The sequence below is a fragment of the Pimephales promelas genome, chromosome 7, assembly GCF_988280905.1.
Source record: "Pimephales promelas chromosome 7, fPimPro1.hap1.1, whole genome shotgun sequence".
In the NCBI taxonomy this organism is placed as follows: Eukaryota; Metazoa; Chordata; class Actinopteri; order Cypriniformes; family Leuciscidae; genus Pimephales; species Pimephales promelas.
Window position 1 is genome coordinate 32,725,100 of NC_142775.1, and position 121,896 is coordinate 32,846,995.

The following is a 121,896-nucleotide window of genomic DNA, read 5'->3' on the forward strand; positions in this document are numbered from 1 at the left end:
CCAGTTGTTTTACTACAGAATAAAGATATTTGAAGCCCTTCAGATGTTCTCACTCATCCCAGGTTCTTCTGCTAAACCTGATAGTTTCAGTATTGCACATAATAGGCACCTTGTCACGCAAGCACATATAAGGCTGTGTTATGTCATGCCAGAGTTATTCAGTCGTATGGGTGACAAAGCCACAGCTCAGAGCAAACACGCAGGCTGAGGTCTTTGTGGGATTGTGTTTGTTTTGCCTCCAGTAGCCTAACCCATGCGTCTCTGTCTCTGATGTGTCACCTGACGCTGTCACCGATCTAAGAGCGTAACCAGAGTCTTGCGTGGGAAGCCATAGTTCAGTCCGCACAATTTCATCTTCCGGGACACATTCCTGTTAACAATGATCCGTTTGTTTTGAAAAGCAGCACAAGTTGTGCCATTTTGTACATGCCGGCAGAAGACAAGGGTTTGTGGAAGTCCGAGACTAGCACGTAAGGTTATATCATGTGGGCTTTTTGTTAATGAGTGAGGATAGAGTGAATCTTCCTGGCACTGGGGGTAACACGCTCAAGAGGTTTCAAAGTGTCCACGGTAATTACTCACAATACAGTCGTAATTACTCAGGGATCAATGCAACCTGGGCATTCTGGGTAAATCATTTCCGAGAACCTTTTCAAACATTCACAACCTCAGGACTATCTGAGCCTGGCCTCGACAAATTGCGTCACCACATGTGTCCAAAAACACATAAGCTGCATCTAACACAAACAACACTTTCTTATGTTGTGCTGATTTGTCCAAATGTTGAAATGCTTTCTCTCTCTTTCAGGTGGGCCACAATGACTGATGGGTAAATGAAATTTCCCTGGCCACTTCCTGTGAGGTGACATCGGCGCACTCTTGTGAAAGTATACTGCGCGTTCAGACTAAGCATATATATATACGCGCTTCCTGTGATTTGGAAATTTTTTTACTTTGATCATAATTATTGTTAAAGGCCCCCCTAAAATCAAAATATACGTTTTTTTTTTTAACTTTTAGTATGAATATGTTAGCCTTAAGGTTATGAATAAGCTGGTGTGTTTCAAAAACATGACAAAATTCGCATTTAGGAGATATAAGCATTCAAAACATACAGTCTCTCACTTCTACTAAAATGGATCACGTTTTTTTTATGTCATAACCGCGAACTTCACACCTACTATTGAATCCAACGTATCATCAGTACTCGGATTCGACTTCCATGGTGCTGTCAAGTCCAAATTGCAGTCTGTGAGGTAAACTAAACGCTATTGGCTATTTGAAAAGGGGGAGGAGCCATTAATATGTCCCGCCTTAGCTTCCTCGCTGCAGGTTCCAAGGCATTTCAGCGAGCCTTTAAAAACATCTAATATTTTAAATGCATCTGAGCATGCTGTCGTAGCCCTCAAACCGTACTTTATAGCCCTTAATCCTGTAATTGTGGACAAATCTGAGCACAGAGGACTCCTAATTTTTATTTATTATAAATGTTATCACTGTCTTCGATAAAGTTTTGTCAATCCATTTATGGTGTTTTTTTTTAATTTGGGGGGTATTTTTGAATGTATTTACTGCAAAACGTACCATATTTTCTATGTAAATTATGCTAATTTTTATGTTTTTTTTTAAACATTAAAAAATCATTCCAATAAGTTCTTAGAGCTAAAACCTAAAGATGAAGTGACTTTGCTGTCACCATGGTGTCTTATTTTGGCTTATTTTAGAATGCTGTAATTACAGTTTTTCCCATTCATTTCAATGGGTGCCCATTTTTGACCCAAATACAAGATTAAAGAGTTTTTTTTCACCCACTTAACATTGTAGAATTGAGTCAAAAAAAAAAAAAATGTGTGTGTTCAGGAGGCAAACTTAGGAAAAGTAGCCAAGTCTTGTACCGCTCAGATCAAGGGAAGTATTTTTTTAAAATAAATCAAAACTAATTTTGCCCACATTTGTCCAGAATTCGGTTTTAGGGTTAAATGTTCTTTAGTGCTTGCTGTAAGCATTTTCAAGGACGATTAGAGATCTAAGCAACAAATATTTCTTGAAAAGAATCAATTCTGCAAGCCTGTCTTTACAAATTAAGAAGCTCGGGCGATGAGCGGTTCATCCTCAGCAGTGGTTTGAGACGAGGAGAATCAGTCAAACAGATTCCAGTGCAGCCAAACCAAACAGGGCTGTTTAAACAGCCGACAACACACCATTTCTGTCTCCTAAACACACCTCTCTCTTTCCCTCTGCCGGCCCCGTTTTTTTCCCACAGTCCATATGTACACATGTACACTCCTCCACATGTGAGGAAAATATTTGAGCAAATGGTTGGCAGCTGTAAAGCAGAGAGGCCTCTCGGAGGAAGGAGACCCAGTCGGCTTCATGAACACAAGGCTCGGGCGCTCTCGGGGGACATGGGTCAAGCTGTGCCAGGTTAAGAGAACCTCACCATGGGCTACCGAATCTGCTGAATGTGAGGGAATAAAAACATCCCCCGGCTTGTTTGCACTCCTTATAGATTCAGAGCTGTGACTGACGTGAATAACAGACAGTCTATTCAGCCCATCTGCTGAGATCACCTGAGTACAACTGGCACTTCCGTCAACCTCGCCAGGAAAAAAAAATACTCCCTCCAAAACAGCTGTCTGGCTCAACCCGGCTTACTTCCCCTCAAGATGCAGAAAACTAGATCAGACCGGTTACTTTGACAGATTCCAAAGAAGTCTTTCAAAGCGATTTTTATCTGAGATTATAAACAGTTTCAGATTTATTTACCTTTTTCATGGGAGGGGCTTTTGTTGAGAACTGATTTTTCTATTCACTTCAGGTACAATTCCTAAATTACATTACATTAACAATTACAATTACATTCTGTTTTGGTTACATGTTCACTCTGTTTGCTCTGTTCCTGGTAAGTTTCCCTGTTTGTTCGTGTGTTTTCATACTGGGCTTGTTTGCCACGGTCCAAGTGCGATTGTTCCCTGCGACCCCTGAAACGTTGGTCTGGTTCACACTCAACTTGATTCTATCCATCCAAACTGAGTTTGCGTGCATCTTATGTCATCGGAAAAGAATGTGTAACGTGGGTTAATATATTGTGTTTTTTATTAATTCGGTACTATATGCGCAGCATAGTAGAGTGAACAACAGGTTTACTGTGTGTGTGTGTGTCGCATCATGGACATATACACTAGACTAGACGTCACCTTGGCTACGGCAGTTGGAACGAATGCGTCAATAGAGCCGCCATCTTGAAACAGGTGAGCCCCTCAGCGTCAATGTAGACACAGGTCTAACGGAAATAAAATCACCATAAATCATCATGAATGCGATTTTCCTTGTTTTTGTTTTTTTTGGTTTGTTCTAACGGTCAGACATGTATTTATCATTGATTCCAGAAATGTTTTTATTTTTATTTTTTTATTTTATTTTATTCTTCCTAGTTCAGATTTAATCCGTGAACATCATACGCTGCACAAAAGTCCGCCACCATCAATGAATTCGAAGTAAAGGCAGAGATAGCAGTGTAAGCCACTTCCTATGACAAGACCCCTGTTCCAAGATGGCGGCGGTTCTGACGCATGCTTAGAACCCCAAGGTGACGTCTATGGTGTCGGATTAGGTGACCTTCTGCTGCTTGCTAACGGACTCCTTTGATTGGAATTCGAAATGTGATGCCCTGATTCCACGCACTACGCACGTGTACACTGCAGGCTGCCTCTTGCTCAAATCCAAGGTAAATCATCACACTGACATTCCTTACATGTGTTTTATTTAACTTAATACATCATAATCAGCGAAAACGCATGCACAGGCCACTTTACTTCCTGAACATGTGCGCACCCGACTTTGCTTTCACATTCACGCGGACCGTGGCACGGTTTGGTAGCTACCGAACTCTCAGACCCCCTCTTTCAGTTATACCTAGTCTCGGATTCGGTACCCCAGTGCACACCGGGGACGGGTCCGCATGACAGCGTTCACATTGGCGATTTTAGAACCAAACTGCCAGTGTGAAGCCCCCTTAATTCGTTTCCATAGTGCCTAATTCCATGAACCTGTTCTGTGTTTCACTCTCTTCCTTTGTCGGTTCACGTTACTGTAAAGTCTGGATAAGGACTCATGAGTGATGATTTTAAATAATTAATTAACGCCTGTTTGAATATATCTCCTTTACCATGCTATTTGATCAACATAACGTGACATAAGGTGACATTATGTCACTGTATATAATTATAGGCTACCGCAAGAGTATCAATGAGCTCAATGAAATACATGTATTTTGCCAAACCCAACAATTGATCGAAAAATACATTAAAAGTGTAAAATATATATGGAAATATTTTAAATACACCTCTTTTTGAAGATGAAAAAATTATATATATATATATATATATATATATATATATATATATAAAATCTTGTAGAAATATTTAAATACACCTTTTTGAAGAACAATATATGCAGAATGTATGCATGTATGTATGTATATATATATATATATATATATATATATATATATATATGTGTGTGTGTGTGTGTGTGTGTGTGTTTTCTTCATAAAGAGGTGTATTTAAATATTTCAATAAAACACATAGTCTGCTAAATCACAATCAACCAATTTGCAGAGACATGCAGCACAAAAATATTATAACAGCTATGTAATTTTGTAATATTATACAATTGTAATAATAATAATTATAACAAAAACAGTTCCTATAAAAATACATAAATGAAATCTTTTAATATTTAATGCTTTCATGGAACTGCTTACATTTGCATTTGTTAGTTGTATATTTATAACTCAAACGCTGTATCCAAAATGTATTGCATTCAATGTATTTTGTCCAATGTTAAACGTAATGTGTGCATAATCCCTTTTTTTGTTGTTGTTGATTGTTGAAACATTTTCTCTCTCTCCTATTACACAACAACTAAGCCCACCCCCAAAAAACACATTTGCTCTGTTTGTTTGCTCCCAACCTGTTTACTCTCACATTGGTTCACCATCAGCTGATCATTTTCTCGATTTTTTTTTTTTTTATTTTTTTTTTAACCCTCTTCTCAGACATACTCAATGAAACAATGAATTTACAAAGATTTCTCATAGTTATATTTTTGGACTGATTTGAAGAACTGAAAGCAGAACAGCTATTTTTTTTAAAGCAGCTCATAATTAGAATGCCAATCAGAAGAACAAGCTGAAGGATCAAGAGGTCCAAAATAACCAAGCCAAAGAGGGAAAGGGGCTTTCTCACAGTCTTCATTACTGTCACAGCAGATTAAACTACAGTTGCGATCTAGTCTATGATGAGCTGCATGGATTAGGTACAAATAACCTAAAGTGTACTTAATGTGCTAACATACAACAGTGCATTTTTTTTCAATCAGTCAAAATATAGTATGACTGAATCAACCTGAATAACTTTGATCACACTAACATGTCATTTCAAAGGTAGAAGGGACATTTTATGCTAGCCATTTAATGTCTCCCAAACTTTTTTGCCCTTATACCTATAGAGACATCAGAAATGTGTTTCTATTAAGTCATATTTCACACTGGAAATCTTTTAGCATTATAACACAGACTGAATTTAACGAAGCCTGCAGTCTATTAGCGATGCCATTAAAATGATTGGGGCTCATTAATGACGTCTTTAGACACTGAAGCAATTTTCTCCCCTCTGGGAGAGGAACTCAATCACATTAAGGCTGTATTTATCATCCAGTCCGCTCAAAAACGTGAAAGGATGTGGAACACTGGGTCAGCTGCAGTAGGGCACTGCGGCTAATCACTTGGCAATGAGTAATGAGAGGCTCTTATTAACTGTCTCTTCCTTTCAGGTGTTTTAGGGTGGCCAGACGAAACCTGCTGAGCCTCTGCTGCCCAAGATGAAGGGGACAATCAGCATTACCCCAGGACGGTGGCCAAAAAGGAAGCTTTTATTCACTCTGAGTAAGTTAAACAGCCACAGGAGGAAACTGTAACAACAGTCTGCTTAAATGTAAAAGATCAAAGTGCTGTGCTAGATTCAGTCATAGCATGATAAAAGGCAAGATGCTTTAAACTGTCCAGAGCTCTTGGTAATCTGGGCAGAATCTCAGAGGCGGGCAGACAGAGATTAGAGAAGAGAGGGCATCATGTTTCAAAAACAGAGAGGGGGGTGAAGGTCAATCCAGGGACAATAATCCTTGTTAACATGATGAAAGCTGCTCGGTAGCATGCAGAGATGCAGTTGAGCCTCTTTGGGCCAAAAACTTTCACAATATTGTGAAAAATACTGCTTTATCTTGAGTTTTTTTTGTTCATTTTTTAACCCCCGGTTTTATGTTTCTTATATAATGTATAAAAATATATACACAAAACAAGATTGCTTTTATTTTCAAATATTTGCCAAGCAAGGACTAAGAAAAATAAATAAGTCCTAATATCTAAGTAAATGAACGAAACGACTCGAAAAAAGATTCATTCATTTTGATGAACGAGTTCGAACAGCGAGTCATTTGTGCTTATAACTTAAACTTTTTCATTTATTTTTTAAATGACCAATTGTTTCGCTAGATAAAACCCTCATTCATTGTCTGGTGTCATTTAAAGCGGCACTGAAACTCTCATTTGGACCTTGAACTGTTTGGCACCCAATGAAGTCCATTACATGGAGAAAAATCCTGGAATGTTTTCATCAAAAACCTTCATTTCTTTTCGGCTGAAGAAAGAAAGACATGGACATCTTGGATGACATGGAGGTGAGTAAATAATCAGCAAAAGTCAACTACTCCTTTAACCTAATCTGCTCGCAATCACATTATTCTCTATATGGCGCAGCTGATTGGTTCCTGCTGTTTCAGTAGCCAATGAGCTTCAAATACTCTTCCCCAGCTCCAACTGTAGATCTTCTATGGGTATGTAGATCTTCTATAGATCTTCTATGGGTATTGTGCAGCATGTTTTACTTGCTCACAGTGAGTTGTGTGTGTATTGGCAGTAGCAAGTCCTGTACTTGCTCTGCAGCAGCAAAAACAGCAGCAGTAACAACAGTGTAGCAGATCTATTTTTTTCGAGACTTATAAACATATCAACATTTTCTTATCCATTACCATGCCAAACACTCCAAGATGTTAGACCTTTTGTAACATTAAAAATGTCATTTATGCCTCTTTTGATCCATTTAATGTATCCTTGCTGAAGAAAAGTATTAATTTCTTTTAAAAAATGGTACTGACCCCAAACTACAAACAGTGTGTATGTTGATAGAGTATATTCCAGGCTCATTGCTGGTGGCCTTGTGCTGACAGCAATTGTTGGATGGTGCCAGAAATGTGTCAGTCTCTCAGTAAACTCTTCTATCAGCAAGCCCACATCTGCAGGTGAGAGAAAGCTGCAGCGTCAGCATTAACGTGCAGTGCAATCCATACTGCACTCCAGCCAACACTGTTCTGCACTGCAGACCTGCACTGGCTCCAGGATCACCCTTGGGCTCTGATCCTCCTCTGACTCAGCTATAGCAGACAGAGGAAGAGTAATGCAAACAATGTTATGCCACAGGGCCCAGTAATTGGAATTTGCTAATGTTACTTTATAACTTAGCAAAAATTACAGTGCTAAAATCTAATTGCATTATGCTTTTTAAACTGTTAGACGTTGTTGAACCCAGGGTGCAGTGGATAGCACAGATGCAGTGTTGCTCATCCCAAATGAAACATATTCAAATGTGGCTCGCAACATCGCATTACACCTCTCTCTCCCAATTAGATTAGAATCTAATTCCACTCTCTAAGGAATACAAACAAACATCAAGCAACATTTACAGGAATGGCATTTAATAATGTGGTTTATTTAAGATAGACTTTTTTGGTAACAAAATATTAAACTATCTGGAACAACAGCATAGCAATGCCCTGGCAACATTTCACACAACTTAACAAACACAGATCAACGTCCTAACAATCCCTCTAAACACCATAGCAATACTCTACTATCACTCAGAACACCCAAGCAACTGCATAGCAACACACTAACAGCCACACAGAACACCCTAGCAACTGAATACAACTGATGGGTCCCAATTTGGCTACTTATACTATGCCCTAAAAGTATGTACTGTTTTGTGAAGAAAGGGTATACTTTTGAGTGTACAGCAGAATAGGCAACCTTTGGGACTTATTACATCAAAATTCCTCTTTAACGGACAGCTCTGTTGCTTAGTTACGTGCATTCTGTCATCGTTTAAACTCCCAGAACACCCTCTACCAACTGTATATCAACATACTAAGAACCACTCAGAACATTGAAACAACCACATGCCCTGGCAACCACCCACACACCCTAGTAACCATATAAATGTCTTAATTAACAAACACTCTGAACACTGCAGCAAACAGGAAACAAACTGCATTTCAATGTGCAAACGACCATTCAGAACACGTTAGCAACTGCATGGCAACGCCCTGGCAACCACATATTAACACCTTGACAAGCACTCTGAACACCATGCATAGAAATACTCTGGCAATCCAGATGACCCAAAAACCTGCATATTAGTGTGCTAACAATCAATAAGACCACTGTAGTAATTGCAAAGAAACGCCCTGGCAACCACCCACACACCCTAGCAACCACATATCAACACTTTAACAAGAACTCTGAACACCCTAGCAACTGCACAGCAACATTCTGGCAACCAACCAGAACATCCAAAAAAACTGCATAACTCAGAACACTGTTACAACTGCATAGCAACGCCCTGAAACCATGCACACACCCTAGCAACAATATGTAAATGTCTTAAAAAGCACTCTGAACACTGCATTAAATGGGAAATAAATGCATATTAATGTGCTAACTACCTTTAAGAATGCCCTGGCAACCACCAACACACCCTAGCAACCATCGACACCTTAACAAGTTGCATACTAAGTACAAACAACCACTCACATCATATAAACCAGAATAGTGAAACCCTGGTAACCTGGTAACCACTCAAAATGTAGTATTGTGCCAGTAAGTTCTGAATGGGAAAGTACCATTTTCTTCTAAATTCAACATAAAAGTGTATTGCACATTGTGGCCATAAACTCGAACGGGAAGAGCTTGATGACAACATAAAGACAGTTCTCCTTATGACTGAGTCATATACAGTAATATATTGCATCAGTAAAATGTATTATCATGCCCTGAGCTGTAGGAGGGAGACCCAAACCACATAAAACACAATGGAAGGGCCGTCTGTAGATCCGGATGGAACCGGATTTTGACTGGATCTCAGACAGATTTTTTTTCTAGCTATCCCTTTCCATATAAGATGTTCCTTAAGGTAATGTTTGCAGACATGACTAAGGACAGCCAGAGACAATCCACACCCAAAACCTCTTATATTTTGAGCAAGCCCCTGTTTTCATATCCACAGAGTATTCGTGACAAAGCAAACCAAGCCGGCCACATCAAAGATGAGAAGGGAGCGGGTGGAGTGGGTGGGGGTGCATGGCTCATGAAGCATGAAAAAGCTCTCGCCTCAAGCAGCAGCTAATATTTAGATATTAGCATGTCTTTAATAAGACAATATTTCAGTATCTTTGGGATCAAGGCTCATTGTAAACTTATCTGAAAGGGATCTGTTATGTTTATGGTGCTTTTAAAGTTCAACATGTTCTTTTTTTCTTATCTGTGTACAGACAGGATATGTTTTTATATAGTGGATCCTGCTTCAGTGGACAGCTGATATAAACACTAATGTTTATACAGAATGCAAAAAAAGTGGAAGACGGGGGTGGAAAGGGTCATCGGCAGTTACATGCAGCTCGAAATCTAACTTAGGACAGACTTAATCTCAAATCTGATCCAATATACTGTGTGCAGGCATCAAAAAGACAGAGACCTGAAGTAAACAGTTTAAAGAAATGTTGTGAACTCGACCACTCGGTGAGTTTCACGTCTTTGTAAACTAAAGTTTTATGCGTTTTTATAAAATGATTGTTCGAGTGCACCTATGCTACCATTGTAAAGGTGGTGGGTGGTGGATGGGATGGGGGGGGGGGGGTGCTAACACAGAATCCAAAAATTCTCGTGACAAGAGCATTTGTCTAAAAAACAATCTTAACTATTCTATTTCATCAGGGACGATCTTAAAACAGGGCTTTAATTGTAAAATACCGAACTTGTCCTTTAATTCCGAAAAGACAAATAATACATTATATTTTGGTCATTTATATTAAATACAATATAAAATGAATGATACTATTACATGGACTGAAAGAATGTCTGATATCTCGTGTGCGTCCTGACGCAGAATATTTAGAAAGGCCAGGAAGCCTGTTTCCAGTAAACCACTACTGTAAATAACTGTTGCCTGACAGGGCTACGTGCAGACATGGATGCAGGTCATGAGGACGTGCTATTTTGTTCCATAACAAAAGGTTTGCAAATCTGTATTTTGCCATGTTCCCTCATTGAAGCAAATCAAACAGGGCAAACAAAGTCCAGTTCACAATGTCAACTATAAAGATAATTAAAACAAATAATATCAGCATCCACACATTCTTTTCATTATAAGCTGTGGCACGCGTTGCGGTTTTGTCATCTGCACTTTTAAATGATCGATGCTCAAGGTGGATACCAACCTGCACTATCAAGCTGTACCTAATAAAGTGGCAGTGAGTGTATAAATTTTTTGAGCGAGGAGAGACCAACTCAAATACAGCGCTTCATGGGAGTGGGCAGTTCTTTTAGTGCAATTTGCTTGTCACAATTCTGATTGGTGAGGTCCGTATGGTCTGAAGTGAATGAGATTTCTTTGGAGAATCTTTTTATGTTAAACATGATTATTTTATAATAAAATACAAGGATGATGTTTTCTTCAAAACACAAGCATTTACCATTGATTAACAACCTCCTAGCTCCCAGTAGGTCAGTCATGAAAGGTTTATAAGTTAGCTTTAAAATCAATTCCCCTATGAAGAAATTGAATCATTATTATCATCTTAACCGTAAACACACCCATTCTTCGATTAAACAGCTCCTTACATCTACACCTTTATGGTCAGATCATGTGATTTCCAGTAAGGCTGGCTGTTGGTGTTGTTTGCTCATTGTAAATGTAGATTAAGTTGGAATTCAGGTTAAGAAAACAAACTATGGCACAGGAGTTGCCCATGCCAAGCGTGCATCTGGTTCCCAGATGAGTTCTGCAATACCATTGGACCTGGTACCACGTCTATATCCTGTTTCCAAATGCGATTTAACTTGCTCTTATTTGTTTACAAGTCTGCACAGTGAACACACAGTTTCTTCTGAAAGGATATGCGAGTCAGGTAATAAATTACAGGAAAGCTGAGACATGATCTGAACTGAAGTCATAAATCAGGAAAACTGTGACAGTCATTCAGAAACTTGAACAGTGGTTCAGCAAACATCATGATCTAAAGTGCAACAAAACCACAATATCAGTCCCAGTACACTGTAGACAATATGTGGGCCTACTCTAAAACATCATTCTTACTGTGTGTCCTGAAATGAAGAAAAGTTATTTTCAGGACATCATGGCCTTATCACAACCCCATCCAGAAATTCCCATCTGTTGCATGTCAATCTTTTTTTCCGCATGATCCACATAAAAGCACTTTATTAATCTGAGGTTTGACTTCAGAGTCTTTGTGCTGCATGTGAATCTATATTTAAATATGGGAGACCCAGTTAAGATGATGCAAGTTCATGGTTCACATAAATACTTGACCTGCTCTATTAATCTATAATGTCTGCTGAAGGCACAAAGAAGGTAGTGATTAAGTGTGAGAATAGCAGACGGATGGATTTGTTCTAATGGTGTCATGAAGGGCAAGGACAATACAAATAATAACAGTTCCGCATTACTGGGCAAGTATAAATAAGATACTTATAAACCTTTAAACCAAACCTTTTTTCCACACATCCGTTGTTATTTAGGTCAAAGGATTGGCCTATGTGTCAAATCAAACACCAGCCTAAAGTATCAACAATTCATGTCCCTTATAGTTAAATGGCTTATAAATTCAATATGTAGGCCTATGTTTGTTTCATGGCTGAGAAATCATGATAATCCCACAGTTGTTTATAAATTCAAAGCCACAATAGGCTATGTAACTTTTGTCCCAATCGGTTAAAAATTAAAACCGCATGCCATGAGTCAGTCTTGTGGAAATATTTTGGTTCTTCTCTGGGGTTCGAGCCGAGGCACCAATGTAAACAGGATATCTTATCAGAGCGGATGGACAAATAAATAACGGCTTCTTTGTTTTTACAACCGGCCATCCCTGGAGGTTTGTCGTGTTTAATGGCCCATCATTTTGTCTCGTTCGTCGTGACAACAAGCTTGCAGTTTGCAGTCGCTACAGACAGCCGGAACTATTTTTCTCTACAGACAGACATGACGTGATGTGACGTCACAGTCACTTCGCACGAAATCCATCCTGACAGCTTTAAAATAAAGCTTCATTATACAACAGAATAGACTACGTGTAATTGGGTAAGGTAAACACATTAGCCAACTAATATCATTCTTTTTTCCATAAAAAAGTTACATTTGTACAGTTTCCTTATTGAGGGGGCTATGCGGTTTAAATTTAACAATTTTGGTAAGTCAGTCCAACACGTCATATCCGATGTAAAATTACGTGCATGTTGGATCCCTTAGTAGGTCAGTGTTGAGGTATTGTCAAAGGTTGGTTTACCGCAGACATTTTCTGTAAACACGGAAAACTCTAATTTACTTGCACACTGCTGCTCGTCTTGTGTAAACTGACAAGGGTCTTTCAGTGCTGGTGCATCACGTCACTCTTGGACATCTCCTCCTTTAATGACTTAATGTCATTTCAACTGGCTAGCACGCGATAGGGAATAGCTGAGATGTTTTTGTGACATTGCAAAAGCGCTATTGGAGACCAAGCCTGTCTGTGATGCTGCTAAAGGGCTCTTGGCAACCAGCCAACAATCAGCGTCTCTCAGGCTCAATCTCTAAAACAATAAGCACGCGCACGCAGTGTAAAATAACAGCATTGACGCGAGCGCCATCTAGCGTCGCACCTTCGAATAAATACAGAACAGATATGACGTTAAACCAACGCATTTGAGATATTAAGGCCTGGTTTCACAGACATGATCAGGCCTTAGTTCAGTTTGGGCATTTAAGTTGCTTTTATGTGCTGTAGAAAAAAAAGAAAAAGAAAAAAAAAACATTACTGGTGTGCATCTTGAGACAAAATTCACTGGCACTGACATATTTTAAGATATGCTAGTTTATTTAGTACATGTATTTACATAGCTCACATGTATTTTAGTCTGGGACTTGTCTGTAAAAACGGTAAATATATGTGTGTAGGATACTCATGATATTACACATTGTACTATTACTTGTATTATAGGCCTACATAATTATTATTATACACAATAAATAATGGGTGATGTGATCCCACAGTTTCAAGCTTAACGTCTTTGGTTTGGCATAATGAGAGAAGGAGCGCTAAGACGAAAGAAATCAAACAATTAGCTACCTCTGGTGTACATTCACAGTCAATTTTTAAGCCAAATAGTAAATTAAAATAGATTGTGCAAATAAAAACATCTAATTTACAAAACGGAAATCAGTCTCATACTGAGAGTTCAACATACTGACATTGAATGACATATTTTACAGAGGGTTCATTCAGCAGCTTCTAATAACTGGTTGTTGACATGATATGTAATTTACTGCACTCATTGAAAATGAGAACCCATTTCTCTTTCCTTATATTTTTAGAATTTGTCTGGACATCACAGATCACAGATTTTGTCCAATACATAAAATTATGTATTCAAATGCATAGCTTTCATATTTTAACCATCCAGCAGTAAGCAAATGTGGAAATTGTCCTCTAATGTACAACTATCCCTTAGTTTCAACATTAACAGAAATAATATTCATATTTATATATGAAGAAATCTGATGCAAAAGCCTCTAAAAGCCACCTCTGTCAAAAATGAGATAATCATATTTAGTGAATGCTGTCATAGTATACGTACATCAAATACTTTCACTTCAAAGTATTTGATGTACGTATCAACTAGTATACGTACATCAAATACTTTCACTTCAAACTCACTAAATCCCTCCTTCAGCCCATTGGAAATGCCGGTACTTGGGTAGAAACCTATACAAAGGAACTACCTATTTATATTCTACCTATTTTATATATATATATATATATATATATATATATATATATATACATATACATGTATAAATATATGTATATATATATATATATATATATATGTATTTGTATAAATATATATATATATTAAATAGTAAAATATAAATAATATACATTAAATAGTTATATATATATATATATATATATATATATATATATATATATATATATATATATATATATATATATAACTATTTAATGGGGTCATAAAATTACTGGTAATTAATTTATTTAAAGACTTTATAACCATTTATTGAGTCCTGAAGAGTGACAAAATCTAATCCACAATCTCTTAAAAATGTTGCCAATCAGGACATGAACAGCTTTCAAAGAATTTTTAAAAAGGGAAGTTTTACCTCCAACTATTAATAGATGTGTATCGTTTATGTGAAGCAACTTCCTCAGTCATCTGGTGCGATGCATCCATATTATTGCAAGAAAGATTACCATGATTACCAGATTACCAAACATAAAATAAAATTTGAATATGTCAAAAAAGTTTAATACATGGAATATTTATATTTTTAAAAATCCATTTTGTCACACTACAGGACTATTGAAACAAACTAGCAAAAAGTTGATTTAAAAGTGGTGGAAAAACTTGGTGACCATCTAAATGAAAAAAAAAAAAAGAAACATGTCCATTTGTGAACATACCAAGTGACAATGTTCATAGGGGTCATATTTGAGTTTGGCACAAGTGGTGGTAATCCCATACAAATTCATTTATTATATTAGTAAATGTATGTACTGGTTTTTAGATGCATTTCTTGAATAAACACGTGTGGATGTAATGTTTTTGCACAATCAATCAGAGCTCGGTGAATGCAGGATTATTTGATCCACACAAAGCCAATTTGTGTCCCAAAGTTGAGTCCATCCCTTACATGGGAGAAGAATAATTCAGGATGGCATGAAGTGCACAGTGTGGAATCAGACAGATGTGGGATCCTGATGTCCTCGATGTGTGCAGGAGTAATCCCACCTCTCTCCAGCAGAATTCTAAAAGACAAAGCATGATTGGTTGGTTGACATGATACATAAATGCAAGATAAAGTAACATTCTTAAAATTGTCTTAAAGAAAAATAGTTTTAAAAACCTATACTTACTTTTTTTTTAAGAAATTATAATTTCTAAAAAATTAAAATGTATAATATATATTATAATTTATATTATAAATTATAATTTCTAATGCAAGCTACTTAAAGTGCTTTACAGTTAAAACAACCTTGACACAGTGTTATTAATATTATTGAGATTACAGACAGCAACATAATGTCTGCCCAGAAGTGGGCCGGATCTGGGCCGACACAATGTTGCTGTTTGGGATACTATTATAGGTTTTATTAATATTTTGCTATAAGATTTTATTTTAACATTCTCCTTTTTTATTTGAATTTTACTTAAAATTGTATGAATTTTACTAAACTAGTTATTTCAGTACATTGTTATTTTAGTACCGGCTTTAGCGTGCATACATATGCGTGTTTACTTTCCCCAGAGAAATCATCAGTATTTGTTTCTGCTAATATTCGAACAGAGATTGCCTTTTACAGTAAATCACCTTCCTCCTGGAGGTGTTCATTACTGTGAGTCACTTCAGGGAATAAAATGACCTACGTGAGTGACACAGGGGAATGAGGGATCAATAAAACAGTTTATGGAGTACAGTTGAAGTCAAACCAGGATTCCGCTGGTTGACCTTTGACCTTTACCTGGTTGCTAGTCTGATGTCGACATAAGGTGTAGATGAGTCCATGTTTCTAACACAGTCTGGGTGTATGGCATGAAACTCTCTAGCCGAATCTTTCTCCAGAGTAAAGCAGCATGGCCCAACAGAAGGCCCGATCACACACACAATGTCTTCAGGCCTGCTGCCAAACTCCGACACCATGGCTTTCACTGTTGCCATGGCGATTCCCATTAGGGTCCCCTTCCAGCCTGGGACACACACAAGAAATACCAGATAAACAATTGTTACATTATGCTATAGCTGGTCACATCATTTCTGGCATAGATGTTATGGATGAACACAGAAAACGATTATACTGTATAACTCTGAAATAGCATGGACAAGGAGTATGTAAGCACAGCACTGAGAAAAACTGAATTTCAGATAAAACACATTGATTTATATGTCTGTCAGTCATGAATTTGCAGTCATGAATTTTCTGATTGAAAATGCACTCATTTGGAACAGCCCATCATGCAGACGAAACTTGAGTCACACTTGAGGTATGAAGACATAATATACTTATGCAAATAATGTACTTTCATTTAATATAAGTGTGTTTATATAATATTAAATTGTTATTCATTTAAATCAAGTAAATTTAGATTTTTTTTTAAATTTGAAAACACAAAACTGAGTGATAGATATCTCGTATGAAAATAACGCAATTTTGTTAGATATGTATTTTATCTTGTTTTAACCATACTGTAACTGTCGCGTCTCATGCACTTTATACCCCTCAAACAACCACGTTCAAAACTATGGAAGCCTGTTTCCACCACGGAAATAAAAAATATTGACAATTTTGACTTTTTATCTTGCAATTGCGAGTTATTCTATATAGAATTTCTATATACAAAATTCTATATAGATATAACGAGATATAGATATAAACAATTTTTTTTCCTCAGGATTCTGAGATATAAACTCACAATTGTTACTTTTTTCTCGCAATTGTGTTTATCTCACAATTCTGACTTTATAACTCGCAGAAAAAAAGAATTGCGACATATAAACGTATTTGTGAGAAAAAAAGTTTATATCTCACAATTCTGACTTTATTGCAATTGTGATTTTGTATCTCGTAATTCTGACTTTATAATTCACAATTTCCAGTTTTTATCTCACAATTCTGTGAAAAAATAATTTTTACCTTTTTAAAAAATACATTTATTCAGTGGCGGAAACAAGCTTTCATACAAAACACACCTGGGACTAAATATACAACACAGTTAAAACAATTTTGGTTGAATTTATGATTCTTATGAACTTTTTTTGTAAATGCTTATGCTTGAATGCTTGAAATTAGTTTAGTGCACAAATATTAATTGCCTTTATGAATTTATTATTTTTTATTTACATTATTTTTAAATAATCTAAAAAGTATTTTAATTATTACATATATTATTATTAGTGTTAAAGCTGTAAAACCTGATCTATGAAATAATAGTAAGAAAATATGTTTATTTTAAATGAAACCGTTTATAAAAAAGCATTGTGTATATATATATATATATATATATATTTGCATGTGTGTTTAATAGTTTGTTTATGTTTTATGGCCCTTGTATGATAACCAGAATATGGAGCTCATACAGTAATAAGGAGGAAAGAACACATCACTTTTATTCAGACCCAAATTGTGTAAAAATATGCATTTTGGTGCATATGTATTTATTCCAGCTATTTTAGTACTAGAGTGAAGTGCAATGACGGGTGGGTAAATTTCCTTCACTTCCTTTGAAATTTTATTATTCTCTTATCCCCTCTTATGGCGTTCACAGTGTCATAAAAACTAGTACATGTCAAATGGAACACACCCATTGATTCAGATTATATGAACACATACGTCCCACAGAACTCTTCCCTTGAATTGAATCACTAATGTTATGCAGACCAACCCATAATATATTAATTACATTATTAAAGTGAAACCTGTCAAGAAAATCATATTTTACTTTAAAATCAAATGAACAGAAGTAGAAATGATGTATATTTTTAAGAAACTCAAATATAGGAGCATTAAGATTTTTTAGCATTGTGACGAGACTAACCTGCATGTGCCACTCCAATGACCTTTCTCACGGGGTCAGTGAAGAGCAGCGGCATGCAATCGGCCCCTGGAGCTGCTATGACAACTCCAACCTGACTGGTCACCATCCCGTCGTAACTGTCGGGGGCCGGTTTGCCCATCACCCACACGTCACTGGCATGATTGCACTGAAGTCAATGTGAAAAAAGAATGTGTAGTGTGAAAGATCAGTGAGTGAGCCAGAACGTTTTTGGCAGAAATGCAGTGTGGTATGTGTTTAAAGTTATGATATGCTGCTTGCTCCTAGACTGACTTCCTCATATTTTCTCTGTGGTAAAGTACCTTTATGAGGTTGAACTGCTGAGGGCTGAAGCCAGCCTGCAGGCCGAGCCGGCGCAGGTTTTCGGACACCACAACTCTGGGGTCTTTGCGCCGAGGGTTACAGAAGAGGTTCAGTGAGCTCAGGGTGTTGATGTAGGAGATTCCTCCGGCCCGAGTGGTGAAGCCATGACCAAAGCAGTCTGTGAATGAAAGGAAATAGATATATTAGCGTCTTTTTTGTCTCTGCTTTTTCTCTGGACACAGCAAACACTCGCTGGCTGTATTTCCTTCACTTTCTGTACCGATTATCCATTAATCCCACAATGCGTAATTGAACATAATTTAATTTACGCATTTCTAATGCCTCTACATGATCAGCAATGCATTATTCAAACTTTGCTGGGAAACCTGTTTTACACAATCTACTACATGCCTTCTGCCCACTAAATAGTTTATACTTTCTCATATATATATATATATATATATATATATATATATATATATATATATATATATAAGGCAGTTTAGTGTAATTGTAAAAACATCCCCTTTCAGGTTGTGTCTTTTTGCAGTGAAATGTAAAACGTAATAACTTTTATACTGTTTGAATATTGCAGAATGAACACTTACTGGACTGAAGCAACTTAGGCTTACTTGATTATACATACATTTTTTTTTTAAATCTTAAAATAAATGTATCAAATATGAAACAACAGGCTTTTGGGGAGCATTTATTTGTTCATCGCTCTATTTAGCATACACTGATTTGATCAGAAAACTATTTGAAGTACAGAGAGACAACTGATATAGTGATCTCACTGATTTAATTTACTTTTTGGCCTTAAAAATAACAACATCTCCATCAAACTGCATATTTTTGCTCCATTATTTTGAGTCTATGAATACAATTATTTCCTTCTCAATATGAGCTCCATATTCTGCTATATCATACAAGGGCCATAAAACACAAGGGCCATTTTTTCCTGTGTTTAATGAACGGTTCCATTAAAAATTGTTTTTCTTAAAATTATTTAAATGTCAGGATTTACAGCTTTAATCATAATAATAATATTTTAATCAATAATTTAATTTATTTAATTTTTAATAATGGTTCCATTTCAAAACAAATTTCTTACTATTATTTCATATGCCAGGATTTACAGCTTTAATAATAATAATAATAATAATAATAATATGTTTATAAATAATTTAAATAGCATTTTATTTATTTAATAAATTCGTATGTAGACAATTTATATGTGCACTAAACTAATTTCAAACATTTAAGCATAAGCATTTAAAATAAAAGTTTTAAAGATCATAATAATAACAAATTCACAGAAAACTTGTAACTGTCAGTATTACTCAATATTTATTATTCCAAATTCATTTATGCCAGCCCTCAATCTGATATAGGCTAGTTCCTGTGTTGTAGACAGTGAACATAACTTTCACATTTTTACTGTATTACTAGTTCAATAAAAAGCATGCAAGCAAATCAATATGAATAGTACATACTTAAGTATAAAAAACGCGTATAATGTGATCATGAAGACGAACACCGCCAACCTGAAATTACTGAAGACTTGAGAAGTGTAATATCTCCTTTGACCACTGGGAGGCGCTGTAGAAACGCGCAGAGCTCGTGTTTAGCGGCAGCTGCCTGCTGAGTGCTGATGATGTCTGTGCAGAGACCCAGGGGAAACGAGTCACAGGACAAACTGTCAAATATCATACTGTACTCAAAATGATATGCAGAAGTGAAGAGGAGCTCCTGATAGACCTGAAACAATGCTCTCCCGTGACTCGAGGTTATTATCTTCACATGACTAATGTCCTCTTTGTCTATAGCCTGTTTGAATGCGTATAACGAGGCTGAAAGAGAGCTTTTGCACAAGACCTGTGGGGAATTGCTGAAACCGATAAACATCTCCAGAACAGAGCTTCTTGGAAATCTGTCAGTCCCCACGGAGCTCTCTGGATCCGCTATGACGAAGACCGGTTCCTGTGAGCCATTGCCTGTCAATGCACAAAACTTGCTGATGCGCCTTTTCACACAGATGTCGTATTCTGACCTGCGGATATGTGTGAGATCCACGAGAGTAACTGCAGACATTATCGCACACAGACACGCTTGCCTCGCTCTCTCTGGGGTGGAAGTTATGTGGACGTGCAAACATACCACATCGGGTTATATGAGTTACAAACGAGGAACCTTTTTTATTTACCACGAAAATAAAATTTCCTCTGTCCCAAACACTTCCTGAAAAAAGTGTGGCGCCGCCCTCAGTGGAAACTCCTCATCAGACGAGCGCCTCATGTACAACATTGATTTATTTCTCACGCTACGTATTGACATTTCTCAGATACAGAATTTCCAGCAGTTGCTACAGTTTTTTGCGTTTTCATTTTACCCGTTGGTTGGCTCTGCTTTACACACACACGCGCGCGCGCACACAAACTTTTATTTTAGATTCAGGAGGCTGAAGGCTAAAGGTGTACTGAGTATAAGGCACATCCATCCATCATAAAAGTTTATCCATAAGGCTCCAGGGGGTTGATAAAGGCCTTCTGAAGCAAAGTGATGCAATTTTTGTAATAAAAATATACATATTTATAAACTTTATTGACTATAATCACTGGCTTAATGGCCATACACGAGGCTATAGGCCTAGTTCGGAAGAGTACATTTAATCAAAATACTTTGCCACGAGGAAAGATAACAATACGCAGACTCAGAGGCCTTCTCCCGCTGATAGGATGCTGGATTTTGGGCCGATCGAGCCAGGCCTTAGCGGAGAGCGGGGCACAACGTAACACTTTTTGACATTGTCAATTTGTGTAATTCTGCCCAGCAAACACAGAACGTTCCCCTAACGTTCCCGAATGGTCCCATGAGGTTATTTTTTTGTTCTGGGAACCAAACAAGAACATTATAGGAACGTTCAGGCTATTTTTAGGTTCCATTTTTATAACGTGAGGAGAATGTTCCGGGGACGTTCCCTTAACCTTAAGGGAAAGTTCTTGGAACGTTCTGGGAACCAAAAACTAACGTTTCCAGAACCTAAATTTGTTTGCTGGGTACTTAGGGTTTAGAGAATCTTTTCCCCCACATTAACTTCCCACATGTTTAGTACAATTATGTGGTTTTGTTTTTATTAATACAGTGTATATTTTTTCTTGATTTACCCTGAAAGAATGGAATTGAAATGTGACAACATGCCCCATAGGTGACAACATGCCCCCCTCGGGGGTTAGAGATATGGCCTCTTCTTGGGCGTGGTCCAGCAGAATCTCTATTACAGATATCTGTGTGCTGTCCACTTTCAGTCTAAAATGTCTAAAAGTCTAAAATTGCGTACCATGTAGTCAGGCTCCGACCACAGTCTGAGCTTCTCATTATGCAGCTGATCACGAGGCTCTCAAGCGAGCGCCCCTTAGCTGACGGCTCGCAGAACGGCTTTCGCTTTGCTCTCGTAGCATTTCTCGCAGCTATTCGATTAAGCCATAACTGTTTGTGAACGAACACATTGCAAGTAAAACGTATTGAAAGGGAAACATTAATGGTTTCTTATGTAACCCTGGTTCCCTGGCTGAAATGTCATTTTTCTGTGAACCAATCAGGATTCAGAAAACTGTGTTTTCTCATGTCCTTTCCCAATATCTCAGGCAACCAGGTTTACATGAGTAACCATAAACAATTTCCAGAGTTTGCTATAGCCTGTCAGATATTAGTAATTACGTGATGATTATTGTTAGAAGTTATTGTTCTACTGTGGTGCACTGATCCCAAGAGAAACCCCCAGGAAATAACTATAGAAGTTATCATATTTTTTCTATATTTCACAGAAACTCCTGCATCATTTTACCATTTGAATAATGTCATTTATGGAGAACATAAATTTATCAGAGGCACGCCTCTGGAGTAACAAGGGGTTATGTGTCTTGCTCAGTTTTTGTGAAAACTTTTTGCTCAGATTTTGTGAAAATCATCCTTATAAAAAAAATAAGTTAATAAGTGTTTTATTTAAGATTTCCTGAAAAGCCTTATGTTTCAATACAGATGTGTTGAAATGTATTTTTTATTACTTTATAGTAAATTTCACATTTCCCCAAAAGGTATAATACTCAAATCAGTAGGTCTATAAATAATGAGCAGGTTTCCACCATCAAAACTTTCCACATATACAACAAACAGTTAAATGAAATGCTACCATCAGAAGAATCTGAACTTCATTTACAATAGGCTTTTTATTGAAATAGCCAGCCCATACTGTTTCATGATATGGTTCATGTTAGTTCATAATAATATGATAACTAATGAGCATTAATGTAAACAGTTTTTAAACATGTCCCACCACTTTACCTGAAACTATTTACTGTAAAATGTCAAGCTAAAATGGGACAGGACAATATAATTTAGGTTAAGGTATTAGATTAAAGGTTTAATTTTGTTGAGTTATATAGAGGCTTAAGAAGGGATTTCATATACAGTATGAGTGAAATTCCCATGTGTTTTCAGATCAGTTAGCCTATTTGAACAAATTCACCAGACTGATGTCATGCAAATTAAAACATTTTCAGAATGACAACAATAATCGTTGCCTTTGACTTTTTTTCTGATAGTCAAAGACCAATTAGTCAGGAAACTTTTTTCCGCTTTACCTTATCATTGTTCAATCACTTCCTCGTAATTTTATGACGAGTCATAGTTGATCATTTGATAGGCTAACTAAAACAAAATACCGACGTGTGCAGCCGTAGCCAACAGAGGGAGTACAATAACCAGATATATGCAATAACCTCTCTGTTGAAAATCTCTCACACTGTGATCTTGAGCTTTGTGAATTTAATTTAAAATGAAAAGACAAGCACTTAACGGATCACAGTAACTAATTATATACGTGCATCATACACGTCACAAGACTAAATCTTGAAAAGTTTGAATGCATTCAAGGAACAGCAAATTTAGATTAAGACTCACACCAAATTTCAGTTTCAGTCATCATGTCAATAGTAAGTCATGCAGTGAATATTGAAATTAGGCTACTGTATAAAATGTTTTAAATAAAAAAAAATCTCGTGTAAGAACTTTGTATTGTTTTTTCTTCTGACAAACAGATAGGGCACATAACAGTTGACTCAATCGTGACTTTAGATTCTTTGCCAGTTTATTTATTTCATTATTTATTTTAAATATGCAATAGTTTTATCAAAACGCACATGAACTGTTCAGTGGAGGCAGTTCGCACTTCGCAGTGGCCTCGTGCACGCTGATCCGTGTCGCGCGCGCCTCAGTCTCAGTCAGTCTCTCGCTCTCAGCGCGTGGAAGCAGCAGCAGCAGCAGCAGCAGCAGTGCCGTCAGATGCAGCAGCACTGAAGAGCAACGACAACCAGGGTTTCGCTATTCAGCTTCATTCACCTTTATTTTGCAGGATTACTCCACCGAATCGCACCGAAGCGCGGAAGAGGCTTGATTCAGACCGGTAAGAGTCGTTCTTCATTCTTCAGTGTTGCTGTTGTATTCGCTCCTTGTGTCCGTCCCAGTCCTGATAGCGCCTGCTAGTTCCCATTCTTCTCATTTCATCAGACTGAGCTGAGCTCCATCACACTGTTTCCTCCTATCGAAGCATAACATTTACGAGCCGCGTTTACTACATTTAGGATAGTCAACATTCTCTATATATTATCTAAACTGCGCGCGTTTCACTTGAGACGGAATTTATTTTATTACTTGTTGAAATACTTGTTGAGACAGAATGCTTATTGTAAGCGGTTGTGTGGTGAATAGTATATCAGTTTTGAAAGTTCAACGCGCAAATGTTTTGTTTTGGATACACAGTTCACTGGAAAGAAAGCTACACAGACTCATTGAAGGACCTTATTTAGTGATGAGAAACGAAAGACGGTCACAAACAATAAGTTTCTCGGCTTTGATATGTTTTGCAAATGGCTGAAGACAAGATATGTTGTTTACATTCTTTTGAAGTATTGAATGTCGTCACATTTGTGTAGTTTGTGTATTAATCGCTGGGGTTTCGCGAGCGTCAGATGGTTTTCTGTAGAAACGCCGATGCCCTTGATATCGTCATGTCACCTGGGCAACCGCTTCAGCACCATGGAGAGAGTTCGCGGCTCAACGCTATAAGAAAGCAAAGTTATTTACTCTCATCTGTTAGATCTCTCAGGGAGCTGATTATACACGTTGGTATTATGTTTGTTCTGTGTTTATAAGTACGTTTCATATGACACTAATCTTACAGCAAACAAACAAAACAATTTGTTTTTAATTCATTACTTACTATGAAATCAAAATGGACAATTCTCTTTTTTATGGAATATAGCAGTTTATTATAAATGATTTATCTGTGCACATCATAATTTTTTTGTTTCTTTATGTGCCATTATAATCTTTAATCAAACAACTTCTCTTCTCTTCTCTTCTCTTCTCTAATGATGTGTTTACTGGTGCGATGGCGGGGCAACCTGTCAATCACATGACATCACAGCAATAGCAAAACACAATGATCCAATCAATGATGGTCAAAATCAAGTCCACCCTATCTTTTCTGGTTCGAGAAGCCGTTTCACTCATATATACATTACAATAGAGAAAAAAACAATTATTACAACTTCTGTTTCATGCTGACTTTAAATTAACATCCTAAATATGTGGCTAATGATTTCTTTTAAATGACACTTTGTTTTGGTTCTCAGATTTTGCTGGTTCAATAAGTAGGTGATTTGTCTTGATTAAAGGTCCTGTCACATTTATTTACCTTGACACAGTGAAAGCAGCACGTATCATATCTAAGTGTGTGTATTATGTTTATATCGTTTCGCGATCACTGCGCTATGTGCTTCTCTCACTATTGTGCACTGAGCAGAAATCAGGAGTGGATTTAGAGCCGAGTGATTACAGAGCACTTTCAGCAGGGAAGGCCAAATATCTGTCACTCCGCTCCACTCATATGCTGTTCCAGTCCGTATTTCAGCCTGTGCGCTGCTTATGTGTAAGGTTTGATGGCTTCTTTTGGAAGCATTTTTGTTGACCGATAAATACAAACCAGCTGGACAATTTCTGTCCTAAATTTGAATTGCTTGATTTGAATTACTTGCACGTTGAACCGAGCGGTTGTATAAGCACATTGCTTTATATGCAATGGCTTCCACTGAACAATGAATGCAACTGTAGTAATACAGCATGTAATATCACAAAAATGCCAGTGAAATTAAGGATTAGAAATGGTTTGATTTCATTCAGATTGGAATATAAACAATAAAACAGCCTGCACATTTCTGTTAACCTATTAGTTACAGTGAAAGTGCTCAAGAAACCTCAAGGGGCCGTCATTGTTATCAGGCACTGAAGTTGGAATGTGTTATAGTTATAACATTATTTTCCATTCGGGGTCAGTGAAGTACCTCAACAAGAACCGGTTTTGAAATGATAGCAAATTAGATATTTATGGATGGCCAAGCAAAATCAGGGCAAAATCCACACTTTAATCAGAGCTGACAGTTGGACCTACAGTAAAAAGATAAAAAAAATGATATTGAATACTGACTTTATGAATGCTTGGCCAGCTATTTATTATGATACATGAATAATACTTGTAGTTATGGGTGCAAAAAGCACAAGAGATTTGACTCTGGGCCCAAATCTGCATCTTAACCTAAAAAGATTGCACATGTTTCTCTGAAAGTAATTCATGGTAATAAGCATTCCCATCTGTATTGACTTCATTGCAGATTCATGAAAATGAAGCAAAGCATCACTTTGTGATGATTTAGCATTTTGCCAATAATACAATTTAGATCTGAAAGCTATTACAAAGCTTAAGAAAAACCTGGGAACATTCCCTCACACATTTATATTGTTTACAAATGCAGTCATACTATAAAGAAAGCCATGATGTCTTCCCTCTCAAATTAAATAACCCTCAATAACGGAATGGGCATTCCAGTGTGGTCCAATGATTTCCACAGGCTGTTTTTCAAATGGTTTGAGAGTGAAAGGTCTCAGTGCTGGCCAGTATTTTTTCCCATCCATCAAGAGTGAGTCCAATTAGGCCAATGTGCAGATAATTCTTTTACAGTCCCTTTTCTCATTATTCTTTACTTGTAGCAGAGCAAAACATAGATCAACTGAAGAAAATTATAGTCACCAGGTGTTTGTGTTGCACATAAATATAGGTCGGCTTGAATGCAGACACACCGGGCCGTCCCAAGCATGGGGTGGTTGCACCAATTGCACTGCTCTAAGTACAGCCCTGCAGACACACAATCTGTTTGGCTGTGTGTTTGAGTAACTGCTAAATCTTTTCTCCTCTCATATGTTATGTCACACTTTCACTTACAGATTTAGAACACTGTGACGTTAATGCATGCTTTTCCTCAGCTGGCCCCCATACCAGCTGTCTCCTCAGTTTAGCAATACTAAGCGTTTTTAGCATTAACTAATCTAGACCCCCTACTTTAACACACGATCAGTTGTGCCGTTGACGAGACAGTAGTTGGCCCAATGTGGCGTTTCCGAATGGCTGTGGTCACACTTGTCTTCTGAAGCTACTGGATCTCACTGGATCTCAAAGCCTCCTTTGATGTTAGGATGTTTTTCTGGGACGGCTTTTCTGCCACAAATAAGCTGCGTTATCCTTTGGAGGGAGGGGGGCTGTGAGCCCCGAAGTAAGGCTTGGCAATAAATCAAGTTATAATTTAATTTATATGGAGATCAATGGAATAAAGCGAACAGGAAATGCAATTTGCTGCCTTTCAGATCTCTGAATAAACATGGCTGGGTTAGTGCAGGACATGAGGAGCCGCTTCAGTGAGAGTCAAACTGGTGGGTCGCAAACCAAAAATGGGTTGCAGACTTGCTTACTGGTTGCAAACTGAAAAAAAAAAGTTTTCAATAAGGTCTCAGATGTGATGTATTAGCTAACATAAACTAACAATGAACCATGTAACATTTTTTGTTTGTTATGTTTTATCTTTGTCAATGTTAAAAATGTAATGTTCATTGTTTGTTCATGTACATTAACTAATGTTCAAAAAAGCTTTTGATTTAAAAAAATATATATTAGTGCATTTTGAAATTTGAACATTAACACAGATTAACAAATGATGTAGAAGTGTTGTTCATTCTGAGTTCATGTTAACTTGAACGTTATCGTAAAATGTTTGGTGTAGGGTTTAGTTTTTGCTCAGAAATTGGTAGTACATTTCACTAATAATTACAAATAAATTGTAAGTAACACACTGAATGAAAAATAAAAAGCTGTCGTAGAAAGAATACAAAAGTATTTTCATGTAAATTTTCTAAAAATCAGACTTTATAATGCAGACAGCTTGAGGGAAATGCTAAATGCAAGGAAATAAATGCAACTAAAGAACTAATGGTTTCACTTTATTTTGATGGTCCTTTGACACATTCTGTTGACTATAAGTAACTTTTCACCTACATCTCTACTAACTCTCACTTGAGTGTTAGTAGAGTATTAGTAGACTGGTAGGGTTATGGATAGAATAAGTTGACATGTAGTTGCAAAGTTACTTATAGTCAGTAGATTGTCTGTTGGAGGAGCATCACAATAAAGAGTTGGCAGATATTAAGCAGACAGTCTACTGATACTCTAATGAGAGGTAGTTGACATATAGTTGCAAAGTCAAAAGAGTTGTCTCTTTATATATAATTAATATAGACCATTTCACAAGATGTAAACAACACTGGTCCAGAAACACTTCCTGTTTCAGTTTGTAACTGTTTTCTTTATTTCACAGAAAAAACAAAAGAAAACATCTTAAAGATGTTTGTTTAACTTTTTGATTCAGTTTTATATGTTCTGTTGGTTGTATTTTATCCCAGCTTTTATGTAGTGTTAAAAAACTGAAACAGGAAGTGCTTCTGGACCAGTGTTGTTTACGTCTTGTGAAATGGTCTATAGTTTATACTATTTAATATAGTTGTCTCTTCAAAAGAGACCATCAAAATAAAGTGTTCAAAATGAAGCAAGATTAACTATATATATGTGAGGACATTTTTGCTTACTTTTACACAATAAAACAATTTTAGTGTTGGGTTGGCTCGCCAGTTGCCACTTGACGTCCATGTAAAATCTTATGTCTGAATTAAATCCAGTAAAGAATCACAGCTATACTAATTAAACGGCAATAAGGAGAAAAGGGGAAATGTTTTTCTTTTAAAGAGAGCTATTTACAATAATTAACTGTGAATGACTGTATGTGCCTTCTATTCAACTAGCTTTTGTTGTAATTACACATTTTAAGTGCTGAAGTTAATTGTCCATGTGTGGCGTTTACAGTCTTTTTTTCATTCTCGTTGATTGCTGAACGGCAGGGTTTTACTGGTAAAATGGATGATTCTTTCCTCCATCTCTCTTGGGTTTTCATGTCAGTTAGAAAGGCAAGATTTTGGCCACTGCACTGGAATCTTTTTTATTTTTTTTTTATTTCAGGAGAGAGTGCTGTGTGACTTCAGTTATGTTATTTTGCCTTGAGAGGTGTATTTGCTTAGTCTCTCACTGACAGGGGTGCTATGGAAAAGGAACAGACCGTCTGTCTCCCCTTTACAAGCCTGTGGCCAGAGAGAGATTATCACACACACACACACACACACACACATATAAACCTCTGGCTGCAAACAGTGCAGCAGGCAGTGATGCAGAAGCCTTCAGGAATGGGGGTTAATGGTTTTTGCTGTGCGCACGTCTCTCTCATTTGGTTATTCAATCCTTCCATTCTGCATGCTTTACTGCAAGAGGGCTGCGATGGAGGAAAAACATACTCATTATGGGAAAATAATTCTTTAGACTTGTTTTTTTACTTCATTATTGTCACTGTAAATATTGCAGATTTCCTCTCTTTTTTAATTTATTTTTTATTCAGCATTCTGTTTGTAATGCTGTATTTTTACCATGGTAGAATTGAACTGAAATCATCACAGACAAGGTCCTTCTTGTTAGGTTTCTCTGTTTTTCTCTGTTTTTAATTACTGTGTTTGGTTTAAAGTTAGTTTTTATTTTGGCTGAGATATATGGTGAGATATTTGGTTACTATGTGTTATATGGAGAAACTAAGCTCAGCTTAATGACTCTTAAGTACGCTAGCGTAGGCGTAAAGTCGAATTGCATAGCTTTTCCAAGTATGTTCCATTTGATAGCATGCACAAACACAGGCAGTTGACACATGCTAGAAAGTTTGACCTTTGTCCAGTATCTGCGCTATTTTTCTCCAGAAGTAATGACTGATGAAAATCACACAAGCACTTGTCAATGCGGACATCTTGTTGTTGTTGCAGTCTCCTGTATTTTGTTGTTGTTGTTTGTTTTTAATCTCTTTAGTTTCTTTTTCTACTGTGAAACAATGACCCAGGCCAACTGATTACTGCAAAACATGTTTAAAACAGATTTAATGAGCATATGCGGCACGCATACTATTCTGGTGATGCAATGTGCATCATCGAAATTACCCTCTCGTACGTGTAAAAACCGAAGTACACTTTAATTTGTGCGATAAAGTATGGAAGCTTGTTTACGCTGCAGATTTATGTCGCAATTCTGATATTAAGTCACAATTGAGAGTTATAAAGTCAGAATCGCGTGATTTGAAGTGGAAATTTTGTGTTATAAAGTCAGAATAGAGAAAAGCTCACAATTGAGAGAAATAAATTTGCTTTACATGTTAACAATTTTGCAATAAACTACTTTATATCTCACAATTCTGAGAAAAGTTGTCAGAATTGCGAGATATAAATTTCCAATTGTGTGTTATAAAGTCAGAATTAACTTTTAAAATGTTTTATTCTGTGGCGGAAACAAGCTTCCATTATAAAGGGACACTGTAAAAAAAATATTGTTGGTTTAACTTAAAAATGAAGTAACCTGGTTGCCTTAAAATTTTAAATTCATTGAAATGGAAAAATTGAGTTAATACAATGAAGGAGATTGATTTAATCATCAGAAACTCAACTAAATGAACTACATAAATGATTTAAGTTGATTTGACAAAAGAAAATATGTTGTGATAAAAAATCATAAAAAACATTTTTTTTTTACAGTGGATAGCTGACCATTTTTTTTTAAATTCTGTCATAGTTTACGTACCCTCATGTTGTTCCAATCCTTTATTACTTTCTTTATACTTCTGATCTTTTTTATTGGCATTTAACAAGACCGTACATAATGGTACATTCAACGAAAATGTCTCAATTGAATAGAGCTCCTCCTGAATGTGTTTGGAAAGAGATGGAAGGACAAATTATATGTCAACTCTCTTGCGTTATCTTTCAAAAGTTTTGCGTGCACGCTCCTCCGAGAAACTTTGCACAAGCATATATTTTCCTCCCCTCTAACGTATCACTTTAGTGTCCTTTTAGGGGCTCCATACATGCAAAATAGAAATATGATACAATATAAAACCAACTACCCACACCCCAAATTCAAGGGGAAGAAAATAATGCATGAATTTTTTTCTCATACACACACACACACACACACACACACACACACACACACACACACACACACACACACACACACACACACACACACACACACACACACACACACACACACACACACACACACACATGTTTGGACAGATTTCATACTAAAATGTTTTTTAATGTGTATTTAGTATGTGGTCCTTTTCTCCAGCTTCATTTGCAATACCAAGTATTCCACGATTGTGTTGTGGCAGCCACTGTCCTGACCTTGCACTGCATCATTGGACATGCATAGATTGAATAAGATACTATCTCTTCAGGCGGAGAGTATCAGATTGTGCTATTGCCTTGTTTTACATTAGGTCTTGGTTTTACTCCAAGTTTTAGAGCTTGAAACACAACTCAAATAATCTGGTTTGAGCTGATCTGAAAGATACAACACAAAGTGAAAAAGTGAGTTCATTCTAAGTGCACAGAATGTAGTGCTGGTTGATATAGTACAATATATTTGCGCTGATGCAGAAAATTATGACAACAAAGCAGCAGGATTTTAATATGATATTTATTAGGAAATCTCCCTTCGGTGATACTTTATGGTGTTGGTATCACACATACACACACAGTTGTGATCAATTCAAATGCTAAATGGGGCCATGGACAACGTTGCAGTCCAACACACCTGGACTCATTGTGTCCAAAGCCAACTTGCATTGGCTCTCTCCAGTTTTAGGAATTTTTTTTTAAATTCTTTAAATGAACTAATAGACATGGATTTAATGTTTGCTTTATCCTGCATTCAGAGTTAACAGTAAGACGATGTTCATATGATGGCTATAATCTCTCACAACCTGAAATGATTTAGATGTTTGCCATGTATGATGGATAAATGGACAGTCTCTGCACGATTGCACAGATATCCTAAGGTATGAAACCCTTTCAACGATGGCTTTCATCTCCTCTGTCTCTGTCCTGTTCAAGGACAAAGGCTTGTAAAGGTGGGGGAGGGGAGACAATGGAGATATAAGAAGTGCAGGACCACTGACACACTGCACACCGTCTGCTTGTACGCAAATGCTTCAAACCCCTCCCCCCACACACTTACACACTTTTATTCAACAAGGATGCATTAAATTTATCAAAAGTGACAGTAAAGCAAATTATAATGTTACAAAAGATTTCTATTTCAAATTAATTATGTTCTTTTGAACTTTTCCTTGATCAGAGAATCCTGAAAAAATGCATCTCAGTTTACACAAAAATTATTAATTCTTTCTTGAGCAGCAAATCAGCATATTAGAGGATCATGTGTCACTGAAGACTGCTGAAAATTTAGCTTTTTTTTTTGTTAGACATCAACCTTTTTAGTATTCCTCAACCTAATCATTATAAACTACAACAAGAAAAAATGTTGTTTGTTTTCTAAAATTTTTTTTGTAAAAAGGGTATAGGTTCACTAGTGACCCGAGCTATGTAATAGTGCAAGTTTATTTTTTTCTGTGCAACAATAAGTCAATCTCTGATGACTCAATAAGTTCAATTCACCTTTATTCCTCAAGAAGGCAATGTCTGATACTCAATGATAATGTGACGTTTCACTCATAATTACTGCATGCATAAAATATAAGAATACACAAGTATTCACAATGATAAGCAAACACAGAGCAAGAATCAAATATTAATGCCACAGTCACTTGATGGTGGGTCTGGTGAAGAAGCTGTCAGAAATCAAAATATTGATTTTGGAGACATAAGAAAATGATTGTTTTGAGAATATTTTTGAGATCGTGACAATGAGCCAGGTGTTGAAGGTACTGGGGGAAACAGCTCTGACGATGACAGTGATGATGGTAAAAAAGTATCTTAAATGGAGTTCCAAAAGGTATCGAAATATATCGGGGAGTTCGGGATTGTTTCGGTCACTTAAGACCCGAATATGCAATAATGAATGGCAAAACATTTAAAAATATTTAAATTAAAGTTATTTTAGTTTGTAATAATATTTCACAATATTGCATTCTTGATCAAATGAATGCAATCTTGGCGAGCACAAGAGACTTGTGCAAGAGAAAACATTTCAAGAGTCAGCCTGCCCATTCAGTCTTAATAGTTAATATGGCTGCGCGATTAATCGCAATTTCCTTGTAATTGCACTTAAATCGAGTTGGTTTTTTCGCGATTTTAAAATTGCAAAGGCTGTGCATGCAGTATCTTACAGCATTTACTACTGATTCATTTATCAGCTGCACTGACAAGCTGCGCATAAAATAATCGCAGCCTTTGCCAAATCAGGTGCGGTTTCATTGCGATTAATTGTGTAACCCTGATAGTTAATAGGCGCGTTTCCATTACAGATTTGCGCAAAACTTTTGCCATTTTTTTCTAAATATCGATAAAAAATGTTATGCGATTAAAACATGATTTTTTCCTCTCGCGGTATGTCATGGCAATGGACGTTGTTGGGTTTATATATATCAGAGCCACCACACTAGACATTATTATTTTTAATGGAAGGAGACGTGGCGTGTTATCCAAGGAAAGACCCTTATACTGTGAACGGCACATATGAGGTGTTTCTCCCTTATATCTGCTTCAAGGTCTTTATTGTGGCATTTCTTTGAGGTTTGCTGTAATTTTTTTTTGTCTTTTATGAATTTAATAAAGAACTGTGTCCAAACACACCATGCCTTCTAAGTCAGGTGAGTGTAAATGCACAAAAACGGTTTCCATTGCAGTTTTGCGAAATTTTCCTTTTTTCGAATTGCCTGAAAAACCACCTCATGCGAGCGGAAAAACGTTTCTGCGATAAACGAGAGTTTTTGCGAAATTGACGTGTTTCCATTGTATGTATTTTCAATTCGCAATTTCAATTTGCGCAATTTGAAGGGTCATAGAAACGCGGCTATTGATAAATAAACTTGGCTTGCTGTCCTCAAAGTTGGTTCGAACCTGAGGCTCGGCTCGAGCTCGGAGCTGAACCACCTAAAATGATACCTTGCAGAGGAAGAATAATAGAAAATGAGGAGGATGGATGCTGGAAGAATTGTGGCTGTGACTGCTGCTTATATACACTCGTAATGATGTTTGACAGACTGTACCTAGGCTCCACCTGAACCTAAAGTACATTTGGAAATTTATTAAAAAAAATCTTACAGACCCCAAACGTTTGAACAGTGGTGCTTAATTATAAGTATCACACTTCAGTGCTCTGACTTTGTAGAGGCTGCTGGTTATGTTATATCTAGAGCCAGGTAACTAGAGTTTAGGGCTCTTCCTGATTTAACCCATCACACCAGCCTCTCCTCTGCAGCAGGTGTTGGGAGATGATGAAGACGGGTCTGTGAATAGCCCACAGCTCCACAGCACTGAGCTCCATGTTGGATGATGGGATTTCTCTAGACATTAATGGCCAGTAAGCAGAAAGGCTGTACTCTTTCTCTTCCAGCTGAACTGCTGACTGATCAGAGGAGAGTCTCCGGCTTCGGCCTCAGTAAACAGAGACAGCCTTTTGCATTGAACTCTCTAATGAAACAACGTCAGCACTGATAGTTTTGAAGTCGGGTATACCTCGCAATCTCATCTCAGTTCCATTTCTCTTTCCTAGATTGCTTCGCGATAGATCTAACCTGAAAGGGCCAGACGAATACCTAAAAGAGGGAACAAAGTGAGTCATCTGTAGACTGTAGCTCTATTGTTTCTCTCTCTCGATCTCTGAGAGGGACAATTGTTCGGGCACAGAGGTTTGGCACGCACACTAAATGTTGCATCAGGAACAAGTTTTTTTTTTTTTTTCTTCTGCATATGGAACAATACTTGACATTTAAATACAGCACCTCTTCAGTCAACCCATGTCCTTAAACCTGATGACATGCACAGTAGTCAGGGATGGCCAATGAGTATTTCATGTTCTGTAGTTTCATGTTCTGTAGATGTCCAACATCAAATTAAGTTATACAATATTATATGACATCAAACCGCCCATCCCTAGTGTTTATTCTTTTTTTGAACAAAAGGTTGAGCCAAATCTTCAGTAAGCCACCTGAGCCCAAATGGGTTTATGGGTCCAATTCTCACTATTAACTAGTTGCTTATTAGCATACATATTACTAGGATATTTGCTGTTTACTAATACTTATAAAGCAAATATTAATGCTCCATTCTGAATGAGCATATTCTACACCCCTTAATACTCCATACTTAAACTTAACAACTACCACAAAAACAACTAAAGTCATATTTAATAGTTAGATAAAAGTGAGAATTGTACCCTAAACTAAAGTGTGATTGATCAGATGTAAAATATTTGTTATATTATATAACAAAATCAGTTGTCCCTGTAATCACAAATAGTGATTTTTGGAAGTTATCTGGAAAACAATTGGACCTTATTTAATTTTCGAGTGCATTTTGTACGTCATATTCTAAATAATTCATCACCTCACGTTATTCCACGGGAAAATAAAAATGTTTGTCAACTTAATATTCACTTAAAATGTAATAGCTTTTCACCTGAATCAACTTGCCCCCGCCCTGCCCTAAAAAAAAAGCTATTATATACTATAAATTTAGTTATTATTTGCTTCTCAATTCACATATGTAATGTTATAGTATAAATAGTGTTCATGTTTTCACATTGAAACGTTTAAAAGGAAAAAGTGCACTTCAAATACCTAGATGATGCACTTAATTAATGCACTAAGTCAGGAATGCTGGAAATTACATTAAACTGAACTCACATATGGTCTGGCTCGGTTCTGGATTGTAATGAACTTCTCATCATCCAATTAATTCCCATCCAACATTTTCACTTCCAAGATATTTCACAATGCTGCAGTGAAATGGATTGAGAATACCAATTCACACTGACTTTACCATCATCACACCATGCTTTCATATGATTTAAGTGTGGTATTTTCATGATGGATGAATTAAAACGCCTGTGATTTTAGGCAGAGAGCATCAATGAAAGGAAGAGATCAGAACCTTAAGGCCGATGTACACATGTACCTGCCATGGATCTGACACCTTCTCAACTGGAAATTGAACAGGTTGCTAAGCAACAAGCACAAGCCTTGTTGGAAGGCTTGAATCTTAATTGGTCTGACTGGTCAGTCCTTTTTTATTTATTTATTTATTTTATTTTTGATGACAAGGTCACAGAAACACCAACAAAGAAAAACAGGTTGGAGCTTCATAAATGAAACATGAGCAAACCTCCCTTGCTGTCCAATCTACCTCAAACTATTTATATGGACACACTCACTCAGTTTTCCCTCAAGCATGAAAGAGCTCCAGCTGCAGCACCTGAGGACTACAGAGTGTGTTTTCCAATGCAATGAAGATCTCAGGCGTTCAGAGGGTTTAGGCTTGAGGTGCAGACCTCACTGCCGTTGTAATTTCACTCCTGAAGCATGCCTCGTACAGAATGAAAACTCATTGTCGAAGTGACACTCACTTGTCCAACGCTACGATCATACAGATGGGAATTAAATCTAGTTTTTATTAAAATGTGCTCAGATTGGGAATAAAAAAAATACTGGAACCAAATTATTTTCAGAACATTTAGTTTAATTAACGGTTCATGGACATCTTCATTCTTCTCTGTGAGTAACAGCGTTTACTGGTATCACTACATAATCTACAGCACCACAGCAATAGAAACGGTATCAGCCAAGTTGTGTGTGTGATGAGAGAGAAAGAATGGGTTCTCTGAAAAAAATAAGACAATAAATAGACAACACATCTCTCTGTTGTAGTTTCCTTGCTGGTTGCTCACAACAAATGCAGAGAGAGAGACACCATAGTGCTCTGTTTCATGACTAAATGGCTCTTGTGAGCCAATTTATTCTTAAATAAATTGGTAAAAAATACTCACAAAGACTTAATGTTACCGTAATATTGTTCCTACATTGTACAGTGAGAGAGGTTCAAAGACGGCCATTGTAAACTGTCTTGCGACCAAAGATAGACTGCGATAATCATCTAATAGCTGAGTTTCAGTCACGTGATTATGATGACGCGCGAGAGTGAAGAGCACAATAGAGGAGATGGAGGAAAGTGCGTACTGTACTAATTTACACGCTATTGAGAAAGATATAAACAAAAAAATCAAACATATGTTGGACGTGATCCTTACGTTATGAAGAGGAGCGATTTTCAACTGAATAAATATTTTCCTGCCATTGAGGCAGATATCAGCAACAACCTCGTTTTACAGACTTACTTTGACTTTACAAAGTTCTGAAATGTTACACGTTACACAAACATAGCCATTTAAGTTGTATTAACTCACCTTTGACGAAGTGATCAGTACACACACGGGCATTTTCCCATTCGGCTCCCCCCGACCGCAGACGTAGGTTTGCAAGCCGTTTTTTCAGAGTTTTTTTGGTCAATTTCTTGCATTTCCCCCCTTTCTGAACAAGTACTTTTGGCACACAATAAAAACTCCTTGTGGTTTGATCGATTCAAGTAACCATAAACGACGCAAAACACAGGCATTTTGAGTGTGTTATAGTGCTTTCTAAATGCAGCAAATCACTTCCTGCCCTCCATTTGTATTTCGCGCCATGGCAATGCATTGGCGTGACGTCATATGAAAATAAGCTATAGTAATACTGTAATAGTGTGCTGCTATGACCTACGTCTACTGACTAGGCAATAAAAATGCATTTTCCAGAAATCAACTCAACATGGCACTTAAACTTAAAAATACTTACCTCAAGCTCCATGTGCAAGATTGGCATGCAGAGTTGGCCTTTTTCCCCCTATATGACCGCGTTCATATTCTCCTCTTTTGCTTCTTCCTCTTTTTTTCAGTGCACATAAAAAAGTGTGATTCATCTTGCTCTATTTATTTATCACATGCGCATGCTGATGACGTTTTATTCTTCTAAACTAACTTGCGTCGTAGCCTACGATTCAATAGGTACGATTCAATCGTGTACAGTCTACATACATGTCATACCCAAGTTTATTAGATGATCCATGTCGTACAGTGTGATTTGTAATGATCTTATAGGATTGCCGAAATTGCAGATTTGGTGCACAAAAAAGATTTCTTATTATAATCATTGTGGAAAACAGTTTATTTTTGGGGAAATTGTGGTCATTTTTTCAGGATTCTTTGATGAATAGAAAGTTCAGAAGAACAGCATTTATCTTTTTTAACATTATAAATGTCTTTACTGTCCTTTCTGAATGAAAGTGTTAGTTTCTTTTTCGTTTCTTTCTTTTTTTTATCTACTGAACCCAACCTTTTGAAAGGTAGTGTAGATTCAAGAGCAAAATAATTTAGTTTCAGAATTTTTTAATAGAAGAAAAGAAATGGCTTTAGGTTCCCCGTGGTACAACTGTGATTTTCAAGGAAACAGTAGTTCTTCATTTAATACAAGACTGGCATCATACACTATAATGGCCCAGAGGTCTTAGACAAATGATTTTTTCTCATTGGCCAATGGTGTTTCCCTATTAATGTTTCATCAACCACTGATTATCTGCCGAAAATAGAGCCTACAAAAATATGTGTAACATTATCCCACTCCCTCTCACGGCAGCTTACAGTCATCTTTTAAAATATGTACCCAGAAATCCATCTCTCTCTCTGCACAGCAAACACATTCACACTCATGCTACCGACCCTCACATGCAATCCTCCAGCGCAAGGCACACTCTCATTCCAGTGTGAGCCTAATGCACGTCAATGTAGAGATTGTTTTCCACTCATTCAGCGGGTAATATGGGCTGTATGGTGATATCCTTAAGAAAGGATGGTTTAAATTTTAATGACTTTTGCAGGAGGTGGTTATTTCATTGGAAACACTTGGGTGCACACGCTGGAATCTATAATCCTCTTTATTGGATGGCGTCTCGTTATATTCTCATGGGACGTCCACCTCCATAATGTTGCCGCGTGCTCGGGATTGAGATGGGGGTTGTCTGTGGAATTTCTTTGTTTGGTGTTTCTATAGGCCTACTGTTTTATCCATCATAAAAAAATCAGGTTCATTACAATCCATTTAATGAATTATTCTAAGGGGAGATATGGGAATTGGTCACATGAAATCATTCTGAATGGATGCATTTGATGTGCTAGTGCTTGGTAAATATCCATAGCATTAGATTGAAAGCAGGTTAGATTGACCTCTACAGTAATATTGTCTAAATGCAGTGGTGATCTACGTTAAACACATATAGGTCAGAAGCATTTCGTAAATCTCTAATGACGCAAGGTCCATCTGTGCTGCATGCTTTAAAAAGGAACTTCTCGGCATGATAAAAGGAGATAACAAAGAAGCAGCCAAGCGCATCTTCAAGGCAGTCTTTGTGAGACGTAAATGCACTTTGATGTATTCTGCTCTACTTAGACTGGGTTTAGGACTCTGGAGAAACACAAATCAATAGCATCTCCAGAGCCTGGGGGAAAAATTAGACCAGATTTCCTGGATTGGAGACATTCGTAGAATAGGCATGTGCAGTTCTGCTACTTAGGACAATACCTGGTGTTTACAATAAACAATGCATGATTTGTATTCTCTCTTCAGTGTCCTCCACTCTTAAAGTTAACCTTCATTGATCAGACCAGGTCATTTGAATTCATTTGACTCTGTATAATGACCAACAATGAATCTGGGTTGCTTCTATGGTGAGGTCACTTAACTACAATGTCTCTGAAAGTTTCCGAAAATAATTCAATGATTGTGTGACTTACAAAAATGATTACAGCATGTCCATAAACATGATCAGAAAATGAATAACCTTGGCATAAGTGCACTTTTTAACTAGCTAGGGGATTGGTTGGGGTAAACAGTTTGATTAGCTAGCCTATAGATTGGAAGTATCCAGTCTCTGTGCTAAACATGTTATCTGGAATTGGCTGATGTTCGTTCCATTTGGCTGACATCTGGCGATCTATGATACCAAATATTTAAGCCAACATTGTGCTGTGTGCCATGAAATGAAAACATGTCCATCTGTTTTTCTCTCCTTTAAATCAGATCAGGCTAATGCTATTTTCAGTGTGTGTAAAATATCTTTTGTGGGTAGAGCTACACAACGGCTTTCAATACAGCTAATGTCCCCACAAAATGTTGATGTGACTTTTTCATATTTTTCAAATGTATGCAATCTAAATCTGTAAAGATAAGTGCATTTTGCTTTTAAATGTTCATACATGCATCATTATTGGTCTTCGAATAAATAGCAGATAGCATGTCTGAAAGCAGCTAGCCTCGGAGAACACAGAAAGACAAAACACACATAAATGTCAGACTTGCCTTGCTTAGGTTTTGTGCTGTAAATACCTCGTTCCCGCCTGCTGCAATGTTTAAACCGCCCGCTTCCGCGAGATTTGCATTGGGTCCCGTGGGACCCGGTGGGACTCAATACCAATGCAGCGCTCTACCTGGGTGACTGATCTTTGTATTTGGTGAAAGATTGGTAGAGTCTTGTTGGAAAATGATGTTAACCAGAAAAAAAGGAAGTGAGTACCAGGGTTCCTGTTAGCGAAGGTGATTGATCATGACAGAAGCATCACATCTCTTAGATACACTCCATCCAGCAGCCTCTGAGAGGAAGTCAGCCCTGCCACAAGAGGTGCTCATTAGAGGAGGTGTCTTCGTTCATGGACATCATGATGAATGGAGGACACAGCACCTCAGGCTGACGGCTGTTTATCTGCGAACACTTCCTCAGCCCTGAGCCTGACATCACAAGGCTCTTCTGCTATTTCACAAGTCTGTTCAATTCACTTACTGAACTCATTGAATAATGTGTCTGCACTGCCATTTGAAAAATGCCCAGGCAATTCATCATCAGACTGATAGTTGATTTACCAATTTATAATCAGTATTGTTGTTCAATAAAAGAAGTTTAACTTTAAGCAAGATGATGTGAAATAACAAGATCCGTTTTCTGTTTTTCCTCATATTTTAGTCTTAAACCTCACTTAAAGGGATAGTTCATCCAAAAATGAAAAATGTCATCATTTAATCACCCTTCATTTAATCGCACACGTTTATCACCGATGTTTACGGCCTTGTGACTAAACAAAGGGCGCCAAGGTGAGTATGCACACTGACGCGCAAAACGCCAGGTGGAAAAGTGTAATTCTTAAAAAAAAAAATTTTTTTCTTTTTTTTATTCTTTTTTTTTGGTTTTACGCACCGCATTAAAAATGAAATTAGCACTTTTGTTCACATGCCTGGAGCTGCTGAAGTTACAGTACTTGATGGCGCCACGGCGACTACAAAATCGAGACAAGGATGATAAGTGTGTGAATGGTTTTGGCAAGCACGTAAATACTGGCTCTCTTCTTCTTCTTTGTGACAAGCAGTGTATCGTATTGTGTCAGAAGCGTAAAGTTGCGTAGCACCACCTTGTGTACCAGGGTTTTTCAATAAGCGCCATCTACTGTCAGGTAGTGAATTTGCACGTTCATTTTGGCGCATCGCCAGTGAAAATCGCTATGGTATGAACACAAAGACGCATCGAAAAACGCTGGCGATAAGTCCCAGTGTGCACAAGGCTTTATGTGGTTTCAAACCTGAATGAGTTTCTTTCTTCTGTTGAACTGGGAAAAAAAGAAGATATTTTGAAGAATGTTGGTGACCAGAAATATACTAGAAGAAATATACATAAAAACATACTATGGAAGTCAATGGCTTCTAGCAACTCTCTGGTTACCAACATTCTTCAAAATATCTTCTTTATAGTTTAACAGAAGAAAGAAACAGAAAATGATGACAGAATTTTCATTTTTGGGTTAACAACCCCTTTATACTTGCTGTTATTTGATTGTGTTTTGCTATTAAGCGTTGTTTATTTAAATGACTTTTAACTCTCATTCATTAGTGTTTATGAATTTCCATGCAGTCACGACTAAAGAATGCACCTCTCACCCAAAAGTCCTCCAGCTAATGAGCCGTTCCCTTCAGAGTCACAGAGCACCCACTGCTTTCCACCATCTGTACAGCCATGCTACGCAGTTTTTACTCATCTAGCAGTGGGTTATCTGAACATGACCGCTCTACCATATGTGCATTTTGGCAAACATATACCCAACACTTGTTTCTGCTTTAACAGCAGTATTTTCTGATTTGCTTTCCATGACATGCAGAACTTGTCTGTCCTACATTTTGCCACTCATCACATTCGTTTCAGTTCTTCCCTGTGCTGCACTTGCAGATTCAGCCAAGACGTGCTATTTTCCACTCCTTAGCAGGAGTGCAGGAACCAGGTGGGACATAAACTGAACTTAATCGGCTTACATTAAAATATGCACTATTGTATTCAAAGTGCATTTCTATTTTGTTCTGTTGTAATTTTATAAAGTGTTATTCGATATTACATTTAAAGTTAATATATTTTAAATGAACTAAATTGCAACTTAATCTTTACAAATGTGTAATTCTAAATATATTTAAATATCCATGACATACAAGTTTCCATAGAAATGACAATAAAGTATAATGAAGATGAACTTAAGTCCTACTTAAGTGGATCAAAAAAGCAGTGTAAAGTTATGAGCTTATGTCATTTAATATAAATTTGAACTACAAAAAACATTTAATTAAATGTAACGTTGCATAAACACTTTATTTTGAGCACTTTATAGAGTTTGCACTTTATTATTTCTTTTTTAAAACTAGGCTGAATAGTACTTCCTTTTCACAAGGGATATTCAGAACAAGAAATAAGTTCCACAGACAAGTCTTGTAGACAAGATTAAGCCAGGATTAGGCCCTTATTCAATTAGAACATTTGAGTAGCTTTTATAAATGTGCCAAAAATCAATAATCACTGGTGTGCATCTTGAGACAAAACAATGGCACTGACAAATTTTAAAATATGTCAGAGCAAGTTGCTTTCAGTTAAAACAGCTCAAACATGCATTTTAGACTGAAACTAGGCTTAAGCCTTGTCTGTGAAACATTTATGTTACATTTTAAGTATTAAGACAATAAGAACACCTTTCATAACCCCCAACACACACACACTTCAATTTTAACCACAACAAAATGTAACAAAACATCAACCTAATACACCTGGTGCAATAACAGCAAAAAACACTAACAGGAACCAGAGACAGAAATAGACAGAAGAGAAATTGTATATTGCATAAATTGAATATGACAGATTGCATTCTGGTATGCATACAAAAATAAGCAGAAATAAATCATGCAGAAAAGTAACTGCACGCAGAATAGAAAAGGCAATTTTTCCAGGAACACAAGGATGCTTGTTTAGCCAGTGGTAATAATCCATTTATTTCTGCAATAAACTTCTAATTTCATATTTTCATTGTTGGTATAGTCTAAGCCTCTAATTTGGACTGCTCAAGTACTTTTTCTCATTTGGTGTGTCAGTTAAAGACAGTAATACAGAAGACAGACATCCTCTCTAAATTAATTGTCTTCAAATGGAACTCACTCTAAATGTGGCCTGTATGAATAAACATGAATTACAAGTCAAATAAATTTAAGTGACGTAACACTTAACTGTGTTACTAGGGCTGTAATGGCACACAGAGGCACTGAGGCTTCCCATTTCTCACGATACACAGGTTTCATCACTGAACTGTAGTATTAAGACTTCCACGATACAAATCGGCACAATGGCAAACGATATTGTCCTATAACCGTGAAAACAGCTTAAAATGTATTTCATTCATGGCCATGCAGACAAGACTATTTTTACTTGTGTACACGGGAATGCCGCCTTCTGCCACCTCAGATTCCTGCCATCCACCGAACTCCGTACCATGGCGGTTCTGGACGAATACATGTACGGTTATACCCCTAATTATTACCAGACATAGAAAGAAACAAGATGCAAATCATGTTAAATCATAATTTTTGGTATATAATCATCTTATTAAACTTTTTGAAGGCTTAATGTTGACACCATTGGAAGCAGGTCGATCTGTTTGTGTCTGAAATGAAAATTCTGGCTACCTTAGCTCTCTGTGGGCCATGGAGGATGTAAATCTGATGTCATGCAATGATGTCTGGATCCCACCCTGACTTGACTGCACCCAAAACCTTCTGTGGGTTTTGCAGGCCTGTTTTTTGTCAGGGTGGGTGTGCTCTGCTCACAGCTGACCCAGATAGCAGAACACATCTGTGAGAACAATGATCAATATCATTCACGGAAGCGGGATAAATATTAATAATTTCTATTAGAAAGCTATTCTATCCCCTTATGCTTATCAGCATGGCGTGCACCAATATTGTGATTACTTCCAATAATCAGAGTGAGGGCTTAATAATGGGCCTAAAATGTCTTCATTTCAATGTTTTTGACCATCAATAAACTGCATTATATTCACATTATCATTCATGTATGTCACAGGCACTGGTAATAAGATGCGTTTTGGTTGATCACAAGTATACAACGCTAAATACAGGTGTAAACGGACTCTAAAACATTAGTCCGGATTGCTTTTGTAGTGTAAAAGCTCATGTGATCGAATACGTTCGCACAGCCACAAAAGTCCACCTTCTCTCCGCTTACTGACCTATAGGGCTGAAACGATTAGTCGATGATAAAAAATTATCGACAAATATCTCAGTTGTCGAGCAGTCGTTTGATCTCACTTGACCTAATGTAAGGGCGTGCAATATCGCTATTTGACCGCTACGGCGCTGAGTGTTAGAGTGTAATGCAGCCCTTAAAAATGCTATAGCGGTAAAAGAAAAAAACGCGAATTATGACGGAGTGCAAACGAATCCGAACTAGCAAGGTTTGGGAAAGTTTCACAAAACTTAAAACCAACAATGCTGTTTTTCTGTTTCAGTTCTAAGAAAAGCAGTGGGCCTATTAAACAAAGCTTAGAGAGCATTTGTATGTGATTTGAGTTGGACCGATATCTGAAAACTTAGAGAATGACCTGTTTAGTTGGCTCAAAGTTCATTAAAACAACTAAGTCGATTAATCGTTCTAATAATAGTTAGATGAATCGATTATCAAAATAATCGTTTGTTGCAGCCCTACTGACCTAATGCGTAAACACTACGGGAAGCGCGTTGGCCAAACGGGATTTAAACTTGGTCAGCTAAAAACCCAAGTTTGGATCGAAGATGAAAAACGTACCAAGCACAATGTTCTCTCACCATCCCTGATTTCTAACACACCCCCACCCACTCTACGCGTGCGTCCTCTGTGGTCTTGTGCCTGTCAGAGCAGAAACGAAAGCTGCTGTTCTTCGTGTATTTTTGTGTCGTCTCCCGTCACGTTCATATGTAAATTGTGTGAGCTTATTTCGTCTATTAGATCGAAAGATCTAAAAAAGCCCATTCATTTACCCACCCATAGACCCTCGAAGAAATCAGTGGTTGAAAGTGGACTAATGAGACGGATTAAAACACCATGTGTCATTAGGAATTTGTCTCCCTCATCTACTTTTGATCTGATCAACCAAAATGCATCTTAATACCAGGTGTAAACAAGGCTACATGCGCACTTTGGTCAGAGTGGAATAAATAGTGATTAAAGTGTTTATGTGCATGTTTTATTGGGATTTAAATAGGCATACACCACATATTTTACTGTCTTATACGATTATGAGCTTAATCGGATCAATTTCATCGAAGTATTGTGTTTAAATTAATGTAGGTCAATCTCATTATAATCACATTATGAGGGTGCATGTGAATACAGTCGCTACTTTCAGGCATACTCGTCGTGCACCTTAACTTCAGGAAACTGCATATAGAAGGCAGCCAATCAGATTAGAGCTGCTAAATTTCATGCTTGCAAGTTTTCGTGCAGTATGCTTTTGGGAGGCTGCTGTCTGAGGCTGATATGAACGTCTTAGCTGAGGCAAGATCAGATACTGATGAAGCAGAGAGAGAGAGAGAGAGAGCGCATCAGGTGTGTGTGCCCCCCCAGCCTCTGATGGCCACCGGAGAGCAGAAGCAATAAAAGTGGATTAGCGCTGGATTAGCTGATTGTCACTTCACTCTGCATTTTCACCCCCTCAATACACTTAAATACATTCCTGTAGGGAAAACACACAGGCATGCAATTTTCCATGAACAGGAAAGGCTTTACTTTTTAATGGCATTAAATTATTATCAAACATGCAATTAGGATTAAAAGTAGCTAGATACATGAAATGTCAGAGATTTAAACCTTCTTATTCAACCATTAAAAACATGACATTATCTGTTGAATTTATATTCAATTTATTGTGGTAAATTGTTTTTAAATTAGAAAGTGATTTAATGACCAAAACACATAACGATTAGTTGTGTCCCACATGATTTTCCCTATGGTGACGGAAAGATAATACAATTGTTTTGACTGCTTTTGCCAAGTGTTATTTTACAATTATACTATTACTATTTAGTTTTTTACTATTACTATTTACGACCACTATTACTATTTACTTTTACTACTATTTTTATTTATCTTTAAATTGTATTTTATTGATTTTTTTTAAAGTTTGTCTTTCATCTAATATTTTTTATTTTATTTCAGCTTTATTTCAATTAACAAAAATAATTTTCAAACATTTTAATTAACAACAACAATACTTGTCAAGATCAATTATTCAGCTCTCAGAAATATATTTTACATAATTTAGCCATAAATTAACTACATTTGCAACCCTGCTACAGATTCTATAACATTTTTAATTTTATTTTAATTATTTGCAATTTTGTCTATTTTGATGTATATGTAAAGTTTATTGCAAGAAACAAAAATTTCACAAATCCAGATTGTCTAGATATTTACACCTCTGAAAGTTGAGGCTAATTAAAATGGTGTAGTAATGGTGTTGGAATTAACATGTTGATATGCCAACTGGCTAGTAGTGCATGTGGAGGTGATGAATGGGTCACTGCTGCACTAAACCTGTGGTGATTTACGGAGGCTATTAAAGGCTGAGATGGTCACTATAATGCCACTTCATCTTGTTGATATATAGGAGGAGAGCAAGAGATAGGGACACCAAAAGTAGAAAAACCGAGACCAGTGAAAGCATGTGACGGCAGACTATGAGGACGGACCGCGAACACAGCGGTAAGGATATGTTTTGCCCAAGCTAAGGGCTGCTGTTGTCGAGGTTGGCATTGCTTGGATTGTATCTCACTGTGGATGATGAGGATCTGGAGCGAATGACCACGTGGCTTGGGCATGAATATGATTTCCATGATTCAACTGTCCCGACAAGACCTATGAGCGCTATAAAGCCCTGTAGGGCCGCACACTACAGTGACCACATTCAAACCAGGATAAGAAAAGCGAGCGAGAGGGAAAAAAGTGAGAGATGTTTTGAGAGGATTTCATAAAACAACACAAAGCCCAAGGCTGTTCTATGTGTCTGCGTAAGTGAGATAGGATGTTTGGATGAACACTCTGTTCCCTGTCTTTCTGTGTTTGTGTAAATCTGTGTTTGTGTGTGTGTGTGACACAAAGAGGGGGTTTTTGTTGTGGATTGCAGTTTGTCACATAAGCTCAAAAAGTTGCATGTCTCCCTGAGACAGTCACCAAAGAAACTGTTTATCTTTCTTAAAGCTGCAGTGTGTAATTTGCATCACTGAACATTACTGTTTTCAAACAGGTTTCCTAAAAAATAAGATAACTTGCACCATCGGGGAAATGTTACGGTAACACTTTACAATAAGCTTCATTAGTTAACATTAGTCGGCTAGTTAACATGAACTAAGAATGAGTATTTGAGCTGTTAAGATGAGCAAACAATGAACAGCCGAATTTTTATTATAACATTGACAAAGATGAATAAATACTGTAACACATGTATTGTTCATTGTTAGTTCATGTAACTGTTTACTGATGAACCCCTTATTGTAAAGTGTTACCAATGTTACTTATGAATTGCTCACCTATGGTTGTCACATTAAACCAGGATAGGAGAAAGTATTTTAACATGGAATAAAAGCTTCCAGCATTCCATGGAACGAGCAAATTGTTGGAACTCTGTATGTCTGGAGACTCCCATAATCATTTATTTCAGTAAGTGGGTGTAATTGCAAGAGTTCACAAGTCCTCAAGGATGTCTAACTCTCAGCCCTCAGGGATCTATTGTGGTTTTCTGTGTTGAGGTGTCTCATGATCTCACGTCTAGTCCAGCTGTCAGCTGACTCAACTTCCTTCAATGGCATCAATGTCAGCTTTGAATCAAGGGAAATATGACACTCCTGTCTTCATTTAAAAGGTGCTCATTTTAAGCAGTTTACCCAATGGTCATGCTAACTGATGTCTTTAGAATATGTCTGTGGACTGGGATGCACTCTTTTTCTGCTTTCTCTCTTTAATCCAATTCAATAATCACCATACACATTAAGAGACATAATATATATATATATATATATATATATATATATATATATATATATATATAGTTACAACAGATTTCTATTTTACATAAATGCTGTTCTTTCTATTCATCCTATTCAAGTATCCTAAAAAAACGGTTTCCACAAAAATATTTATCATTGATAATGACAATGTTTCTTGAGCTTCAAATCAGCATATTAGAATGATTTCTGAAGGCTCATGTCACACTGAAGATTGAAGAAACGATGCCACCAGAGGATAACATTACATTTTCAAATATATTAAAATGGAAAACAGTAATATTTCACAACTGTATATTTTCTATAAAAATAAATGCAGCCTCGGTGAGCATTAGAGACTGATTTTAGAAATGCTAAAAATATTGGTGCATTGTTCATATCTATTCTCACAGTATTATTTCACTTTACAGTTTCATATTTGGTTTGCTACATTCTCATCTTTGTTGTAATTGACATTTTTATCAGTAATTTTATTAACAAGACATCTAGCCAAAAAGATTCAAGCCAAAACGTTCTGTTTACCACAAACTTTCAACTTTGTTATCCACAGTTTGATTTTGATCTCAAAGGCAGACAGGCCTATTTCACCCCTGTCAAAATAGATTGACTATGAGCTGAATCATGGGTGAAGTCAGGGGTCGCTTACAAGTCAAATTCTGATTAGTTTTGCATATGGGCCTTCAGTGAATGAAACATCTGACTTAAGCAAAATTTGTATATCTGAACTCTAGAGACCTGCAATGATGTCATCAGACTGTGAGAGTGATGAATGTTAAAGTCTCCTTCCCTTTTCGGTGATGTTGACACTGTATACCCATGAAAAAGACCAACTTCAAGTGCACATTAAATCTAATGCCGTTATATCTTAGCATCCTGCGATCTGTAATGTCACTCTTTAATAGTGAAGTGAGTAATTTCTGCACCAGTAGTGGCAGAATTATCTGCATTTGTTTAGTTCAGCCAAACTCATGCTACTGCTAAAGCCAGTCAGGCAAGTTTAACAAAAAAAAAAGAAAAAAAAAAAGAAAAGAAAAATGAAATAATAAATAATAAATAAAACTGATTGCAATTCTGTCTGGTAGCAAAAATTACACGCTTCACTTTTAATTTATTTTGCTCTCAAATCGAAGCTCATGACTGAGCTGAATTCCAGCTATGAGACAAGATTTGTGGTGGCAATGAATCATTTTTCCCTTTTAATTAAAACTCTCTGCGCTTAAATGACACAACATTTATCTCAAGAACATTGTCACATGTGTGATTATGACAGACTCCACTGGAAAGCAGCATGCAGTTTCCCTCCCTTCTTTATGAGACAAAACAATATAAATGCCTTCAATAGACAAAATAACGGCGTCTCCTTCACTCTCCTTCTTTCCTTACTTGACAGAAGAAAACATGTGTGACAAATGATATAGAACTAATGGGAAACTGTGAACATAAAGGCTCCTTTGGGCCCTCACATGATGTGGATATATAGATCATCGTGGTCTGGCTTTATTTAATGGAGAAAACCACACACAACCACTGACGAATATGTTTTTTTGTCCAAGATACTGTATGTTCAATACAGTCATTTCTTTGTTAAAAGTATCATCTATTACTTTTTCCCTCCAAAACCAAAATTATTTACCAGAACAAAATTTTGTTTATATATGTAGTCAGAGTCCTCGTGGATTGATGGTTAGTTGTCCTGGGCCCTAAGACAAGAGAGGCCACTCTGTGGTAAAGCCTACTTAGTGAAAGAAAAAAATTGTTCTAGGCTCTGTGAATTTAAATTGGGCTCTGAATCTAATTAAAGTTTTTAAGCGGTTGTGTGGGTCAATGACATCTGAGAGCAAAGCAAACGATATTTAACAAATCGTGTTTGATACACACGTGTCACGTTTTCAGTGGGAGGCGGGTGCTCTAACAAGGAGGCTAAAAACCTTCTTCTTGGTCTTTCACACCAGTTGCTAGAGCGCCTCTTGATTTACTTGAGTGAGATTTACACACAGATACTGACCTATGACGGTTACATTTACAATAATCTCCCATTAGTTAACGTTAGTTCCTAACGTTAGCTTAACATTAGCACAATACCCACAGTAGTTCTGGCATGAAACTCTAGACGATACTGGCTGATACTTATTGGTAGAAATCACGTCATTATCTAGAAGAGGTGATTGGTTGACATTGCATCAGCGGCCAATGCTGCTCGAACATTCAAATAATTGGCATTGTTTTCTGTTAACTGTCTACAGTGTGCTTTCAGAATCCTTTCCCTTCCCCAGCTCCACATGTATAAATCTGCTACAGGGTTAATTCATGTATGTTACATTTCCAACAGCAGCTGTCTTACTTGCTCAAAGCAAGGTCTGCGTTCACACTACACGCGACCAAGCGACACGATACCATTCATTTTCAATGGTGAGCGGGCAACTAGCGCGGTCGCGACTGTTGGCAACTGGATGGGGTGTGTCTGACGACGTGACAAAGTTGAGAAATTTTTAACTTTATGCAAATAAAGAGCGATTTTCGCGAGCGACAACCAATAGGAGTGAAGTCAGTGGACCGCATCACTCTTCAGTGCTAAGTCTGACTGAGGCAAGTTGAACGAGAAGCTCATTTTAGCAGTCAGAAACTGTCCTATAATTTAGGATATATCTCCGTGTACATACAGTGGTATTCACCGTACTGACTCCGTGACTGAATGGTTTCGGGAACCCAGATAGACTGGTATTTCCCATTTGCTGCAGTTAAATAGCCGCAATGGCAAAGAACACTCACTGTTTCTCGTTCATCTTTAATATTATGCATTTTATATTTAGACTTTTTCTTCCAAAATATTTGTTTGTAGCGGCTATAAAACGTTTTTGTTGTCTAACATAGAGTAACATCCGTGAATGTCACTCACAAACCTTACTAGGCAACCAGTAGTGAGAACGTCCTCCAGCGCAGCCACTGGCGACCTGCAGCGACAAAGTTGCGTGTAGTGTGAACGCAGCTTAAGACCAAATAAGACCGAATACATTAACATTGACATACACATTACCATACCAATCTCAATTACCATACCAATCTCACGAGAGTTATCATGACAGAAATCTATTAAAGGTATAGCGGAGGATCTTTCCGAATTTTAGAGAAGACCCGCCCTCTCCAATTTTTAAAAAAAATGCACATGCACAAACACAACACTCTTGCTCCCGAGAGCTAGGGAACGTCTATACGCCTTGCACAATTATGTTGCAAATTCTAAACTAACTAAAAAACATTCCGAAAAAAGACAACATGTCAAATGTCCTTCCGTGTTTTATTTACTTATTATACTGATCGATTGAGTGACCGAGGACTCAAGACATGATATGTGCAACCCTGTATCACACGAAATACGTTCTGAGGAAACTATTTTGCAAATCGCAATTACGTTACATAGCAACATACATAGCTCTCATTGTTAATACGTTATTTTTATACATAGTTGCATATGGAGAAGTAGCTTGTTGCATTTGTGTAATAATAAACACACAAGATTTTAGAATATTTCAGCGTGATACCATTTACCATTTTGGACAAAAGGCTACTTTAGACAAATTGAGATGTTTACCGTGTCTATGCGGTGCATGACTCGTGCCAGGGCTAGCATTGTAGCTTGCATTAACTTTTACTAGTGATTTTAAATGGATTTCTCCAAATAGCGTGACAAACTTTACCTGTCTGGTAGAATCTTCGCGACTGCGGCATCAGTGAGAAGCCCAACCTGTGCTTTTAGCGCACGCCAGCGTGTGATATTCACCCAAAATCTCTCTGGTCTTGTTTCTATATTCTGCGGCCTTTCTCTTCTTATCATACACTTAGTAAACATTTTTTCTCTTTCGACCCTCAGCCATTTTCAAAGGAATGGCTGAAACCGTAACTCCGACATAATACACCTGAAAGTGAAAATTACATAGGGATGAGCACGTAGCCTACGACGGCCTTACGTAAACATATCACCAGAATGATTGACACTTAAGTGGACCAATAGTATAGACTACCCACCCGGAAAAAGAAAATCCTCCGCTATACCTTTAACTGCATTTTAAACGTATGGCATAAATATGCACAGAAGTGTTTTTTTTTTTTTGTGTGAAATCTGCTATAAAATAATTTATATCATTATTAAAGACTTAAAGACTGTAGTGATCTATATGCCAAAAACACAGATATATTTATGATGAACACTGTAATTTTTCAGCTACTTCAACTTAAAAGTTTAAATTCAATTGCTGCCTTAAGTTTTGAATCTTAACTTTAACTTAATATTTACAATATCATAAAATGGTTATGATAGCTACAACACGTTGCCATGACTTATTGAGAATTTTTAGTCATTATTTAATTTAGTCAATTTGAAAAAAAAAAAAAAAGTTACATAAAAAAGGGACAAGCCAAAAAAATGTCAAAATATTTAGTGGTCTTTTAATGGTCTATTTCATTTTAATCTCAAATAGAATTGCACAAATACTGTAGATAAAGTAACTTCAAAACTGGACTCTGACAGGCCAAAACATGAGCCCGATAAGCTTGTTTTCAAGCTACTTCTTTGTTGTCTTTAAAATAAGAAAAATATGGTTGACAGGAAAATAACGTTTCCTCTGTAGAAAAGAAATGTTCTTTTCTGCAATATTCTCCTGAACTCCAAAGCATTAAATGACTTCCACATTGAAGTAGCTCACCAATAATCAGAGGTGGGGGACTCGAGTCACATGACTTGACTCGAGTCTGACTCGAGTCACAATTTTCAGGACTTGTGACTTGCTTGATTAAAGTACAAAAATGACTTGACTTGACTTTGACTTGAGAACAAGTTACTTGAGACTTGACTTGACTTGAAGTGGAAGACTCGACAATGACTTGAACATATAATAAACAAACAGCAATACAGTTAATTAAAATATATATATATTGTGACGTCAGCATCACTATATCGGCATTTAACGCTGCTCAATTCAAACCGCGCCAAACGGAAGTTCCGGGAGTCTCACGCATATTGATAGCGTCTCCCTGATGCCCGCAAATGAGTTAAAATCTCCCGGAATCTAGAGCGAGATACTGCGCGTATAACATACATAGCGTGCGGCGTGTGCACGGCAGAGATATGGGAAGCCAAACAAACCAAAAGTGGGACGAGACAGCGGGGCTTTACAGAGCTCGTGCCGCGCAGACATGTCATCTGCACGGTTCAATGATCCGAGCCGCGCAGCCGATCGTCAGCGCAGCGCGGACGTGTTTCCTAGCGACACTCAATAGTCAGCGCTGCACTGACCAATTTAAAGCAACGCAAACCATATGCTACATACTACATGCAAATAAATGTACAATAAAGAAACCCCTCCTTCCTTACAAAGAATTGTTCTCTACTGAAGTTTAGGAGTTAATTATGGAGAATTCCATAATTAAAACAACCATTTGTTAATATTTAAGTAAATTTAATATATAATATACATAATAATACATATTTTATATTTATTAACATATTTTATATCCCCCCCCCCTCCCTAACATTACATTCATTGAGATATACCTCCCTGAAATTAATTCTTGTAGGTTGGGATGTCTGTATATGCAGCATAGATATATAGGCTACACGGCTGTGCACCTGCAAATGCGTTTTACATATAGGTTTCAGTAAATCGAGGAAAAGGAGTTTCCGAAGACATTTGTTGGCTATGATAAGAAAAACTACTAAATTAAAAAAAAATTGCATTTTATATTCTCATACATTTCATACATTTTATATTTTATATTTTACATTTATATAAGATATAACATTTTAGATTTCATACATTTTAGACCGTTTCAATTAAATTGAATTAGACAGATTGGATTATACATCTTAGAATCGATACATCTTAGACTCTGAACGTTTTGTGTAAACAACACAATTTTATTTTATTTTCAGATATTAATGTAGCACAGATATGCATATGATTAATATAGCAAATATATTAAATAAGATACATAATATATGTATAAAAGTTCATCTTTTCTGTGCAAAAATAAATATGTATCGAAAAAATTTACCTCTATTTATTTTAGTAGTGTGACTTGACTTTACTTGAAACTTATCAGGACTTGACTTGACTTGCTTAGGGTGAACCCTTGACTTGACTTGACTTGCTTGATTTATCTGAACTGCGACTTGAGACTTGACTCGAGACTTGATGGTTAAGACTTGAGACTTGCTTGGACTTGACCATGTGTGACTTGTCCCCACCTCTGCCAATAATACGGTACCAGCAGCTAAAAAGCCTCCGCACACAATGACAGCTCTTCCTCCACACTTCACTGTGGTAGAGATGTATTTATTATTACATTTCTAGGCAGATTTTTCAAGAAACTGCTCCGGAGCATCACCATGCAACTCGTGTTTCATTGTGATTCATCACTCCACACACAACTTCCCAAATTCTGCCAAAAACATTCTGTCTTTGATGACTTTCTGAAACAGCAATGGATTTTTAAGTACTGCATTTGCTTGAATTTTGCTAATTTTCTGACCAATAATTTGTGGTTAAGACAATTAAAAACTTATTGTTTAGCAATTTTGGGCTTGCCTAATTTTTTTTCTCTTTATGGCCAAGGAGTGTAGAGTAGCTTTAATGAATACATTTAAAAGACATGGCATTGATCCAAGTAGTGCAAAAAATACCACAAACTCTTTATTGTTTACCCCATTTGTAGAGCGTATGCCAGTTAAATGTCTTTTTTATGCATTAATACCGACTAAATGACCACTTTGTCATTTTCATTTAAAAAATGTTAGTTCAAATAGAACAATGTGGGTTGAAATTATCATTCAGTGCATAGCTTGAGTTAAACATTTAATCTCCCACTCATTGAAGTAACCATGTCAGAAAGGTCAGTCAGAAAGGAGAATTAGTTCAGGGCAGCAGAATAATCTCATGTGCTTAGATATTTGAGGTTTTGATGGGCTTCTGACAGAAGCACATCTCCAAGAGTGAAACGCCGCCATGTACATCACAGGTTGTTTAGTGCAGGTGGATTATGAAGAAGCTCAAAGCTTGCCTGTGACCTCCCGCTGGTGGTATTACATACTTAATCGAATGAGATTTAAGCAGAAGGCATTTTGAAGCTCATTTTTTTTGCACCATACATTCTCAACCCGCTGTCAGATGTTGTGGCCAGGGCAACGGTAATACCTTCTAACAGCAGCAAAGTAGAGAAGGGCATGTCATATTCAAGTGTTTCTTTTTTCACTGTGCTAAATATGCTGGGCTGCCACCTACATTTAAGCCGTTTTTTTCCCTTTCGGGTAACAGGCTTTTTAAAATTCAGCACATTATTCTGTACCCTTCAGCAATGCATTTGTTCCTTTTATTATTTTCTCCTTTTGTCTCTCTCATCAGCCATCTTTAGAGCTTAAAAAGCATCAACGATTTATACTCAAAAACTTTCAATTGCATTGTTATCTTCACAGCTGCAGAGCATAACTCAAGGCTTAAAAATCACACTACGGCCTAAAATACATAAGGCTCAGAGCTTATGTTGCTATTTTGATCCTGTTTGTTAACAGCACACTCCATGCAAGAGAGCACATTAGTAAATTGATGAATTTATCGCCTCATGCTATGATTTGCTTATTTTAGTGGATAATTTGCTTATTTGTTCATCCAAACATTCCTAACAACATGACTTAAAGGGGTTTGATCTGGTCAAAGGAAGGTAAACAGAGAAAATGGGCAAAAATAAAATTGGATTCAACCTCAGCATTGTGGCATGTAACTGATTATGTTGTGAAATCAGTGTTTGTCGCATGTGTTGAAGCTATTATCACATACGTAAGCTTTTACGCTGGATAAATGATGAATAATATCAAGTGAATTCTTGACAATAAAGCTGGATAGCACCTGAGCTTTTATGATCTAGCATGCATCTGACTTTTCAACCCATGGGGTGAATAAGACCGTGTCTATAATGTCTGCATCTCTGGGGGGGAAAAAAACGAAGTATTTTCTCTTCTTTGCTGGTTTTCTCTATTTTTAATTGGCCGCATATCAGATGTTTTTTTTTCTCTCTCTCTCCTGATACTATGCATAATCTTCATGCAACAGCAGTTCTATTAAATCCTGCACAGAATGAATCTCTCTAAGGGAGAAAGGTGCTGCTGTATTTCAGCTGTTAAGAAGTATGTTTTCTCATTGGTATATCTAGCACTTATTCATGGGAACCGAGTAAACTTTATGAATTGCCTCATAAGATGTTTATTTTTTGAATGTGCTCGATATTTATGAAAAGGAGGAAAGATTTAGCAAGAAAGAAACAATTTGACTGTGAGCTGATTTATCTGATGCTTTTGATTAAATGCAGAAGGATACATGAACCTGAATCACTGAAGGCTTTCAGTTCAAATCATCATAGAAAGAGCTCAATTCAAGCCTAGTTTCTAAACAAGATAGACTTAGGAGTAGTAAAAATAATAATAATGGTTATTAATAATAGGATGATGTGATGCAATACAAAAGGTTCAACATTTTTGTTTTACTGTATTTTGAACAAATAATTAGTGTATTAGTAGTGTATTTGAAGAGTTCAGATGCAAAAGCCTCTAAGTGCCATTTGAAATTTTATTCTAAAATGATAATTTTTATCAAGCTTGTATATTTAAGTTCAGTAATTTCACTTAAATGGCAATGAAGATTACCTTACCTTAAATATACAAGCTTGATAAAAATTACCATTCTAGAAGAACATTTCAAATGGCATTTAGAGGCTTTTGCATCTGAACTCTTCATTTAGATCTCATGTTGACTTGAGGTAGAGAGAATATAGACTGGAAATATTCAAGATATCTCCATTTGTTTGACTCTGTAATTTATTGAGCAATGGAAAGTTGAAAGATGTTAACCAGAAATGCTTAACCTGAGAATAAAGTAGATCTTGGTCCAGATGGTCGACTATGTGGATGGAAAACACATACAATAATAAAAAAAAAGAACAATATTAATTTAAATTGTGGATTTCTATGAAACACTTTTAGGTTAAGTGGTGTCTTCACTGCAAGATAAAGTCCATTTCTAACAGGGATGCTGCCAGGGTCGTAGCCAGACTATATGGAAAATGTTGCTCACAACAAAAGCCAAGTGCTCTTAAGTTTTGCAGAGAATAATAACGACCAACCTGCATTTAATTTTCTGCTTTCATTCTTCTGACTTGTTGAAGTAACTAGACCTGCAGGCAGCTCAGCCCGGGATGCCCTGAAGTAGCCAAAACATCTGGGCCTCTCATTAACCCAGTGAAACTGAAGCCCAGCAGACACGCCTGGATCGCACTGGGTCCCGACTGCTTCTAAATCAGGTCCGCCTTGGATTTGAGCTTGCCTGTCATTAGCCAAGGGTGGGCCTGTATCAGGATATTATTCGTAGATTTGATGGTAAACATGTGTTGTTTACTCTAGTGTGCACACCTCTGAGGTTCACCAATTAATGCTTGAGTCTGAAATTAATTGGAAGGGAAGGGAACATACGGTGTTGCTATAGCTCAGTGACTCCGTCAATCACGCTGTTTAGTGCAGATATGCAGGCCTGTGACAAACAGGCATGGATGTGTAAAACAGGTTGACGTTCTGTTTGGAAAAACCCTAAGCTTACAGACACAGATTTTCTTTCGCTTTCCCTTTTGCGCCAACGTCACAGTTACGTCACGGCGCTAGCTGGAGGCAAAACGAAGTGAAAACTGGAGGCGGCCAATGCAAACCAGTACAGATTTGGCTACGTAATAAGGAGCTTAAATTATTGTTGCTATTATTAAATGTCATCTTGTTGTCTTGTTTGGTGCATGAATTGATGAAAAATGAAAATGCTGTATCTGGAATTTTTATTTCTAGAAAATATTCACATCATTATATCACATCATTCACATCATTTTTTTTTTTCATATCGCAACATGTAGCAGAAAAGCAAATAGCAATGCCAGTATTTTCCAATATTCCTACGGTGAATTGTCCTCTGTAGTGGCCGCCATGCTTTCTGCTGATGTTTGTCAGCTAATTTATCTCTCTCATGGTCTTGGGTATAATGTCCTTGCAGAGGACCTGATATACAGCAACAAATGCTGTAGTAATATTTCACTGCTCCTGGTGACACTTGGCATGAAGATTTTCCATCACAGGGGTGAAGACCCACAGTGCATTGCGGTATGCAAATGGCAGGGAGTCCAGAGCAGGTTTGTCACGAACCATACGGTAGGAATGCAATAGTAGCCTCTTTCATTGGTTCATTAAGATAACAGAGAGGATTTATTTGGAGATGTTTACTGTTGAAACAGACAGTGTTTCTCACCTCCTCTTATTGGATTCCTCCCCCTCTTTCTGTTTCGTTGGGCTTTGGCTGTGCCTTTCTGCATGGTGTAAGGCCATTGGCCCTGTTCCAGGAACAGCAGAGCTGCTTTAGGGTTGGGAGCTTCATATTCATCAACAGTAAACAGCCATATGAATCCAAGGTCAAGGATACAGAACCAATACAGAACCAATAAGGATACAGGCTTTCTGGGAGAGGTCTTGGACTTGAGAGTGAGATAAAAGCTGGTTCTCGCTCTGTTCCACTGCCTTACGAAAGTGGACATTTATCGTCCATTTATAATGTTTGGGAGAGGAGTGATTGACTGACAAGAAAGGGAATCAATTTCAGTCAGCCTTGGCCTTCCTCACATCCTAACATAATGGCCTGTAATAAAGCCTGATGGTTGAGTGGATTTAGACGAGATGGGTGTGGATGGAGAAACCTAGAGCATGAAGAGCAATCTTAGTTTGGATACGTATGCAAGTATGGGAGCTGAAAAGGGTAGATATTATAAATATGTTGGTAACACTTTAGAATAATTATACAGTATAATTAACAAACTATTACTTTATACTTAATTCAGGTTGTATATTGTAGATATAGTATATTAAATAATATATTACTCGTAGTAAAGGAATTGTTACTTGGTTATTAGGAGTACGATTAGATTAGGTCATGGAAAATGGGGAAATGTCATAAAGTTTTTTAAACCAACCTTTATTCAACATTAATTGAATTCGTATTAATTTACAAATATGCACACACACACTACAGTTAAATTTACAGTTTACTGTGAATATACAGTTAAAGGCCCAAGGACCAGATAATGAATGAAGACCAGGAGTCAGAAATGCAGTCAGTTAAGGAAAATTTTACCGAAGATAGTTTGCAGTTTAATCATCAGAAGTCTGCTTTAACAAGGAGTTTGTAGGCCACCCTCTGCGTGAATTCAATTTTACCCCACAATTAAAACTTCACAGGTCCCTGAGCTACTACCTAACTTATTCTGATTAGCTCAGAAATAGATACATTTCCACACGTGGACTGATAGGCAGTAGCACATCTCCATAGTCTGAACGGCTGACACCAGGATCGAGTTAGGCACGAGAGGTCACGAGACTGTGTGTCTAGGTGCCAGCAACAAGTCATTCCTCTTCGGGTGCCAGTTGTTTACCTATCTGTAACTAGGGGTGTGCGATATGACGATTTTTAATCGTGGACGATTAAAATGTCTCCACGATCTGCTTTTGAAGAAATATCGTAGTATCGTGTTACAGTGCATTCTATCAGTTCAGTTCTGGCGCCGTCTCAACTGTACAACGCGACGTAGCCTACACATCACACATTAATGAATAGGTATGGGACACTGCAATTCACAAAAGTTCATTATTTGCATAAGCCTTGCCGGTTAAACATTTAATTCACGCGCTGATGTGCTGTTCTAACGTGCGCTTTCCTGACCGCATGCCCACGGCGCTCACAGGCACTTAAAGCCTGTCAAACAGCGCCTGAATACTGGACTAAGTTATCGTTCGAGTCTTATTATGTTAATACTGTTAAATACACACAATGTTTACATAATTTCTCTCAGTGAGAGGTTCAGACAATATTCAATTATTATTCTCTAGTATTTGAATATAGAAAAGTAAACGTTTTTTATTAAGAAGTGGTCACGTGTACGACAGGTGAAGTAACCCCAGTGACCTCGGCTGTCTTGGTCAGCTAGAAGAGAAGATAAACATTTTAAAACACGTTGAGTGACTCTTTTAAAAACATGGAGAGAGCACATTACATTAACAGACATAACTATACATAAATCTCATTAGCTCAAAGAAATCCTTCAAATCGTTTAATATGTAGAAGGAAAAATACTGATAAATAGATATAGATATTTGAATATAGGAGCTTTCAAAAGGTGCATAGGGATTGTCCTATTATGTAGAAAACGTTTTTAAATTACCCCCCCCCCCACATGGTTCATTCAAACAAGATTTAGATTTAGAAAAAAAATAATAAAATAAAGAACAGTCTGAATTTAAAATTTGTACCATATGTACCATTATATGCCATTTATATAATACTGTATGTAATACAACAGGCAATATGTTGGCAAAGCATTTGCGTCTACTATTTTTCTGGCCCCAAGGAACACTCCACTGTGGAGCATCTGTGCACGGGACAGTGGGGCACTGCAGGACCCTCCCTCCGGGAATTGGGTTCAGCTCTTTTTAACAAACACCGTCTGTCAGGATTTGGCCATTGTGGATGTAAGCCAGTATGGGGTTTGTGTTGTGTCTGACGTGTGCATATATTCTCTAACTGCATGGCGAGAAGAGAAATACTTTATCATCACGTTGGTCTGTGTGAGTGTTAAGTCAGCACAGCTGTGAGATTCATTAGCAGGTCTAGGGAAGATTCCACTCAAATATGATATGCATCCAAGAGTTCAATGCTCCTCTTTATGGGGATTATATCGTGGCCATTTGCGAGTCTTTGACCTCTCTTGTGTATATTATGGGATTTGATTGCGATCTTGGGAATTTTTTTTGTCATGGTTTGGCACATTAAAGACATTTAATCTGTTATAGACCTTATGCACCAGAGAAACGTGGGCGCCGTCATCTTTAGGTATTGTCTTTGAACTTCCGTTTTTGCAGTCGCGCTCTATATTTCTATGGCATCGCTGTCGAGGAGTAATTAGCTGGTGAAGTGGATTTACTTATTGTAGAGTTAACAAAAGTTATCATGAGCATTGTAATGTTTATCATAAGCATTGTAAAGCAGATAACAAATATCGACCTGGGGTGCGTTTCCCGAAAGCATCGTTAGCCAACTATGGTCGCAAGTTGGTCGCAATTTCCATTGAACTCTATTGGAAAACGACGGAACTTGCGACCATAGTTGGCTAACGATGCTTTCGGGAAACGCACCCCAGGATTTTTTTACGAGCAGTTCATTCATACCTATGCAAGATCGCTGTAAAAATACAGACCAAAAGGGCCGGGGCTACATAAGGTGTATAGCACAGTGCAAGTAAAAACGTAACATTTAGTATGATGTATTTTAGCCAACTGTGCCCTGATTAAAAGTGAGACGTGTCTTTTCTACACCACTAATGGCACCAAATAAAATTGCTAAAATAATAAAAAGCTCCATCCAAATTTGTATACTATACTACATGGTTAATCGAAATAAACTTTAAATCGTGAGATGGCTTAGTGCGATAGTCAAATCACAAATAGTGTGATTTAGTTAAATAAAGATCCTGTGTGTTTCAGAGCGTGTGTCAGCGTGTACTTCATTTATTGAACTTCTCGACCAAAAAGTATATTCTAAAAGTATGTAAGTGTATAGTATGATTAAAATCTGGACGTACTATTTATCTACCATGTTGGCATTGTCATGTTATTGATGCTGTCATCCGTCACTATTCTCTGGCGTGGCCTCATGGAATAGTGTCCATTGGATGTGTTAGGATCTAGATATTTTTTTTTTCTCATATTTATTTTTTTTCTCAAAAGTACCTCATATTTTAATATGACATTTTAATATATATATATATATATATATATATATTACTGCTTTCATTTAATAATTACTTTTGGCCTTATTTCTAAAGTAGCCTTATTTGGACAAGTGGACGGTCCTTGAACAGATCTCCTAAACACTTCTCCCATCATTCATTGGTCAGAGAAACACATCATGCCATTGGTTGTTGTGTTGGGCTGGTCAGCAATATTAACTGAACCACAGTGTATACACTTTTCAGGGACATCAATCTACCACATTGTAAAATAGTTGACTGCAAATAACACTATGATATGATAATGTGTATATGATAATGAAATGTATACTGTGATATGTATTTGAACATCGAAAATGGCACACTTCGCCTTTAATAACACTTTACCTCTGAGCACATACACTTGTGCTTGGCAGGTGGTTAGATGAACACAATGACCATGGAGGCTCTTTTGAGGCAGTAATAACATCCTGTGCTATTTCACCCTGTCTCTGTGGACCACTGTCTCTAAATATTCATGGCTCAGGTTTATAGGCAATGTGTGAAATGCAGGACGATGCTAATTGGCTCTGCCTGCCTGCGTGTTTGTGTGTGTGTGTGTGTGATGTGAGATCATGGTGAGGCAGGCTGTTTAAAATGCAAAGCAGTCATGGCTAGAGGAATGCTTCAGTTCGCTTTTGCCATCTGGTCACTTTCACTGTGACTTAGAACCATCACCCCACCACACGTTTCTATTTACCATTACACACACACACACACACACACACACACACACACACACACACACACACACACACACACACACACACACACAAACACACCCTCACAGACACATACATCTTTGTGGAAAAGGGTGCTTAGTACAGAAACAATATACTTAAGTGCAAAAACTGAATGGAATGATTTCAGGCACTTAATTTTATATAATAATTATACAATTAAATGAGAATTTAAATTCTAAGCGACTAAGAGTGTTTTTGATCCACTGTAATTTCATAAAGATTGTGCTGCAGAATGTATACTGACAAGCATTTATGGTAAACTTTAATGTAATTTCTATTAAAAACTTTAATGCCATAACTGCCAGGTATTTACATATTGGTTCCCATTTTGTACATTTTAAAATGATTACTTTATATGTGCTTTAGTATGTTAGTCAACACATCAAAATAAGTTATTTAACTGCAGAATAAAAGACATAATACTGTACTTTAAAGTTAAACTTAATTTGACATTATCACAAAGTGGACATTTTAAAAGTGAAATTTATGAAAGGTAACTCTTTAAGGACACTTAAGTGACCTTTTATTTCATTAATATTATATTATATGCAAATACCATTTTTAAAAAATATACTTTTAAAGCTGCAGTCGCCATCTCTGTTCGAAATCAGCAATTGCAGTCATTCACGGAATTATCAACTTTACGTGAGTTGTACTTCGACATCGCCTCGACACGGCACAGCGTGGATGAACACAATGTTTGAGGAGAGTTTGCTGTTGTCAATCTGCAAACTGGAATCTGGAAACTGGCATTAAGAATCACAGATTATTCTTTATGGAAGTATGACCAACATAATAATTTTCACCGGAAAATGTCATCTGAACAAGTAAGAAACATCCACCTTTGTTCTGCTTCTGACATTACAGTAAATCGTGCTGATTAAATCTAACAATCGCTTATCATATCATCACACAAAACCATGCAAATTATACGTTGTTCTCAAATTGTTAATGTTAAAAACGTTAGCGTTGCGTGACTACATGTAATGTCCTTCCGTTATTATCCTTGTTTTCGCATGGGCCGGTTGCAGTCTCTTTTTTTCTGTCCACTCTGAAGTCCGAACGAAGTCTTTTTGCATTTTACAGCGGGTGAATCTGTTGTCACTGGTGATTGTCTTTTTAACCTTTCTGGATCCGCCATCAAATTGCTAAGTTTAATTATATCAAGTGCTGTGAGAAAAGTCTATAAATCTCCACCTCCAACATCCTATACGCAATATAGCCGACTAGCCGAGACTCCTTCTTTATACAGATGTGACGTAATGACTCAATATAGCTACTAGCCGAGACTCCTTCTTTATGTGTACAGATGTGACGTAATGACTCAAAGACATGCTCGAATCTCCCGAGGAAATCCACCAGTACCACTGGAATTAAAAACACCATTACAAGCTTACCGCTTTGAATTGAACTGAGGCAAGCAGAGAGTTTTGAACACTGGCTGGTTAGGTATTTTCTCAAATATGTATTTTGGATCATTTTTAACCCCAAAAAAGCTACGGACTGCAGCTTTAAGATTCGAAGTACAAGTGTGCATTCAATGCAATTTAATGCACACAGTAGTGATAATTAATCTGTATTATAAAGAATTCTATTTATGCGAGAAATTTGTCTTCTCTGCCATCTTGGATGAATTATTTTCTCTGAGCCAATGCATATTTTGCGTTTTCCTCCAAGTTTACATGGAATGATGCCAACAGAAGGTGGTCTAGATGCTCTCTATTTTTGGGGAAAATAGCTTAAGACTCTGTTATACAGACTAGGCCCAGACAGGCAATGTCTCAACCTAATACTAACTTTCTCTTCAATTTTCTCTTTGCGCTTTATATAATACACTCACGCTTCTAGTCACAGCGATGTGATTACAACACCAAAAATAGGTTGTGCGGCCAGCGATGGATAAAATTGGTGACTGGTGCTCTGACTGCCATGATGGAGGGACACGCAGGGTGAGAGGAGATGATTAGTTTGTTCGAAGATTAGTTAGATTGAGATACGAGTCTTTATTCATCCATCTGGATTCTTCCACAAATAAATAAAGGGACAGAAATAAGAAACCGAAAGTGAAGATGAAGGGGGGACAGGGCACATTTTAGAACATGTTTTTGAGCACACACTCTAACATGTTGAGATGTGACACTCGTGTCTTTACTATACGGTCATTCACTATTATTACTCATACTTAGTAGTAATTGTACTAAGTATTAAACTTTGGTGTGCAATTCCTTCCACACCACATCCTTTCACAATAGGTTCAAATTGGTTAAACAAATTCATCGCATTGACTATCAGAAAGTTGCTTTGTTTTCTAAGTGAATAGATACATCGCTACACCATTGACAAGAGACAATGGACCTTTTTTGCCACTGAAATTTCAATGTGAATTGATTTGGACTTGGCACTCTTAAAGGGATACTCCACCCAAAAATGAAAATTCTGTCATCATTTACTCACCCTCAAGTTGTTCCAAACCTGTATGAGTTTCTTTCTTTTGCTGAACACAAAGGAAGATATTTTGAAAACTATTGGAACTTTGGCACCATTGACTTCCATAGTATTTTTTTTTTCTACTATGGAAGTCAATGGTGCCAAACAACTGTTTGTATCCCTTTAAAAAATAACGGTTCTTTATTGCCATCCTTGGCTCTGAAGAATCGTTAACATCAATGGAACCATTGCAAAAAGGACCATTTCAAGCACTATTCAAAGGTTCTTTGGGGAACCCAAAAATGTTTTCAGCATTTTGGGTAAATCTGGATGGGCGAGCACAAGATATTCCTCAGAAAATGTAAATATCTAGTTGTTGTACTGTCTTCCTCAATAAAATGACTGAAAAGGTCTGCAATATGCATAAAAAATGTTTATTTATTCTCATTGCAGGCCCTGTACCAAAAAACAACATATTGGCATGTCATAAAGGAAAATGTGAAGATTAAAAAGGGAATGGGACAAATAAGTGGTGATAATCTTTTTTCAAAATAGAAAACATCTAATCTGCAGTGTGTTAATGCATGCTGAGTCTGTTGTTGACTCATAAATATGGGGTTTTCACACATTAAATTTATGTGCACATAGATTAACATGCTCTCAAACTCAGAGTATTAAAGCTTATGTATGCAGGGCCAAATCCCGAAGGATGACTGGAGGTTTTCTCTCCTCATGAGCTCACAGGTGCTGGCCCTGCAAAGATCTGTCGTGATAGTTTACACTACAGTACCTTCAGCCAAAGAGTTGACCGCGGGTGTCAACGGACAGGGGCAACAGATGGAGCAAACAGACAGATGAGAAGAGAGTTGGGGAAAGCAGAGGACATTATTTTGAGGAGCTGTAGACTTGGTGGGGTCAAGTGGGGTCTTTACTTTGTCACATTAGACTACACATAAGGAAAACACTATAAAAGAACATTCCAGGAACGCCTTGAAACAATTTTAGAGATTACCAAGGGTATGTCACAGCTACCAACATTTTTATTGAAGCGAGTCCCGCACATGACAGACATGATGGAAGAAAAAATAGATATTGTGGCCAAGAATTACGTTCCCACAACTTAGTTTGTTGCCTTGTTATAATTAAAATTGTAGCTATATTTAATTACATCAAAACGAGGGTTGAATGGCCAGTTGTTCCTAGAATGTTAAGACATGATAATTGATTTGACATATTTATGATACTCTCAAAACAATTACCAACACAAATTAAAACCAGTTTTAATTTTGCTACAGAGCTTCACCTTGTTTTCAGGCAACCTTTTAATAATATCTTCTAACAAATAAAAAATGTGGGGTAAATTACAGTATTCTGGGAATATGTTTTTTCACCTGTTTGCCCCTCCTCAATTCAAGTGAGAATGATGATGACCCTGCTCATTTCGAATACATGTGACATTTCTACACATATAGCAACATAGGTCCCAATCGTGTTCATCAGACTCATTGTGGCAAGTTCATTCTTGACACAATGTCAACAAGCCTTGTGCTCAATTTTTCACAGAATGTGAAAAAGAGTGAAAAATACAGTCCAGAGAGTTGGAGGGATATGGGCAGCAGTTTGATGGTTTTTTTTTAATGCCTACTTCCCACTGCCTTTCTGTAACCCATCCGTATCTCTCTCAATTTCATTGGCCATTGCTCATTACCACATTATAGTCTCATTAGTCAGGAGGATTGGTCAGCCAAATGTTACAGTCTGCGATTAATTGCAGCGTGACTCACAAGAAGAGCATCAGTGACATTACATACTGAAAATTAGTTATGATGTGGGGCTTTTCTCGTAGACTACACAGTAAACCCAGATAAATAGGCAAAACTAAAAAAAAATAGTTTTGAAAATTTTTAAATCATTATGTTTTAATGTTTTAACTTTTGTCATGCTTTAAAAGTAAACTTATTTTGAGGTGTTAACTAACAAACTAAAGCTCAAGTAAAGTACTTAATTATAGTTTTAACTGTGGTGTTATTCAATATTTCATTTAAAGTAGCCTACATGTATTTTAAATGTACTATTTTTTTTAAATAAATGCCACACAAGTTTCAATAGAAATGACATTAAAGTATATTTTAGTTTACCGTTACAGCTACACTGTGTAACTCTTTTAGTTTATTCTTAGCTAAAAACACTTAGTTCTTTTTAAAAAGTATATGTGCTCATTAATTAATGTATATTTACTTCGTTCAAGTAATAAAGTATTCTCGTGAGTGTATAATATGCCATTGAAAATATGTTGCCCCCCATACAAATCGCTGTTGCCCCTCCATCTTGAAAGTACATTAGCCAAAGAGGGACATACCCGTTAATTCAAGCTTCGCCTTTCGCGTTTACGTTTGAGTTAACACTCATGGACGAGGTCGAACTGGAAGCCATGTTCATCTTGGACTACATTGGCCACCGTAGGAGATAAAACGAAATCGGAATTGAGAGGAACAGAAACTAATACTGGATGGTCATATACCTTTTCACCGCTAGATGGGGTAAGAATCACACAGTGTAGCTTTAATGTCAATACATTCGGCAGTACATGTTGTCAAATACAACAGAAGTAATTATGAAATTACAATAATTTAAAAAAAAAAATAAATAAAGTTCAGCCAATCACATCTTTTTTACTCTAACACATTTACATTTCAATGCAATTAAGTGTCTGAAAACATAACATTCAGTTGACAATGAAGTATTCTGTAATACTGTAAGTACTTTTATTTTTTAAAGTATGCTAAAGTTTAGGCTACTTCTTTGTCACAAAGAAAAAGAAAGTGTACTTGGCGTAAGAAAAAAGGCAGAGTGAGTGGTCAGGGAAAGAAAGGAGGGCTGCAGGAAGTGAGGGATCCTGGCTGAAAGGCTGGAGTTGAAAGGAAGCGGGCAGATTTGAGAAGTTGACTTCCGTTGCATGCTCCTTTGTGTTGGGTGTCTGCAAACACAATCGCTCACATTTGTCTTCATTAACAGTTGAGAAGCGTTCTGGTCTGACAGTGGCAGGCCGTCTGCCTACGGGACCGAACCCTCCCGGACGCTTCCACTGGCCAGTACAGACACACTAATTAACTTTACGCTGTAATTGCCAACTAATGACTTTGTCTTCGTGTAAGGGTCTTACAGCAGAAACGCACAAGCCTGGTTTCCTGTTTGCTGTACACAGAAGAGCCATCAGTGACGTGCCCAGTGCTGCTCAGAGACAGAACAAAGAGAAATAATCCACAGATGAATGTCTGTTCTGCTTTGACACACTGCTACAGATTGTACCTTGGTGCGACAGAGGGGATAGGGCTGCTGAAAGACATGGATATGCTTCATAGTGAATGCCAATTAGGTGGAAGTTGTAGGGCAGGGAGATGAAATGGCCAGTCAGAGAGGATCAGACATAGCTCTTGGCTTCTGTTCTGGCATCAACTGCCAGTCACGGTATGCTTTTTCATTTTTACACCAAGGAAAATAAAAGCTGAGATATCTCTACAGCGAATTTCAGCACTACCCCATTTGTCCTCACTGGTGACAACTGCTCATTTTTCTTGCCTGTTTAGATACAAATGTGCTGAACAAAGTGAGAGAAACATCTTGCAAGACAATTGTTTTTTGTCTTTTGCGTCTGAGCTTCAGCTTTACTGTGGATTTTGGCTGTATTCATTTATATTTTGACTTTTGTGGCTACATTATCCATAGCCTCAAAAGTCATGCCTTTATCTGTTCGACTGATGACGTTTAATGTCCTCGACAACCTCTGTAGTCCCATTTTATATCGTAGAATAAAATGTGACAATATATTTTTCACCACAGACCTTATTTTAAGGATTTATCCAAAAACCCATACAGGAAGTTCTCATTTCTTTAAATCATCAAAAAGTGAGGAGGCTAGGAACCGTTATGGTTCGTGATAGTGGAAATAGCATGAAGACAAAGGAAGATATCATAATAGTCTTTAAAAACCGACATGTACCTGTTACATGTGTGTCCTGTGTTTCCCCCATTCTTTGTGTATTTGGTTCAGTCCTGTTTCCATTTTCCCGCTCCTCATTACCGTTTAGTCCATTCACCTGTGTTTAGTTAATTTGCCCAAGCTGTGCCTTGTTTCCCCAATCTGTTCTTTATGTATTTAAACCCTGTGTTCTCCCTCACTCCTGTTTGGTTATCATTTGTGTATGGTGTGTTCATGTTGAGGATTAAGAGTTTCTGTCATTAAAGGAGCTATATGCAAGAAATTTATTTCAATTAATCACAAATTTCCCCTGATATGTCACTAGACATTAAGGAATCATGTTCATTTCAATTACTTATGTCACTGACAACAGTAGTCCGGCCAGGATATTGTCATTTAAAAAGTGAAGTCGCAAACTTGACTGATGTTGATATTGACTCTGTGCACGAGAAAAATGCTAACTTCCGCCTTGAGGGCGGATGTTGGGTACTTCGGTTCCGGTTGCCGTTTACATCCTACATCAGTGGACCGGCTATCTAAAGCTTAGCTATCTAAATATATTTGTCTAAAACTATGTTCGTTTGTTCATTGTCAAGTCAACCAACACAGTTTTCACTCATATTTGGGTGGAGCCAGGCGCTGCTGCATTGTGAAAAGTAAACGATATTTCACATTTTGTCACCGCACCCAAGCAGTCGCTTTACAGAGTGGAGCGTTGCGTATCCATGACAACTAGAAGGAAGTTTTTAGCCTACTAATTATTTATTATATTATACCCTTTAACCAGGAGAAGCCCCTGGGTTTAGAACCTATTTTGCAAGGGAGACCTGTTTAGAAATATGTGTGAACAGCCTAATATGTGTTAAACAGCCTAACTTGATAACGAACGAACCAACGTCGGATACCTTTACTCCCTGTATGACATGTATAGTGGTTGTCAACACTGATCTATATGACATTCTATATAGATAGTGGTTGTCAACAACATAGCCTCTGAAAATCATAAACAAAACAATGGCCAACACAAACTGTCCTGGAAAATGCACTTTCTAACGCATGATTTCGCATTTTATAATGTATAGAGAGATATAACAGTTACCAAATCGCATAGCTTGAGCACGTAGCATGGCAACATTAATGTCCGAGTGATTCCACCTGTACCGTGTATGTACACGCCGTCAAATGTCCGAGCGAAACAAAACAAAATGTAGATCTACATCTGGGGAGCGATATTTATTTTTTCCTAGGATGGTAGGAGTGACAGGTAGGTTGGGGTTGAGGTAGGTCATATGCTATATATATATATACACTGTATATATATATATATATATATATACAATAATAACGTTAAGTCAACGGTATTCATAAACACGCTGAAAAGAGATTATGCGTGTTGATAGCATGCCAAAAATACGTGATACGTGTCATACATACGCAATTTAATGAGATCAGTCTGAGCATGGATGTTGTTGTGACTTAACGTTCCCTTCAAAATGATGCAAATACTGAGAAATGTAATATTTAAACCCCTTCTCTCTTGCTCTGGGGAGCTGGAGGAAAATCATTAGCCAGTCGATGAACATAATCGACTGTAATATTCGGCAAATGTTCAAGACATCTGGAGAAACATACATCCTCTACGTCGTCCATCAGGCTACCGGAAACTAGACACCCCATATCGGTTTCGCAGCCGGAACTAGCATATGCTAACGTGCACATAGTCCATTGTCAAGTTGTGTTTTGTTCTGATGCGTCACCCTCCACCGATCTACCAATCATGGAGTCAGTAGTGTTGTGGCATTCGGGTTGCCAGCTCTTCTCTAGTTACCACAGCTGCAGATACAAGTCAAGTCAAGTATATTTATATAGCGCTTTTCACAAAACAGATTTTTTTCACAAAACAGAAAGCTGCTTCACAGTATCAATCAAGACAACTTAACAGTGTTTGTTTGTTCATGAAAAAAAGACAATCAAGTTTGGTAGAGCTGATCAGTGGTATGATGGGTCATTTAATTTGAATATCCCCAACTGAGCAAGCCAAAAGGCAACTAACGTGTCGGAATCAAATAAAAAAATTCTAACGTTGCGAAACCCCAAAAAACTCGATATGAATCCAAAATTGTTTGCTACAAAGTCCAAAATAAATAATGAACAGAAAAAAACTCACTGTATAGGACTCGTCACTTGCAATTGGAAGCTTCTTGTAGCAGCCTGTATTCCTGCTGGAACCTGCAGCATATCTGGCAACCTCGAGTCATGGGGAAAGGTGGGGATACACCCAAATTTGAAAGTGATTGCAGTACCAGTTTTGGCCACAATCTTGCATACAGCTCCTTTAAAGCACATCTTTTTATTTTATTAATATGCAATTATATCCAAAATCAGCTTTTAATTTTTTTTTTAAGATTTAAAGTACACTACACATTCATAACAATTAAAAGCTAATTAATGTACATCAAGCAATTTGCAAACAATGTTTATAATACATAATTTATTTGAATTTGTTAATTGAATAGAAAAGTCTTGATTAACCATGCTAGTAACATCACTTAAGCACAGTGAGGTAATGCGTTATGTCATCAGTAATTGATACTCAAAAGTCCAAAACATGGCTCCTACGTAATTAAACCTTTCTGGAAGGAATTTATTGGTCACCACCATTAGCAATCTCAATTGTTCTCTAAATGTAATATGTACTGGTTTCTCCACCGACTCGCATTCCCTTCTCAATGACCACTTATCCCCAACAGCACTAAAAAGATTAAAGAGAGCCATCAGAGCTGTGCTTCACCGAATCTTAACCAACGCTCCAGCAGGAATTACATTTCTGTAATACATACTGAGGGATTCTCCAGCTTTTTCATCTCACTAATGGGATTAGGATAATGCAAAGGTGTGCATGTTTCCGAGGAACAGTGTGGGAGGGAAAGACGGGTTTTAGAAACCACAATCAAAAGAACCGCTCTCCAGTGTAAACATCTGTCTTTCCTCACACGCTTTTGTAGTTGCTTATTTTTTAGTACACATGCTTCCTCTTGGATGTATTGTCAATGTCTTTGCTCCACGAGTTGCCTGTGCTTGTGTGCGAGCACTTCGTGTTCCCTTCTGTCAGTTGGAGTAGGTCTAGTCGCACATCGAGTGATCTTAAGAGCTCCTCTCCTATACAACCATTTATGCTCCTCTGACTCCGTTCAGGACAAGCAGATGGAGAATTGTCTCTCTTTGTCTGGATGCAGTGTCACATTCAGCATTTCATTCAGTGAATATGCCACTTAGGAGCTGGGGCTGCAGAAACGAGTGCAGATTCTGAATTACTTGTGCTTGGCTTGAGGCCATAGCATTGCTTTATGGATGCTAATTTCTGGTTGTAAAATTGTTGTAAAAACCTGCCTTCATTTTATATCCTCTTTTTTGAGTGTCAGATGACTAACTGCATCTGGATTGGTCTTTTTAAACTGATCAGTGTGGTGTTGATAGTCACAGGCTTTTATCCCTTTCAAAGTTTTTTTTCTCCATGAACGGACCTGGTTTTATTGGTGCTTTGCTAATGGTATTATTAGGAACAATTTGCACTGCTATGATTGATATGGTGACCTATTTTCCATCAAAGGAAAGTGCTGGTGTTAGTGCTAGTCTTTTCACAGCTCTGTTTCTACTCATGTAGATCTGAGCGCTGTGATATATGCGCCTAATGTAAGTCCGCCAGCGAAACAGGAAGGGAAACCAGGACACTGCGAGAAGTCAGACAAGAGAAGACGAGCAGAGGCTTAACTTAAAGATGATGTGTGTAATTTTTTTTTGATGTTAATATTTTCCTCTGCTATCCAGGCTTAATATGCAGACACAACTGTATGTAAGCCTTTTTTGTAGGTTGATTCACCCAAAAGCACAAACACTGTGGCTGTGGTGCTTTGTTTATGCATTCTAATCAGTCCAACACAGCAGCGCCGACTCAACCAATTATGTCTGTTTGGAGGCGGGACTATCTGTTCTTACTGACCAATAGCAACCAGTTCTGGAAACGTATTTGAAAACAGTCATTATTTTTCCCTTCTATTCAGGGGTGCGTTTCCCGTTCAACGACGTAGTTCGCTGCTTCACTACCATACGATGCATCGTTGGAGAAATCAACTAGCTAGTCACAACTGTTTCCCGAAACCCATTGTCGCAAAGTATCGTTCATCCACGTTGTCATGCAAATGTCATGCAATATAGAAACGATGCTTCTAACCACAGGTCGAGAGCTGTCGTTCAAACCACACAACTTTGCGATGCTGTTTGCGAATGTTCGTTGGAACGATGGTTTCGGGAAACACCAACTCGTTGAACTATGCTGATAACGACCATTGGCTAACGATGCTTTCGGGAAACGCACCCCTGATCAGTGTTGAAATTTGAAAGAGAATCTAAAAATGATGTACAATGAAAACTGAAATAGCACTTCCACATATAAACAGACATTCATTTTGAATATGCATAAGACGCAATGCTATGCCTGTTTCCAGTGCAGAATTTAAAAAATAATAAAGCTTACCTAATATATCACAATTCTGACCTCACAAGTTTATATCTCACAATTTCGAGTTAACAACAATCACATGCATTTCAGCCCCAAAAAAAACTATTGTAGGCTACATCAAGAGAAAGTAGGCACACTACGACTGCAAACAACTGTAATAAACACAGAATTGTGATTGTGGGAAGCTAACTCGTAACATTTAATAATAAAGTCAGATTTGTGAAGAATAAAGTTGCAATTGTCTGTTTACACGAAGGGAAAACGCAGATATTTCCCTGTGGATTGGCCTCTCGTTTACACGAAAACCCCATTTTTATCACAGAAAATGATTTTATTTCTAAAAACTCCGGCCAAAGTGGAGATCTCTGAAAAGGCGGTTATGTGTTGTCGTGTGAACTGGGAGACACGGCGTTTTAGGTTCTCTCTTGTCGATTCTGAGGATTCTGATTGGCTTGCATGGTGTCATCCTTCTCCATACACTGCTGCCAATAGATTTGGCATAGTTATTAAGGCGCTCGACGGCGTATTTATGCGGGTGTGTGAACAATGTTATTTTTGAAAATGGAAAGGGGGACAATATTCGTTTCGCTAAATACCCGGGTTTGTGTAAACGTGGCCATAGAGTGAATTCCTTCTCCATTGGGGTTTATGCCTGGAAAGTCTACAAGTGTCATTTAGCTTGCACATTAGATTGTGCCATAAATCTAATGTTGTGTGCAAGTTGAGCGTATGATGTGTTTGCACCAAAACATTAGGTACACCATGGGTGGGTTATTATGAAGCATTGATATAGTCACAATCTTTCACAAGTTCTGCGTAGGTGAGATTATTTGCTGACGTACAGCATGCTGTACTGATTTTTTTAAACCGGTGTGTTCATAGAATGCATTTGGTCTTACCATGAGAAGCATGTGGGACGTGTATCATCTGTTCCATGGCCTCAGGCGAATAAATAGATCACCCGTATGCGGGATGGCTGAAAGCACATACTCATGATGTTCTGAGAGGTGGAATGTTCGGCATTTTCCATCAGATGGATGTACAGAAGAACACAACAATGGATAAGACTTTTAAAAATGTATTAGAACTATAGCACAACAGAGGTCGCCCACTTTTTAAGCTATCTTGGTTCTGGAAGTATTTACTCCATTTATTTCCATAACTAATTAGATTTACATAAAAGCATGGATTGCTTTTGCTTTTGATAAAAAGGATTTAGAAATTAAGCAAAAGGATGTAGAAAGATTTAGAAAAGACCTTGAGCCTTTCATTTACCAAAGAACACATAACCAAATCCAGCTAATCAGTTCAATCTTGACATAAAGTTGAGAGAAAAACAACTGTAAAAAATATTGATGGTTTAACTTAAAAAATAAGTAACCTGGTTGCCTTAAAATTTTAAGTTCATTGAACTGGAAAAAGTGAGTTCATATAATGAAGGAGAATGATGTAATATTCAGAAACTCAAAATTATATGTTATCTGAACTAAATAAATTATTTAAGTTGATTTGACAAAAGAAAAAATGTTGTGATTACTACACTGTAAAAAAAAATATTGTTGGTTTAACTTAAAGTAAGTAACCAGGGTTGCCTTAAAATTTCAAGTTGATTGAACTGGAAAAAGTGAGTTAATACAATGAAGGAGATTAATTTAATCATCAGAAACTCAAAATAAGTTATCTCAAATAAATAAATTATTATAAAGTTGATTTGACAAAAGAAAATATGTTGTGATAACAAATCTTGAAAATATTTTTTTACAGTGTATTTGGATCAACTATTTTGAAGTGAAATATTCTGGAAAGCTATATGTAATAACACCAATTCACATAAAAGTGATTTATTAATTTTACTTCCTAATTAGCATTTGGAAACCATCAGGACTCTTGCACATGCACAACACATTTAACTTTTTTTTTTTTTTACATTTCAATCATAATAGACTAGACAATTATAGACAATTTTGAAATTGCCCACTTGTTTGGGAGCGGATGCCACCTAAATGATTTAGAAATGTCAAGTGAGCCCATGAATTATAAAAAGCAACATGGATTGTGGTGTAAATATTTCATGGTATGTGAAAGTGAGCCGGATGCTCCATGGGGTTTGTTGATAATGACCAGTGTGAGAGAAGCACTGACTGATAGGAGAAGAGATGTGGCAGTTCTGGTGTGTTTCAGCCATTCTTTACCACACACTATCTTCTGGACCTTATGAGGAAGGGGATGATGCTACTGTATATTGAGCCATGTTTGTGATGCTACATTGCCTTCACATAGGACACATTACGAGATAAGGGTGGTATCATTTTTCCTTGTATGTATGTTTTGGATTTTTCACCCCAGTCAAAAAAAACATTTATGTCTAAACTTAAGATTTATGTATTTGAATTGCATATACAATTTCCATAAAATACACCCGTATTTTAAAATTACATTTTAAAGTTTTAACATAAACAAATTAATAAACTGAATGTGATTTATAAATCAGACATACATAAATGAAAATATTTATTTAATAGTACACAGAAAAACACCCATGATAAATTAACACTGCCTAGTGTTCATGTGTGTCCACACTACTGAGTTAAAGTACCATTAAAGCAGTGTTGAAGAGATAATTAAGTGATGATTGATAATGAATGATGAACACCTACTGTTAACAAGTCGCGTAACTTAAGAAAAGAGAAAGAAAACAGAAAAAATAGAAACTTTCAGCCACAGCCTTAAATGAAATCAACTGAAGATAAAAGAAGACATCAAATCTCTGAAGGATTAAACGACTCCACAACAGCATTACAAGCTTCACTTATTACTAACCAGTTAGAACTTATTTTTGAAATTTCTGTTAAATGAAAATAATGGTTTCATTTGGAATCACCATGATGGAGATCAGTATTTGCTTTAGTTGGGCTTGTGAGCCTTGACTTTTGAACATTTTGCTGCAGTTATATTGTGTTTAAAGCACATTGTAGATGGCAAAAAAGCTTGTTTTATGTTTTTATTGTCACCTTTGTTGAGATTCATACACTGATTCATGATGTCTGTGAGTGTCTTAGTAATGCTATAGATGAAAACCTTTTGTGCATGTGGAAGAAATTTTATCTTTTAGGTGCGTGTGACCATCATATGACAGTTAAAGAGCATACACAAACCTTATTCTAATATGAAATTGTATTGGAATGGTAAAGAGTGTTGGACTTGGTAAGTGACAGAAGGGCCTCCACTCAAGGATACAATATGATGAACAAGTCTAGGAATGTTCCAGATATGGTTGAAATACCATCATTGGCTTAGAAAGAGACCATTATTGGAGTGAAAACTATAAAGGATGAAGGATGCCCTCCCTTCACTGTCACACTCTGCTGCCACTTTGTGTGACTGTTCGACTGCTGACCTATTCTTGCAAGAAAATAAACCTCATCAAAGACAATTGGAAATGCTTGTAACTTATTCAGAGCTATAATTTTGTTTGCCCCCGTCATGCACTAAATGTTTTTAAAATTCTGCATCATATTCGATTATGACAATGCTGGATCTGCTAGATAATCACATTGACAAATTAATGAATAATACTAAAATTAACAACATATGACCTATGTAACAAGAATACTAGACTCTGAATGAGATCAATGGTTTAAGCCAATACATGATGATCATATCATCATCAATACATAGCCTACATCACCTGATCACATTTTCTGTTGGCTTTTTGTTGCACAAATGGACAAACAGTTATAAAGTAATAAACAGTAATAAACAAACAGTTACGACAGCCAGAAAAAAAACTTTAAAGATGTGAAAAGCAAGGTCTAGAGACATTTCTTTTTTATTGAACTACTTTTAACTTGAGTTCTGCATTTTGAGAATGTCATGTCATGAGGCACAGCAAAAGTTGTAAGACACAAGGTCAAGTCATCCACATCCATCTAGCACATGTTTACACTGAAGAATGCATGATGCAAAATTGCATTATTTGTGAGCTTTAAAAAAGTGGCTTCTGAATAATACACGTGCACACGTCAAGCAATATTGGTCTCATGTATTTATGTTTGCATTGAGGTAAAATCTGAATGTTTCATTATATTGTGTTGTGTGGCATATTTCAGAGGGAAACAGGATATTTTAAAATGACAAAATTTAGGGCAGGATTTCATGCATCAGAAATTGATTGAATCTCCCTTTTCTTATGATTGGATCATATAAAGTGGTGTTACCAGAATAGGAAAGTAATTTCACAGACAGAGCAAGTTAAAATTTGATGAAATATTATGAAGATGTGCATGTAGTGTCACACACAATATCATGCACCCATAAATCATGCACAATAAGACTAGGAAAATGCATTACGGTCTAACCTGTAAAGCCCTGTAAAGAGATATGAAATAAAGAATTATTATTATTTTTTAATGGAAGTTTTTTTTTAATGTTTAGACAAAATAATTATTATATTATTATGCAATATAATGTAGTTGCTGATCATTTTTTGGGCAAAAATCTGAAATTCTGATGGCTTGTATATTGCAGACTTGCATACGATGCATGAAAATATCAGTTGTCACACTATATTTAGCAGTAATATGATATTTAAATGCTTAGTTTTATGATCAAAGCTCTGTATTTTTTTATAATATATATATATATATATATATATATATATGCATTTTTTTATACAAAACATAATGCAATGCAGATCAATGATGACTGAGATGAGATGAATAAACGTTCCTCAAAAGCCCATGTATCATATTTAATATGTACGTTTTAGCATGATCTTTCAAACTAACAATGTATGGATATTCCTGTAAAGTTGTTTCTGTCCAATCAGTGTTCATCTTTAAATATGAATAATAATTCAAAAGTCCCTCAATCAGATGACAGAAGGCATGTAGAAAGTAGATTATGTACTGAACTGTTTTTTTAACAACGTTTTGATCATGTTTATAATTTAGATGCAGATTATAAGAAATTTGCATATCAAATGTGCTACTGTAGGATTTAGAGTTAAGTGTGTTGAGTGCTATTGAGGAGCACCTGCCACGTTTCTCGTGCTCCATATTTTTCAACCGGAGATGCCAGCCATTGTTCCAAAAGAGTTAAAACCCACACACTTTTTCACCAGATATCCATTTCCTGCAAATAAAACGCAAACACAGTAACATTGTGCCTAATTAAAGTTGTGATATGATTGTTTCTCAATTAAAGGGAATTGCATTGCGCTCCTAAGTTGATATCCGCGTGTCAGATTTGAATAATGTGCTGTGGTTTAGAGTGGCAGTGAGGAACACGTTCGGCATACTGATGATACTTCACTCTCACAACCCCGCCGGGGGATAGAGCACTGTGCTTTCGCCACATATGGGATCCATTATTCCAACCTGTATTAAACAGCTTAATGGCCTCATCTCCCAGACTTTGATTTCCTGGATGATATAATGCGTGAGGATAGAGAGTGCTGGAGGAGGGAGGGGGTCGCATCTCTCTCTCACACACACTCTTTGACCCATCAGCTGATGACATGTGTCATTTTGATGGAAGACTGATGGGTCAGCTGTAAGTCATTCCAAGCGGATGCACTGACAGAATGTCTCAAAGTGGCATTAAGGAGCTACATGTCCTTGAAGGCTTTTCCTCCTGTTACTGCAGCTGTAGAAACTATTGGACCCGTTGGTATGAGTTTGCACGTTAGGATTCGATAATGAGAGTTACTGTGGGATTTCTCCTCTAGTGATTAACATGGCTATTTACAGCTTCGCTCTATCTGAAGAGACATTTGTAAAGCTGTGTGTTTGGCTGGAGCGTTGGGAACCGAGCGGCCGCATTGAATTGTCCTAATAAAAGTGCGGCTGTGCTCTCAATGCTGGAATCGATGCTGTATGATTCTGTATGTAAAGTACGATGTAGACTCAGAGTAGCAGTAGACTGTCTGCTTAATATCTGCTAACTCTTTATTGTTATGGTCCTTCAACATACATTCTACTTGCAACTACATGTCAACTTATTCTAACCCTAACCCTACCAGTTCTAATACTCTACTAACACTGTAATAGTTAGTTAACGTGTAGGTGCAACATTACTTATAGTCCATAAAAATAAAGTGAAACCCCAACTGTTTATAAGACTAGTTTATACTTTTTACATACTTGTTCAAATCCTTGATTCTGATTGCTCAATAGGTGTGCTTTATTCATGACAAAACACGGCTATGACCGCTTCACCCTAAACCTAACCCAAAATTTTAATTTAAACTTGTCCAAGGTAGGCTAATCAGAATTTATTAGTCATATGCTATTTGACATGCAAGATCAAATAATTAAACGGTGACAAACCTCAGTAATTTAAGTTAATAAAAGGTAAATCAGCAATGTGTTCACATATGTGGCTTTATTTGAACGTTTCAGCGTGACATGACAATGAGTTGTTATAAATATATTTATGAAAATTATATGATCATTAAGTTATGACAACATATGTTTTTACATTGCTTTAACTCATCAAAAATAAGTTAAGCAATTTTGGTTAAACCTTGTTTAAGGTTACATTGTTACAGTATGATTATATATTTAAGTACTGAGTAGCCACATTTACTAACTATGGGGTTAGGGTAGAACTAGGATTTGAACTAGGTTGAGTGTTAATTGCATGCAATTATGCATAATTTACTGTTACTACCATGGTAAACATGTAAAATATGTAATAAGGACACTGTAAAATAAAATGTTAGCAATTGTTGTTTTTTTTAAGTTAGGCAAGATTCAACAAATTTTTATGTAATTGAAGTTGAAATGACTTAAACATCCAAGTTGATTGTACTTAATAATTTAAGGCAGCATTTTTTTTACAGTGTATAGTGACATCATTACACATTTGAAGAAATGAATCAGATTTAACAAGCGACCGAGAGGCAAATTAATGACTAGCTCTATTTAACTTTTTAAAAAAAGCAATTGAAGAGGAGTTGATTCTCTTTGATGGAATCAATTCTCGACTTCCAACGCCTCATATTTTGGAAACCATTCCCAACAACACTGAGTGGCGTCTCAGCGCTCACGTGGTTGTGTCTTTGTGTGTGCTGCAGGTTCCTCTGAATGCTGTTATGAGTTCCTGAGTGCTCCGTTCTCCCTGGCCAGCTGTCTTGGAAGAGCAAGGGCTCAGGTGGCAGCAGTGGCACCCAGAGAAACAAACACTGAAGACCGGCCATGGCGAGCGGTAACTCACCTCCTCTAATTATGTCCAGTACTTGCCCTGTTTAACAGACCAGTCAAACCACACATGCTTCCAAAACCCAGTGAGCTGCCCACGTGGACAGCATTTTAAGCAGGCTAATGATGTGAAAACTGTTCCAAATGTGGGCAGGATAATTCTGTTGTCTTCTGAGATGTCTCGTTATAACGAATCCTAGAGCAGACTCGCATCTGTCCATTGTGGAAAATGCAATCCCACATGATCTCAGTGAAATAAGTCGGTAAGATTTTTGTTTTTGAAAGACTTTAATTCAGCAAGGATGCATTAAAGCGTTCAAAAGCGACTAAGACATTTCTTTTGTTACAAAAGATTTCTATTTCAAATAAATGCTGTTCTTTTAAATTTTGTATTCATTAAAGAATCATGAAAATGCTATTAGCTTCGTGAGCTATATTCATTAGGTTACGACATAAAATTATTTATAAATATTGTATTTGTTGCACTTTTAAATGACAGTTATATCAAAGCCAGCTTGGGTATTCTGCCCTACAAAGCAAAAAGGCAGTAACTTCAGTTTTGGTCAAACATGACATCCTTTGATATGTGACAAAACATCTTATCTTAAATGTGTGTCGTTTTGGAGAAAAATGGTAGTCGTTTGTACAGTAACTGCAAAAAGCCCTAGCGAAAGTCATTTTTCTCAGTTCTGCGTAGTTACTGCCTTTTTGCTTTGTAGGGCAGTATTGTATACTAATTATTTACGTAATCTTTTGTTTCTGTCTAAATAGGACTAGGCTATACAGTGTTATGGCAGTACTAACATTATGTATTATATATTGTTTTGCTTTTTTATTGTAAATTCAGCAAAGGAAATTTTCAAACCAATTAATTTTTTCGACGTAGAATAAAATTTACAGTAAACTGAAACAGTCTGAGCTGTGATTGTCTCGATGGGTAGGTAACATTTAGACTGGGCATCTCTGAACTAAGCAGTATGAACTAATGTGTGCAAAACTAATGCAATCGGCACTAGTTCGATAGAATCGATGTCAAGTAAAACACTAGTTCGATAGAATCTATTTCGATAGAATCGATGTCAAGTAAAGCACTAGTTCGGTAGAATCTGTTTCGATAGAATCGATGTCAAGTAAAGCACTAGTTCGGTAGAATCTATTTCGGTAGAATCGATGTCAAGTAAAGCACTAGTTCGATAGAATCTAGTTCGATAGAATCGATGTCAAGTAAAGCACTAGTTCGATAGAATCGATGTCAAGTAAAGCACTAGTTCGATAGAATCTATTTCGATAGAATCGATGTCAAGTAAAGCACTAGTTCGATAGAATCTATTTAGATAGAATCGATGTCAAGTAAAGCACTAGTTCGATAGAATCGATGTCAAGTAAAGCACTAGTTCGATAGAATCTAGTTCGATAGAATCGATGTCAAGTAAAGCACTAGTTCGATAGAATCTAGTTCGATAGAATCGATATGTCAAGTAAAGCACTAGTTCGATAGAATCGATGTCAAGTAAAGCACTAGTTCGATAGATTCTATTTTGATAGAATCTATTTCGATAGAATCGATGTCACGTAAAGCACTAGTTCGATAGATTCTATTTTGATAGAATTGATGTCAAGTAAAGCACTAGTTCGATAGAATCTATTTCGATAGAATCGATGTCAAGTAAAGCACTAGTTCGATAGAATCTATTTCGATAGAATCGATGTCAAGTAAAGCACTAGTTCGATAGAATCTAGTTCGATAGAATCGATGTCAAGTAAAGCACTAGTTTGATAAAATCTATTTCGATAGAATCGATGTCAAGTAAAGCACTAGTTCGATAGAATCTATTTCGATAGAATCTATTTCGATAGAATCGATGTCAAGTAAAGCACTAGTTCGATAGAATCAATGTCAAGTAAAGCACTAGTTCGATAGAATCTATTTCGATAGAATCGATGTCAAGTAAAGCACTAGTTCGGTAGAATCTGTTTCGATAGAATCGATGTCAAGTAAAGCACTAGTTCGATAGAATCTATTTCGATAGAATCTATTTCGATAGAATCGATGTCAAGTAAAGCACTAGTTCGATAGAATCAATGTCAAGTAAAACACTAGTTCGATAGAATCTATTTCGATAGAATCGATGTCAAGTAAAGCACTAGTTCGGTAGAATCTGTTTCGATAGAATCGATGTCAAGTAAAGCACTAGTTCGGTAGAATCTATTTCGGTAGAATCGATGTCAAGTAAAGCACTAGTTCGATAGAATCTAGTTCGATAGAATCGATGTCAAGTAAAGCACTAGTTCGATAGAATCGATGTCAAGTAAAGCACTAGTTCGATAGAATCTATTTCGATAGAATCGATGTCAAGTAAAGCACTAGTTCGATAGAATCTATTTAGATAGAATCGATGTCAAGTAAAGCACTAGTTCGATAGAATCTATTTCGATAGAATCGATGTCAAGTAAAGCACTAGTTCGATAGAATCTATTTCGATAGAATCGATGTCAAGTAAAGCACTAGTTCGATAGAATCGATGTCAAGTAAAGCACTAGTTCGATAGAATCTAGTTCGATAGAATCGATGTCAAGTAAAGCACTAGTTCGATAGAATCTATTTCGATAGAATCGATGTCAAGTAAAGCACTAGTTCGATAGAATCTAGTTCGATAGAATCGATGTCAAGTAAAGCACTAGTTCGATAGAATCTAGTTCGATAGAATCGATATGTCAAGTAAAGCACTAGTTCGATAGAATCGATGTCAAGTAAAGCACTAGTTCGATAGAATCGATGTCAAGTAAAGCACTAGTTCGATAGATTCTATTTTGATAGAATCTATTTCGATAGAATCGATGTCACGTAAAGCACTAGTTCGATAGATTCTATTTTGATAGAATTGATGTCAAGTAAAGCACTAGTTCGATAGAATCTATTTCGATAGAATCGATATCAAGTAAAGCACTAGTTCGATAGAATCTATTTCGATAGAATCGATGTCAAGTAAAGCACTAGTTCGATAGAATCTAGTTCGATAGAATCGATGTCAAGTAAAGCACTAGTTTGATAAAATCTATTTCGATAGAATCGATGTCAAGTAAAGCACTAGTTCGATAGAATCTATTTCGATAGAATCTATTTCGATAGAATCGATGTCAAGTAAAGCACTAGTTCGATAGAATCAATGTCAAGTAAAGCACTAGTTCGATAGAATCTATTTCGATAGAATCGATGTCAAGTAAAGCACTAGTTCGATAGAATCGATGTCAAGTAAAGTACTAGTTCGATAGAATCTATTTCGGTAGAATCGATGTCACGTAAAGCACTAGTTCGATAGAATCGATGTCAAGCAAAGCAGCCAGGTGTTGTTCATGTAGCTGTTTAACCAGTGATTTGAAGGTACTTGTTGCTTGGGTTGAGAGTCAATGGCCAGGTTCTCACACCTGCTGAATAAGATGCTATGTCCTGTATTGGTTTCGCTAACTTACAGTGACGGAGATACGAGCGCTGTGTCATCTGAAGGTTTTAGATCCAGTCACTGTTGTCGCCAGACATGGTGCTGTTCCCGTCAGTTTTGAGTTACGTGTCACTTGAATGCTCCACTCTTTACCCAGAAATAAAAGCTGCTGTCGGTTAATGGAGATTTGATGGATGAACTCGTGGGCAGTGAAGTTTGAAATTAAATGGATGAAGATTGGAGTCTTGTCGAGTCAAAATTGACTTTTCAGTTTTATTCTTGGATATTGCTTTGTTACTGCTTTATCACTGTCAATTTGGTTACTGGTACGAGAACACTGGCTTGACACCCTTTGCCACGTTCATATAGACAGCATTCGAGACTCTACTCTAAGTTACTGTGTGAACAGGACATTTCGAGACTCATACTTAATAAGTAAATGTGGTTGTCAATCCCACAGTGAGAACGTAGCCTAATAGACTGTATTTTCTTTTGCAGCAGCAGACGGCATCGGCAGTTTGGGAACCGAGCAGAGCCACATTAACGTTCCCGTGGCCGATCCCGGTGCCTGGGCCACCGCTATGAACAACCTGGGCATTGTGCCGATGGGCTTAACCGGGCAGCAGCTGGTTTCAGGTAAAGCCTTGTGCCCTCCCTCCAGTGTGTTAATCCTAGTGTTTCATCCACAGCCCTCGCTGCTCTTCCCTTTCACGACAGGGGGAATAAAAGGCAGATATTAAACCGGGGTTCCCATATTCCCCCTCTGGCAAGCTGCACAGGCACCAGCCTACCCTGCCAAATATGTGACCTTTGGAAGCAAAATTACATTTGGATTTTACATTGAAGCATGCTACAGTTTGCTGAGCTTTATTCTTTAGCTGAGATACTGGATTGTTGTGGCTCTGAAAAGCCCACGGCCTGGTGTGACGGTGAAACCTAGCGCTTTCTTGCCTTAAGCCCTTAGCGCGGGTCTCCACTGAAGCTTTGCAGAGATTGTCCGAGAGCTGGACAGCTGATCATTGCTGATCACAGCAGCCATCTGCAATCACTCATCTGCTGCTTTTGCAAATGGCAGTTACACACACGCACATGCACTGCACGCACGGACAGACGAACACACACATGCACACACACAGACACACCTAATATTCACCTCTCTTGCTTTGACAGCACTCATGAATGGGAGTTAAAATAAAGTCAAGCTACTTTTTTAAGGAAGTAGTTGGCATCAGCAAAAGCTGCTAATAAAGTAGCCAGCTACAATTAAATGATTTAAGTTATCAATATTTTCATATCTAAATATTATTATCCTGTGATGATGTAGAATTTGATCTTATTTAAGGTGACAGCATATAATAATCCTTTAGTATTATAGTACTATATAATATAGTATACAAAAAGGAATGAATATCAGGTACTCAAATGTGTGCCTTGTTTTTAAAATAGGTTAATTTACGGTCTCATAAACTGTCCGAATGAACCGATTCTCTAGAATAAACGGGACTGTTCAACATGTTTGTGATTATTCCTCTCCTCATTTACTCACAATACAAATTTGAAATAAAAACAAGTAATTTTGTCTGCAAAATGTACATTACCATTTAAAAAGATTATTTAATGTCTTTGAAAGTCTCTAATGCTCACAAGGGCTGCATTTATATGATCAAAATTTCAGCAAAAACAGTATTGAGAAATATTTTTATTAAAAGTGGCTGTTTTCTAGTTGAATATATTTAACAATATAATTTATTCCTGTGATTTCAGTATCATTACTTCAGTATTCAGTGTCATATGATAGTTAAATTGATGATTCTAAAATGACATTTCTTATTATCAATATTGAAAACGGAACATTTTTGTTAAGTTAGTGTTGCTACTCTTTTGTTAACAATTCCTCAGTGCTGACACTCAAGAAATAAATCCTCTCCTTGTTTTGGATCCTATTATAATTAATATCATGCTAAGGGAAGCCGTGGATTGAGGCAAATTAGGCTCAAGATTAAAATGCACGAGCCGGTATTTCAGATCATGATTATTTATGAGAATTTGGGAAGCGACAAGTCATTTGAATTGCATATAGGTTTTTTTCTTTTCTTGGGTGATTTCAGAAATCATCTAAGAATGAATATTAAAACTATTATCCTCAGCTTCCGAGCTAAAGCCTTTGGTAATGCTCCACAGCTGAAAGAAACACTTCCAGCAATTCACATGAGGATTTTATATACGGTATCCTCTTTCTTTCTGTGTTTCTTTCATACACACATGTAGTACATGCAGGCTTGCAGCAATATGCCTCTACCTGAAAGGATTCTGTCACACTATAGCACAAATGCTGGCCTTTGAGAACAAACAGGCTGGAAAGTCTCTGGCTCCAGAAGGACTATTATGACGCTGACAGAAATTCCAACTTCAAAGGAATGATTGGAAAAGATTTGCCTGGTTTCTGTTGAATATAACAGATTATTGCCGAAATAAACTCTGAGTCTTTGTTTTAATTTCCCTCAGCATGTTTCCAGGCACACTTCAACATCACACATATTGCTCATTACACACACACATACAACTACGCACACACAGCTTGTATTTAGTCATATATCTGCTCATAAATTTGCTGCTCACGGAGCAGATGCCCACAATTTTCACAGGCAGTTTCAATCTCAGCATTTCAGCACATTTTCTATTGATTATAAATGTTTATTTGCACCAGCTCATCAGAAGACATGCTTTGTCAGAATTTTTTTTTTTTTTCAGATGGTTTTATTGCACTGGATTGGTGAGGCACAACAATGAGTACTCCTCCAAATATAGATGATTTTCCTGCAGTTTGGAGTTGCTTTTGCTGATGCTCTATTGTGAGAGTTTTACGCTGAGCATGCTGGGAGATTTGGGTTCAGAATTGGTGTAAGCTCTCTAAATGTATGAATGCATAGATTTACACAAGATTCACCAAGGCTGCTTTAAGTGGCTTAGAAGAAGAAAGAAAGGAAGAATACAACCCAAATCAAGCTCCACCAGAAATAGTCGCGTGCAGTCATGATGACCTAAATAACTACTGCACTGTACTGTATTGACAAAGAAACATCTTCCTGAGCGCTGTTTATGGAAGCAACAGGACAATTCACTACAATTTCTGAAAGCGTTAAGGTTTGAACATTAAGGGAGCGTTTATCACTCACTAACCAAAAGAACATGAACTTCGTAAGAGAAGTTTTTCTTTTGAGTTTTCCGTGTACAGACGAAACCATTGTCAAAACGGTCCCCATTCACACGGATCTGCGAAAACGATTAAAAATGCTGTATTCTTCTGCCACGTCGTTAGATGGCGATGGCACTCTATAGATTGAATACGTAATACGTATGTGCATGACTTCATCATCCTCAGAGATTCGTGTTTTTGTTGTTTACATGGAGACCGTTTTCAAAAACTTGCACTTTGAAACCCGTTTTCCAAAGTTTGCGTTTGCAGGCATTCCATTATTACTACATATTACAAGCCTGACACTGACAAAACCTGCTATTTTATTTAAATACTGTAAATATATGCACTGTCTGTTTTAGAGTGAAATGTGGCACGTTCTTTTATACGCAATTGTTCAAAGGGCACATGAATTAAGAAAGAAAAAAATGTCCATGACCTTTTGACATATAAGAGGTCATTGTACTATAAAAATACCCTGTAAGTTTCAGAGCTCAAAGGTTCCTTGTTAGTTCAAAAACAGCTTTTATTGTTACCATGCTCCCAAAAAACAACTCGTTTCGGAGTTTATCTCAGTGTGACTTCCATCCCACCGATTCACGGATGTGATGCAATGGTAAATACGATAGAGATGCAAGTACACAGGATTACTCGAGCAAGTGGCAAGTTAGGCTAAAGATTAAAATGCACGAGCCGGTATTTCAGATCATGATTATTTATGAGAATTTGGGAAGGCACAAGTCATTTGAATTGCATATAGGTTTTTTTCCCTTTGATTTCAGAAATCATCTAAGAGTGAATTGGCGAGTGGCAAGTTGCTGAAAAACACAGTCTTTGCATTGCCTTTGTGATCCTAACATTAAGAAAGCAAGGATGAAATTTATTTTTAACTTAGTTGCAGATCATGTCAGTAAGACACTGTTCGTTTATTCGCTTCACTGTTGAAATGAAAAGCAAGCACACTTTGATGCAGGCAGATTAAAAATAAAAGATAAAGCAGTGCCGACTATATACTGTAATCTGTGAGTATAGTCGGTGAGCATGGAATATGTGTGAGTATAACAATGCTTTAACCATGTATCACTATTGCTTTGTCTGTTACAGATTTGAATGATATACTGTACTCACTTTACTTAATGATGAACAATGAATATAAAAACAATAGTGAGGCAAACGATGGTCATTTATACAAACACCACAAGTTATTCTGTGAGCTATTTGGTAACTCCAAGTACTTTATACGCATAAATGTTTCAACTATGTAACGAGATAAACCCCTTACTGTGGCGTCTTTGATTCTACACTAATATAATGTAATAAAATGACGATATAGGAATATGATTAATTACCATGCTGCCGCAGACTGGAGCATCCTTGGGATTAGGTTTGCTTTCTTCTGATTTGGGATCAGGCTATGGCTCACATATGTATGGCTGAATTTCTCCGGTTGCCATTTTAAAGCAAACAGTTTTACATGTGTAATGGTGGGAACTTGAAATTTATTTCAATATTCAAAACTGTTAACCAGTCTTGAATGAGGCACGCCTTAAAAAACAACAACTCCTGAGTGTTTCAAAGAGAGGGTCAAAATGATCTGTGGTGCTTTTGATGTAAAAGTCTTGCTAAATCTTTTTTAAAATGCAATTCACAAACCCTTTAACATTTGAAAATGAAGAAATTAAGACATAAATATTAGCATTGTAATTTTACAGTTGTGCTGTAAAATAAAATGATTATATGATTTTTTTCTTAAATAGTAATAATAAAAAATAATAACAGTAATTTTATTTTACAGTACAATTATTATTGTATAGACATACTGGTGTAATGAAAACAATTGTACAGCCCTACAAACAAGCACTGCAGATTTTTATCAAAAATAATTGTTGTACACAACAAATAGCTTCAGTTTTAATAAAATCTGCAGTAAATGTTAAATTTAGGTTTGCTGTGTGAGTCAGTGCTGATAGTCATTCTAGTCATTCTGGGTAATTATGCATATTAGCTGTGGTGAGCAATGACTGGAAATCTTTCAAGCGCCAAAAAAGCGAGACCGTAAAGAACAGCTGAGACGAATTTCCTTGCAGATCTTGCTTTGGCCTGCAGGGCCTGGGGCTTCAGGGGTTGCCGCTTTACATTTGGTAATGTTATTTGTGATGGGCTCTGATTAATGCCGCCTCACCTCTGAAATGATGAGCAGCTGCGTCCTGTAGGAACTAAATATTTTGGAAGCTGCTGACGTCGTAGTGAATCCAATTTTTATGGAAAACAGATACTAACTACGAATAAAACCTGAAGCAGGTTTTTGGAAAAGAAACAAGAGCTGTGAGCCAGAGGATTGAGTACCTCTTGAATCATTCTGACTGAAGAAAAACAACATTAAGAAACAATAAATGTGAAGGCGTGTGTGTAATTTACCTGTTTACATTTTGATTTGAGTTTTGCATGGATCTCCTGATGCGTTTCACATGATTGCCACCGCTATGATGTTTATGGATTGTAATTTTCATCATCTCTTTCCCCAGCAAGGGATTTAAGATTTTCTTCCAGTTCAAGCATCTCTTGTGTGTTAGATTTAGTGTTATCCGTTGTATTGTGTCACTACAGGACAAAGGATTGTCCTGATTAAGGTTAAATATTACAACACTTTAAAAAATACTGCTATGTAAAAAGGTCAAAATTTTAATTTAAACAAGCTTTTCTTTTTCTCTTTGCAACCCAGGCTCTGTTTAAAAAAAAAAATGTGCCTCTACATATATGTCTGCAAAACACTGCATACTTATACATACAATTCACTGCAGTTTACAGCTCAAATGAAAACTGGTAGCAGGAAAACATCTTTTATTCCCTTTTTACACAATTTATGATTACAGGGGGCAGATTATTAAAGACTTTTGTGTGTTTCCTTGCACATTACTATATTGTGAGTTCAAATCCCTTAGCATTTTTGTACTAAATTTTGAAATTTGCAACACATAATCTACTCCATGTATTTTCTAATTCTAATTAAGTAAACTTTCTTGGTAGCTCACCTGGTAGAACAATGCACTTGCAATTTGGAGCGCTCTGCACGAGTCCTGTGAAACTAGAGTCACGATAAATGAACTCAAAAACTTAAAAGCAAAAGCAAGCTAAAATATCCCATTTTTATTTGTTAACTCTGTATGTAAATTTAGGGTAGGTGTTACATTTCTTTGAAACACAATAGAGCATTAACCTTTTAGGAGATTCATATTTATCTGTTTTGGATAAAACTGAAAACTGCGCTTTTTGGACATTTCAATTTGGGTCTTGCGCGTTTCATGACACTTTCAATGTAATACAATTTTGATGTCGCCACAGGCACATTTTTAAAATGAGCATGGGGTGGTTGTTTTCTACACTAAACCACCCATGAGGGGAAAAGCTGTACTGTTTTCAGCCATTTTCTGTTTTTTATTATTATAGCCTTTATTTTACCAGGAAAGAAAGCACATTGAGATTAAAAATCTCTTTTCCAAGAGCGTCCTGGCCAAGATTATCAGCACACATCCATACATGCATAGAAAACACACAGGCAATTTTAAAAAATAGGTGAATCAATTCATAAGCCAGGCAAAGCATATACAAACAGATGTTTTGTCTCCAAGTTTTTTAAAATCACTTTAAAAATGTCTAATGAAACCAACTCTATGCACTCTAAAAAATGCTGGGTTGTTTTGACCCAACTTTGGGTCAAATATGGACTAACCCAGCCGTTGGGTTAAATTTTAACATTACATTTTTAACCCAACATTTCGGGTTTGTCCATATTTGACCCAAAATTGGGTTAAAACAACCCAGCATTTTTTAGAGTGTGAGATTTATGCTGAGTTGGCCGACATGGCAGTCGTCTAGCAGCTTAGATGCAAAAAAAAAATAGCTATTGATACTTAAAAAATGCAGTCAGTAGTCTGTTTATCAATATAAAATGAGTTATATTGGGCTGGCCATGCTTTGATCTAAAAAAAAAGTCTAATAAGTCTTTATCTCATGCAAATGAGGATTTAAAACACAGTACTATTCATTTATCTGTACGGTATGTCGTCCTGTTTTAATGAGAACAAATTACTGAGTGCTTGTTTAAGTAGTTGACCCAGCACAGTAATTATAATGACTGAATATGGCCTTATTAGTTAAGAGGCCAAAATTACATAATGACTGATTCAATATTTGTTTCAGTTATAAAAATGTAGTAGTAGAAGACTCAAGTTCTCAGCATTTTCACTTTTTAGTGTTAAGACTATTTTAAAGGTGCAGTGTGTGATTTTTAGCTACATCTAGCGGGTTGCACTAAGGGCTCAGCCCACTGCTCACCCCTCCCTTTCGAAGTAGCTACGGTGGCAAAACGGGACAAACATTGTCGTGTGAGACAGAAGAGCATAGCCAGAGTAAGCCAAGAGTGTGTTACATTGTCACTGTTTCTGTAACCGTAACAGTGGGGTACAATGTTCCACTGAAATACCTGTAACTCTATGGCAAACGTTTTACGCTTATTGAAATCACGGTCCATTATAAACCACATCATGGATAAAGTTTACAAAGCCATAGTCCGGTGATGATCAAGGGTCTTAATATAGAACATAATAATAGTCATCAGCTGATTGTCTCACAAACGTAACCAGCACATTTCTCCCCACATAGCAAACCCATAATACAGCGAGGGAGAAGAACCACATGGCACTATGCAACTATCTGTTTTTTCTAACAGGGTTGTAAAAGTTTAGCTGCATGGCTAATATGAGCTGGTACTGTGGCTGAGCTGGTTAAAGCGTGAAGTTGATTATCATTCATAGTTACATTTAAAGCAGTAAATGTTGAGACTTTAAATATTTATTTTTTATCATATAGCACATAGTCAAACGTATATAAATAATAAAGTGTGCATCCACTGTAAAACATTTACCCGTACATTTACAGTAAAATACTGGCAGCTGTGGTTCCAGCCATTTACCGTAATTTTACATACGACCAAACTTTTACCAATTTTACAGTAATTTTACCAATTTTACAGTAATTTATAACCAATTTTACAGTAAATGTTGAGACTTTAAATATTTATTTTTTATCATATAGTGCATAGTCAAATGTATATAAATTATAAAGTGTGCATCCACTGTAAAGAATTTACCTGTACATTTACAGCAAAATACTGGCAGCTGTGGTTCCAGCCATTTACCGTGATTTTATGGTCTCAACACTGTTTTTTTGCATTTCATTTTACAGCTGTTCTGTAATTTCACAGTAAAATGACGGTTGTGGTTCCAGATATTTACCGTCATTCAACAGTTGTGGTTCCAGATACTTACCATAATTCAACAGTACCAATACTGTTGTTCATTTTACAGCTTTACTGTAATTTCACACTAAAATACTGGCAGCTGTGGTTCCAGCCATTTATCGTAATTCTACCACACCATTTCAATACTGTTTTACATTGTACTTGCAGCAATGGTTACAGCAGTTAGGACTTCCTTCGTTGTTTACAGTGCACACAGTTTAGTTTACTGCATAAATCCAATGCGTTCCAGTCTCAGATCCTGTGCAGCTTAGTGTGATGAAAGCTCATTGAAGAAGAAACTAATCTTTAGTAGATTTTCTGGGTTTTGGTCGACTATGGAGTGAGAGCAGTGACCTGGTCTCTTCTCATCTCTGTGAAGCCTTTCATCAGCTTTGCTCTTATTTCTTAGGCTTTTGTGTGAGTGTGTGTGTGTGATAGTGCTCAGGTCCAAATCAATGACTGCATTAAGAACTCTTTCTGCTTCCCTCTCCAGACTCAATATGTATACAGGGTTTTGACCCCAACCTTGGCATCCTCACCCCAATCAACCCCATGATGGCTGGCATCACTCTGGTCCCGCCACAACCTGTGGCAGAACTTCCTGTTATTAAGGAAATCATCCACTGCAAGAGCTGCACACTGTTCCCGCAAAACCCCAGTAAGAGCCACTGTGTTTTACAGAAGCCTACCACAGCACAATTATTAGAGGTTTCACCATAAAACAGCCACACAAATGAATGTAGCCAACCCTTATTTACTTCTACTGATGTCATGGTAAATATATAAAATAGCCAGTCTGTGCCACATTGAATGACCTGTAACAGTGGGGTACAATGTTCCACTCAAAGACCTGTAACTTTATGCCAAATGTTTTACGGTTATTGAAATCACAGCAACCACAGTATAGTGTTTATTAATTCGTGGAAAATCGGAGAAAGACCAAATGTTAAATCTGTAGAGCTTGTGTCCTATAAACTATAAATCGAAATGAACGCTAAATCATAATTAACTTGAACCACACAGAATCCAGTCACTCCAGTTAAATTTATATTCTTAATGAAACGTCTTTTTTTTTAATGCAAGTAAACTAATGCTAATTCATTAAAGGGATAGATCCTTTACTCAACCTCATGTCGTTCCAAACCCGTAAGACTGTCGTTCATCTTCGGGAACACAGATGATGTTCTTTTAGTCTGAGAAATTTCTGTCCCTCCATTGACAGCTGCGCAACTACCACTTTGACGCTATAAAAAGTTCAAAAAGAGATCGTAAAAAAAATCAATATGAATTGAGTTGGTTAGTACAACATTTCTGAAGAGACACCATTCTTTATGGTGATCAGATTGAATTTAGGCTTTTATTCACAATTTTTGGTGAACTAATCCTTTAATGTCCCTTGAATAAATGGTGATAATTTATTGTTGTACCACACCATAATTGACCATCTTCATGTTTGGTGATTTGCAGGTGCAATTTCACAAAATATATATCAATAAATTAATAATAAAATAATTTTGGCTCCAAAAATATTACATGTTCATGTATTTGGGTTGAAGTATATTTCAATTGAAAAAAAGTTTTAATTTTTTCAAAGCCCTAAAATCGATTTTTTTTTTTTTCAGGTTTAAATTCCATTTCAAATCCCAAATTTTCAATATGGCTTTAGATTTCTGAACCCTGTTATATGCAAACTAGACTATTAACAATTGCTAGTTAATGTACAAACAATTAGATCACTTGGTCAATCTGGTTTAGTCATGTAATCTGAGTGCGGTAAGACACTTTTGCAGATCTTCCTCCTCCTTCTACGAGAGAGAGGCCTCCAGGATGCAAGACGGTGTTTGTTGGTGGGCTTCCAGAAAATGCAACGGAGGAGATCGTCAAAGAAGTGTTTGACCAATGTGGAGAGATTGTCGCCATCCGCAAGAGCAAGAAAAACTTCTGCCACATTCGTTACATTGAGGAGTTCATGGTAGACAAGGCCCTCTACCTCTCTGGTGAGTCTGAGTTTTGTTTCTCTATTTCTCCGAGGCTTGTTGAGGCTGATTTCAGTTGCTATGGTGTCAGTTTGAGATTAGTTTGAGCAAACTCCAGTTTTTTGAGCTCAAGGAAATTGTTGTGTAAACCCTAAATATCAAATCTAATGCATACACTCTTAGAAAAAGGGTTCATTGGGGTTCTATATATGAAGCATAGGGTTCTTTACTCAACTCCAAAGAACCTTTTATGCTAAAAAAAGGTTCTATAATGACAAGAAAGAACCCTTTTGGCACAAAGGTTCTTTATAGGCTATTATTAATTCATATATTACATTATTCTGCAACATTTTGTAGTTGTAATTAAATTATTGTTTATTAAACTGTTGTAGTAACTTAACATCACATTTTAATCATGCTGATTTTTCAGTTGCTGGAGAACAACTGAAATGGCACTCTTCGTGTGATGATTAACTACATAAACTGATGTACATTTTCTAACCCCCATATCTTGAATTTTTTGATCATTCACATGCATTCATAAATGTACATTTTAGGGTCTTGATGTTTGTCAATAATATGAAATAATTAATCCAGAAAGGACAAAACAAATGATAATGAATGAACCCAAAAGGTTCCATATAGAACATTTTTCCTGGTTAAAAAGAACCCTAAAGGGGGTTATAGAAAGTTTTAGAACCTGTATAGAACCTTTAATGGGGTTCCAAATACATAGCACTGCTAGAACCTTTTAAGGTTCTATATAGAACCTTTTCCTCTAAGATATGCAGCAAGTAACATAGTCTAATGACTCTAATGACAAGCTTTTATGTTTTAACTTTTAAGCAGGAACATCTTAAAAATGAGCAAATCCAATTTTGCATAGTTTACTGATATTTGATATATGCAAATAGCCTAAACGATAGATGTGTTTGCTGAACAATGTTTGTCGTCCTAGGCTATCGGATGCGCATCGGCTCCAGCACTGATAAAAAGGATTCGGGCCGCATACATGTAGATTTTGCTCAGGCGAGAGATGACTTGTATGAGTGGGAGTGCAAACAAAGATTGCTGGCACGAGAGGAGCGGCACCGACGGAAAATCCACGAGGAACGGCTGAGACCTCCATCACCTCCTCCCATAATGCACTACTCTGAGCACGAGGCAGCTCTTCTGGCTGAGAAACTGAAAGGTAAGCTTTCCCACAGACTGTGGTGCCATGATCTCATCTAGCCTTTAAAGCACAGATTTGTCATCATTAATGTAGTGCCGAGAGAAATTTGGGTTCTTTTTGGGAAAGCTTCAAGGCAGAACTTTTATGCTTCTAATAAATGCGAAATGTGGTAAGATGACCTGCACCGCCAGGTCTGCTTTCCTTCAGAGATTTCACAGCTGTCCACGACTGCTCTCTGGTGATGTGACAGACATAAATGAGTGGCTACATAGTTTTGAGGTTCTTACGCACACAGTCCTCATTCCCGTCTGCGGCTGCTAGCCAAACAGCCCCAGCTGTTGTTTATTCTGTGCGACTGGTGTGTTTATATGATCAGCTAGTTCCATTCATCAGCTTCAATGAGACCAATGATTGCCGATGAAGTCAACATTCAGTACCAGGCTCCTGTAAAGCCAGAGGGTTTCCAAAGTTGACTAAATAGTTTTCATTTGCATTTAGGGTACTTAAATGTGCTTAAAATTGATTTGATTTTTGGTTGATTCTAATCAAGAAATGTGCAAGAGCTTATCATACTGTGGTTTATCACAGCACTGGAGACCTAGTGCAGTTTCAGTGGTGTCAAGTCCAGGTTCAGAAAGTAAAAATCCTCCTCGGGATTTTGTTCCAATCACCTGGATTCGCTAATGCACAGGTTTTCAGCCAGGAGATAATTAGAACTAATTAGTGAAATCAGCTGGCTGAATTCATGGGTGGAATAAACAACTGCACCTCAGTGGAGTTTCATTTTAGTATCAACTTTGTCTCAGATGTTTCCTAAAATTGTTGATATGCCGTAAAAGTATTGAGCTATAGAGGGGAGTTCAGATGATGTAACCTTTCTTGTGAAACTCTAGAGGAGACATGTTAGATTTATTGGGACATCTTCTCTTGAAGTCATAAACTGATTGGTTAAAATTCTATAGGATTTCTGGGAGACGTGTGTGTTGCGTTCTTTAATGGGAGACGTGTGTTCTGCAAGGCAAAAGTTGCCTTGCGTTTTTTAACGGTCAATCCACACATTGAGCCATTACCATGATCAAGTAAACACTTTTTTTAAGTATTTGAAGTCGTCACCTTTATTTATACAGCGCTTTATACAACACAGATTTTTTTCAAAGCAGTTTTAACAGTGATAAACTGGAAAATGATTCAATAATGTAGTTAATTTCAGCTGTACATCAGCTCTAAAAGAAAATACTGAAATTTGTTCATCTGAAGCCAGTTCAGTGTTGATTCAGTTCTGTTTATAAAGTTTGATTCATTTCATCTATAAAGCAGTTCTGCAGAAAAACAGTGATGTCATCAACCAGCTCAGTTCAGTTCTCATCCAATAGTGTCAGTGCAGTCAAATCAATAATATTGTTGAATATTAAAGTGTGTGATGTTCACGGCATAGACTCTTTAAAATACGTCCAAGATTTTTACACACCGGTCTGTTATTGTAGGGACATCGACGTAAAATTTTCTGTTAACCGACTGTGATTAGTTGCTTTCATGACAGTCAGACAGCTTCTTGGGCGGTCCTTGGCCAATGGAAGCTGCAATGGAGTCCAGACCTTCTGCTGAGTCTGGAAGTCTGGCTATGCAAAAATATTTGAGGACTGGTTGCTTTGTCCTCTACCTCTCTGGTGTTTGTCCTCTACCTCTCTGGTCTTTTTTTTGGGTTTTTAAAATCTGGGGTTAAAAACTCATTTAATTTATCTTGCGAAACTCTAGAGACGACGTGTGTGAAATTTATTGGGGCATTAACTCAGGAAAATCTGAGTAGCTGGAAACCTCAGCAGAAGTATCCATTTGCTCTCCTTATTATCTCATTGTTGTCTTGAAGAACCAAGTGAGATATTAAAGCGATATAATTAGTGATTTTTTTTCTGTCCTACGCATTTGTATGGACGCAATTTGCAGTTGGCTGTAAATGTTTTGCAAATTACCTATCGATTTCAGACAGACAAGAATAGTTAGTGTAATGTTTAACATATTTAACCACACTTATTTCTGAATCTAGAGAGGTTTGAATGCTCATACAATTCATCAAATTTTTTTCAAGGTGCCACATACTGTGTTTCCACCTCAGAATTACGCCAATCCATCACACACTTTGACGTTCACACATATTCGTAACGTCACCTTTCACGTTTTAATTTCAGAGCCGTTCCTGGCTGACAGCTGTTTTCCCATGCTGTGATTTGATTACAGCTTGCGGCTCCAGAAAGGTAGTGATGGTTGAGTTATGCAGGCTGCGGTGGTTTCCATGCCTCTCTGAGCTCTTGTCTCTCTGGAGAGACTGCTTTCATTTCGATGATGGGGACTTGACTGCAGCCTCCACCTCATCTGCAATCACAGCACTTCCCATGTCAAGCACTTCCCATGCTCTCTGCGTGGCACATCCAGAGCTCTCTCTGTATGTTCTCGTGTTTATCGAGCCCAGGAGACAACAGACAAAACATCTCAGACGGGGTTTCGATATATATGGTGTCTGGCACAGTTTTGTTCATACCTGACATTTAATTGCCTCTCCAACATAACCTTTGTTTAAACTCAAGCCATTCTGCTAATTAGTTCTACACAAATATTGTTTTTCAAGTATCAAAAAATGATGTTAGCAAATGGGCCTCAATATTTTGGGAACGTTTCTGGGCACATTTGTTTCCCAAAGATACATTTCTCGTTGTTTGAAGGTCACATTAAAACTGTCTTGAAAACATTTGACTTTGCCTTTATCGTTATTTTTTTTTTTAATGCATCGATTTTATTGTTTTACCCTTGTTTCAGACCCAATCTCAAGTTATGAAAACCCGTCATAAAAATAGCAATTATTAAAGCTACACTGTGTGATTTTTACCCCCATCTAGCAGTGAAAAGGTATATGACCAACCAGTAAATATTAGTTTCTGTTCCTCTCAATTCCGATTTCGTTTAACTCCTATGGTGGCCAATGTAGTCCAAGATTAACATGGCTTCCAGTTCGACCTCGTCCATGAGTGTTAACTCAAACGTAAACGCGAAAGGCGAAGCTTGAATTAACGGGTATGTCCCTCTTTGGCTAATGTACTTTCAAGATGGAGGGGCAACATGGCGACCGACATTAGAACCCCTTACCCGTATGTATTTTCAATGGCTTATTACGAGAATACTTTATTACTTGAACGAAGTAAATATACATTAATGAGCACATATATTTTTGAAAGAACTGAGTGTTTTTAGCTAAGAATAAACTAAAAGAGTTATACAGTGTAGCTTTAAATTTTATGGAAAAAAAAATTAGTGAGTTTATTGTGTGAAATTGATTGTCAGTTTTACAGTTTTACACAAATGATGACTGTCCCTCAATTATAGTGTTCCACAGAAAACAATTCTACAATTCATTAATAAAGATTATACATAATAAAACATTAATTTGTTAACACATTTTGTGTGTATTTAGGACACATTAAATATAGCTACTTATGAAATTAGCTTTAACGAGACATAAGATAAAGCATTTTATTCCACGAATGTTAACACGTATTCGCTCATCCTTAAATCTGGCCGTTCTTCAGCTCTTAATATATCGACTTCTATTCTATCCAATGCTGCTTTCTGTCTCTTGCATTTGGAAACACTTTAATGCTATTCATTCAAACAGCCCCTGGTTAATGCTTTCTGGCAAGTAAATGCTCATTGCCACATTATGCTTTCATGGAAAAATTAATATGAGCGATGTTTAAAACAAAGCTAATTTCCCGACCATAACTGAAACTGACTGCATTGGCAGTCACGTAGGAGCTTACATAGTGTATGAGTTACGAAGAGGCCGGATGACTGAATGTTGGAAATTTTGAAGGAGAGTGTGGAGATTTCACATTTGCATTTCTTGTGGAGGCTCTCATTAGGCATAAGATTAGCAGAGCAGGCTCATTTGACTGTGGAAATTATTTTTATTCTCGTCAGATGGCATTTTTGCCCGAGGGTTGGGAGAATTCAATTTCCTTTAATTAGCTGGGAATTTTGAGTGCCACCTTAATAACATACCTGCTCTTGATCTCAACCGCCCAGAGCCCCGTGGGTCTCTTACCCAACCGCACATGGGAATAACATTCATTTAATAGAAAAAACGACTAAAACAGATATCACACTTACACTTCAAATTAAACAGGCTGAGGACATTTTAAGGACCTGGAATAGAGGTTTGGTATAATTGATACATCTCTCGTGATGTCACTTTCCTCGTTGGCTTGAAAACGGTTATTCTTTGGTGAGATGAAGCAATAACAGTCTGGTGAAAAGCGCACAGATGCAGGGAATGATGTTGCTGCCGTGTACAGGATCTCATTAAGGGAGGGATCGAATTTACTTCCAACCCTGCTGCACTGACTTTGAGGCAAAATTCAATTATTCTTCCAATTTCAGTAATGTATTTCACACAGGTCCACTGGGAACAGATTACTGAAGCTTGGAAGAGGCCACAGTGAACGCCTCATGTCTCAGCTTCTCACGCTGGAATTATACTTCATGTTTAGACAGGAAAAATGCAGGGTTAGTTACTGATTCACGAGCCGTGACTGAACACACTGATGAGATGATGTTCTTGTCCAACAGGAAAAGACAATGCAGGGAAAGAGTCATTAAATGAGGCTCTAAAGGTAGACCTGTGGCTTTTCGTTTGGTGTATAGCTGCAGCATGTGGACACGAGTTCCAATCCCGTTCTCCCTATCCTTTCTTTTCCTCTCAATGGGTCTCATTCATGAAACACGAGCAGAACGAATTTGTGTAAATCGTGTGTAAAGTGATTCTGACGTAAATTTTCAGATTCATTAAAATGTTCGTATTTTCCAAATGTTAGTTGGTACGCAAGAAATCTACACCTACTCCCAGCCATGCGTAAATGGTGCGCATAACATCCGAACGTTTTGCTCATTAATAAGACTGCATTTTAATTCACCTTAGTCGGGTACATATTTAAACAGCATTTTGAAAAAAAAAATATAGTAATTACATACGGTTTTTTACTTTTATTATGAGAGCCAGTAGATCTGGTGATCGATGGCAGTCCTTCTCCAGTTTGAATACGATTTTTCCGAAGTGAACTAATTCGTTTTTTTGCTGTCAAGCTTAATGTTTAACCATTTTCTTCTCACTTCTGGGACTGTTCGATTAACAGATGAAACTCCATTTACTGCATCTGTAATATGCTGCCAAGCTTCCTTTTTTTAGGACCTCATACGCCACAATGTACGCTTGAAAATAAAATGTGGCGTTTTGAACGAACTTCTGATAATAAAACTTCAATTTCTGCATCCGAGAAATCTTTCTTTTTCATTCGCATTTATGTTATTATATGCCTATATATAGATTTCAGTCGGATATAATGGGCGGGATTTATGGTAATTGAGAATGAACGTGCACGCGCATCCCATTTACGACTGATTGGAATTCATTAACACACACACACATTTCACTATCACATCTGACGTTTACGAAGTATTTGTGAATCAGGAGAAGAGTTTTTGGGAAGGTCTCTTTACGCGCAAATCACTCTAATATTTACTTGTATATTTACAAATGTTTCATGAATGTGACCCAATATTAATAGAAGTTCCAAATCGAAATGTAAAATTTGCTCTTAAAATGAACTAAAACAGTCTTGTTGAGTTTTGAAGGTTATACGACTTGTCATTCGAGTACTTGAGCAGTTTGAAAAGAGATTCAAAGTTTGAAGGTTATCATATATTTGTGAAAACTTTGGAAGAGAGATTTTGAAGTGTGAAGAGTTTGTAAGCCTTATGTAGTTTTGCTGTATTCTGGATTCGTCAAGCCAACAAAGTAAGTGTAACGGCAGTCTCTGTCGTAAGTAGTTGAAGTAAAAATGATTTTCCCTTCTGACAATTTTCCTCATTCATTCCTCCAGATGACAACAAGTTCAGCGAGGCATCGGCAGTGCTGTTCACGTGGGTCGACAGAGGCGAAGTGAACCGACGCACAGCCAATCATTTCTACTCCATGATCCAGTCGGCGAACAGCCACGTGCGGCGCCTAATGAACGAGAAAGCTCAGCACGAGGAAGAGATGGAGCTGGCCAAAGAACACTTTAAGAATTCCCTGCTTGCCATCCTCACACAATGTAAGATACCTCCTGCCTTCTCCGTTTCTATCCCAACTGGTTACTCTGAGATTTTTATCTAGTGTTGCCATGACAACGGCACATCCTTTGTACCGAGCAAGATGATGTAGCTTTCCTTAAGTGGGCTCAGTCTCAGATCTGATTGTTGGACGTTTCTCGCTCATATTGATATGAGTGTGCTGCCAGTTTGAGTGTCTTATTATGTCCAGAACTACAACATACACTATGCTCCTAACTTTAACAAGACAGTGGCTCTGTTCCAAAACCTAGAGAGCTGCCTACATTGGCATCATAAGGGAGCTTCCTACACAGAGCCGTTCCAAAAGGTAGGCACCATAAAGCCACCACACGTATCCTTCACGGATAATAAAATGCCTTGATGCACTGCGACAAAATCCAGCTTAAATTACGTCACATTTACCGTTGCTCTGTAAAATTTTGGGAAAATAAAGTAAATTCAATTGTAATCTGCGCAATTTGTAGTAGTTGGTCACACATGTTTGCCTGGTTGGCTGCGATTCATGACTTTTTTTTTTTTTTTGCCAGCGAAATTTCACTGAAGTGACCACACCTTGACAACGATTAGAAATGTAGATTATAATATACTAACATTATAATTATATTGTTTATAATATAGACTTAACAATTTTATTCTCTTGCAAAATATTTGCGTTATTGCATTCTCCTGAAAAACCTGGCGTTCTCTCACGTTTTCTTGAAAAAGTTTTGCGGTCCTCCAAGAAACTGTTCCCTCTCATAATATGTGTGCTCTCTTGCAAAAGTATTGCATTCCCGCAAGAAACTTTGTTCACTCGCAAAACATTTGCGCTTTCTTCCAAAAGTATTGCGTTCACCCCCCAAAAGTTGTTCCCTCTCAAAATATTTGTGTTCTCTTGCAAAAGTATTGCGTTTCCTCGAAGAAACTTTGTGTTTGCTCTCAAAACATTTGTGTTCTCTTGCAAAAGTATTGCGTCATTTGTGCACAAGATGACAGCAGTTGCATTTGTAGGAAACAAGAGAGTGAATCTGACATACGTGATAGGAGACATGCAGCGATTTCGGACAGATATAGCCTACAGCCATGCACAACTAGGAATTTTAGGAATTTTATTTGACCACTAAATCCAGCAATTGGCCACTCAGAATCTATATATTTTAATAAGTAATTTATAAAAGTTAAATTAGCAGAAGTCAAATCAATTATGTGTTAAATCTCCCAAATGCTTGATGTGTCAACTTAGACTATGAGGTTCAGATGCTCTTTACAGTACGTATCCAGCTCACTTGTCGTGGAACAGAGCCACGCAGTCTTTCCTTTACACAGTTCACAACCCTTCACTGCAGGTATACAATATACAAATGTACACTAGGAGATATGATGTATGCTCAAACAGCATTAAGACCTAGCTGCCTATGTCAGTGTGATTGTAGCCAAAGCCCATAGAACGGGCCCTGGGTAAGTACAGTCTCAGTGGAAGCACTCTGACCATATAGCAGATGTGGAGATGTTCAACTTAACTTAAAGGTAGGCCAACATCAGATTCACTCATCTTTTTTTTTCGGCCTAGACAGGTGAGAAGACAATATCCCAACTCAAGAAGTCAAGAAAAGTCTTTTGCTTGAATGAATATGTGTGATGGAGATTTGCAACTGGCAACTTGACAGAATTTAGACATTTTCGACTCCATATAATGTGCATGAAATACTTAGAGAAATGTATTTTAGATTCATGCAAGTTAAAGTGAAGAAGAGAATCGTATAATTGTTTACTTGGTCAAATTAATAAATGGCAGGCAACAGTTTACAAATGGTCCAAATCTCAATCCTACAATCAGAGGCGTCATGCACTTAGTATTTTGAGGGGGCACCCCTTAGGGACGGGAGAGGGTTGAATGGGTGACAGCAGAATCAATGGTTCTGCACAAAATCATAGGCTTTGTGACATATTTTAGCTTCAAAACTAAGAAATTCACCAAAAGATGACAACTTTGGGGCACTATTGGTACCTACAATATTCCGATATATAAGTCCAAGTACAATGTAGTCCGCGACACACCAAGGCAATGGTCGAGCAATGCTGGGTCGTTTTTGAGCATTTTTGGTTGGCTTAGTTTTTTCGGTGTATTCCGCACGGTTGCTTCTAGTCGGATGTCCTGTTTTTTGTTTTGTTTTTTGCCGATTTAGCCTGTTGAAACGGCGTTAGGCTGTCGTTAAGAGAGAAAACACTGATTGGTTGTTCACCTTAGCGAATGATTTAGTGCACAAGAAGTGAAAAAGTTGAAAGTGAGATGGTACAGACAGAAGAATGTCATAATTATACACCATTTTACATCAAAATGGCATTCAAATTCACGTATATTTTCATAATCACATTGAACCGATTGGAATGAGGAAAGTAATCAGCGTGATTCCGGGCTTAAGAGACAACATATAGTTTTCTTGTCAATGTGTAGAATATCGCATATCAATAAAACACGTCGTCAAATTATATGCAAGAGGATTATTGGCGCTTTTATAGTATGGTTTTACAAACTATACCTGTATTAAAATGGCAAAATAAACATTAAATGGTTAAAAAGACTGAACAGATGTGATGTATGACTAGCGTATATTTTAATTTAATGAGGCAATGATCGTTCTTATCACACTGGTGTGATCGTAAGTTTCAAAGGGTTAATTGTCAAATATAAAAACATATATGTGTGTGTTTTCGAATCCATTTGGCTCAATAATATGAGGGGGCATGCATGACGCCTCTGCCTACAATCGTAATGCAAATCCAACAATCTAATGCAGAAGTGAAGACAATGCACACACACATTTTAAGCTAAATCCTCAATCAATGTTTGACATCAAACACTTAAATAATACTTCTCCAGCAAATCCATCATTGTAGACTGTTGCCTTCCTCAGTCCTAAGGAATTGAAACAGCAGCTAATGAGATGTAAGTACAACAGACACTATCAGGGGCCTCTCAGAGAAGTGTTGCGAGGGTCCTGATGCGTCTGACTCTAGCTGGCGCAGATGCTGAGCTCTACATAAATGGCTTGTCTTGTCTGACTTCCTTACCCACCAAAGTTGAGCAGATTACGGCTGTGTTCACCGCTGCCACCAGGCAAAAGGCATGGGACCATTTCTCAAAAGCGCAGCGCAAGAACATAGACATTTGGCGAAAGCAGTGCGAGGTTGGTATTTCTCCTCCCCTTTTGTCATGCTGACTCTACATCAGGGGTCTCAAACTCTGGGCCAAGATTTTTCATTACAATTACATTTTTTTTGTTTGGCTGTAATATATCGAACGCCTATTCAATGCTCCAATAATTAATAAAATGATGGTGAATGTTCAACTTCCCCCGAAGGAGAACACCACCTGGCTAGTAGTAGTTTGAGACCCCTGCTCTACATGCTACACTGACACGGCAGCTGTGTATATGGCAGTGTATCTTGTGGCTTTTCATTGTACAGACTTGTTGGCCCTTACACAACAAACATCCCAGTTTTCTAGCCTCTGCTCTTTCATGCAGCAGAGCTCTCCTTGAAATCGCCACATAGAACGTACCTCCATTGCTGCCATGGCAACAGATACTGGCAGGATTATAATGATGCTCATCAGTGATTAGACGGAATTAATCATTAATAACTCATCCAATTTGAATTAGGTCTTTATTAGGAAGGAAAAGTGAGGTGCATGTTAACTTACATTGTGCCTATATGAATCTATCCGTTTAAACCCCTGTATTCTCTGGAATGCACAATTTGGAATTTCCATATTCATAATATGGAACATCACCACCAGTATGCAAAATTCATGTTAGTGCAAACAGAATACTCAATGAACCTTGAAACATAGAAATCCCTCACTGGTGATAGACTCCAGCTGCATTCTTTCCTCCAGCCATCGGACTTTTTCCGTGACTGTATATCATGAGCAGTGATGTGAGGACCGAAAGCTAATCCTAGAAATACACTGACTGTATTGATTAATTGCTTTGAGTCAAGTCTATGAAAGGATTCCATTTCAGTTCACAGTCGCCAAGAGGTAAGACATCAGTGACGCGGCAGAGTCTTTGGTGCTGTGAGAGGTGAAAGCCAGTTGATATGCCACCCCTGTGAAGAGATTTGTTGTTGTGTTTTATACAAAAAAATAGAGTTAAGGCCCGTTCACTCCAAGAAAGCGATAACGAAAAAGAGGGTTCTAAAAAAACGCCTTGAATGTATATTAGAGTTCATACCACAAAACATTGACAGCCAATCAGAATCCATCCTGCTTTATTGAGCTCGAGCATTTAAAGTGGCAGACGACAAAACTGCAGCACATGCTGATGATAAACAGAATGATATTGTGCGCTGATGTAGTTATCGTTATAGATTTTCTTGGTGTGAATGAGACTTTAGATGTTTAAACATTGCAAAAAGTCTTAAAAAATCATAGAAATGAGGAAGTAATGGAAAAATACTATATGAGTAAATGTTTTAAAGGGGTCATGAACTGAGAATTCAAATTTTCCATTGTCTTTTGACAGTTAAGAAGTCATTATTATACTATAAAAATATCTTGAAAAACATACCAAAATATACGAAGCAAATGCCCAAAAAACAAACCATTGTTTTGGCTAACAGAAATCTTCATTTATAAAAAGTAACATTTTGATGTGTAATTCATAAAAATGCATTTTATATCTGTTATGATTGTGTTTACTCTACAGCTTTTATAAAATATATGATATTTGGACTCAAAACATTATTGTTACTGAGATATAGGCCTTGTGATAGTGTCTGACAACCAGTCTCAGTCTCGCCTATTTTGTTGGCTAGAAGTTGATTTTTGTGATTGCAGTCTTTATAAAAAAGGAATAAAAAAAAAAACGTACTCTAAAATGCTGTTGGAAAAGTCTTGGAAATTCATTGGTCAAAAGCTGTGGGAACCCTGTAAAATATTATTGTGAGAAATATGATATCAAAAACAAGCCAAAACTCCCACTTCTATTCCTCTGATACTGCTTTCAAGAAACAGATGAAAGTTCAGGCGACACAGTGCTAGAATAAAATGTATTCAATCACAGATAAAGTAAAGCTCAAACGCACTCCCTTTTATAGAGTCAGATCTGCAAGATTTCACAGTGGTGGCATTAAACGTCCTTTGTGCTGATCCCTATAATGGCTATCAGAGGATCAGTGGGCTTGGAAGTTTGTGTAATGTGATTTTTACGCTCCATTTTCAGACCTAGACAAATGAACTTTCACTATTGCACGGCACTGAGACGGCAGAGCCTCGGTTTTCCCTCTGGGTTGTATTTTATGGTTACAGAGCCTGTGCTTCCAAATCATTGCCTAGTTTTTCATCCGATCCAAATTTTCCAGGTTAAATCAGAGTAGAATTGCAGACAAACATTTCACTGGTATGTGTGATTTTCATGTTACTGCCACATTTATACAGCAAATGAAACTATAAAGTGTGTCCTTGAAGAATTACTCAGAACAGAGGAAATGTTAATGTGTGCAAAATGTAATCTTTAATCATTCAAGGTCTCAGACAGAAGCCAGTAATGGGATGTGTGTGTGTGTGTGTGTGCATGTGTGTGTTTGTGTGCATGTGTGTGTTTGCTTGATTTCTGTATTGTGCTCCATTAGGAGCTGAGAAATGCTCACAGTGAAGAGATCATGGGAATACGAAGAGAAGAGGAAATGGAGATGTCAGATGAAGACTTGGAGGAAAACCCCTGCAAAAAGATCAGAATGGAGGACACTGGTAGGCCTGTGATCAGCACTCAAAAAAATAATCCGTTGAACGAACTTAATTAAATTAAGGAAAGGTTTTCCACGCAATTGAATTACATTTTTCCAACAAATTCAAATTAGTTGTTGTAATCTTGTTGTATGAATCAATTTGTAACTTATGCTTTCACAGCTATCACAAATCACTCAATTTCACATAAATCCAACAATACCTAATCAGTGTCTACTGAACTAAACTTGTTTATTAGTTTCATTAAATCAATGAATGATTGAATATTATTATTAGCCTGCTACATTACAGTCACAGATTAACTTTTCCTGGTGAAACAATCTGTATTGTAAAAATAGCTATATAAATAAATGTGACTTGACTTGAAGCAGTCGACTAGAGTAAATATGCAAAATAATAACACTTTACAAATACACTTTATACAGTGCTAAAATGTCCTATAGGACCAGTCTTGCTCACTCACTAAATCTGAGTATGTACATGTGTTTTAATGGTTTGAAAATGAAAACATCTGGTTCGTTGTAATAATTCCTTGATTCGATGAAAAAAATAAACACAATTACCCTTGTTAGTCTCTAATCAAATCCGCTCTGCCGTGACCACTTGTATACTTATTAGGTTTATTTGAACGGTGCGATCACATCCTTTAGATAACCTTGAGTACAACAGAATTTGTGCTGAGATATCAGCTTGAGTGATTACACTCTCCTTCCTGTGTGTATCCCACAGCAAATCTGATTATGAATGATATTGCTTCAGCTGAGAACGGCGGCAGAAAGTGTCGGGGGATTCTGAGCTCAGCGATATTTCATGACCTGTCACAGCACACTAGCTCTGGCTCAATAAAAGAAGTATTTTCGGTGGCAGGAAGGAATATCTAATAGTTGAGATTCTCTGGTGACACAGCAGAGACTCAGCACAGTGACCAAGTTGTTATGCAAACTTCACCATCAATTTCAGCTATGAATCATAACACTTCCTCTAAAGCCTGCCACTGTGACTGCCACGTACATATGCTGATTCAACCAGACGGATTGATGTTAGAACTTGTCTTATACAGTGTACTGCATGTTAGATTAAGTAAATAGATCATATGTCGTCACATGCTAGAAGAGAAAGCTCGTCAAGGACCACTACAGGTCCTTTTTTTTCATGCATACTGCATATATACGTGTTTATTATACTTGTCATGCATATATAACTATTCAGGTTTTTACTGATGTGTTTTTTCATATATCATTTGCCAGATTAATTCCTAAAAACATGTTGATTATTTTTTCTGGGTGTGGACCCAGTTTTTTCTAATTCATGGAGTAATAAAAAAAAATATCAAAAATCCCTCTGTAAAAACTTATACATCAACAAAATGGTCAAGAATGTTCTGGAATTATATGTAAATTAGTCCATATTTATATCACATAAAGCCTCATTTGCATACTTTTTAAAAACGTGTAATACAATATAACAATCAAATTCCTTCAGCTTTGGAAGTATAATAATATCTAGTGTCACAATGTCACACATGAGATCAACCAATTGCAAACTACAACAAATTCAAACGATGCAAAATCAAGTCCCGTTCTACATTTTGTCCTGTTCGAGAAGTCGTTTCAGACTATCGCAACATCCATCATGCTGTCTTTAAGGTGGTAAAGATGATCGACTAGTTTAAGCTAGGTTGTGAAACACAGTTATTATTATTATTATTATACCTTTATTTAACCAGAAGAAAACTTGTTGAGATTAATAATCTCTTTTCCAAAAGTGTCCTGGCCAAGACAGGCAGCAGCAAAAATAACAAAGTTGCAGACATAAAATAAATAAATAAATAAAATAAAAAAACATGGTTATTCAGCTCAATCAGGTCAAAGTGATCTACTAGATCTGCCAGGCACAAAAGTGTGTGCACAAAATTCTCCCCATCTGTAAATTGAAAGCTGTAAATTGAAAACTTTCTTCCAAGCTTACTTCCGATCTCTCTTCCTTCCTGTCCGAGAGCAGTGCTGTCTGCGCAGACGTGTGCCCTGCGAGAGGAGAACGACAGTCTGCGCTGGCAGCTGGACGCCTACAGGAACGAGGTAGAGCTGCTGAAGAAGGAGCAGGGCAAGGCGTACCGTACCGAGGAGGACCACACGCAAGAACAGCAGCTGCACTTCCTGCAACACACCATGCAGAACATGCAGCAGGTAATACACAAATCAGCTATGTACTGTAGCACAGAGTTCTTTACTCAACTCCAAAGGACATTTTATGCTAAAAAAAGGTCCAATAATTACAAGAAAGAACACTTTTGGCACAAAGGTTCTTTAAAGGCTATTATTCATTCATATATTACATTATTCTGCAACATTTTGTAGTTGTTATTAAATCATTGTTTATTAAACTCTTATAGTAACTTAGTATCACATTTTAATCATGCTGATTTTTGGAGGATAAAAACTGAAATGGCACTCTTTGTGTGATATTGATTAATTACATTTTTTTAACCACCATATCTTGAATTGTGTGATCATTCACATGCATTGCATTTTAGGGGTTCCAAATATGTAGCGCTTTAGAACCTTTTAAGGTTCTATATAGAACCTTTTCTTCTAAGAGTGTAGGGTGCAGTCTCAGGCCCGCGTCCCACTTCTGTGCATTCAAAAGCTTAGGGGTCGAAAATAATAATTTTGTTTTTCAAAAAATGTTCACCAAGGCTGCATTCATTTAATTAAAAACAGTAATATTGTGAATTACTATTTCAATTTTAATGTACAGAAGTCAACATTAAAGTGGATCACAAAGCTCAAAATTCATGTATAACTTTGATCTATAGTTTTGATCCACTTCAAATGTTGACTCCTGTAAGACTGAATTTGCAGCAGCAATTACTCCAGTTTCAAGACACATTTCTTGTTGAAAATAGTTGTGCTGCTTAATGTGTGTCTCAGCGGGTGTGCATCAACAGCCTCAGCAACTCAACCTTCTTGCTGACACTGTCAATAACATGTTTGATATTATTGTTATTGTCCAGTCATTAGGCTCATGAATCATGGAGTGACCAATTAGATCACACTAAAAAACTATCTCTAAAACTTTTCTTTCTGTTGTTACTTAATCCTGTAAGGCTGACGTCAAATAATAGTCAGTGTGTGTGTGTGGAACAGCAGTTTATTCAACCTCTAGGTAATATATATATATATGTGTGTGTGTGTGTGTGTGTGTGTGTGTGCGTGTGTGTGTGTGTGTGTGTGTGTGGCTCTTATGGCTCATATATTATGATATATTAAGAATATGGAGCTCAAGGAGAAAAAAAAATACATTTTATTTAGAGACCCAAACTGAACAAAAAATATGCAATTTGGTGTAGTTGTTTTATGATTCAGAGCTCTGTAGTTCTGTCAGATGAGCGAAGGCATTTGGGTGAACAGGTTTTTCAGCAAAGTTTTGATTAATGTTGATAATTTAGAGGTCTTGGAAATTTGTGTATCAAATATGATACAGTAGCTTTTATAGGCTTAAAAAACACTGGTAAAGTTGTGGGACTTGTTTGTCCCATGTCTGAAGAATCTGAAAAGTATCATTGTCCACTCAGTCGATGTCTGCGAAAGATCACATCATCACAGCTGAGATTAAAGACATCCCTAAATATTGAAACAGATTTGACGCATTCAAACATACTCAAAGCATCAGTTATGCGTAAGTGTTCAGCATGCTCACACGTCAGCGCTCCATCTGGAACACAAACACTCACACCTCCGTTAATTAGCCGTCAAATCAGCTTAAATAATGATTGGACACAGTGTTCTTCATGACACAGACTGTCATAGTTCTGCCATTAATGCACTGGTGAGTGAGCTCTCTCTCTCTCTCGCTCACTATCATTTTACATTATGCAGTTGCGTTATAAAGGCTTTTATGTTCAAGATCAATAGTGGAAGAAATGAGTATCCTTTTTGTTGAAAGAGAAAAATAATATTCAGATTTATATAGAGTGCTGTGGACTGTAATCATTTAATTTAAACTTTAAATTGTAAATGTATTTATTTCGTCTGTGATTGCATGTACAGTATACTACTGTTCAGAGTCAGTAAGATTTTTTTTGGTAACACTTTACAATTAAGTTTCATCAGTTAACTAATAATGAACAATGCAGCTTTAATTAATCTTAGTTAATATTAATTTCAACATTTACTTATACATTATCATTCAGGGATTCAGTCTCCTCGCTCCCCTCAGGAACCTGACGATCAGGTCATGCTTTCCCAATGACTTACTTTCAACTGCATCATGATGTGCAGCGATAGCGGCAAAATACAAATTGAGGGTGGATATATAACTCTAAAAAGTCTATATATAGACCATTATGACTAAATATTTTTCTTGAGCTCAACTACAGTGGTACAAATTGAATTTGTCATTAAATTGTTATAATGGCCTCATGACAGCCAATGTCAAAACCAACCACCTGAAGTTTGATAATTGATCTTCTATGTCATGTTTATGACATATTTATGACAGGTTGTGTTGTCTTAGTAATGTAAAGTTGTCATGACAAAGACTCTGACAGGTTATGATGTATTTGTTTATGCCAAGATGCCATTTTGATGATTAAGGATGAGATTTAGGGGATAAAATTATTGACTTTAACACTTTTAAAATTCCATTATTATCTTTCTATTTTCAATACATGCTACAAAAAGCTGACCGCATGACCTTTTAAACAGGCACACAGGTCTGACTCAGTCAACCTCCCTAACCCATTTTATTATCTTTATTGTATGCCGTTCAATAATGTTTATGTGGAGTTTGTTTATGAGGGGACCATGAAGTGACCACACTGCTCATTGTTTCAGCCATCTGCTTTCTGTTGCTCACGATGCTGTTTGTCTCCACAGCAACTGCTTCGGCTCCAGGAAGAGCTGAAAGGGAAGGAGTTGGAGCTGGAACAGGCCAGAGATGAGCAGCGCTACCTAGAGGGAGAGGTCCTCAGCCTCAGGGAAAAGGTTGGACGAACTTCTTGGCCACTTTGCTGAATAATCTGAATTTTCCATGTACATGAAAGTGTTTTTTGAGGGTACAAATCATGATTTAGAGGAGCGATGTTTGATTACATTGATTGTACAATCAATGTTTTACAATCGGAACAGTTATATGGCAGAAAAAATGAGGATTCCAATTACGGTGACATAATTTTATCACATTTATTTCCACTAAAGCCATAATTTACTCTATATATAACGATGAGATCTCATGGTGAAAGCCAGTGCCTGGAAATGTCTGTGAGGCAAATTGTGACGTTTGTCAGAAATGATTTAAACTCGGTACAATGGGCATCAAGACAGTGGAAACACACCCAATGTGGGAAGCAAACAGCGAGAGCCTGTCAAAGTACAAAGGTGAAAAAAATCGAAAGAGTTGCTATCTGAGAAAATGGATGAAAAAAAGGCTGTTGTCTTTAGGGATGTGCCCAAAGCCGAATATGTTCAGAAAGGAAATAAATATAAATATAAAGGGCTGGTGGTCCAACAGTATGGTGGTGGTCCATAAAAAATCCAATACTTTTTTGTTTTCTTGCAATTGCATGGTTGGGTAATTTTATTATATTGTATATAATTTTTGGAGCCGCAATCAATATGTGGGTGTTAAAATCGCTTTTGAATGCGCACTCGTTTTTTACTTCATTTTCAAATTTGTGTTCAGTCATAGTCTGTGTATTTCCATCACAGGTTTGGTCTTTAATTTCATAAAAGGTGGTATTAAAAAGGTATTTAAAAAGGTCTGTTGGCTTAAAAAAAGTTTACATGAATCTTTTTGAGTTATGACCATTTCTAATGAAATATTGGTCAACCAACAAACTTCACTGTGTTAATGGAACTTAATAATTTAGATTATTCCAAAACCAAATCAAGTTCTTGCAGCAAATTTAAACTGAGCAATGTCCCTGCTGGCCTGGAACTAATAAATCTTATTTTTTTAACTTCAAATTAATGGCTAGCATAGCACGTGTTTAGATTGTATTACAATAGTTACAAAAAAGAAGATGTGAAATATCGGTCAGACATTTGAATTTTTACTTTGACTTTTACATAACCCATCTAAATTCATTTAATGGACTTCTTACTGAGGAAGCTTGGTTTTGCCATTGAATAAAAACCAAAAAGGTAATTGTGACTTTTTCTCTCACAATTGCAAGTGGTAAAGTCAGAATTGTGGGATATAAACTCGGAATTTTGACTTTTTCTTGCAAATCTGACTTTATTTGTCATGTGGCACAAACAAGCTTCCATATCTCACTGCTTTGTTTGAAAGAAATAGTGACAATTTTATAGTAGGCAAGCTTGTTTGATTAGTTTTTTTGCAAGCAATACATAATGGTGTCTCTACTTTTGGCACTGTCAAAAGTGTGTAGCATTCAGTTACTTCACAGCACTGGTTGGGAGTTAGTTTGTAGAGGGGCACAAAGCCTTATGTAAGCCATTAAGAGCACTGTTCGCTTCAGATATACTGCATTTTGGCAGTGTCTGCCTCCTCGTGTGACAGCGGGAAACTCTTCAGCCTGGGGGTCACTGCCTGTCCTCACTCCCCTGTGCATGCAGTGAGAAACACAACTCGACATGGCAGCAGGAGCAGAGGGTGCACACACGCACACACACCTGAAAACAGACATGTAACAGCAACACTCAAAAAAGACCAGGACAGTTTTTCATCTCAGGATGAATATGTTTTGTTGTGTCTGGGGAAAAGAAACAACCAAGCTGGAAAGCCGGGTTGTTCTTCATTTCTTAGTCTTTTTAGTATGCCCAGCCTATGAAAATGATATAGAGACAACACAACACCTGCAAGTGCAGAAAACGTGCACAGTGGCCTCGAAAAAGATTCAGCCACGCACAAAAGTTGGCCCTAGACACCATGTAAAATTTTACATGGATGTATGTTTACTTGTGAAGAAGTACACTTTAGCATGTAGTACTTTAAAAAAAGGAATTATTATGGAAATAATATACTTAAAAATATATTCTTGAGTGTTAACTGCAATGAAATGAAAATGTATTAGTTTACATTTATATAAAATGCAGTTAGAGTTTCACAGACGAGGCTTTAGCTAATCTCAGACTAGATGCATGCTTGAACTGTTTTAACTGAAAGCAACCTGCACTGACATGTATTAAAATATGTCTGTGCCATTGTTTTGTCTCAAGATGCACACTAAGACACGTTTATAAAAGCTACCTAAATATTCTAATTGAACTAAGGCCTAATCATAGCTTAATCTAAACCCTGTCTGTGAAACCAGGATTACAACAACCATATGTAATTCAATAATTACTTCTTTTGTCTTTTAAATATGGTTAAAGTATATGACTGAATAAACCAAAACCTACTTTTGTCACTTTTGTTCAAAAGATCTTTACAAAAATTAGATAGACATGAGTTGTGAAAGTTAGATGTGACTTTTGTCCTTAAGGCATTTTACCACTGTTTAACAGACTGTACATCTCTCACTCACAGCTTCTTCATCCATGTCAATTGAAATGTGGTGTCTGCCTTCATTAAAGTCAATAGAGCTGTTTTCAGTGAGGACAGATGATCTGCTGCTGAACTGCACAACTTGATACCTTATCATTGGTGTCAGTACAGTGTTTTGCTCTGACGCAGGGAGTAATGACCAGCCTTGTTTACTCCATTTTCCCAACAGCAGACATTGGTTTGCATGAATGTTATTTGATTTGAGATAATAGGAACATCAATAGTTGTGGAGGTCCTGTGGAGCCCATACCGTATAAGCGCTCCTAACCAAACCGGCTAGCAGATGGGAGACGTGTGTACAGTATTTTTAGAACTAGAGGGGGCTTGTTTCCATATTCCATTAATAAGAGACTGCTGTGAACTTCTAGACACCCTGGCTGTAATGTTTGGAATCAGAAATGTGTTTTATTACCCAATTTCTCACAAGCATCAATTAAAAATTTGTAGTATCAACTTGGCGCGCTCAAGGCCAGTCCGACATTTCCCAGACGTAACATTAGCTTCCATCCACCTAAATTTATTTTGGAATATTGCAGATAATATAATTGCTGGATGGAAATGCCAAGATGCATAAGTTCTTAAAATGCACCTGAAAAATGTATGTAATCATTTGTATCCGATAAAACGACATTCACATAAACACATTTAAATTCCTCGATGTGCATCAAAAAAGTAATATGACAGTATAGCTGGACTGATCTCGTTGCATATCATCCGAAATGCTGTTTTGGTCATTCTGAAACGACTGAACAAAGTCTGTCGTCATAGCGGTTCTCCCCAGAAGTGATGATTTTGTTCTCTTCGACTCACTGGATGGAAATAGTGCTTTATTTGTAAATGTTTTATGCGTTATTCCAATTTTGAGCATAAGTTAAATTCGCATAAATTTGGATGGAAACAGCTGCTGTCTGCAAAGCTCCTTCACTGCTGCATTTCAAAACATTATTGGGTCTAAAAATGAGTATTTGTTTTTTTCTTGACAGTTGGTAAATGCCATGGAATCGGTAGACTTGATGAACCACAACTCAGAAGGCCTTGAAAAGGTAAGTCACCCAACGTCCATCTGATGGTCACCAGTGAAATTAGTCTGCAATACCAGAACGCTTCAAAAGAGGCACATGACCCGCTAACAATACGTCATCCCTTCATTTCTCTTCACACCATGAGTTCTCTGGCAGGAGTTAATTTTAGCCTACTGATCTGTATGTTCAGTGAGTGTAAGGCCTCCCTCTGCTTTTCTGCACAGTTCTACCAAGAGTGTCAGATACAGCAGAAATTAACGTTTTATTCAGGTGTAATATTATATCCAAATAAAAACAATAAAATTGAATTAATAAATCAGAATAAGTTATGGAGTCTTTCCTTCACATCCAGTTAGTTCAGAATATCCTTTTTTATTTTTTCTTTAAAAACACTTCATACTAGATACACTAATTATTCGTCACTTCAAGGGCATTTTCACACCCCATTCGTTTGGAGCATTTGATTCAGAAGCTGGTATGTTTTCTTTCCCCCTCAGTTCAGATCAAGTTAATATACAGTATATGAATACAGCAATGACATTGACAACAAAAAGTGGTCTTGTCAATTTTGTAACAGACTGCTTGAAATGACAATGTTATTACGACTGAGCAGACCAAAGAACCAACCGATCGATGATTGATTCCTATCAATGAGATAAAGACATTATATTAACATGGATAACAACCTTGAGCTTATCTGATCTTTGGAGGGTCAGGGTCATATCAAAACATGCATATGAATTCAAAAAGGTAAAAAAAATATGAATCTCTAACACGTATTTACACATGGTATCACACCTAAATGTGATACAGATATATGATATTTGTTATTTATATCATAGATCAGTGTTTTCACCTTAATTCAAATCTACATGCCCATTCCAACATCATAACATCATCTAGAATTCCAGAGTTACTCAGTCAGTCACTAAGGTTTTGAATTATTTACTTGTGAAAACAATCTGAACCCACATTTTAAAAATTTAGTTTGGTAACAAAGAAACTGTAGGTCTGCTCTCTTACTGTAATTTCTGACTCTGGTCAGCAACCTCCATGCACTGAAAAATGCATGGAAGTGCTCTATAATCCCCCTGGAGTAATGCACTTTCTGGAAATAAAGCAATGTTCTCTCTAAGGACACACATGTCCATATTGTGAAGTTTTCTTTGAAAAGTTACTGAACTGGAATTTTCCATAGGTCATACAGAATATGGCTTTAGACACATGCGATATGCACAACTGCCTCCATTTAGAGTTTACCCCCGAGGGTGTCCAAAAATGCACTGTTCGAGGACGTTTGCTATCATTTTTATTCAACCTCTATGTGACTTAACGGCCTGGCATCTTGGGCAGAGTCTTGGACGTCGAGCCTCTAAATGTCAATAGGCATTGATTTCTCTAAACAGCTGAACGTTGCATTTTCAGTAAAGATTAGCAGGCAAACCGACCAACTCAACAGTTTGCATGAACCCATCACTCTCTCATCTGGTTTATGAAGGTCACGCTGCATGAGATAAAGATTGATATTAAAAAGCTATTTTTCTTTCTTTGTGTGTGTGTGTGTGTGTGTGTACAGGGAGTCAATGGCACGGCAGCACTCTACCACCATCGAGAGAAGAATAACGAGACGGTCATTTGGGGTCCTTTGAGATCAGAGAAAGAGGCTCTCTTGCTCGGTAATTATTCCAACCTCGCTTCATCCCGTTTTGATCTATAAAACATCTTGAGCCGTGTGCCGAGGGCCTTGAATACCAGATGGGCTTGGAGGATTGAGTCCTAGCTTAAAAGCACAGGAGGGCGAGCAGGTGCAGGAGCAGCCAAGCAGTTGAATCGCAAGGCTGTTCGACCAATGTTTGAACCGATACGATAACAATGACTAAGAAAAGGCCAGGGAAGAGAGGCTGGACACCTCAGTCTCACTGTCATGTTTTTGGAAGATGATCCTTAGGAGGAGCTCAGGGGAGCTGTTCTTCTTTTTGCCAGTTGCTTCATTGGCTCTAGCCCAGAGAAGACCACACAGCCTTCGCTCTGTCTAATGGCTACACAACACCGCCGCTCGAAAAGAGGACACATATACTGCATTGATGGAGTAGGGAACGTCAGCCAGGCTCTGAAGCCCTGAGCCAGAACGGCAGAAAACCCAGACTCATTTGAGCAGAACAAAGTGAAGGGACGGGCTGAAGAAAACAAATTGTTTAAATCTCCAGGCGCTCTAGTACTCTAGTGAGGAGGACGCCTAATGCAGCCACTGGATTAGCTTGCTCTGTAAACATAATTTTGTATAAGCTTCCTCTGTTAGACCATTCAAATGAGTTTGTTTGGTTAGATTTCTCGCACGAGTATGCGAAAACAGAGATGCTTATATCGGTAAGCACGATGCACTGTAGCAGAACAGAGACGTATGGTGCCGGCTCAGCTGTTCTGCATTGAATTTTAAAATCGAAACTGACATCTTGAGACTCCCCTTCCCTCCCCAAGTGTGGCTCTGTGAAAGTAGGTCTTGCGGAGGGAATTGAATGGGGTTCATTCGTAATTGGCGGCGTTACGGCATATAAATCAAGGAAATAAATATTGGCTCGGGCCCTTCAGGCAAGGCACTATATCCTGTGCCTCTGCATCGGCGCTTTACCTTTTGCAGGACCTCTCTAAAGTAATCAGCTTAAGTGGGGGAGGAACGGGGCTTCTGCTTCAGGCGGTATATTTATGACCGTGCGGCTGCGGGTCTCTTGTCTTATCTACTAGTCATAGACAACATATGTTCATTCCCAAGCCTGTTCTGTTGTCTGTCTCTCTACACAGGAATCATTTCAACCTTCCTCCATGTCCACCCATTTGGAGCCAACATTGAATATCTGTGGTCTTACATCCAGAGACTTGATACAAAGGTGATTATTTGTGTTAATTAGTTCACCCAAAAATGAAAATTGTGTCATCAGTTACCCTCATGTTGTTCCATACCCAATTATGAAACTGAGGTTTCTGTCTCTGCATTGAAACTACAGGTAACCAAAACTAAGAAGATCCATAAAGGCCAATATCTGTGTCGTAAAACAAATCCATATGAATCAAGCGATGTGACACAATTGAAAACCAATTGTTTTCGCATTTCGTTGTTTAAATGTAAATAAAAGCCTAAGTTAAATCTTTTCATCATATAAAGCGACTGTCTCTTCAAGTTTCATTTAATTTGATTTTCAAAGAATAACTGAAGTCTTATGGGTTTGGAACATCTTGAGGGTGTGTAAATGAGAGTTTTCATTTTTGGGTGAACTATATATTAATTTATTTACACATTATGTCAATGAGTGTGCATGCAGGATTAACAAAAGATTAGAAACTATCTCATTTGAGTCAATATGTTATATGAGCCATCTGTTTGTTATCTCTTTGACCCTTAAATACCCCATGAAATAGTAGATTAGGACTGTTTGAATTCAGCTATTTGCACCCCGGTAGCCAAGTGAAGCTTGACCAGTCTACAGATATTACAGATTTCAAACCTGAATTTGAATTCCATTTGTGACATTTTCTTTAATCTCACTGCTCTTCCTATTCCTTCCAGTCTACACTCTCACTGTCTTTATAAAAGCCCCAAAATAATAAAAACTTACTATTATAATGTACTATTATAATGTATATATTATTATTCAATTGTATAATATATTTAGGCATTAGGTTGTCCTATAAATCATATTGAGTAACAGATTTCAGACAAAAAATCTGTTATATAACTAGGCTATATATTATTTGTCTGTAATAATATAATAGGTACCACTTTAGTTTAGGCTCCAATTCTCCCTATTAACTATTTGGTTATTAGCATGCATATTACTAGGATTTGCCAGTCTGTGAATTAAATCCCATTCATAGATATATACACTAGACGTCACCTTGGGGTTCTAAGCATCCGTCAAAACCACCGCCATCTTGGAACAGGGGTCTTGTCATAGGAAGTAGATATAACGCTGCTATCTTTGCCTTTAATTCGAATTAATTGATGGTGACAGACTTTTGGGCTTTTTATGATGTTCACACGAATGAAATCTGAACTAGGAAGAATGTTTTTGAAAAAAAATTTTTTTTACATTTTTTCTGGAATCAATGATAAATACATGTCTGACCGTTGGAACGAACCAAAAAAAAAGAGAAAATTGCATTCATGATGATTGATGGTGATTTTATTTCCGGTAGACCTTTGTCTACATTGACGCTGATGCATTAAAGTGGAGGGATGGCGGCTCTATTGACGCATTCGTTCTAATGAACTGCCATAGCCAAGGTGACCTCAAGTGTATATATCTATGAATCCCATTGACCATTAAAGAAAAAGTGTTAGTCCTAACTTCCTTCAATTAAAAGAATATGAAGGAATTTCATTAGTAAGCCATTTCATGGAGTCTTTAATATGAGATCAGCTGATCTTAGTTTAAATTTGATCAGCACAGTAACTGTTAACTGTTTGCAGGAAGCAAATGACAAATAAACTGACAAACACATTAGTGCCTTTGATTCATTTCTAAGCAAGCATAGGCGAGGGAACAATGGGCAATTGTGTGTCAGTTTATGCACTAAACGTTCAACATGTCTCATTCTCCAGATCTCGGCCAGTGAACTTGAAAGATTAATGATCCGGCTGCCCAACATGTTCAAGCAGGAGTTCAGTGGTGTTGGAGCGACGTTGGAGAAGCGCTGGAAGTTCTGCGGGTTTGAGGCTCTCAAGTCGGCGTGACTCGCAAAGCCACATAATAAACCCACAGTGAGGCCGCTGGACTTCTAAAGGACTGATCCAGGTTCAGTAAGAAAGGCCAGAGCCTCATAGACAAACAACAGGCTCTACATCCCTGTATACCGCCTCAAATCAGTGAGATGTCTGTCGCTGTTTCTTGCAGACTCTGGAGAGGAAGTAAGACTCTAAATGGGGAGTAGCATCTGATGTATTTACTTGAAAAAGCTCCTTCCAGACTTCTGTGCTGATTGCGTAACATATCTATCAGTGGCGTCGTCCCAGAAGGCTGGGAGATATCCAGGAATATATTGCGCCTCTCGGTTAAAAATACAAAATACTGAATATGGGACACAGATGTGTGATTTCAGCCCTCAGCCAGAGTATGTTTGAAGATGAGTTCTGTTCTGAAAAATGATTTAATACATGGCCAAAGTGCTGGAGCTGATAGACAACAGTTGCACATGCAGCTGACGCTCTTTGGACAGTTTTCTGTGTTTCAGGCCATCCATGTTGTGTAGACGATGTATGTAACATGCTCTTCATGTCTTGATGCACTGTTGTTATTGGTCTGCTTATGTAAATTCTGTTTGTTTTTTTTAATCAATTAAAAAACTTTTTTATGCAAATCTAAAGCAGTAGTACTTGGAGAAATCAACGTCTTTACTTGCCAGCTTCGGATGCCGTTTAGTATTGAATGCAGAATTGAAAACAGAACATTTAAGAATTTTGTTGATTTCGACGACTGAATTTCCATAAATGTCACTCCAGTTCATCATGTTTTGAGATGTGGCCAATTCAAATTCACCCTCGTGAACTGAAGGGGAGC

The 121,896-nt window shown here is 37.2% G+C and overlaps 2 protein-coding genes and 1 long non-coding RNA gene across 5 annotated transcripts; 2 read left to right on the forward strand and 1 right to left on the reverse strand.

The window, feature by feature from the left end:
• Positions 1-3,414: 3,414 nt before the first annotated feature.
• LOC148978376 (uncharacterized) lies at positions 3,415-6,733 on the forward strand. The gene is made up of 3 exons (XR_016169410.1): positions 3,415-3,727; positions 5,836-5,947; positions 6,590-6,733. It is a non-coding gene; the product is annotated as an uncharacterized LOC148978376 (long non-coding RNA).
• An 8,182-nt stretch (positions 6,734-14,915) lies between these two features.
• Positions 14,916-20,563, reverse strand: lacc1 (laccase domain multifunctional purine nucleosidase 1). The gene is made up of 5 exons (XM_039683676.2): positions 19,867-20,563; positions 18,319-18,497; positions 17,999-18,164; positions 15,928-16,153; positions 14,916-15,213 (listed from the first exon to the last, which is right to left on the reverse strand). Exons 1-5 carry the CDS (start codon positions 20,411-20,413, stop codon positions 15,045-15,047), a joined length of 1,287 nt encoding a protein of 428 aa, XP_039539610.2. The 5' UTR covers positions 20,414-20,563; the 3' UTR covers positions 14,916-15,044.
• A 3,054-nt stretch (positions 20,564-23,617) lies between these two features.
• enox1 (ecto-NOX disulfide-thiol exchanger 1) lies at positions 23,618-121,696 on the forward strand. 3 transcript variants are annotated; one of them, XM_039683399.2, is made up of 15 exons: positions 23,618-23,783; positions 80,718-80,848; positions 84,780-84,917; positions 93,270-93,434; positions 94,567-94,773; positions 95,711-95,944; positions 101,854-102,066; positions 105,146-105,252; positions 107,699-107,816; positions 109,815-109,999; positions 112,691-112,798; positions 116,306-116,365; positions 117,921-118,020; positions 119,144-119,229; positions 120,942-121,696. In XM_039683399.2, exons 2-15 carry the CDS (start codon positions 80,839-80,841, stop codon positions 121,071-121,073), a joined length of 1,863 nt encoding a protein of 620 aa, XP_039539333.1. In that variant the 5' UTR covers positions 23,618-23,783; positions 80,718-80,838; the 3' UTR covers positions 121,074-121,696. The 3 variants fall into 3 exon arrangements, with proteins under 3 accessions (XP_039539333.1, XP_039539334.1, XP_088989479.1); XM_039683400.2 differs by lacking the exon at positions 80,718-80,848 and having other exon boundaries at positions 23,620-23,783; XM_089133353.1 differs by lacking the exon at positions 23,618-23,783 and having other exon boundaries at positions 80,773-80,848; positions 84,783-84,917.
• The last annotated feature ends 200 nt before the right edge of the window (positions 121,697-121,896 follow it).

Excerpts from the sequence above, each read along its gene's own strand:
- lacc1 (XM_039683676.2), bottom strand. The coding sequence starts at position 20,413 with ATGTCTGCAGTTACTCTCGTGGATCTCACACATATCCGCAGGTCAGAA. Across the intron at positions 16,154-17,998 it reads CATTGGAGTGGCACATGCAG|GCTGGAAGGGGACCCTAATG; the intron begins GTTAGTCTCGTC and ends TGTGTGTCCCAG. Across the intron at positions 15,214-15,927 it reads GACATCAGACTAGCAACCAG|AATTCTGCTGGAGAGAGGTG; the intron begins GTAAAGGTCAAA and ends TTTGTCTTTTAG.
- enox1 (XM_039683399.2), top strand. Across the intron at positions 93,435-94,566 it reads ACTGTTCCCGCAAAACCCCA|ATCTTCCTCCTCCTTCTACG; the intron begins GTAAGAGCCACT and ends ACACTTTTGCAG. Across the intron at positions 94,774-95,710 it reads CAAGGCCCTCTACCTCTCTG|GCTATCGGATGCGCATCGGC; the intron begins GTGAGTCTGAGT and ends TTGTCGTCCTAG.